The 144,179-nt window shown below is 38.9% G+C and overlaps 1 protein-coding gene across 1 annotated transcript; it reads right to left on the minus strand.

The window, feature by feature from the left end:
• Nucleotides 1-12,463: 12,463 nt before the first annotated feature.
• On the minus strand, nt 12,464-90,351 carry LOC144528264 (roundabout homolog 2-like). Its single transcript, XM_078266751.1, has 27 exons — nt 90,297-90,351; nt 86,267-86,593; nt 45,492-45,649; nt 45,213-45,333; nt 44,936-45,074; nt 41,743-41,879; nt 39,584-39,595; nt 38,958-39,082; nt 37,585-37,756; nt 34,141-34,346; nt 31,628-31,709; nt 31,333-31,498; nt 30,637-30,803; nt 30,425-30,546; nt 28,763-28,994; nt 24,120-24,244; nt 23,843-24,014; nt 22,423-22,599; nt 21,265-21,291; nt 21,091-21,130; nt 19,377-19,504; nt 18,440-18,712; nt 17,473-17,635; nt 16,892-17,149; nt 15,881-16,089; nt 12,869-13,030; nt 12,464-12,729 (listed from the first exon to the last, which is right to left on the minus strand). The coding sequence occupies exons 1-27, from the start codon at nt 90,349-90,351 to the stop codon at nt 12,464-12,466; spliced, it is 4,221 nt and encodes a 1,406-aa protein (XP_078122877.1).
• Between the last annotated feature and the right edge of the window lie 53,828 nt (nt 90,352-144,179).

Below are 144,179 nucleotides of genomic sequence, written 5' to 3' on the forward strand. Positions count from 1 at the left end.
TAAATAGCACACCCTATCAGTGGTAGGATATCAACACGTTCTCATACCTAACGTAATAGTCACGTGGTTAACATTTTGAAACAGTGGCAGTTTGATTAGGTTTAGGCATAAACTACTTGGTTAGGCGACTTTGTCGCTCTCGTTGACTTCCTACTTTGCTCCTGTCATAATTATTATGGCTGCTAGAGGTTGCCGCAACTATAAACGTGAATATGGGTTGTAATACAAACAACCTACGGGGTCATTTTTGGAGGGAGAACTGTCTCATATTTAAACTACAGTGTTACAAAAGGCCAGCCACTCTTGAGAATATTATTTTTGCTCTATTATTTCTAATTAAAATATCTTCGAAGATATTTGGTAAATCACATCTTTTTTCCTGATATCCTACTGTCACCAGGTTTTTGCTGAATGCCCTTCAGTTCCTCCCACAGATGAACCCGCCCAATTCTGTGGTTGTGAGGTGATGTGGATGAGGAAGGCGGGAGAAAAGAAAACTGTGAGGATGTGATGAGACATGCTGTCTAATTAACCTCACTTATGAACCTTCATCAACAGAGCAGCTGCGTGCTGCTGAAAGGAAAAACATCTTTCCCAGATGTCTTTCAATGCATGAGTATATGTGTGAGTGTCAGTTTGACTATTCCTTGACTCACACAGTAAATGGTGCATGGAGGATTACCAATCGCAGAAGACTTTTAGCGTCCTTCAGCTCATGGTTTTGGTTGTCCGACCTGTTTGCTTCCTGCCAATGGCCGAGAGACAGTTAGCAACTAGCTGGTGAAACTAGTGGAGCATTTAGCAGCTACTTATATAGTATAGCATAGTTATACAGCTCAATTACGCTGCCTTCAAAGGGGAAGAAAGTTTTTTTTCAGTAATGCATCTTTAAATTCTCACAATTCAATGCTCCACTCAATCTAGAAACCTGGCTGTTTTCTAACTCCATCAAATATGGCTTTCAGAACACACCCTGCCAACGATAAGAGGATCAGAGGTAGAGAAGGATGGTCTTCTCACCTTTCAAGTATAGGATCATATTTTTCCAGTGCCATCTCATATACTATGACTATTTTTGACATACTATACAATGACTTTATTATCGCTTTTGTCGACATACCATACTATGACTTTTTTATGACTTTTTTTGACTTACTATACAATTACTTTTTTATCGCTGTTTTCGACATGATATACTATGACTTTTTTTGACATACTATATTAGGACTTTTTTATAGCTTTTTTCGACATACTATACTATGACTTTTTATCACTTTTTTTCGACATACTATACTATGAATTTTTATTCACTTCTTACAAAATACTACACTGACTTTTTCAACATGCTAAACTATGACTTTGTATCACTTTTTTCAACATAATATACTGTGATTTATTTATCACTTTTTACATACTATACTATGACTTTTTTTATGACTTTTTTCGACATACTATATTATGACTTTTTATTACTTTTTTTGAGATACTATACTATGACTTTTTTATCACTTTTTGTTGACATACTTTACTATGACTTTTTTCGACATGCTATACTATGAATTTTTTATCACTTTTTTCAGTTTACTATACTGTGACTTATTTATCACTTTGTTTTACGTACTGTACTATGACTTTTTTTTACATGCTATGCTATGACTTTTTTATGACTTTTTTGACATACAATACTATGACTTTTTTATCACTTGTTCGACATACTATACTATGACTTTTTATGACTTTTTTGACATACTATATTATGACTTTTTATGACTTTTTTGACATACTATATTATGACTTTTTTTATCACTTTTCTTGACATACTATACTATGATGTTTTCGACATATTATACTATGACTTTTTTGACATGCTATACTATGACTTTTTCAATATACTATACTATGACTTTTGTATCACTTTTTTCAACATACTATTCTGTGACTTTTTATCACTTTTTAACGACATACTATACTATGACTTTTATGACATGCTATACTTTTTTTCAACAGTCACTATACTGTGACTTATTTATGAAAAGAAAGATTATATTAGGTTAGATAGCTTAGGGAAATAAGAGTATGATTGGAAAACAGAAGGTTGAGTGTTCAAATCTTATATGTTTCAGTAAGTTTTGAGGTCCAATATATACTAAGTGAAAGGGACGAATATGCTAAAATCATAAGGTTTTCTGTAAGGTCAGCTAGCTTGGAGAGATTACAGAATGCTGAAGGTTGAGTGATCATTTCTTATAACTTTCAGCAAGTTTTCGGGTCAAATATACTACGTGAAAAGACGTATATGGTGAAAAAATGGCATGTCAGATAGCTTAGGGTGAGAGAATGCTTGTGAGACACAAGGTTGCGTGTTTAAGTCTTATAGGCTGCAACTAGTTTCAAGACCTGCTTTACTAAAAAAGTCTCCTTCCCCAAACAGTCACTTTGAATAGATAAATGCACTTTTCTAAATACTATACTATGACATTTTAATTCACTTTTGTTGACATACTATACTATGACTTTTGTATTACTTTTGTAAACTACTATACTATGACTTTTTTTCGACATACTTTACCATGACTATTATTGACATACTATACTATGACTTTTTAACACTTTTTTTGACAAACTATACTATGACTTTTTTATTACTTTTTTCGACATACTATACTGTGACTTATTTATCACTTTTTACGACATACTATACTATGTATACTATACTGTACTATACTATGACTTTTGTATTACTTTTTTAAACATGCTATACTATGACTTTTTCAACATACTATACTATGACTTTTGAATTACTTCTTTCAACATACTATACTATGACTTTTTATCATTTTTTTCGATATACTATACTATGACTATTTTTGACATACTATACTATGACTTTTTTCAACATGCTATACTATGACTTTTTAACACTTTTTTTTGACAAACTATACTATGACTTATTTATCACTTTTTACGACATACTATACTATGTATACTATACTATACTATGACTTTTGTATTACTTTTTGAAACATACTATATTATGACTTTTTTATCACTTTTTTTTGACATACTATACTATGACTTCTTCGACATGCTATACTATGACTTTTTCGACATGCTATACTATGATTTTTTATCACTTTTTTGACATACTATATTATGACTTTTTATCACTTTTTTCGACATACTATACTATGACTTTTTTATCACTTATTTCGACATACTATACTATGACTTTTTCAACATGCTATACTATGATTTCTTTCAATATGCTATACTATGACTTTTTATCACTTTTTTTGACGTACTAAACTATGACTTTTTTTATCACTTCTTTCAACAAACTATACTATGACTTTTTCAACATGCTATACTATGACTTCTTTCACCATGCTATACTATGACTTTTTATCACTTTTTTTTGACATACTATACTATGATTTTTTCAACATACTATACTATGACTTTTGAATGACTTCTTTCAACATACTATACTATGACATTTTTATCAATTTTTTTTCGACATACTACCGTATACTATGACTTTTTTATCACTTCTTTCGACATACTATACTATGACTTTTTCGACATGCTATACTATGATTTTTTTCACTATGCTATACTATGACCTTTTTATCACTTTTTTCGACTTACTATACTATGACTTTTTTCAACATGCTATACTATGACTTTTTATGACTTTTTTCAACATACTATACTGTGACTTAGTTATCACTTTTTGCGACATATTATACAATGACTTTTTTTGACATATAATGCTATGACTTTTTTATCACTTTTTGCGACATACTATATTATGACTTTTTTGACATATAATACTATGACTTTTTTATCACTTTTTTGACATACTATACTATGACTTTTTCAACATACTATACTATGACTTTTGAATTACTGCTTTCAACATACTATACTATGACTTTTTATAATTTTTTTTGACATACTACCGTATGCTATGACTTTTTTATCACTTCTTTTGACATGCTATACTATGATTTTTTTCAATATGCTATATTATGACTTTTTTTTATCACTTTTATCGACTTACTATACTATGACTTTTTAATCACTTTTTTTGACATACTATACTGTGACTTAGTTATCACTTTTTGCGACATATAATACTATGACTTTTTTTCAACATGGTATAAGCCTTTATCAACTTTTACTATTTTTAAAGTGCACCCACACTTTAGATTTTCTTTTCCCAGACATTTTCACTTAAAGATTGAAATCCCTGCCGCCAACATGCTCCTCCATCGGTCACAGATCATGGAAAGTGAAACTTAAATCTGTCATGGAACGGTTGGATTTATTCACGAACTTTAAAAAGATTTATTTGAAAGTTTATTTCTTTTAAATTTTTTATTTACAGCTTCATATGTTGATATTTATATTGTAATAGGCTGTATAGTAACTTATTGGGAGAAAACAGGTAGTTCTACGTAAAATCAGACATTGAGCACCCCCATATAGCCAAAATGGCATGATCCTCATTTCATAACACCTCTGCGAAGATTCGACTGTGAGATTGGCAGTCGAATCAGGGTCCTTCCATCAAAGCACTGAATATTTGACTATTCAGGGTCACGCCTAGTAGCTACATTTGGTTTTCTTCAGTCTGGCTACTGTTCTCATTCACTTTGTGACAGCAGATAAAGTAATTAAATGTACAAGAAATAACCCAAATTGCTGGTTGTTATTATAATGATCTACAATAAGGAAACACTGCAGAGCTAGTTAATGTATAACTCAAGAAGCATAAACTAAAAAATCTTTTATAAACATTGTATTAAGTAGGGTAATGTTCAAAAACGTTATAAGCCAAAGTAGGATAATTGATCAATTCTAATATTGATTACACTCAACATACAATGAGCTAATAAGCATTAACCACTCAACAACATATTGATATGCAACATATATGTTTTCTATGAAGAGAAGATGTCATTCTTACATGCAATTGCTAACATTTTATTACCTTTTATTATACATATATAATGTCTGCATTTATAATGTTTGCCCATTTACAGGATTGGGTGAGAGACATAAAGGTATCTTCAAGTACCTGTGAAACCATCTTGTGTGTGTCCTTGTTTAAAAAGGCTGACGTCCTTTATAGTTGCACAGCTGTCAGCAGCTGTGACACAGTGTGATCTACCTTTTGTGTCCAATTATCACTTCAAGCTTGAGTGATGTGATATGACTAAATGGTGGGCGAATAATTTTAACCACTCCAATCAACATCGCTGATCCGTGATGCTGAATAAAAAAAAGTCAATAATGTTAAGGAAAAACGTCATCCTCTTCATTATTGCCTCTAAGGTGATGATTTCATAAAAATGTTTAAATAACTGGAGCGTGCATGGGCATTGCTTTAATGGAAACTTGAATATGCAACATTCAATGTTTTTACATTATGTTTACTGCAATCAAGCATCATGAATTATTCCAATAACTTGATTCCAACCAAATAGAATTCTAAGTAAGATTCATTTGTGTGAGTAATGCTGTTTTCTTCTCTGAAAAACTACTTCTCAACACCATGAAAGGCTGCCTTCATTCCCTCTTTCTTCTTTTTCTCCTTTTGAAAGGACAACTGTCTACAGTAGGTTATTCACAAGTGTTTGCCTTGGTTTCTAAGATACTGTGTATGAATATGTGTGTGTGTGTGTGTGTGTGTGTGTGTGTGTGTGTGTGTGTGTGTGTGCTTGTGCTTGTGCATGCTTGTGTGTGCTGCCAAGTTTCATTTTCAATTTTGCCATGTTTATCCAGCAGATTCTCTGCAATCTGTTGACAAAGAGCCGGGCCATGACAGCTAGGGCAAATGTGGCAGAATTGCTGGAGAGGCTGACAGAAAAAGTGAAACTGATGGCTGTCAACCCCGAACAACTCTTTATAAGGGGACATATCTATAGAGACAGTTTGGCTGAGTGCTGTGCTGCTGGATAAAAATGTCTCCTCTCACCTACCAGCTGAACTGCACCATATTTCATCTAGGTGATCAATTTCCTCCCATTATCACACACCAAATGCTGAATCGTAAGACAATCCAAAATATTATTCTGGAAGTCATTGGAAGTTTTGGAGAATGGGCATCCTTTTGGCCTCTTGAACAGGTAAACATGTAATTCTGCCAACAGGATTTTCTACATAATAAGGTAAATTTAGGATGTGCAGAAGATCCGTTGCAGAAAAAAAGGCTGGAGGTGATGAAGACATTGATTTGCTTCACAGCAGTGGAACACACATGTGGTGTCAGAGATAAGCAGCATTTCTCAGCTCTTCCTGTGTCATTGACATACTTGGGTGCAGGGAGGGGTGAGGTGACACTGGTGTTGAGTGAGGTGAGAAGTTATGAGTGGAGGGAGGGGGGCAGGAGTAAGGAAGTGCAAATGTGTGATCTTTCTGAAATTTATTGAAGCTGTGTTTGAGGAAGATTACTTTCTCTTAAAGCAGACAGTTGGTGAGGAATTAGGAGGTGTCAGAGATAATGAATCTGGTGGTGAGGCGGAGCTCGATCCAGCAGTGGTAAATTCAAATTTGTTTATGGAGATATATCACTGTCTGTCACTATAAGGGTTGAACCGTAGGGAGGATGTGTCCTACGATGCCAAGAGAGGACTTACTGTGTCAGATGAGAAGGGAATGCTAAGTTGTCAAAAGCTGCACTGAAGTCAGAGCGGATGATGGCATGGCTTTATCTGGCAGCAAAGGGGAGGGGGCAACTTTTAGAGACAAATATAATATAAATGTTGATTAAGAGACAGATGGCTGTAACTAAATAGAAATTAACTTGAACAAAATCACTCGAGAGTATGCCACAAACTAAAAGAAGAAAAGTAGTGCAGAAAGTACTTTGCACCCATACATTGTGAGGGTGACAGGATGGTGATCACTTCCCTACTGTAGTTGGGATACTGCGTCAATGTGTACAATGTGTGGTTGGTCTGTTGAATAGTTTTTACGGTGTTTAAATTTTCCTTCCAGACATGTTTTACAACATGTAAAAATAATTTGTTTTGAAGTATGTTTTGAAAAATGATTGATGTTTTTCTCCCCACAAAAAATTGAAGTTATTGTGAAAAATCACCCTAATTTCAAACCCCAAATCAAAAACTACAAGCGTTTCACTCTCCAGGGGAGCTTCCAGCAACTAGAGCTGAGTAAGAGCAGTTATAGACAAAGATACATATACTAATATCTGCATGCAAATGTCCTTTCTGTATTTAACTAAATGCCCTCTATGAGACCTCCAGGAGAGGCCTCGCTACTTCATGTCAGTGGCACAATGTGAAGTGGCAACATAAAAGAAGTAGATGAACCAACAGGGTGAACAAGATGAAAATAAATTGGTCACGGAGGGAGACAAAGGCCAGGGGACCACTGGCCTTTGGCTTACCCTCAGGGTAGCTGAGCCACAGAGCGGGACCTGTGGTCCCAGGTGGGGTGCATGGAAACCACCACACTGTTTGAATGTTGCAATTAGCCAAATGTCATGAGTCAGAAAACAGCCTTTTCAGGGCAATATTACATATACTCATACTGAAAAGGTTGTCCAGCACATGTTGGGAACATTTCATACAATGATGCAGCTTATGTAGTATTGAGATCTAACAAAGGAGAGTGAATAGTTCCCTTTCTTCTTCCCTTAGTAGCAATAATGAATATTTGCAGATTAAGATGTTACAGCAGTTTATCGAGCCTACTGTATACTGAATGTAAAGTCTGGCTGTTTTGTACAGCATTAGAAGGCTAAATAAAACACAGTATAATGAATGCAGTTAGGACTCTTGCCTGAGCATCATACTGTGAAAAAACCCACTCTGCAATTCATAATTTTGTTTTACATGCTCCGTAATCACACTGTCTACATTTCCTTTGAAAATATATGATCCTGACATTTCCTATGGTGGCACTTTGGATACCAGTATCCTCTATGTAAATATGCTAATCATTGTTGCACGTTGTTACATCTTGAATAAATATGTCTACTGTCTGAATTGTGTGAAGTTGATTTTGTCCATGTAAACTGCAGACTGTCATTATTATTAATCTATGTTCCCCTATAATAAGAGGGTGGTTTACCCTAAGGATTTTTTTTGCATCCACAATCAGACAGCCCCTCTTGCAGGAACACTGACTAATTTTGTTTAGATTTCTTTCATTTTAATATCTTCATCTGGATATTTTAGGATGACAAATGCACCTTTATTTTCTTTGTTTTACAGTATGTGATTTAGTCAATGTCAAAACCACCAAGAACTATCTTAATTTTTTATTTTATTTTAACCAGTTGATTACTAACAAATAAGGAAAAAAAATGAATGATTTGTTCATGTGTTTAAGCTTTCTTACATCGTTGTCACACTGTCATTCAAATACTAAATTGAATGCTGGTAATGTGCCCTGTGAATCGCTTTATCGAAAAATGACTGATTAAATGAATATGGTCATCCATGCTTTATTGTCATTATTACTACTATAGTTGTGCTTTCCATAGAAAAAAGAATCTCCCATCACAAATATTTCTTTGTAGCAATATCCAAAGAAGTGAAGTAGTTTGAGGCCCAATTGTTCCCCTGAGCGCTGAAAAAAATATCACAGCAATAAATAACAGTTACAGTAAACTGCCTTTTCACCCAACCAAAACAACAGCACCCATAAAGTGACCACACCATTCTAAAAACACTGTAAACCACATATTTATAAGCTGGAGCTGTAACTGTGTGAATGCAGGTGGAGCCTTGTAATTGGGCCCTGTGGGCTTGGCTATGTATTTCTGTTTTTCCGTTAAATTCACATGTACTGCAAGCTGAGTAAATTAGGAGAAGCCTGTGCAGCACTTGGTGGGGAGATTGTGTGGAAGGAAGGGGTTTGGTCCCTGTAATAGGGCAGCCAAATTGTGTCAAAGTGAGTATAGAATTGACTACACAATACCAATTCCTCCGTGTCTCCATAGCACTTCTGGAAACCCAAGCAGTTGAATTTAAAGCTTAAATGGTGGATTGCACACAGTGCCCTGTCTGCACAATATCTGCAGACAATCCTAATCCCTTTCTATCTGTCTCAAGATACAAATATTGACAGGCTGTCCCACACTGCACATAGCACCTATTGCACCATGGCCTGAAGTTATCCTCCCCACTGCTATCCAGATCTATGCTCGGGGAGCTGTCATTCAGAGATAACTGAATGGCTTTCAGGCTCTCCTGGATCCTCTGTAATGGAATAAAGTTCACTCTGAAACGTGTTCAAACAATGGCCAATGACACAATATGTTTAAAATAAATTTGTTTTTTAAGACACGGCCATATATACTGTATTTAAGCAGTGTGTCCGTCAATCCTTGGAGGCCTACCATCCCCATGTGATCAGGCGTGCTCGGCTGTGCGGGGACATTGGTCAACCTTATGAATTGTTATTTGAATTGAAAATATTTCATGAGCTGTCTTTGACAGAGTGTAGGATACAACACATCCAAAAAAGTATCTACAGCTGCTGAATTAAAAAAACAAACGTCAGACAAATTTAATTCAGCAGAGCAACATTTCGATCTAACAGAGATCTCTAAGTCAGGCATTGTCAAATAACTATCACAAAGCAGAACAAGCAACATATAGACACAAACACGTTCATGTACATGATTAAGAGTTGATCTACTCTTAGACTGGACCAATCAGAGCCGAGCTGGATAGCACTGTCTGAAAAGCATGCATATGTGGCCTGTGAAGAGAGCAAAACTAGAAAAAGAAACAACAAAAATATTATACGAGAACATACTAAATCTTACAGATGAAAATGTCAGAGAAATATAAAGCATGAATCACGTAAGTCATCCAGAGCACCTCCTGAAAGCAGAGGCATTCTGTATCTTTATCTTGTTCTGCTTTGTGACGGTTATTTGACGTCTGACAAAGATCTGTTAGATCGAAATGCTTCTCTGATAAATCAAATTTGCTGGGAGCTATCAGTGCAGTGTGCAGATATTTTATCTGACTGTTGCCATAAGATGTGTTTGAGAAATAGTATCACATAAGATCAATAAAGTCAAAACAACCCAGAAAAAGAATCCATCATTTAACAGTGTGAGCCGTTTAAAAAAGTGTTCATGTTGTCTTAAAACCACATTTATCTAGTGCTAATACTAACTGAGATTAATAGAATCCCTGGAGGAATTGAATAAAAGGAAGATAACTGTTTAGGAGTAGATGAAAATGTGTATATTTTACCTAACTATGCAATAAAAAAATTATGTTTTATTTCGTTAAGGTATGAGTCCATGTTTCTTATGAGGATCTTGTATATTAAAAGGGAACGGGAAATGAAACCAACATTTTAATTTGCTACAGAATATGGGAAAGGAACTTCAAAATTCCAAAATGGACTTTGGTGGGTAAATGCAGTGTGTCAGACTCGTAGGCATTGTGAGGAGAAATCTGGTTGGTTTTCACATACACATTTTATTTTGCATCAAAGGATTGAAAAACGGCCCAACTGTATGTGGCTGCGTATTCCTGAGGGCAAACCAATCTGGCAGGTAAAGATTCTTCAAAGGGAAAGCCATTACCAGAACAATAATCAGAACAAAACCATCCAAAGTGGAAAGAAATCGCATCGTGAATCTCATTGGCAGAAAATGCTAATTGGCTGCGTTTTTTTAAAACTGGAAAAGTTTTTTTTAAAAGATCTTCAAATTTGGCAGTTGGTCAGAAGTCTATACATCTTTATAAGGTGACAGTGTAAAACAATAACCATTCAATAGTGTAATACACAAGAACAAATCTAGTATAGTTTATTTGATGTTTAACATCATGTATACTTGTCGTTAAACTCAGCATCTCATTTGTCTTCAGGTGACATCAAGACATTTTGGCCTGGACATTTCCCTTTATCGTCATATTGTCCTTTCAATATTGCACTGGCGCTATGTCACTGTATGTAATTAGAAAAGAATTACCAAAACAAATATATATAGAGATTTTTTTATTAACATACTCTTTTTGTGAATGGCAGGGAAGAGATACATACCTATTTTCCTATGTCTTTGCTTTGGATATCACAACTGATGTGTTGCTTTGTTACCATAAAACAATGTTCTGGTAACCATTTGCTGATAAATATTTAGTATAATGCATAATAGAATTCCCAGCAACTAGTGTGAAACACAGTTTGTTATATTGGCATATTATTTTCAAGTATTTACCTGTGTTTTTTTTCCTTGCAACTCTCACTATATGAGTGCTTCTTCAAACAATTATAGCACAGCCAAGTATACTGTATATCTTCTGTTTAGGTACTGTTTAACATAGACATCCCTCTTTGCCATTATGATTCTCCTCCTCAGCTTAGCTGACAATGGGTTTGTGCTTATGTTCACCAAAAACGCTCTGTGCAAAGTACAACGATACAGTAGCTTCATCAAAATAAGCTAACAGTTTGAGCATTAATGAAAAATCATTCACAGTAATAAATCACAAAAAAGACAAAATTGGGTTTGGCTTCCATAGCAAAGCAAAGGGAAGAGAAAAACATTAAAAAATATATTTACAAATTATGCAAGTCCTTTTTCATATTAGTCATTTTGTTTTGATTTTTCTTCTTCATCTCCACTGTGTGAATCTTTGTACACCATGTGACAGAAAAAAAGAAGCGGACATATAACATACTGTTTACTCTTTTGAAGAGGGGGGTGAAAATTAACACTGTGAGACTGGTGTCTGTGTCTGTACATGACATTTACAGCTCTGCATTTTTATCTCGCACTTCCTTTGTCTTCATTCTGTCTCCTCTCCGTCTTCCAAACATCATTCTGTGTCACTCGCGGAGAGAAAATCTCATAGCGCTTACAAACAACGTGTCCAGGGACAGGCAGCAACTGCGGGGAATGATGCTTCACAAAGACTCTGGAAGAGCAGACACAACAAAGACAACAATGTAAAATCTGGGTGACATTAAATCGCCTACTTCATTCTCAATATCTACATCTCCATTTCACAATCGCCAGGATGTATCTCACTTTGTATGCAAGCTCGAAATTGGTGGGATTCTACAACTTTCCTTCTTATTGAAAATGGTTAAGCACAATTCTTCCAAATCCGCTTTTTTCCCTCCTTATTATTGCATTTAACTCTATTGACAGGTATATATTATATAACTGTATTGCGATGCTGTCACAACTGACTAGAAGAATCTGAGTAGTCTTGCTTTACACATTGTTAAAGCAGTGACAGCCACAATTTACAATGTATTACCGTAATTGCTATAATTATTAAATGACATGGCTTCTCTGTTATTATTTATCAATCAGGGTATATCTAAATAAAACTACAACATAAAAAAATGTAAAAAAAAACAATGTCAAGAAAGTTTTGCAAAGCCTGAATATGATTTCTCTGTGCAGTTATACTGTAGGTGATATTTGCACACAAATACATCCTCGTGAGGATTAACACCTACAGTGTTCCCCTTTCTCTGTGCTGTTTGTGGAAGGATGCCCGTTGTGGGAGGGATCTGTGCCAGGTCTCTTGTGGGAACCCCTACTCAGGGTGGCCCTGTTGGATGTTGTTGTGCCACTCCAGGAAGCCATATGCTGGCGCTCCAGCGTCGACACAGTCACCATGCACTCCTCAGAGGGGTCTGAGGCCGCAGCTGCCCACGAGCTGTTGATGCGGGAACCCACGCTGTGCAGGGACTTCATGGCCGGTGTGTGGGCTGTTGAGTAGATGGTAGATGAAGGGATTTGGCAATGGATACAAATGAGACATCATGATAGAGGCAGTCCTTATTAAATTTACTTTAATATAGGATTCTCTGGCAAATAATGCCTGAGAGGGTAAGAGACTTAACTTACCGTCTGTGTTGGTGTCTCTCCGTCTGGGCAGAGTCCCGACCTTGCCCGTCTGTGGTTTGAGACCACTCAGCGGTGCCCTCTTGTGACCGAGGCTATGTGTGCCCTGTGCACCATGGTCTGCTGAGCCAGAGCTGTCTGAGCGACACTGCTGCGAGCTTTTACCTACAGAGAGTGAGTTAATGAAGATAAACATTTAGCTAAGCCTGCATGAATACATACTGGGTCGAGCAAGACACAGAAATGTGATGTGGATGTATATAAGGAATCAGACAATAGAAATGACGCGAAATCGACAAAACTGAACAAATTCCTTACTAGATATTGTGACACACATTGTCTACATGTGATGACTTGAAAGAAAGATTGAATATGATTCGTACTTTCCATCACACAGGATATTTGTGGAACAACTAACTCCATACTACTTATATTTTTAGAGAATTACTGAATGCTTTATCAGAAGGCCTCAATAACTATTTTTCTTTGTTGCGGCAATATAAGCAAACCTACTGTAGAACAGCTTTTAAATGTTTTATTTAAATCAGACATCTTGGAAATATGTATTAACAAACAAGCCATTTAAAGGACCGGTGTGGTGCCCCTTGAAAATTTGCATCCAAACAAGTTCACACTCCTTACTGCGCTTCCTAGAGTCCTGAGCAATACACCTGCCATGACACAGTTGCGTCACCTAGCAATGCTAGAGTATATGCGTCATTTGCTAACAGCTAGCTATTTGAGACCAGGCCATCTCCGCTAGCAAAAGTGTTCATTTCGAAAGTTATATTGCTGATGCTTGAAATGTTTGAGTTTACTACAATGTAACATCTCCGGTCTCTCTGTCTTCATCTGTTCTTGAATGTGCTGTAGTGAGCGACAGAGAGCGAGCTGTTTCCAGCATGCCGTTCGGCGGTGGAACAGTCGATACACTAAACAGTACGTACATAACGCACCACTAATAAATAGAACATCAGCAGCTGGTGGAATATCAAGCATTGACTTGAATGGCAGCGATTGCTCGAAATACTGCCACCACACTGGCTTTGTTCATGATTTGTTTCACTGGACTGAAGCTATTTTCTCAGTCTGTTCACACTTGTAATACAACCGCTTACAATATATGACAGCTAAACATGACACAATAAAAATGTTTGCATTGCTAATGTTTGTAAATATTTTTAGTCACACTGACCTGTATTTTGCCCTGCAATGGGTTATTAAAAGTGTTAAAAACACATATTCTCAATGCACAAGACAATCTCTTAACTTATCAAACAATGAAGTCTAAAAATGGTACAGTTCTGTCCCTGAGGGAGAAGCCTTCACGTTTCTCTCTAAAGAAACACTTTCACAAAGAACCCTATTTATAAATGCATCAAATCTTACATTTTAGACGTGTGGCTTTCCAAGAGAGCACTAAAGTTTTTTTTTTTAAATATTCTATGTTATGGTTTTGATGTCTATGCATGAATGGCTTCAAGTAACCTTTCAGACTGTCTAAATATCTCTTTGACAAAGAATACGCACAAAGAAAAAAAGGTACCGATGATTTAAACAAGGATATCTGAATATTTTTAAGCCTACACAAACTTTTTACTTTTATCCTATGGTTTCTACATTACTTTTGAGTGTCAATCACTGTCCCTGCTGACTACATGTTCCTGAACTACAATGAAATGTCCTAAAAGACAACCACTAGTGTGTGCAGGGGCTTGTACGCATGTGGATGGGCTATTGTACGCCTTGGTCTTTGTTCTATGCAGTGTGTCCGTAGGTGATAGACTGCACAGTGTTTGCTCCCTCAGTGGTCCAAACCCTATTGGCAGACAAGAATGTTGATATTGGACGATTGTGCAAAACCCTGGATTATGTTAAAAGATCACGTTTTTAAACATGCAATGCCATGTTTTTAAACATTATTTTACTCCTGGAATATAATATGTCATAATGTTGGTATGACAACTAAAAGGCTTTGATGGGAAAGCTTGTAGTCATGGTTTATAAAAAGGCCAACATTGTTAGTAAGACACAGGTGCATCCACAACCCTGGCCTCCACACACACACACACACACACACACACACACACACACACACACACACACACACACACACACACACACACACACACACACACACACACACACACACACACACACACACACACACAACTTTGCCTTGCTACATTAAAAACACACTTCTTCCTGCACCTGCACTGAACATCGTTATGGGAGTTAAAACCTTGTACTGCAAAATCTGCGAATATTAATGCAATTTCTTGAGGCTGAGTGGCTGCAGCTTCTTCAGCTTTATATATGAGGGGGAAAAAGCAATGTGTCTGCACTTTAAATATGATCTGTCCACAGCTGCTCTATTTTACATCTGCAACTTTACACATTTTCAGAAAAGACCACAGTTTAATTTTGTTTCATTGTTAAATCTGTAGCTTTGGACATATGTTTTGAATGTATGCTCCATTTGTTAGTGATAGGGAGAAGATAAAATAATCTATGTAAGGTGCAAAGGGGTTGATAAATGTGTCCAAATCTGCATATTCTGTATCTGCAACTACATAAAATTGATGAGGTGAAAACTCTTATGAACGCATCCTTGGATATGTTCTGAAATGTAGTTTCCTTTTAATAACAATACATCAAATGACAGCTATGATTAATTCAAGATATTTTACTTATGAATGCAATCGTATTTCTGTCATCCACAACATTTTCCATACTTGTACACATTGTTAATGACTATGTTCTGTTGAAATGTGTACTGGCATATATTTATACATAATATATTTATACATGGCCATATCTGTGATGTTTGCTCCATCATGTTATCTACGGACTTATAATTTATCTATATCTATCTGCATCGGCCACATTTCTCAAGGTTTCAACATCCTCTGTGAAGTAGAACTGATGTGGTAATGAAGCCAGTTAATTGTAAGCCTGGCTTTTTTTTTTTTTTACTGTACATGCTAAAAGCAATGACTTTAGTCAAATACATACCTGAGCCCTCAAGGTTATCCACACTGTGACCAGGAGTGTATTCAAAGCCACACAAATTCTTTGACACCGCAGCGTATCTTTCCTCCTCCTCCACATCCTCGTCTTCTTCAGAAAGGAGAGTTGCTCCCAAATCAGAGCCCAGTGTGCTGGACATGAAGTCCATAGGAGGGATGGGAGTGCTGGACACATTTGGACTGCCCTTCATGTGCCTAATGAATTGTGGGAGAAATACTGTATATTAATGAACATAATACATTTAAAAAAGCAATGGAGGTCAGATAATGAGTATAAATACTGCAAAACAAGTTTCAGAATGCAGAATCAATGCGTATTCAGGAAGGTAAAGATGCAATGTGCAGAGACTATGAATGCCTGCAGTGATTTCACTGATTACTTTCTCAGCGCTGGTGTGTGTTGTGCTAACACAATGGAGTTGTAATTGGGCTGGATAAAGGATATCTGGATGGGCAGGGCTGTCACCAACATGCCTGTTATCTCCCCCACAGCTGTCCTCCATGATGGCTCACATCCCGCCATAGAGGAGACGCATGCATAATTACCAACTCTATTTACTGATGTCAGAACAGCATGTTGGACTAAACCCAGTCATTACCCTCCAACACGTGTCGCCTCTGACTTGTCTAGTTTTCCAACGCTCCATCAAAAGGTGCAATCAATGGAGAGCTGTTTTTATCGCTTGCAAGAACCATAGAGCGCAGGTTGAGGCTGACACATGTAAATACCAGTATTATAAGACGCTCAAACATTGGCCATTGATATGCAAAACCCAAACTATCATCAGAATAAAATGTATAAAATTACAGGTATCTTTCCTACTGTGCAAAGCGTATTTGAACAAAATTGTGTTGCATATACACACAGTATAAAGCTTTCAAATGATCTTACAGCCACACAGGTCTTTTTTCTTTTTTTAAACCAAAAAATACATAAAATTATAGGAGAAAGGTGGCCTCAAAATGTAGTTAACTGGAGCTTTTAAAGGATCCTTACCATGCCTGCTTGGCCACCTCGTATTGGTAAGCTCTGGTTAGCTCATCCAAGTGGGCCTGCAAAATGGATTGCATTTCGTCATGGTGGGCAGAGCTGAGGGAGGAAGATGAGGGCTGGCTGAAGGAAGCTGCTGCCGGCGAGGAGGATCGTCCTCTCAGGGGAGGAGTGGGGCCTCTCTCCTCCTCTACCTCGTTGTCCAAATTTTGGTGTCGGTAGGTCTGGACTGACATGGGTGGGGCCCAACTGTTGCTGTCATACCTGGCATGTGGACAAAATGTTTTATGTATTAATCATCACACTGATTTTGCTGAGCAGCTGATTGCACGTTGTTCCAGAGGATAGGGAATATGTAAGGATTTAATACACACACACACACACACACACACACACACACACACACACACACACACACACACACACACACACACACACACACACACACACACACACACAGTATCTGGGCACAGGTGCAGGATAGTTTGACCTCTGTGTTTGCATGCGTTTCTTCTGCTGATGTGTGTTTTTGTGTTTGGGTGCATCTGTTTCGGGGCAGAGATTGATGAGATATGAATGTATCTTACCCTCCTCCGTGGTTTTCCTGGGGGTAACGGTCAAGGTCAACCTCGGTACCAGGGAGAGGGTGCATGGGTGGTGGAGGCAGGGGCATGTTAGCCCAGCACGTCCCATTTGATCTAGAGGCCTTTGTTCCACCCTTCACCTTCTTTTTCTTCCCAACCTTTGCACCTGGGGGGAGGTAAAGAGGGAAGGAAGTTTAGTCTTCTCTACACAATAAATCCCTGTACACACAGTGTGTAATACATATTATTCTATACTAAATTCACACACTCTAACACACACCTTGAAAGCTATATTCTACCTTTCTCTGCTATCTGAACTTTTTCCTCCTTCCACCCAGTGTTTTTCCTCTTTTTTGTGTGCTGACAGCACTTTAGGACATTTTCTAAATGATGACATTTCTTAAAGAGGCACCAAAACCTGCAGCAAACCACTTTAAGTTGCATCCATACAGCTTCCCTGCTTGCTCTACTTTATCTCTGGTAAGCCTGACATTTAGCTGAGCACACAGGCTATTGTGCAAAGCTATAAAAAAGTACAGACAGAAATGCCTCCATGACTTTACTAAATGTATACACTGCATAAATAACTCAGAACACTGAGGGATTTTCTGCCATCACTAATCAAGTAAACCCAAAGAAATGCGTCATGATTGGGTGACATTTCTGGGCTAGATGACCTCCCGGGGTAGAATTATGATGAAGACAGAAGAGTAATTAAGAACATTATCCTAGGGGTCCATTTTCAGTGAATATGTAAATAAATTCCGTCCTTTTTATTTGGCTCTTTTCCTGGTCTAGTTTGCCAACTCCCTTGTAGTTATTTCACAGAAAAGAACTACCTGTCATTTGGTTGCAAGATGTTGCTTTCACTGGTTGTTCAAGCACTGCTGCAGTCCACAGAGACCCAAAAGCAAACATCACACCACAAAAAAATAAAATAATTGAGCTTTATCGTCAATGTGGCTCGTACCACTGCCAGGGCGTCTGTCAGTCAGTGAGTAGCCCAGGTTTGCCATTTCCTGCTGGGCTTGGAGAGAAGCCTTCCAGCGGGGATCTGGCCTGTCCACAGCCAGCTCGTGGAAGCTGTTGGACTGCAGTATTTGAGTGGTGGCATAGGGGGTGGGCTGACTGCCTCGCGCTGGGCTGCTGTAGCCCGCTTTCCCCATGAAGTCAATACTGCTGTAGATGGCACCATCAGACAGCATGGTGCCCGTCTTCTCCACTGCAGCGGACGGTAAAACATCTGAGACAAAAGAGGATGGTGACAGAACGAGGAGGAAAAGGGAAAAGGTATCATGGAGAGATAAGTTGACATGAAGTTAACGATCTTTAAGGTCATTAACACTCCCTGCTGCTCCGGCACTCTGTATTCGTTAAATACAGGTCTCAAATGGACTTGATATGAATGAAAGTGATTATCTACTACCGCAATTAGCATGCAACACGCTGTGGGAGTCCGGTGGAGTGTGCACAAGAGGGATATTCAAAGAGCGCTAACCTTCAGCTCTACTGTCTTGCACATATAAAACCTGCAGCTCACCAGGGTTCCAATGAGCTGAGAGAACATGCAAACACACAAATACATAATAAACACATGTACTTGACCTATCAATCTCATACAACCTGGAAAAATGCACAATGGCAGGGCATGAGAAAGAACGACAGGCAGAAAGTATACGCAAATACCACAAAACTTAAGCCAAATATCAGGCTTGTCAAATCAAATTAGTAAAGTATAGCCCTCAAAGGCTCTTTTAATTTGCGTGCGTGTGTTTGTTTGGGTGTGCATGTTTATGTGTGATGTCCTGTCACTGCGCTTCTCAATGGATGAACATCAAAACTGACTGTCTGACCAGGCATTGCTAAAACTGTATTTTCCAACACCCCGGCCTGTTTATGTTTCTTACCTCCTCGGCCAAAGTTGCTGCCGCCCTTCGGACTCCCTAAGCCCCCGTTAGCTGGGAGGCTCGTTGAGGGCCAGGAGTCAGCCAACCAGGGGAGGCCTGGGTCACCCGCTTTCAACAGCCCTGGACGGCTGTGAGAGGATGTTTGTAGAAAGAGACAAAGAGAGGAGAAGGGGTGAGACAGAGGACTGGCTACATAGTTAAATACCCAGCCTGTGCCGTAACAGTATTGTTCATTTTCTTCCTGCTGCATCAACAACAAATTGATGTGAAAACTCATTCAGCATATTCTCGCCTGTGGTGCAGCCCAGCGCACAGGCGACAATAAACAACAGAGAGACATAAAATGGCAAGTCTATAAATCAGACATCTTTCTCCCCTTAACTCCACCACCCCTAACTCTCCCCGGAGAAACAAGGCAGGCCTAAATACACGCTAAATCCACTTTAGAGCCTTAGCACAACAGAAATTTACATTTTAAATTGAGAATCATGGACAGCCTCTGGCAGATCGGCTACATTGGTGCACCGTCTCCATAGCAACAGAGACAGCAAAAGCCCATTAGGAGGTTTAGGAAAGCTACCGTGTCATTTTGTCTTAGTGAAATACAACAGTCATGAATACAGGCTTGGACTTCAAGGTAGGAAAGTTGTGGGCAACAATTCAGGAAGAAAAAAAAAAGAAAGGACAATTTACAACTACTTTGTATCAGCTGCTGTAAAAACGGAAAAAAAAAAACATTCACATGCATCCTCTGCATATGTTTGCCTAACGTGCTGCTACACAGGGAATTTTCCACTAAGGCTGATTTGCCCAGCGCCAAGGGAATTGTTCACAGCTGACTTGGTGATGGCTCAAAGGTGTTCAAACAATTACATCAATAATTTCCATTTTAGAATACACAAGCATATGCATACATTTACATATATTTGCTTTGAAACACGTGCCAACACCAACACAACGACACATACGTGAGTATACAACGTGGAGAAGCACACTCATACACACAAAACTGTTTATTTTTAGTCCATTATTTGCAACATTTGGTCTAGCTCTGGGCTTATCTGCTTGCTTAGGTGTGACAAAACGGAAACAGGGAGAAAATAATAAAGAAGAGGACCTTCATGCTTTCACTTTCTGCTAAGCAAATGTGCCCCCTTCTATTGTACATGTTGATATTCAGTAGATATAGTAAAGGCAGGCTTCACTTTGGGCATTTTGAGCTGGCAGGAAATTCTCATGGCCGCCGACTGGAGTCTCAAGGTCCAGCACTTTGTTGTTCCATCCCCACCAATGTGACCAATCACAGTGTACTGTACGCAAGCGTTTTCAAACAGCCCATTCATCACCTATCCCCTCCTCCCACGACCTCTCGCTCTGCGTGAGAACAACCTCAGATGAAACTGCGAGCGAGCCGGTGAATAAAGCCCTCACCTGCATTAATTGGTAGCACTCGCTTCAAAGGAGTGATTAATGATTTCATCAAGCGTACATCAGTGCAAATCATACACTGAAATGAGTCAGCAGCGAGAATATTGAAACATGTATGCAAATTCCATTCATTGTACAAGAACTCTTCATTACAGGTATTACAATAGGCTGTTGTCATTGAGAAGGCAGACCGAGCATTATGCTGCGTTGCAGTGAAATGTGAGTGGGAAAGCTTTCGCTTTAGCGTAGGGTTTCTTGGTTTTTATAAGTTAATTTAGATTCTTACCTTCCATTTCTGATCAGGCCTCTGTCCCTTTGGAATGTAACTTGTAGATAAAAAAGAGGGAGGACAGAGAAAAACTATTGCAATTATTTTGTCACCCCCATCAATTTGAATGAGAAGTTAGGCAGCTTAATTACTGTGCTATTTTAATATAAAATGCACAATGTAAAGACATACCTGCACGAGTAAAGGTGAAGGACTGAACTGCAATTGACAAAGAAGAAGAAAGTAGATAAATGGCACGAATAATACTAACGTCAATAAAATTGCTGCCACGCTCAAAAACATTCACGTAACCAGCTGTAAAAATATAAACAAGCCCTTTCATATTTGCTTTCCTTGTTCATTTATCACTGATGGTATGCCAGCACTGATCACGCTTTGATGAAACTCGGGGTGCTGATACATCTAACATCATTCCAGCATTTTCTGAATGACGCTGACTGCCCTGAAGGATAAAGTTCAAATGTAGGTGACACATTTGACCCATTTTGCCCTGGGGATCTGCATCATCATCATTTTATTTTTTTGCTTTTTCTAAAAAACTAATTAGAGCACAGAGTCTCAAGAGGAAAAGAGGGTTGCTGAAATGAAATATTTAATTATTTGACAAATGTAACACCTCAGAACGCAACAAAAAAGCAATGAATGCTGCGTTTAAGCATTTATTTCAATATAATTGAAGTTAATTCAAACATATTTAACATTTAAAAAAGAAATCATAGACTATTTTATATCTTAACCATTCCTGTAAAAAAAAGTTGCTACATTTTCTCTAAATTGGAAATGTGGTGTTTTGGAATTCAACTCCTCAATTTGTTTTGAGAGAAGCGATCAGAGAGAAGCAGCACTCAATCATGTAAATCCCTGTTGAATTAGGAAATCACAGCGCTCTCTCCCCAAGTCACTACAATGAAAGCTGCAATACACATTCTGGTAATGGCACACAGCTATATACTTGACTCAGGGAGGGATAAAAGAATATTTCCTATATGTAAACCTAGACGTGCCTCCTGTTAATGTGCAAACAACACCAGCCATGGTCTGATAATAGAAGGGGATGTTAAATGACTTATCTCGCATGAATGTACTAGACTGTTGAGGTGCGGTGCTGATGAAACCCTCAGCACAGTTGATGCACATCAGTGCACAGTGAATTAAAGTAAATAGGGCCTATTTCCATCTGTGCTGCATACATTTCCTTTGTTCTGCATTTTAGCCAGCTCAAATGGAGTCACATCCGTGATGACATCAGCTTTTCTTGGAGAAAAAGACCTTTTGCTGCTTTGAGATTCTGTGTTGGTGCAGAACCACTTAAATTGATTTTATTTTTACCTGCATAGTTGCTGAGTCCCTTCCTCTTTTTTCTCCTCCAGTACAGCCAGGCACTGAAGCCCATGAGGACAATCCAGCAGGCCCCTCCCAAACCGGCGATGAAGGCCGGCTGCTTCACCACGTCTGAGATACTATTGTTGCCCTCTGATCCCGTCATTACGTCCCTCAGTTCTGCACCTGGGGGAAACGCGCACGCACACACACACACACACACACACACACACACACACACACACACACACACACACACACACACACACACACACACACACAGAAGAGACAAATGAACAAATACTTATTTATCAATAGTTGCTGTGCAGGAAAAATAATTTGGGATAAATATGATATCAATTCCATTTCCATTGTGGTCTGAAATGTGAACAAAAAAAAGAAGAAACATCTGTCAGAAGAGGACAATGTGAATGAAAAACAAACTATCAAAAAGCAAATGCTAGTATTACTTGTCTAATTGTGTGTATGGGTTCTTTTAATTTTGGTTCACTCGTCAGAAAAATATATTAAGCAAAGGAAGATACTTGCAATAAAAGCAAAAGATCCATTTCAGATCCGTTCAGGTCAAATTATGCACTTTGAAAAGAAAATCAAGACAGCATATATTACACATGGACTACAGGAACAGCCAAAAGATGAGAAAATGAAAAGAAAAAAAAACACACAGGGGGCAAATGTGGTAAAACCACAACAAAGAAACACACAAAAAACAGCATCAGTGCATCCAATATGAAGGCAGAGTAAATCAATTCAGCAGTGCACTTATCAACTTGAGCTGCAAGACACGAGATTGACAGAGCAGCTCTGACAGAGTTTGATTTTCTGTTGCAGCTACTGTGCTGTGAAATTAGATTCACAGTCTCCAGCAGGAAGACCCCCCCCTCCCACACACACACACACACACACACACACACACACACACACAATCATTAAGCTTCAGTCCACGGGCCTGTGTTTCCCTTTCTCTGTGTGTTAAGGGTGTTATTATATATCAGTCAAAAGTCACAGATGAAGAGCATCTGGCCTGAGCTCCCATATCGATTATGAGCTTATATACTCTGGGCATTCTTTAGCTATTTGATAAAATGTGATAGACTGATAAGCTCCTACAAAAACACTGTCTATTTTGTTTGCACCAGGTGCCCACATATTGAAGAGGATTAATGATATGGCTACCAGTACTTGGCACAGTGTTACCAGACACTACACTTAATGAAGCGCAATTGATTTCTCAGATGTCTGCGTTGTAAATCGCAATCTTCTTTCTCCAAGTGCAATAAATTGATCAATCTTTTTTCCTCCCCCCCCCCCAGTCTGTGATGGGTCCCCCATTATGAGGTCATTTCATTTGACTCCAGGTTTGGTGTGTTTGTGTGTTTGTGTGTGTGTGTGTGTGTGTGTGCGTTACCCAAGATGATGAGCTGGGGTTTGCTCTTGACCCCCACCCCTGCGCTGGTGCCTGCAGCCACCTCCACATGGTACTGCACTCCAGTCTGCAGCCCCCCAACTACCACGGAACGGATGGTTGCGTCCACAGACTTATTGACATGAAAGCGGGTTTCGTTGGCCAGACACCAGATCTGAAAAAGACAGACACACGGCAAACAGAATTCATTGTGATGCCGTACGGTACATCACTAAAATATTCAGTTTTGTACAGCGTATCAGGTGCAGTTTGATCCTACCTTGTACTCCTGGATGATGCCGTTCTGTTGCTCGGCGGGAGGAGGGTCCCATGACACACTGATGGACGTGCTGTTATCGCTCCCTACTGTCAACACTGTCACTTGCTGTGGAGGCGCACCAGGTGCTGATGGGTCAAGGAGGGTGAAAAGATTAAAGAAACAAAGAAAAAGCATAAGAAAAAGGAAAATAATAGAATTATTTAGCATTTTGATTTTTAACAGAAGTGAGCTTTTTTTCATGTCCAAGAAGGATTTGTCTCACCCACTACCACAACTCATATTCACACAGCAAGCCATACAACAAGGTACTTTCTAAGCCAGCGTGGCAGATGGCTACTGGAGAACTTCATCTCAATTTCATATCTTAATGATAGGATTTTTTTTTATTTTTGGAATGCACTGGGGCCTAAAAATGCATTTGATGAATGAATGAATTATTTCATTATACTAAGTTTACCATTATATTATCTTACTGGCATCATAAGTTATACACACCAAGCATATGAGGTCCAAATTGCGCTTTACTAATTGCTAATTACGACAACCATTCCAAGCAGACCAGCAAGTTTAGATATGAGTGGAATTTCCTCGGCCAAGGAAATATGGCTGAGCCCAGCAGCTAACATCATTCCCAAAATGGACTAAAACCATTACGACCACAAGTAGCTGTAAGTTACATTTTGCATATCTTATCTAGATGAAAATGGTCAGTATACATGTTCTATAATGAGGATTCTGAGATGGCTTGTCAACAGAAATGTAGTGCCATGCCTCGTGGTGCCACATTTAAACTCCCTCTTTAATGGGTAATTTAAAAAAATTTAAATGCACCAAACTGGCCTGATAACCTGCATAGGCAGATTGGCGATTTAAAGAGACTGCAGGCAGCAGGAGGCAAATACCATGTCTAGGCAACTGAGCAAATCATCATCTTTCACTGAACAAATGCTACAACCACTCTGGGCACACAGTTTCTCATGATTCCCATTAAAACTATCATTATGTTCTGACTGAGTGGATGAAATAACTACTCTGAACCCAATTAAGGAACAAAAAAAAAATAATGCTATCTGCAGTGGATCCATGTAAGCAAGACATGGCAGTGCAGAGAAGCCAAAGCAGGTGGGCCATGACGAGATAGTCTTGTTTGCCACCTGGCCAGAGAGCAACATGGTTACTTTGACTTCTCCAGATGGGATGAGTTCTGTAACTAGTTGGAGAGAAATGCAATGAACATGTGCACAGTGTCTCAGTGAAGCAACGGCAAGTAGTGATTGTACTGCATTGGTAGATTAGAGTCATATGGCCAGACATTCTTTCTTATAAAGAGTGTCTGGCCCAGTCCCGAGGTTGACCTCTTCCAGTCTTCTGACAGCTGGAAAGCTCTCAACAACTGGATCAGATAACTCATTTGGTAAATGATGGCAATATAATACATCTTTTTAAAGTTTAAAAGGTTAGACAAACAAAAAATGTAACTTGTGTTTAAAAGAGAGTCTCTAAACAGAAATGGCATGTCGGCAAAATATTTGACAGCCTGGCAGTACAAAGAAATTAAATCTTCCATATGAGAGGCACTTTATTTCTATTACATTTAGCGAATCGACTCAACCCAGTTTGAGGATATCTATATTCAGGCATTTGGACTGTATTGACTTTCTGAAGCAATTACTGTTAAACCAACTCACGCTGATGTACTGTCACAATATGGTGACAAGTCTACTGTTAGGAAAGCAAAATGACTCATTTAATGACAGGACGGCCAAATATAAAACGCCTGCATTTATGATATACAGTATTTATGCTGAGATACCATCAGGCTTGGACACAGAATCAATGCCTAAAACAATCCTTAACCACTGCAGTGAAAGAAAGTCAACTGTTACAAATTATTTGGATTGCCTATCAACATTCTAAAAACAACACAAGACTTTGTCTGGCTCTCTGGCTCATAATTTCTAAGGCAATCCATCATCTTTGTAGGCCTAATTTCACAAAATGAAATTATAATCATAAATCTATTGAGGGAAAAACAAACAATCATAACATACAATTGAGCGCAAACTGCCACCAGTGTTGGAACTTTGTCGAGTTTACAAAACTTCAGCAGGGAAGTTTATCATTTGTCCTTTTGACTTGATTTCCAAATAAAAATAGTACATAGATACAAAGCTGTTCAGCTGTTGGACTTTTGTACTAGAACATGGACACAGAATAGTAGCTACGTATGGCCACAGTATATATATATATATATATATATATATATATACATATATATATATATATATATATATATATATATATATATATATATATACATATAAATGCATTTCTGGTTGGCTAATGTGAGTGCGCCATCAAACAAGTAAGCCCCCGTTTTCCAAACATCATTTCAGTGGTGCTGTTTCAGCAAACTGATGGAGCTTGCCCAGTCAGTCAAAGGTTTACATTAGGAGAAGACAGGAACCATTAACTGTAGTTCTGCAATTTCCGTATATGAGAACAATCCCCGAGGATGAATAATGGCTACAATACCAGTAATGACTCAGGGTAACATTACAATAAAAAATAAAAAAAACAGAAAAGGTCAAAGAGTATGCTATTAATAATGTGACTAATACTGATATTAAGACTGATGAACACAGTAATTTAAAGCAATTAATGCTTCCAATGTCTGAGGGAACATTTCACTTTTTACTCACAGCTGTGCAATTAAACAAAAGGCACTTAAGCTGCTTAATGTCCTGCTATACAGGGTATAAAGTGGTAAACATAACCTGTTATGCAAATGAGTGCATCAATTAAGCTAATTAATTCACAAATTAGCAAACATTGCTATGTCAACTTACCTGTCGCCATATAACACACAATACACTCCAGTAGGGTCAGGGAGTTCTATTCCACCCAGGATGGCCCTGGCTTTTGCTCTTTACTGACCCTCCTGCCAAGGTCTCATAATATCAGTATAACCTCATCTTAACACCTACATCTGCCTCAGACTTAGCACACCACAGCATTTCCTTTGATTTGCCATTGGCAGTGGTGGAAAGCCAGAGGATCCTATAGATGACAGCTGACGTCACAGGGCCTTCTGCCTCCGGCCACATTGCTCACACCAACAACTCATCGAAGGGATGCGAGAATCATTAATCTTAATACACTTTTTCCCCCTGTATGCAGTGGGAGACACCAGCTTTTTTGACCTCAGAGACCCCTAAGACCCCTTCTGCTAGGGTTTCACAAAGGCACTGGCACATTCCCAATCTGCCTTTGATGGATAGCATGTTTTTCTCAGTTGTGCAGAGCAGCACATTTCCTGGGCTCTAGAGTATCAGTAGATCAAGCCAATTTTCCTGAACCACAATGCCTTGTTTCCCAGATACCAAGTATCTTGAGCATGTGCCCCAGTCCACAAAGCCCTCTGGTGATCCTGTCTGACCATTTTAATTGGGCTACAGTGAGGGGAATTTCTCTGTGTATGCCCTGTTCATAGCCATCCTTATTCTCCTACTGTGAGGAGGATGCATTAATGGCCTCATCTTGACTTGCTCTCAGGACAAGTTATGTTCCACACAGTCCAGCTGGTGCAGCACCTGAAAGGAATAAACTACATGAAGAGATCCCCCTGCCCAGTCAGCAGGCACACCACAGCGTTTGTGAAGTAAGCATTCAAGTTCATTCTTGACCGTGGAAATGATAGTTTGAGAACACAATCCCAACTCAAGGGCCAGCTTTTTCCTGAGCTTTCGTCGTCGCTTTGTGCAATGGGCTTAAGGCTATTATTTATTAATCACATTATACTGGAAGTTGTCCACTTTACAAATAAAGTATACAATAAATGGTTTTATGTTACACTCATTTGTGCCACAAACAGTTGACCTAAAGGTGCTTTCACAACGCCATGCTGCAACCGGCCTGACAACAACAAAATCAAAGCGTTCTTAAAAGCAGCTGCTGCCAAAGCCAGGCAGATACAGCCAGAAGTTCAGCACAGTGAACTCTTTACATGGGATGAAACTGCTTTCATACCCTTACTGCCGTGATCATGACCACTTCCCCTTTGAAATGACAGGGTTCCAAGACAGCTAATTGAAATGACAGGAGGCGGTGAGTTGCCGCGCGGCGGTGTAAAAGCCCCTTAAAAGGAATCAGCAGCTAATCATTTGTCCCGCACGATAGGACACCAACAAGTGTGTGTGTTGGAAAAGGGGGGTCATATCACGCAGGTCTGGTTGGTGTGTGACGGAGACATGGCAGCAGGGGTCCACAGAGGAGCAGAGAGAGAGTTGAGCTTATGTCAAAGGAGACAGTTTCTGCCCTCCCCCCCTCTGCCCACCAACCCACAGAGGCCCAGGCTTGTCACAGACCCCCACTGCGCTGTCTGGGAGACCTGTTTCCATACACAGGGGACATGGAACTGCAGCAGTATGCGTGTGTGGGTGGGTGTACTTGAAATGCCATTATCCGTTACTATCTACCCATGAAGCCATTACTAGCTGCAACTAAATATAAAAGTAGGTAGAACCATTTATACAAGAGAATCTGCTCATGCATAAGTAACTAAATCTTACATTTTGTGTTACATAAAGTCAGCAGAGAAATAGATTTTTTTTGTCAGAAATGTGAATGAATTTGTCGCTTACCTTCTTCCATGGTGAGTGCTGTCATGGATTCACTGTCTGCCCCCTGGAACTCATTGAAATATGGCCGCACTTTAATCTCATAGACAATGCCTTTCTTCAGACCAGAGAGAGTTATGTCCCTCTCTGAGGCAACCTTCAAGTCCTGTATCTGCCATGGCCCTGGGGAGGGCAGCCCTGACGTCTGCCGGTACAGCACACGGTAGCCTTGAATAAACTGGGATGGATTCTCCACCTGTGAGGAGAGGAGAAGGAGTGAGCGAGTGGGACGAAGACATGCTGTACGGTAATGATGTGGGAGGTGGTGTACATCTGTGTGTGAACTGCTTTGGAGCTGTGGATCAACATTCAGTTTGTGTCCTCTGTCAGTGACATTGCACACTTAGTTAATCATACAGTTTAATTAGCAACTGAGGAGCAAGAAACCACATGAAGAGCGATAGCTGAACAGCACCCCTGACTCAAAATACTGGATGAAAACAGTTTTTACTTTTTTGCTGGTGCATTTCAGGGGACGAGTAAAATATGTAATACAAAGAACTCATAGTAATGGCTTGTTAACAAGGGCAGAAGCAAGAAAAGGCTTTTACAAGTGATATAAAGCAGCTGTTTATCATAGGACCAGTCAAAATATATTAGGATAGATTTCTTTTCTTTTCCTCTCTCTCTCTCTCTCTGTCTCTCTCTGCAACCTCAGCATGGCATTAACAGAATAACTTGTTAATCTAAAAGCCTTATAAACACAAAATAATTTATATAGTTGAGGCCATGAATCAAAATAAAGTACCCTTGTCTGTGTTCACTTTCCCATTGTCTTAGAAGATAGTCGCAGAATTAATCAAGATGAAGTCTGGAATAAGAATCATGGTTACAACTAGGTGAGTGACACTTTGTTGAGCATCTCTGTTTTGTCACCTGACATTTAGTGAAGTAATAGATTGTGCAATTAAAGTTTACTGAAATATGAAATCTAAAATGGGAAATGCACATTTGTGCAACTCTTTCCACAGGACATGCACAAGGACTTCGGATCAAATTTAACAGTGTGCACAAACCACTTCAATACAGACACTTTTGCTTGACAATGGGTAATGAATGAGTGTGTTTCCCGCAAATGGAACCTGGTCGAATAATGCCCGCGTACCCAGTCAGATCGAGCACAAACATAGGTTTATCTTGTCACTGTGTCAGTCTGTGAGCACCATTACAGTACACTTTGTCGTACAGACAAGCATGAAATAGCAGACTAGTGTAAGCCCATCCTAGGTGTGTCATTAACCTACAGCAGCAGGCAGTAGGGACACCTTGCCAACAGACAAATAACATTTCCCAGATAAAGGACTGACTGCTAACTGCCTCCAGAAGTGACACACGTAGCACCTAATGGTGATGTATTTGTCCTGAATGGAAACATTAGTCTTGATTCCTGCATCACCTCAAACCATTCTAAATTGATGGAGCACCAGCTGCTCAGACTATGAATGTGTAGCCATCCTTCAATGTTTAGGAGTGTGTGTGTGCCAACTAATCCAAAACCATAGTGACATGCCAAGTATAAAGTTCCCAAACAAGCTAAGGAAAGATTTGTTTTGCTGTTCTGAAGGTAAAACTGCCATAAATCAATGTAATTAAAAAAAAAGAAGTACAATAAATATAAGTACTCACAGTCCATGTGACCTGCACTGAAGTAGAGCTAAGGACTACAGGGTTATGCATGCTGACCACCACATCTCCCAACTCCTTCTGTACGCGGCGGTGGTCCACTCCCTGTGCTGTGGGACTAATGTCTGGGAAAAGAGAGAGAAATGCAAGCATTTAGAGTGGAATATTGATGCTTAACGCTAAGAATCCATCACGACACATTGTTATTTCTGTACCTTGAGTCCGGACAGGCTCAGACATGAGGCTAGGGTCCCCGAGCCCTTGAGCATTGATTGCCCTGATGATGAACAGGTAGACAGTATTGGGTCGCAGGTCCTTGACTGTGAACTCGGTGGTCTTTGCATGGTCTGCCACTGTCTGCCAGCTGTTACTCACTGACTGACTGTAGAAAGAGCATGATTAAATCAAATTAATTATGAAGAATCCTTTCCTTACTTTAGAAGTAAACTAGACAGTTTATTTGAGGCCGTACACTGGTATGCCGTGCTCCTAGGGACTAAAAGCAAAAATAACATGTCACACAGTGATGACATGCCATAATCACTTATGAAATCTTTAGAAATACTTTCTTTCATCGTCAAAAAGAGTAATCAGGGTAACAATCATGACACATGCTAAGCCTTTGTAGTCCTTTCTTTTTGTCAACTATTTGGTAAGAAAAGAAAAATGCCAATTCTCACGTGCCAATCATTTTCTGCTTGAAGTGAGCTTTTATTTGCCATATAATTAGCATTCAAATTTAAATACCAGTACATTTTTCACTCTTGTGAAGTGAATTATAAGCCATCCAGAATTCTCTGCTTGAAACTGCCCTGGCTTGATTGAATGGCAACAGAAGCACCCACCACTGTAACTGCCATGAAAGTTTGGGGTCACTAAATGTTACTGGAGGCCATAGGTCACAGACATACCCAAAGGCTTCAATGACATAGGAGGACACTGGGGAGCCAGCCTCTGGCCCCGGTTCCCATGACAACGAGATACTGCTCTTGGTAACATCAGTGACCTCTGGCTTGGAGGGCGGTCCTGGGAGGGCTGTTGCGTTGTGAGACATGAAGTCTAAGAGGTCGGTGGAGTCTGACAAAGGAGGAAACGTAGAGAGACAAAATTAATACCTACAAATGCAAAGCATATCAAGCAATGTTATGCTTGCTATGCATACAATTGTGTTGATTTTTCATATGAATTATTTCTAATGAAGCAGACCTCTGACATCCAAGTAGGCACTCCATGATGTTTCTCCACTGGAGCTGGTGGCAACACAGGTGTACAACCCCGAATCAGACAGCTAAGGACGACAGATTACGATATTATAATTAAGGTTACAAATAAGATTCAATATAATCCATAACTTTAACAATTAGGCTGATTTCAGAGATGTACTCTAACAGAAACCAAATGTAACACTAAAAACCAAAAGGTGAAGCTGGCTGTATGAACCTGACCCATAAAGATTCTTTTTGTAATACAGATAACACAGATTTCCAGGGTGTGCTCTATTGCTGTGTTCCACTGAATCCAATAGTCTTTGAAACTCTGATCCCAGATGGTTTCTACAAGCTCTTGCGTCACTCTGGGCTTTGAAGGAGGTTCACAGCTAGCAGTACAGTAAAAATGCATTAACCTCCACTGGCCTGCATTTGGCTCGAGAAATGCCGGAGAGTGGATGAGAAAACTTTAACACCGGCCAATGAAAAAAAGAGTCCAGTAAGAGCTTACGTTAATTTTCTTAATTGATTTCCTCCAATAATAGTCAACCCCTATTCCCACAGCCATCAACATTATCATCATCAGCGCTGACACAGGGAATAAGAGATATGACAATCTATTTCATATTGGCAATGCCTTAGGAGCCACTCACAACTATGCAATCTCTCAAGAGAGAGTAGAAGAGAGAGAGTGGAAGAGCACTTTGACACTGTGACAGGACACTGTATATTGCACTTCCTCCATTATTTTACCCCCTTTGGACTCCTCTCACGTGTCCCTGTCCTTGAGTCCTTGAGTCTAACTGCTGCCTCAGAGATTCAGCCTAAATAGCAGTGTTTAACAACTTATAAAAATCAATCCTCACTGTTCATCTTTTAAAAGCAACCTGACTGCACTTGTCCATTTGAATTACATTAAGCTGACATCAGCAGGCAGATGAAAGCATGTGTCTCTCATCTTTCACATGCAATAGAAGGTTGTGATGTACAAACATAAAAAACTGGGACTAGGGGCCCTATCTTGCGGAATTGACTTTGTACACCGACGCATGTATCATTCCTATTTTGCACCCGACGCACAGTGGACTTTTCCCTCCACAGACTCATGTCGGTAAATTAGGGAATGAAGTTGCGCTCCCGGGGGCAGTTCAGCAAAAAGAGGAGGCGTGTTCCTGCGCAAACGTTCCCTAGTGCTATTTTGCAGTTTCAGAAAACAATTCTGCCACAGACCAGGAAAAACTAAAGTCAGTGGCGCGTTATTCAGATGCTATTTTAAGGGCGCATGCTTGGCCGTAATGTAGAGTGTGCACACCGCGCATACACTTTGCTTCTCTCTTCTCACGGACCCAGCAGTTCCCATTTTTGCAAACCATACATAAATAGAAGGAACAATATGACCTTGTTTTACACAACATTTCCATGAATCGTGGATGTGTTGATGACATAAATGAGGAAATATTAGAGGCCTTAATGAGATGCGATGTTGAACTGTATGTGCCGATGCCACTTAACCCAAATGCCCCAGCAGCAGCACGGGAGAGGAGAGACAGAAGAGCTGCATCGTCTATAGTGAGGTAATCTCGGTCTAATGTTAGACTACATTGCAAAAATATCACCATGCATTCATAACCTCGTGATTCAGTGAGAGTGAGCCCAAAACATCGGAAAGTATGTTTTTGTGACATTTCTTTATTTACATTTTGTCAAAAAGAAAAATCAATAGCAAACGTCAGTCTCCTCGGCTGTGGACCGCTCCTGGCATGTGCCTATGGATGTATTAAGAGAGTGCGCCAAATCCGCCATTATAATAGCAACAGCGCCCAAGATCCGCCCCCAAAGCTACTTGCGTTTGGCGTTTGATACTTGCGTTTCAGATCGTTAAAATAGGGCCCCTAGATGTGTGTTTGAGTTTTAGAGATGTATGTACTATACATTGAGGTCCTATTTTTAGTTTGTATTGACAGTGCAGTAAAAGCTAGGTCATCAAGTTAATGAAACAGAAATAGAATTTGGAGTCCTTGAGGCCTTGAGAAATATGTGCACAGTGTGATTATTTGCAGGCACACATCTACAGGAGATTCAGTTGATATGGCGCCGAGTAGGAAACAACATTCATTTTTTGGGGGATAAAACATTCTCTCAAAGACAAATTACTAATCTTTTGTTTTTATTAATTAATCCCTGGGTCCTGATAGAACCGCTGCCTGTGAAACTTGATTGCTGGAATTGCTTGGACCACCACCAAAAAGGAAGGGAACCTTGGTAAATTGTAGCAAAGTCACCGTGTTTCCAGTTCTTAGCAATTACTTTGGTGAGTACAATGTTATCATATGCAATAGAGTTAATGTACAATACTACACAGATGAGACCCAAATTGCACTAAACTGGAATTATCCTTAATTCTCTACGGTATATAAATAGTAGGCCATTGTGCCATGTAAATTCTACACGTACAATGCTGCATGCTAACTTCTATGTATATGCATCTCTCTGTAATAAACAACTACCCACCCTGGTACTCTGGATCTGAAGGCTGCCATGCTCCAGCAGGGAAAATCGCGGATCCTTTCCAAGCAGACTGGCCCCATTCTTTCGCCAGGTGACCGTGGGCTCTGGGTCCCCTGATGCCTGGCACCTGAGTAGGGACACACCTCCCAATGCCTGCGTTTGATTGGATGGGCCTTGTCGGATAATGGGTGGAGGGCGGTCCTTCAGGGCTAAGGACAATAATCAAGGAACAAGAAATGTTTTTTTTAACACACATTTCTAGCACTGTAATTTGTGTATCATGGTCTTGGCATGTAGCAATGACTCTCCATTCTAACTAGTTATACTTTGCCTGATTTGTTGGAGAAAAAAAAAAACACATGACCTTATCACAAGGTGTTAATTTGTGATTGCAGTAATTGCATTGGTGACTGCAGGCCCAAGATGTTAGGGTTCAATCTGATGGATTTGTTGTGAGAGAAAGTGATGGTTTTGTGAGCCTTTCCCACAGTAAGGCAGTGTGCTCATGGCACTGCATCACACCTTTGTGCTTTAATTACTATGTGAGGATTAACGATGCTTCACCCGTGGTGCTAATTACCATACCTTCTTTATAACACCTCTCAACACATCCATGCCTGTCCTCTCTCTTCCTACTCTGACTCATGGCTGAACCTCCTCCCTCTTGGCATCCCACCCCCCCACCACACACGCACGCACGCGCACACACACACACACACACACACACACACACACACACACACACACACACACACACACAAACCAAAACTCTGAATTAGCATGCCAAGCAGAACAACAATACATATCTTTTAAAAGCATGTTATATCATCCAGAAAACAGCCTCTGCACTCTGCATCAGTAATTTCTGGAGTGTTGAAGCTCTCTAGACCTTAACTACTCTCCGCTTCCAATTTCCTCACTGCTGCTCTCAACTGTTATCAGGGTCTGTCTCCATTTGTACAAGTGTTTACAGCAGCTTCCCCTCGCCTTATCTTTCATCACACCTCCTTCTGCACAATGAGGAACACAGCAACTCAAGCAGGATAGCAGAGAAATCAAGTACAACTTGATGCAAGTACAGTAAGCAGAAACATATGTGACATGCCAGTTATTATGGAAGCTGAACTGTTTGCATTTAGGTGGCAACATAAACACATTGTATAGTGTATCTGACAAGCATTTATTGGGATTTCACTGATCTGTGAAAGTGTTATGAACATAAAATAAATAAATCAATAATCAGTCTTTCGTGAGGAACCTCAGTTGAGCATTGGTGTTTAGAATGGCTAAAGATAGACAGCCTGGTATTGTATTTTCAGGGAATTTTCATTACATCTACTGTATAGCAAGCTACCGTTACCCCCAAGTGATTAGAGAACCAACAACAACATCATATTGCTGTTCCTAATTTAGCTGCTGTAAGAAATGCAATCATACACTCCAGCTTCAGTGACAGAGGTAATAATAAAATGTTGCTTTTCAAGATTGTTTATCACTTAACATTACCAGAGGCTGCCCAGGCTGCAAAATAAACAGAATTGTTTTACAGTAGGTTTGCAGATAAAGGAATGTTGGGAGATTTAACTACTGATTTTATGCCTGCTACACAGTAAATGTTGATTATTAAAACATTAATTAGATAAGTACTCCAAGCATCAATTTCTACAAATACCACCACAGCATTGCCCAAAACTAGATTTGAAAGGTAACTTAAGGTCTGGGATTGTACTCTTTGATCAAGCATCACACCGGTAGGCACTATAGCCTCCAGGCATCCTCAGTGTCCGTAGGAATCAGTCGGACAGGTTGGAATTACTACACTCAAAATCTATCCAGTATCAAATATTCACCACCTGTAGGCTTGAAATATAGATTTTAAAAGAGCGTAGCTTGCTCCTATGTGTAGGGAAGCGGCCGTGGTCAGCTTGTATTTCAGGCAGCTACAGTGGATTCTAATGCTGACCCAGTTTTACATCCATAGAAAATCGCAAAACCACTTCTGCTGCATCGCAACTGTCTACCAGTTTTCTCAGGTTACAAACAACTTTCAGTAAAAGAAATGGCTAAATAAAATGCCTGTGTTTCAATCCTCACGCACAACCTTCCTTAGCTTGCAAGCTACTGTATGCAGTGGTGTTCTTACAGTGGTCAGGAGAACTGCCCTGTACTTGCCAATTCAATCCAAACACAAGAATTACTATAGCTTCATCTTCAAGTTGCAGCACGTACCATTCACTCAAGTCCGACTGGATAATTTATAAACCTGCCAGTCACACATCATACGCAACGCCCAGGGTGGAGCACTAGTCCATTTCCGGACCTTCAGAAAGTTTACATCCAATGCAGGCCTCTCTTGGACACCCCTAATATTGAGTAATGCTAGAAACGTCACATCAACCTTCCAAAACTCCACTTGGTATCACGGCAAGTCTCTGCTTACAGCCATCAATCATCTGCATGTTTCCCATTTTCATATTGATCCATCTCCTCTGAGTGACAGAACAGGAGTAATTTCCTCTCTAAAAACACTTCAACAGATTTTAATTTAATAATGTCTGGGAGAAAAAGTCAAGAAACAAATGGAGAGAAGGGCATAAACAGCTCCAAGCTGGCAGCAGCACAGCACTTAATGTTAACATTAAAGCTTTGTAAAAAAAAAAAAAATGGTAAAGTGTCTCTCCATCAAGGAGACAGCTTTACTTTAGACTGTTTCAGTCTTTTCAGACCATTCACATTTAACGAAGGGATGTGATAACAATATGGATTGATTGTTTTCTTTTACAACATATAGATGATTCTTTGCTGATCTGAGTGTAGGCAGATAAAAAGCTTTTATTATTAACTGTTTTATTAGTTCTGAACAATGCTGCAAGCATGTTTGTGTTTTTCTGTATGATTTTAAATCCCAGTATGCATCACAATAAAAATGCATCAACAGAATACTAGTGACAAGGCTATTAAATCATAATAAGTGTTGCTAGTACCCTACCCTGAAAAGATTGCTAATGCAAACCTGCAACTTCAGGAAGCTAAGTAAAACATAATTTATGGTTCCACATTCTAAAGTCTGAATAATGTCAAGTTGTGATTACGAACTGCAGTCATTACAATTTTATACTTTTTAAATATTCTTAGAAATCATTATATAAAGCAGTGGTGTCACCTACCAGCTATCAGGAGAATCCCTAAAGATGATACAATGTAGGAAAAAGTAATTCCATTGTGGTAAAATTACCTGTATATTGTGCCTTGCGATCATGCAATAGTATACTGTGCATGTACTTCCCTAATGCATAGAGTAATTAACCCATCGGGGCGTAACAATAGAATGTAGGTTAACAATGTTGAAACAAAATGGGTATTAGCACATGTTGGTGCTGTTAAATCACATACTGCAACTAAGAAAAAGTAGCTCTCTAATTTTAGTATGTGTGTGTCTAGCCTTACCGTCTGCTACCTCAAGCTGGGCCTTGGCCATGATGCTGCCTGCTACAGTGAGGGCCTGGCAGACATAATACCCTGCATCAGAGCGTTGCACAGATGAAATGGTCAACTCTCCGTTCACAGACACAGAAACACGGCTAGCTTCCTGTGTTGGCTGGTTGGGAAACAGAAGATCCTACAGGGAGTGAAAGTGGGAAGCAATGTAAATAAAATGGGATGGCATACTTGCTTTGTAGTCCAAAGGTATACAATCTAGAAACTGGAACCTACTTTTAAGAAGAAGTTGTAATTTAGAAGAAAAAAAAAAAAGAGTATTTTTTGAGCAGATACTTTATATTCACAAACACTCATGAAGTAGAAATTGTGTACCACACAAACAACTACAGTACACTGCTTCAAATAGATTACTGGGACAATTATTACAAATCTCCTTCACATTGCCATTAGATCTCTTGGTAAAATGTAGGAACTAATTAGCAATTTCTTGGCTTTTGAATAGTTTAAATTACATCTTTCTGACAAGGTTCTGCTAAACTAATATGTGTTGTACTCTATCCCAAGGGTCAATTTTAAGACCCATGTTTTTTTCTTAAATTACATGCTAACCCTTGGTCATGTAATAAACAGGCACATATACATATTTGCATTTTGTTCAGATGGTATCTTTTCACATGTTTCTGTCACTAATAGTGACTTAAACTATAATAAAGAATCACTTTGCCAAATTAAGGTGTAATTGTCTTCACATTATCCTAATGGGAGAAGACTGAGTTTAATGTATTTTAACTTTACATATTTTGCCAACTGACTTTAAAGGAATCACTCCTGTGTTCAAGACATGTCTTCAATTCTCTTACATATTCCAACAATTATGTACAATTCAGTTAGAAAAGTAGGTCAATGTCTCTTTCCTACTAGGTCTGAATGGCAGTTTACCCCCAGAGTGATAATCCTGCTGTAATAACCTGCAGTCATGGTTGTAAAATTGAGGCATCAGCGTTGTCTGTTTCTGCACCCCCCAGGCAGACAAGCTGATGGGCAGGAAAGGACATTAGCCTGCTTTCATTATGTCTAATGACTCTAATGTTGCACATGACATTGTTTCTTGCTAAGTGAATTTGCCGGTCAGACTGGTGTAGATTAGTGATAAATGACCACTTCATTATCTGTATGTGGAACAGAACCACATTTTGCTGTTCCCTGGTTTGATCCTTTTAGTCAGAATCTTGGCCATTGTTTTTATATTTTAGATACTTTACCCTGAATGCTGCTGTCTGTATAGCAAAGTAGGCTTATAAGAGAAATCATTAATTTCACATCATGCACACATACATACACATACAGTACATACAGATACATATAACCAAGTACATTACCTGGCTACCCTCTCGTTGCCAGAAGACAGTGGGCTGAGGTTTGCCCCTGGTCTCGCAAGGAAAGGTAGCTGTTCGTCCTTGGGCCACAATCTGGTCACGGGGTTGCACCACAAACTGGGGCGCCTCTGAGGTTAAAGGTAGAATAAACCATAACACAATAGCAACACATTTGCACAGTGCGTATTATAGAAAGGACTAGTTGAAAAAGTCAAATGCTTGGACTGAAGGTCCAGCTGCAAGCTAAAAGGTTCATGCATTTGGTCTTGGCTATTACTTTATGAACTATTTCTTGACTATGCCAATCACACAAGCCATTCATCCAGCTGCCAGAACAGCAGAATGAATGATATTGACTAAATTGCAGGATGCCTTAACGTCCTCCTCAATTTGAGTTTTTGAACTAGGGCATGTCAATCATACTGTATCTGGAAACCTTGAAAAAAGTGAGGTGGTAAATTCAAACTGCCAGAGGAAGTCAGGGGTTGACAGTAACAATGTAGATATGCATGTCCAATATTAGTTTGATGAATGTGTTTGTGGAATGCCACAACAGCCCATGCATACATGTGTGTGATCAAAAACAGAAAGAGAGCAACGCATGCCGAATGGGATCAGCTCTTACTTACCGACGGGGCGAGCTGGTGACACACAACAATGGTGTGGGTGAGATTAACACACAGCACAGAGAGAAAGAAAGCAGAGGAGTAGAACAGAGGGACAGAAAAAAAGAATGAAAATCAGAAATGAATGAGATGGAGTTGGGTTTCCATCCATGAAGTTCAAGGGGGAGGAGGGTGGAGCTCAGTCACCAAAAGCAGGTGATGGCATGGGCCTCAAGGAAATGGCACCTTGGCAACGTTAGGGGGGGGAGGGTACCCATTGCCAAAAACCACTGGCTGAACAATTTATCTGTTACACTTCTGTCACAAGAATAGCACATTCACACAGATCTGTTTGTATATCAAGTGTCTCGTGTAAATGAAACAGACCTTTGACAAGGGCAGACTTAGACTAGATTAAATTAAATTGATTAAATAGCAGATTATAATATTATAATATTAAATAAATCGAATCATTGACATCTGGCTGACTGTCATCTATTTCTTTTGTCACACCTATCACATCTCAACATCAGCCCAATAAGAACTTTAATCAGTGAAAGTAATTACAAGCATATCCCTAACAGCTAGTGCATATATAACAACATGAAGAAACCAATTAAAACATTCAGTTAAAGAGATAGTTGGCATACCCCAGTTTGAAAAAGTAAACAGGAGGACAGGCACAGAAGCTAAGCAATGTACTGTAGGCAATGCACGGGGCCAGCAGACAAAGAAAAGTATTTTAACCACCTAAAAGAGACCCACCTACGAAAATCTATATCAGCGTAAATGTACACTGTATTTACAATATTTTCACCGCTCTACTGTCAGACAGCCCTTTCCTATGGCACTACATTTCCTCAACTGTAGAACTTCCCGATTCCTCACGCCTCAGACTCTCTCTTTTGGAAGAGACAACAAATAAAAGAAAATAATCCAAACGAGTGATTAAGACAGCGGCGAGGAAATGCCGTTCACTGTGGAGACGAGAATACTGTAACCGGAATATACAGAAGAAGAACTTTTGCAGAGTGAGACTGAACCGCTGAAAGAGAGAGAGGGAAAACGTCTGGCTGTCTGACGTCAAGGTAAAGTGATGAACATATTTTAAATATAGTGCACACTTAAACTGAAACTATACATAGCTGATGGCCCCATCCACAGCAGTACTAGCTTAGTTTCTATCTCAATACTCCTGTCTGTTTCTCCAAACTAGGGGCATGCTAACCATCCTCTACTGCAGGTTATACACTGACTATAGGTAAGTACCTCATAACACCCCGCTTCAAAAAAGCAGAATTATTTTTCGTTACAATAAATAATTTCATTTCCTTTCTGAAAATGTCCAGTCAGGTGTTTACTGCCTTAGCGCAGCTTTTGTATTAGTGGTCTGTGTCAACTCACTATGTCATATTATATTTAAACACAAATCTGGGGGTATATAACATATATAACATAAGGGATATATCACTCAAAATATGTCTTGTTTGGCTCCAACATCAATCTTAAGATTCGGTCAGGACATCATTTCAGGATATAAAACAATTCATGCATGAGTAACAGGAACAAGAATACGAATCCAGTATATAAAGTAAAAAAGAAGGAATGAAAAGTTTATGTTATGAGTCATGTGATGATGTACAGTATGTATGAAGATGTATGATGTACTTATCGAGGTGTTAAGAAAATGTTATGGGTTGGTTCTGAGTTGAGATTAGTGTTACTAATCTCAAATTGTATGAACAATGTTGTCATGTTCTCCATTTATAACGACAATGTAAAGAGCAGAAAGCAGAGGACGTCTGATTTGGCAAATAGCAATATATTGTTTTTTATGGTTACAATATCAACCTTTAGTATGAAAAAGCTTCCTCACATTGATATGGTGTAAATGTGGAGTGAGTGGGCTGGATGGAGAATAAGCCCCCCCAGGAGAAGTCATAACAGTTCACTTAAAGCTGGTTAGATTGTTCACATCTGGAGCCTGGCTGGAGATCTGGAACAATCAACTATTATATGAAAGAAAAGCTGAGGCCAGGCCCAACATTTCAGCAGGGGGGCAATAACGCTCGTAAAGTGGGCAATAAAGGACTGATTATCCTGTGGCCTGCTTTTGGAGACACAAAAAATATCAGGGACGGGTTATGAGTTTGCTACGAGTGAGTCCAGAAGCAGTTACCCACCTCTGATAGTTAGGTAGGCAGAGGCCTCCAGTTTACCCACGCGGTTCTCTGCTAGGCAGGTGAAGGTTCCCTGGTCACTGACTGATGCTTTCTTTATCCTCAGCAGGAAGTCCTCTTTTTCATATCTTATGTCATACCTGGCAGACAGAGAAGAACAGTGACATCGAGTCAAGTGACATCTCAGGTTGATTTCATGAAACGGGAAGATCAATAACAATTATGCACATCAGAAATCTTCATTTTAATAAAGTAAATACAATCAACAAACACCGAATTGAATCAAGGTTGCGTAAACGTGTATGATGTTTCTCGATGGCAGCTTTTACGAAGTTTGTGTCATTTTTGATAGAATAAAGACAGACTTTCTAAGACAATTAAGACTCCCTGCTGCACACACTCTGCCACAGTAGCAGAAAAAGGGGAGCAATTATGCTGAGATGAAGGCACGGCAAAATGAAAGGTGCTTTCAGCTGGAACTCTGACTGTTCCATTATTTCAATATTTATAAAGACGAGCCACCCACTGTGGTGTGGGCTGTGCAGTATATGCTTTACAATATGTGTGTGTGTGTGTGTGTGTGTGTGTGTATGTCTGTGTGTGTGTGTATATATGTGTGTGTGTGTGTGTGTGTGTGTGTCTGAGGGAGAGCAAGCAAAAGAGAGGAAGCAGAGACAGAGCGAAAGATAGACAAACAGTCTGAGAGTAAGGGTGTGGCACAGTCTGACAAACTGAATTTGATGAATGAGCCCAGCAGTAAGAAATGACTAATTCATAGATATGTTCCTTGCACCAGTGTGCATCCGCCAGTGCAGCATACTGCAAGGCAGCAGTGGTGCAGTTAGAGTGCAGCGAAACATCTCAGCTAGCAGAGTTAAGATAAGCACCTCAGAGGGGCTACAGACAGCACGAGTAGAAGAGCAAGGAGCCGGGCTCTCCCTCTCTAGGGTCCCTTTTGGCGTGAGAGATCCTGTGAAATTGTTTAGCCAGCCATACTGATTCAGAGACAAGAGGCAAGTCAGGCAGAGAAATGGCACAAGGGGTGAGAAAAAGTCACATTTGAAGTAGATGTTCCAAAGGGTGTGGGCAGAATATCAATGGGCGTTGTGGGGTCTGTCCAGAGTCTGCTTTGGACTCCATTCACAGCACATCTCTGACCCAGATACAGACTTCCCAGGAGGCTGACGGGTTTACGAAAAGACTGAAAGAAGTGGAAGGAGGGAAGTGAGGCGAGGTAGGCAGGTCTGAAAGTAGGACATGTTTCTAGAGTCAAGGGGTACTGAGGTAGAGGGCACAACACAGGTGGGCAGACAGACTGCCAGACAGAGACATAGGCAGTTAGTCTACCTCACAATTTATTCTGACACACCAGAGAGGGTACCATTCCTTTTTCATACAGCAGTAATGGCTTGTAACAGGTGTTAGTTAACCTGTTTCTCTTTCCATAGGGGATTATATTTCTTTAGTAGTTCTTTTCAAAGCTAAATAAATAAAGGTTTTGAGCATCCCAGGCTCCATATTTACTCAATTGTATCTGTTTAGTTGGTACTCTTGTATTTGATTTACTTGATGCTTGATTTACCTGATAGCAATTCCAGTAGTAATTGAATACATATCCCAAAACATATAAGTGCATTATATATACATAATTACACAGTTCATTATATATACATAATGAGTTTTAGCTGACACATTTCCATCAATCAAAAGCAGGAGAATGGTTTCAGTGTAACAGATAACAAGTCAAACAGATTATAAGCTATATGGAAATGCATTGCTACAATATAATACCCAGTACTGTACCAAGTCTGATTTAATATGAAATTAAGTTATGCATCTTAATCAGGTTTCTCATAATTAGACAAGGTGTATCCAGGTTTACCCAGGTTATTTGAAACGTTATAGGATTTACATGCATCAATCCATAAGCAGTTTACATAAGCTAGTGAATGACACAAGTTGCTGTAATTTCTCGTGATGTATCTGAAATTGCCATGAAAATAGTCAACAAGTTCAGAAAGAGTGCCTGCCTGTGTTTTGTGATTATATTAAATTAAAGTGTTTGTTACAAACTGTTATTTATTACATACATTGGAATAATTGCTTATTTTAGTCGTAAAAACATTTAAGGTCCAACTGAAATCACATTTTGTTATCCATTTTTGGCTCTAAAATAACGCCAATGTTTGAAATGTATTGTTAATTGTTTTATATTATTAAAAGGAATAAAATAAGTCTTAAACCTACTGTATACTCAGACCTAGGGATGGAACTAAAAGGCTTTTGATATGGCCAGATTGCATAATGAGACGTACTGTAATTAAAAGTATAAAGCGCTGAGCAGTAACTATTAAAGCACACATGACAGGCTGATAATGACTTAAAAAATAAGTGCTCTAATGGGATTGCAAGGCAATTAACATGTGCTTATGATGTGGGTACACAAGGGTGAACCAAACCACAGGAACACCTTCGAATATGATGCAATACATTTCAACAGCATCACAAACTACCAAAGAAACAACCACAGAAATTAATCAACACCTTTCAGACTGACTGGAGATTATAAACTTCATTTAGGTACTATTCCTTGTAGGGCTACTATATTGGATCACTTTATATTATATATCGTTGCTGTCAGGCAGAAATCTTGTACCTTCATATTTCGTCTTTTTTTCAGAAATCAATGCTATTGGTCACCCTTTATGTCTGTCTGTGTGTTTTACAAACATTTAAATATCTATGAGGCAATTTTGTCTGAGGTAATTAGCTCAATAAAGTCATTGTTTATTTCCTGAAAAAGGGTTTCACCCGATAGCAACAATATGCTTTTGCTATGTGTCAATCTCTGAATATTTTAGTGTCTTATGCACACACACATAACGTATAGTGGTACTTGAAAGGGAAAATTAGTCAAAAGCAAACAATGGATAGACTTTCATCTGTTGTTAGCATAGCAGTTCAAACAGCAAATAATGAGATTCTCTGCAGCTAATAAATTAGTTTTGCCACACTGATGAAAGTCTTGCATGCATAATAATATATATATATATATATATATATTTTTTTTTTTTTTCAACTTATTAGCTGTGCTTCAGCATTTATCCATAATGACTTTTATTGTATAAATACACACACACAAACACGCAAGCATCCACAGACATATGCACAACATAGATTCACACGCATCCCTCACCTGCCGCGGGGAATGTCCACGTCCTCCTTTTTCCAGCGCAGTGTAGGAGGTGGGTCGCCATGAACCTGACACCTGAACTCTACAGCCTCGTCAACTAAGACCACCTGGTTCACAGGCCGTTGCACAAACACTGGTCTTTCTGGATGTGTGCAACACACATAACACGGATGCTAATTATACTTTTGACAGAGTGGTGAATACTGTAATGTGCTAGTGTGCAGTGAAGTCATGCTTTATTCCTTTTTGAGCCAGGCAAAAAGTGCATGTCAGAACTTACCAAACACTGAGAGCTGAGCTTTTTCACTCTCTCTCTCCCCAACCATGTTGGCCGCCACACACACGTATATCCCCACGTCACTCTTCTTGGTGTTTGAGATAGTTAGCTTTCCTCCACGAACCTGACAAAAACAAATGCATGTAATTACAATGAACCATTTAAAGTGCTTACCATTGTAACAGCTCCATGTGAATATGAACAGGTAAATCACTGAGTGTGTGATTCAGAGTATAAGGGTCATGTCAAAGGCAGAAGAGTGCTCCCTGGGGAGTAACCCACCGTGATCCTGTCATCTTTGAGGTCAAGATGAGCTTTATCTTTCCTCCAGAAGGTGGTGGGTTCAGGATGCCCGCGTGGAGGCTGACACTCGAGACTGGCAGTCTCACCGACCGCCACCACCACATCCTGTGGGTTCTGCCTGAAGTCGTCGCGTAACACTACGAGACAAAGGGAGCCGGGATTGTTACTCCAACTGCAACAGTGGCTCATTCAGTAGATTAGTTTGAAGTTTCATCAGATTACATTATGTGAACCAGAAAGTCGCTCTGAGACTGACCTGTCGTGGGCTTACTGACCTCTACCACCCTTTTTCTAATGTGAGAGTCCAAAGATAAATCTATCAAATAGACTGCCTCACAGGTCCCTCAGCAATCTCTCTGTCTTTAATAATACAGCTGTCCCCCTAAGGGGTATACGCATGGACTCTTCTTTGATCTCAGTAGCTTAATGTAAGAGCTTGTACTGTAAAGCCAGGTAGGATTAACAGTACACTATACATGGAAAGACATCTAGCAAAAGAGCAAGAAACATAAAAGGAAAGTAAAAACAAAAAAGGAGGTCTAGAACAATAAGTCAAAGATCATGCATTAAAATTTCAAACAACACAATTTCTATAGCCCTATAGCGGCATCTCCTTACATCCCACATAGGGAAAGTGTGATAGAACAAATAACCAACTGATGCTGCTCTTAAGTTATAAACACACATTAAATCACCAGTGCTTATTATTATTTTTTCTTTTTGTAAAACCTCTAGTTGTGGGTGGCAGCAATGCAAATGTTGGTGCAGCCAGGTAGACAATTTGCCCTAAAGCTTGTGCTAGAGGAAACTTTATAGAGTCCATAATGGAACAGGTTCATCCTCTGGGGAGTATGAATGAGCTGAGAAGAGTATAAGTAGTAAAGTATACAACTACTGGCTTGATGATTGTGCTGGAAGGAAAGTCAGAGGGTCACCAAATCATTAAAACACATCCTCTGGGAACCTAGAAATATCCCAGAGAATTTGGCAATATACAAATGCAATACAATAATCAATACAATCTGCTCTACTGTATCAAAGGCTGCACTGTGGGCTCTAAAAGATCCAATTTTCAAAGAATTTGAAAAATATTTTTTTCTTCCTGAAACTTTGGATGAAAACAGCACTTTGAAAATGGTAAAATGGGCCTGCACTTTGTATCAGGTACAGGGTCAGACCTTGGTTACTTGAAAAGATGCTGCACCACTGCATGTACGGAAGCACCAGTGGCCAGGGATATTGACTGAATCACTCCTTTATGAGGCTTCATGAAATGGCTAGGGAACCGGTGCAAGGTCTCATTTAGGACCAGGGTTTAAATGGTTTCAAAATATCTCATAAATAACAGCAAATGTTACTGAGATGTTCCTGTTACAGAGTTATACTGTTTCTTTTGAAAAATATACTTAAAGTCCACCATACATTTCTGTAGAGGAATCAATACTGTAGCTTAAAGAGGGGCAACAACTTCATAATACAAAAAAAGAGCCTGGAATTATGACAGCTACTTGAAATACAGTTGGTGAAATATGCCAAAATTGCTTTTTTTTATCTTGAACATACACACCTTTAGTTCATTAGAATTCCATTTATGAGCAGTTATTTCTGCATTCTTCCACTGTTGGACAAGCATTTAATTTTTCTATGGCAGGGATGTCTGTACTTGAGTTTGTGTGTCAAGCAATGCCTGTAAAAGCCGTGCTCATGCATTTTGAACAGATGTATGAGCTAGCTGCTGCTAAGTTAAAAGGTTACAGCTTCAACACTTCCTAATTCTGTCACAACTGTTATCCCAAACATCAATTCAAAAGCTACTGCTTTAAGTAGCTACAGGAAGGACTGTACTGTAAGCCATCACTGGAATTATGGTTAAAAATAGAGATCGCAATTCGGATCCTACGATGAGTTGTGCCCGCTTTGCATTAATACCTTATGACATGTTGTTTTTATGAAAAGCCTTAATGTAGGCCAATTTTGAATAATGAAGGGTCTTGTGTGACAACAAAATAAGAAGGAAAAAAAGAAGGAATGTTGAAATAAAGAATTTAAATATTATTTTTGTCAAAGAATTACCAGCATGTGAATAAATATTGGCTGCTAAGTGTCATTTTGTATTTCAGATATAATAAACGACTAATGGAACAATAGTGAGTCTAATTGTAATTCACACTTCCTAGATGTAGATAATATCAGTTATGTAAATATCTAGGCAATTTTCTAGTTTTGATTATCCAACTTAGTCAGTGCTTTGACAGTTTTTCAAGAAATGTCTGGTATAAATTAAGAGCATGGCGCATAACTAAAACAAAATAATAGTTTGTGAAACTCAGAGCAGCATAAAGCGAAAAGACTGGCTCAGTGTTGAGTTTGCTTTTCATCCTCATTACGGACATAAGCTGTTCTGATGATATACTGTAGCATGAATTCCAAGTCCCAGAGGACACCTCTAGCGAAAAAAAATAAATAAATAAGGAAGAAGCCAAGGGCCCTTCGGCCCAGCTGTCAATCACATCCAGTCCGTGCAGGAGTAAATGAGTCTCAGTTGCAGACACTACTTTGGCACAAACATATGCCCGACTCTCTGTAACATGATAAGGTACGCTTAGTGACCCATTCCATACACAACTACATTCCTGCTCCTGTGTTGTCACATTAAAGATGCTTCTCTAACAGCAAAGATTGTCTCAAGAGACTGTGACACCCAGACACACAGGAAAAACTGGATAATTCAAGACAAGTGAAAACCCAATTACAGAAAAGTAAGGCAGAGAATGGGTATTGCGTCATATTAAATGGTGTTGACAGTTTAACTGAACAATAGAGTTCATGTACAGTAACACAAATCTAAAAACCCTATGCGAACAAAAGAGACAAATAATAGTATGTTGCCTGTTACAGGTAATAGCGTTCAAGGTCTCAGCCATTTGCAATTGTATCTATTTAAAGGCCCCTACATCTTTACTTATTGTTTCAATTTCAGGGATATTTCCAATTTGCGCATCACCCCAAAATTACAAAAAATAGGGTTTTCATTTGTTTTATGATTGATGGTGTACATAATGAATCATGTCTAAATAAATTGGAAGTGACTCACTCATTTTATACAATCTCTTGGTAATATGCAACTGTGCATTCGAAAGGGTATGGGGGTGGGGTCTTGTCCAAATACGTAAATACTATGGGTTGTGACTATGTCATTTATTTAACCCCGACAGTATGCATTACCCCATTGCAATGACAGCTATCCCACACCACCAACACTGCTGTGGATGTCCCCCTTTCCTTTCCTGTTCTCACTGAGAGGCCTCTGCAGGTTTCTGTAGGTGGCGTTCATCAGGCATGTGGGGTGGGGGTAGCGGTGTTGTTCTAATCTAATCAATGTGGAGCCCCTGCGGAGGCAGCACCTATGTGTAGTCCATTGTCGGGTAGTAATTATTTCAGATGGCGGGGCCAGCACCACTGCCTAATGTTGTCTGATTGAGTACTGCTCAATTATTCAAACAAGCCATTCAGGGGGCTCACTCGTTCACCAGTTTCATTTATCAAATCAGAAGGACAATGATTTGTAAATGGGCTTCATTTCATCGCACAATGGGTGGTAAAATAATGTGACAAGGTGGAAGTATCTGAATACAAATAACTATGCAGGGACTCATTATATGATTAATAGGAGAGCGCGGGGGTTGTGTTTTCGTTTAAATTTTTAGATATTCCATCTTAGCATCCTGATTTCTTGAGATCCTCTTAAGCTACAGCAGCACTCCACAACTGAATTTAATTTCACCATGTAACCAGCAGATACATGACGATCCCACTTGAGATCTTGATGCATATGTTGCTCAGCGTAAAAAAGCTCCCCAAATCATTCAAATGTAGAATATCAACTCCATTTGGTAATAAATACATGGATTTAGAGCAGCCTGTTTAGTCGTATACAGTGGGGTGATGTTTCAAAACATTGCAGTGCATTTATCAGACAATACATTTATTATCTTGTCTGGTACACTTAATGTCTCGTGTATCCATTAAGCCTGCATACATTTACTGCAGTGTCTCTCTTCAAGGATGCAACACACAGTTGCTGAGTAACAAGGAAAGGAAGTAACAATGCTTTGTTATGTTTGTATTTTACAAACCTCATGGCTGAGGGAAGGCAACGTTGGTGTGCCTGCCAGTTGTTGTGTGGTTCCAACACTTTGGCCCAGAGTGTAATGAAATGCCATGACAATTCGGTACAGACAGTAGTCATGTTTCCATCTAATTGTCAAGCGAATTGTAAGCAAACTTTTAAAATGTCGCAAAAAAGAAAATGTGAATTAGAAGCGTTTCCATCAACTGGTTTAGAGCGAATAAACTAGACTACGCAAAGAGTAGTTTAGTCACAAGTTGACGTTACGCATGGTTGTAGATTGCAAACCGGCTTGCTAAATCACAGTTTAGAAGCTAAGTTCTTTGGCTAAATGGAGAGAGGTAGCATTGTACAAGTTGGCCACCTGTGCAGAATACGTAATGTGGCAGAGACATTTGGTGTCAGCGAGACAACCACTCACCGCTGTGTATACGCGTTATGCAGGGCCATACGATTCAAGCTTTTGAATTTGTTGAACCAATTCGTCAATTTACATAACGTGGCTGAGGCACAGGCAACAGCGCACCGCAACTGCACTACGTACCTTGTGCGACAAGTTTACTGCACACTGGATGGGACCCATATCCCGATCCTTCCCCCATCTGATGGATACCGGGACTACAGTCATGTGAGTTACATGTTAGCTACGTCACAACTTATTCGGCAAAGCTGTTTCCATCTGCCATTTTGCACATTAACTCTTTTTCGAAAAAGGCAAAAACCACCTCAAGCGAGCATAAAAACGTTTTTACGAATTTTGCCGTTCCCATCAACATTTTCTAATGCGATACTTAAAAATGCGCATACAAATACGTTGATGGCAACATAACTAGTGACGGTCACGATGGGACCTCTACCTCTCCTTTAGTCACTGTCACCCACAACATTTTTGTTTTAAGCCAAGTTAGTCGCATGGCTCTGGGGGTGTCAATATCAGTCTGTCAGTTGGTCCACCACTTTAGTCCAGACTGAATATCTCTACAACTATCCAACTATTCCACTTAGAGGGCAATCCTGCTGACTTTGGTGAGCCCCTGACCTTTACTCTATTATGACCATGAGGTTGAATTATTTAGTTTTTTAGTGACATGTCTTGACAACTATTGGATGGATTATAATGACATTTGGTACACACATTTGTATCCTCCTCAGGATGAATTATAATAACTGTGGTGATACACAGATCTTTCCTTAAACATCATCATCTGGTCAACATTTTAATTTGGCTAATACTACATTTAATCTACATTACCATCATCCTTAGCTGCGTTCTTCGTTTAGTGCTACTTGAAGCAAATGTTAGCATGCTAATACGGCAAAATAAGATGTGTTAGCATTTGGCTCTAAGCATCACTGTGCCTGAGTGCTGTAGGCTCTTAGTCTTGTTTTAATTCAATTAATTTGCATTAGCAAGTGGCTCAAGTGTGACTGTTTCGGGTTCACTGACATTCAATTTCATTTAAAATGTAGATTTGTCACAAGAATAACCTTAAGTGTAATGTAACCAAAATACAAAATTAGACAATAATTTCCCCCAGTGTATCCACGAATGTTTATGCATTGATGTGATTAAGGTGTTGCATTTTCTAATCATGTTCAGCACGAATTGAGTCAGTTCATAGCATTAATGAATTGAAAAAAACATACATTCTCTTCATAATACAAAATGGTAAATAAACAAGGTGTGACAGACAGATGGTGATCTTGACAAACTTACAACCCAATTAACTCGTGCAGCATTTTGTTTATTTCGTAGCGATCTGCTTGTTTGCTTGTGTGTGCATGTGTGTGTATTTGAGTGAGTGTGCCTGAGCAAGCAGGCTGCTGTTCTGGCAAGGGAATATATAACCCCACCCAAAAGAAAACGGTTGTGGTAGTACTGTGAAGCAACACTGCAGAGGAAAAAAAGAAAGAGAATTCTATATGAGGAAAGATGAAGACACAAACACCTTGTGAGTTGTGTGTAACAGATGGCTGTATTTCCATTTGGGAATCACAGATGCAATGAAGAAGAGATGTGCTGCATGTGGACAAATCTTGCCACATAGCAGGTTTAAACAGCAACAAGGTAGTATTATTTTATATACATGCAGTGTGCCTGAGCCTAATATATTTTGACGCTAAACTAACCATACTACTGCAGTTAAGCTTTATACAGTTAGTGATCCAGTGTCCGAAAATGCATTACAACAGCTAAGTGATTCCTTATGACAGTGGTCCGCTAAATTGTGGTTTGGAGTTTGCTGAAGATTTCTTTTGGACACGATAGCCTGTAGGGGTGTGTCACTTTCTCAATGGCAGCCAAGGATGTCCCATATCTGTCACATGCATAAACCGCACACACACACACACACACACACACACACACACACACACACACACACACACACTTGCATAAACAAAAAAACAGCTGCCCTGTTCTTATATCACAAACTTTGCTGATGACCACAACATATCATCGCTGCTCAAGAGAAAGACATAGAAATAAAGACAGATATGCCGACACACTGCTGGGGAAGAGGGACGGAGTGGATAGGGCTATTTACAGTGGTTTTTTAAAAAATAAATAAATAAACAACTTAACATGTCTGTGTCCTAAAACAGTCATCAGCAATCAGTCAGGACTGCGATCAGTGGGGAGATGGGGAGCGTTTACACAGTGTCCCCGGAGGCTACGAGCCCAGCACAGACGTACATTACCTATTATAATCCTGCCTTTCCAACAACCCGACACAACATGAGTAAGTCAAGGCCCATTTTCATAGAAAGAATATGGTACCCATGGTCCCAGCATGTAGACAACATTTCAATTGTTGGCATGTATTTAGGGTGTCCAGACAATAGTCTTCTGGGGAAAAACACAAAGGCACCATAGGTAAATCAATGTTGTTTTTAAGGGGTAAACTGAATCCTACAGGGATTTAAGTCTCATTATAGAAACTCATTGGTTGTTGTGCAATTACCAACTCTAGTTTGTATTATTGGCCACTGCTTGAAAGTGTGCATGGGTAAAAATGTCTCTTATTTTATTCAAACATATTTATCAACGATTGCTACCGCATATGGACCAAATATAACCTGAGTTCATTTCCACTTTTGAAAGCTGACATAAAATCTAATATCCAAGGTAGCATGAGATCAGGAGTTCCATGGTAACCGATGTCAGCAGTCTCCAAAATTCTAAGCAGGCACTTAGAAAACCTAGCACTGCTTCACTTTGCTTTTTTGGCATCATTAGTGTCGAGTCCAATTAGCGTCAATATGAAGGTTGGAAATAGATGCACAGTGAAAAGTGGGCACGCCTCTGGCAACACAACATTTTGCAGAATTTTAGATGCAATTTAGTGGGGAATGATCTTTCCCCCGCTGTTTCCTTTAGAATTATTCTCATTATCTTGGGTCTTAAACATAGAAATGGCTTTGACTTTGTTCCCTTTCACCCAAATTCATACCACATACAACCACACGATCCATTTTATGCATATCTTAACTTATAACCTCTCTTTTTATTAGATACGTGAATGTGAATTCACACTTTGGCATGGACTAAAACATATTTGTTATGCATTCTTTGGCCTTTGAGTTAGGAGACAGTCAACCACCACCAGGGTTAACAATAAACACCCTACCATTGTCATGTTTAATTAACCTCCATTCTCCTGTCATGTAATGTAAATTGAAATTGTGGACGGTATAGGAGGAGGATTCTTCCTTCCCCCCTTCCACCACATCTCCATTCCCTCATCTCTCACTTGCCATGCCTCTAGTTACAGTAACAGCATTCCCTCAGACCACATTTCCACATCTATAATTAATTACTCCTGTCGCCATGCATTTCTTCACTGGAACACATTCCTCTATCTCTCAGACTAACCTTTGTAAATTTGCCTGCTCCCCCGACTATTTCATCTACTTACAACTGTAAATCCAGATGCACATCTTTGTGCAGGGCATTATGCAAACATTTCTACATGACCTTAGTTCATGATTTTAATTTTGCATTAAATGATGATGAAATCCTCATTAATTGTAATTTTACTATCTTCTTAAGTATTTAAAGAAACCTTTCCCAAATCTGATTGGCCTGGGAAGTACATATGACCCGTGTTCACAAACCTGGACACTGCTCTGGCTCTTATTGGATGCATGTTTGTATATGAAGAGTAAAGAGAGAGAAAAAATGGGAGAAAACAAAATATAGAAAAAGACTATCACATTATTTCTCCTCAAAGACCATGGATATCATAGACCCTTACAGCAATATTGCGAATATGTACAACATGAGCTGGAAAATGAGTCAGAGATCAGAATATAGCCTTTTATCCGCCTTGTTTCACTAAAGCAGCAGCCACCCAGAGAGAGGGAGAATTTTTACATGCACTCCTTTTCTCTAACTGAAATTATGCACACTGCTGTGTTTCAATCATCATCGTCATCATCATCACAATGGAATGAAGTGGATAAAAAAAGCTAAATGCATTCTCGCGCAGACCTTTAAAGGTAAAAAAAAGAATATTTAATTTGCTTTTATACGCTTCCCTATAATTCTCCATAGGCGCTATCATATTTTCGTATTGCCTTAACTTTTGTGGGATCTAATGGAAGAAAGTGATGTTAGAGAAAGCAAAAACCGGCAGTGACAATCTGTGTGTCTGCACCATCCTGCATGATCACACCAATGTGTGTACCAACACATCTCATAATGGCCAACAAAGATGGTGGTACTAATCTTTAGCACAACATTCTGGTTATATCCTTCTTTGCATGGATACAGATGGGCCACAATATGTGCATGTTTGGATAGTATATAGATATGTGTGAATGCATTTGAATAAATGCTTAGAGCTATGAAGCAGGGCACTGCACCCCCACTACTGCTGGCATTCGGCACAAAAGAAAACTAATTAATATGGTAATGTCATGCTACCACATCAACTGATAATAAATGGTACGCTTTGTTTGCACTGATTTGACCTTTGATCTCAAAATGAGAAAATTGACTGAAATGATCAAATATGAGTGTAGTACACAAGGATCATGTGACCTGGAGGTGATGCCATTCATAGGCACATAATACATAATCCCCCACCCCCCGGACCCATCCACCATGTTACACACAGGACTGACATAGACTGATATCAGGAAGGGTCAAAATAAAATAATATTTATATTATATAATTAAATTATATTAATACTAGATTTTTAAAGACACTGATTTCGATATTTGATAAATCAAATGATATATTGGCCATATATATATATATATATATATATAACCCTATATTCTCAGTGGTGGACAAACTATGTAATGGCAGCAAACAAGAAAAATTTGATTTTCTACACTGCAATTTCTTGTTACTCATTGGTTGACATACAGCATATCTGAGAGCTACAGATTGGCCATCCGTGATGCTGATGTATTGGTGGGGTCCTAGTCAATATAAAAGCCACAAGTCGCCTTTCATGAGAAAGGTTGGGGTTCCAGATTTATGTCTCAGTAACCCTAAGCTCCTCCCATCTCCACCCCAGCCCCCATCACCAATGCTCCACTGAGCAGCTTAGAAGATTATTCACCCCAAATCTCTGTTAATCACATATATGCACACCCCCTGGTAAACCCAAGGCCACCCAGCACAGATCCTGTACATATATAGGGAGCAGCTGTCGGTGGTTGCCGCTGGCCTGCTGCTCTCCAACACCTTCCCACGATCTCTTTCTACCTCTTCCATCATATAAAGTGTCTAAGCAGATTAAAATGCACTATCTATCAGAAGAAAGACGGTGGTGCCACTTCAGAAAATGGCATACATTTTTTATATATGACATTTCCATAGACAGATAGGTATGGAAAATCAGTCCAATCTTCCAGTGATCGCCCATCATGTGGTGATCAGTCTCCGCTGAGAGAGCACGTCGGTCCCCATGTGAACACACACATGCATATTCATGCACTTACTGCTGAAGGTACACACTGACACACACAGAGGGAGGTACATGTGCAAACACAATCACCCACAGCATCTATTTCTCTGTCACACACACACAGAAATAAGAAAATTGCTCGATCCATCAACATCTTTATGCTGCAGACATTCACGTTTTAAGTTAATCACCTATCTCTTCATCCTCTGTCAGTCTTCCCCTCTATCCCACACACCCCTATTATAGTACATTTTGTGACTTCTTCCAACTCAGTTTATCCAGATACCTAAGTACTTGTTCCAACCATCATTCTCCACAATAACAATCGATCCTGTCTATCTACACAACACATCATCCCTCCATCCAACTCTCCCTAAAGACCAAAAATGAATCCAAAGCCAAGGTCCATATAAAAGAAAACAGGAATTGAAATATAACAGTTCATTATTTGAGCAGAGCGTGCAGTGCAGTGGTTGACAAAATAACTGTAAACACTGACATGGCTAATCTCAGCACAGCTGTTAGCATTAGGTCCTTTAATCCTGGTCCAGATCGGTGATGTGCTCACTCTGGCTTGAGGACAGATGAGCAATAGCCACCAGTCTGCCAAGTAGGCTAAAGGCAGCAGACTGGCCTGACGCTCACTTTTAGACATGATAAGCTGTGAATCTGTGGGTCCTGGAGAGCAGCTCCAAACAGCACAGTCTTTGTGTGGCATCAAACAGCCCTTTGAGTGAATGTGACTGAGTCTGCTGCTATCTCACACCAAAACTCAGCCCAGAAATAAAGAAAAATAGGGGTGTCTGACAAAACACTGAGGAGTCCATTTCTTATATTGAAATGACAATAATAACACATTTTGTTTTTTGTTGGAACCAGTGATGAAAGGAAATGATTTAGCAGAACTACAGATGATGATTTGTTTTTTTTCCAAACAAAATCAACTCACACTTTTTTATAATAATAGTTTATGCAAATACAAACTGCTTTTCTTTTGCCTAATTGTTTTAACTTATCCTAAAATGGGTGCAATATTTTTTTAGGAAACTGTCTAAAGGGGGAACTAAATGTCTGGTTGCAGTTTTAAACACGTGGGTTAAAGTTGTGAAACGGTCACAGTTTGGTTAGGTTTCAGCAACAAAACTACTGTACTGATTTAGGTTTAGGAAAAGTTTGGCTAAAAAAAGTATGTTTGTTACGTTATGTAACTTTAATTATGTACGTAAATTCATGACGTAGCTATATATGTGACTTGGCTATATATGTAACGTAGCGTAACGTACAAGTTAACTCAACATTGATATTTGCTTTCACACGGGATGCGAACAGTGATCTTCTGGGTGAAGGTTCTGTGTTTGTTAGACCCGTCCATCCACCCTGAACTCCTCACTATGCAGATTTTGTCGCTCTTTATACTACGTCACCTGCTGACTTTGTCTTTAAACTAAGGTGCGTCATCTGACTTCCTCCTTTGCTCCCATGAAAAAAACCTACTACAATAAACATAAATATGGGTCATAATAAGCTGCTTGTACAAACTATGGGGTCGTGTTTTGGAAGACGGTCTCTGTCTGGTACACCTGAATCAATACACTTGTCAGTGCACAACTGAGCTGTTCCTAGTGTATAAGTAAACTATTGCTATAATTTATCAGCTAATTTCCTTTCTCACTTTATATTGGGATTACAAAAAAAACAGTTTTAAGACGGAAACAGCGCACATCTCTGCAAGCAAACAAACATATTACGTGTATCAATACAGTCTGCTCAGATGTTCTCTATATAAAGTGTGTGACCATATGATTTTCTAGCCACATGCTTTATCTGATTTTATCAAAAACAAATTATATTTGTTGATGCTTTCATAACCTGTCAATCAAGTTCTAACTGACTTGCTATCACTCATCACAGAGAGCTCCTTCTGATGAAATGCAGCGCACAACACAGGGATTGTCCTTTTTTTCCTGGAGGCAATGCAATAACCCTTTAAATCATAGTAAAAATGACTGCGGGGAGAGGCTGACTGCAGAATGAAGTGCGGCACTTCTCTGTTGCTGACACACTGGAGCCAGCCTGCACTGACTTTACTGTCTGATCTGCATACGTCGCCATGTGCCAAATCCAATCCCAGTCTGTGGTCAGATGAACGAGAGAGGAAAAAAAAGAGACAAGAAAACATCTGTGTCTCACGTATCAGAAAAAAACGTCAGTAGTGTGAGACATGTAATAAATGACTGACAGATGCAAGCACATACATGGATGCCAACACATATTCTCTAGGTGCAAGGCGTAAGGAAACTGACAATCCTGTTTTAATCTTCTGGATAAGGAAAATCAACCAATCCTCCCACAGCATACAAACAGACCGTGCAAACAAAATACACCCAGTTGGCTTCCACAGCCTGTCCTCTTTCAACTAACTATTGAAATTCAATAATTACTCATTCAATTGAAACTATTTAATAAACCATGGCATCAACAGTGGCTATATGTACCTTTCAGTTTGTGTTGATTCCAGCGGCCAAAGCGGTATCGTTTTTCCCACACCTGTTGTCGTAAAGGTCCTTTCTTTACTGTGCTGTATTACCAAGTTAGCGTTACCGGGAGGTCATATAGTTGCGATGAATGTTTTGCACAGACAGAAAATCATTCATTTACAATAAGATAATAAGTTATAGATGCATCGTTACATTACATTAACTTAGCCTGGATGTATCGTAAGCTAAACCGGGTAACGTTATCACTGTCACTGTGTCACGAGCCAAAGCATTAAGAGTTTGTTGTAACACCAACGTAATAATAACTTAGATTAATATAGCGCATTTCATGAAACCCAAGGACGCTTTACACAAGTACGAGGGGACAAGGAAAAAGAAAAGAGTAGGCCAACACAAACATGGACTAAAACGCCTGCGCTAAATCAAAGGGGGACGTAATTTTATATAGGCTACTGACGTACAACCACATCACGCATTGTAAAGTTATTTTCTGAATGAAATGGGTTTATGTCTCCATCTGTTGAAAGTCTGACCTTTTCTGTGATGGCCCCAGTATCAGCCATAACTACAACAGATAACTTCTAAAATAAAATTAAAATACAATTTGCAATTAAATACCATCTAAAGAAAACTCCAGCTACTGTACCTTGTACCTGGCTGGATACGCTAACACAGGCTTTTCCAGTGTTACAAAGAAATCTGTGAACCATCAGAATGTGTGCTCTGTAGAGCCGTTCTACCTGCAGTAAATCATTTTGCGACAGGAAAAATTGGACCCGGGCAGAGGCATTAATAAAAATTATATAGAAATAGCGTTCTTTTCACTGTTAGTCCCGTTTGCTGTTACAGGTCATTTATGATCATCAGATGAAACATTACACAGTTTCAGAAACATTAAAAAGTTACATATAGCAACTTTAAAAAAGAAAATATTCGCAAACTACAGTATTTACCTTGAGTTAGTCTCATGCCGTTGAGCAGGGATTATACTGACACCTAAATGTAATTCAGCAATTCTGAAATGGAATGATATTGACTAACCCATTGCTTGCTGATTCCTTCGACAAACTTACCTGGTATGTGCAGGCAGCAAAATGCCTTTATTGATTCAGACCATTCATTTAATTGGCTTTTAAAAAGCAGAAAGTTTCTAGAAATGCCAAAAAAAAAGAACAGGTTGTTTTTTCATTCCCTGCTAATTATTGAATCTTCTAGGTAAGCACCCAGATGCTTTATTAAAAGGAAAAACCATTTGAGGATATTTCCTACTCATTATAATGTCCCTTTAAGTTAGTCGCTGGTGTTTTTCAATGTAAAGTGCAAAAACGGAAAAGCTCTGAGATATGAAAAGGGGAGGAAATGGAGGAATGAAGAAGGGGTCAATCAATGAAAAGTTGGTTTTTCATAGTTAATGAAGCAGTATTCAGTCTGTGCACCCTACACTACAAAGACTGCACTTATGATTGTTAAGTTGCTCCAATTACTGGCTGGCAGAGGCATTTGAGAAAAGCACCATTAACCCCAGCATCCAAAGAAACAGAAAACAGCCGGTTGTATTCTCTCAGGGAATGTAATTGATGAGACACCGTGACAACACACCCACTGGTGCATCCAGTCCCTCGGCAAATTATTACTTGGCTTATAGTACATGTAGAGTCTACCTGGTTACTGTTTTTATGATATTTGGTGCCTGACTATAGCATAACATACTGTTAATCAGAGTTGACTTCTGCAAAATAAAACCTTTGTTTGCTTTTTGTATAAAAATATCAAATTGTGCTTCATTTCACTGAAAGTGTTTATATTTATATTTATATAAAGATTAACATGTAAAAAATGTATTTGCATTTCAGCTTTTCCTGGCAGCAGTAATGTGTGTAAACACAGCTGCATTCAAAGTGTTTGCAGTAGACAGCCTAATCCACACAGCAGCAGAGGACTCATCCTGACACACTGAGTCTTGAGCCCCCACACATCACTAATGCATTTTTTCATCCAATAATCTAAATCCAAGGCTACATTTAAAGGAACTATTTATGTATTAAAATGTATTTTGAAGTTTATGTTAGAATGAATTCCACACGGTGAGCAATGTGAAAAGTCTACTTTGCAAAAAAAGACACATCACTAACCCTTAACACTGTCATCAAACAGCAAGAAGGTCCTGAGTTTGCATGTTGGAAACTCTAAATTGCCAGAAGGTGTGAATGTGTTTGTCAGTCCATATGTGTGATAGCTCTGGCTGTGAAACACGGACGACCTGTCCAGAGTGAACCCTGCTTCTCGCCCAATGTGTGTTGGGAAAGACTTCATCCTCTTTAACCTATCCAGTGAAACCTCTACTGGATGAATTGACACAACGTTTGGTACAGACATTCACGTTCCCCAGAGGATGAATCCTATTTACTATGGTTATTCCACTTTTCCACTAGCGCTGCAGTAAAATGTCTCAATGTCTATTGGATAGACTGTCATGAAATTTTGTGCAGACTTTCATGTCCACCTCATGATGAACTCTGTTATGCCATAATGAGGGTAACATCTTAATTTGCCCAACAGTTTGGTTTATGACAAAACATTTGCCAAAGATTGCATTTGAAATTCTCATCAGCCTCAGCTGTACTTTGTGTTTAGTCCTAATTACCAAATGTTAACATGAAAACATGCTAAACTAAGATAACATCATCAAGTTAATATTGTCATTGTGAGCATGATACCGTGCTGAAGTTAGCATTTAGCTCAAAGCACCGCTGTGTCCACAGAGCCGATAGCATGGCTGCAGACTCTTGTTGTCATACTTCTCCTTGTTACATATGTATGTTTGTACTATTTTCAATTGTGTCATGCTTGTGTGTCATAATGTCACTGGTACTGGAATGCAGCTTCAGCTGTTGACACTTACACATTCATTTTTAATTGACAGGGTGAAGTGACCCTTTGGAAATTGAGGACATTTTATCAGTAAAAGTCAGGTGCGAACTATTCATGGTTATGCTGGGGTTCAGCAAGATAGATTGCTGCAGAGCTTGAATGTCTATAATATCTGAAATCACATCTCTGGCCCCATTGGCTTAATAGGCTGAATCCTACTGGAGGTTTCACCTCTGTGTCACTCTGCTGCACCACTTCTGGCTTAACAAATGCTAAGAATATTACAGTATAAAGGTGAGTGGACTCCACATTCCCTTAAACATTTTCAAAAGGCTATGATTTATTCCTGTAAGTGTGAGAATCTTCTTTCAGAGCATGCTTAAGAGCTGGTGGAATCTCATCCACCTCTTCAGCCATTTGACACACACACACACACACACACACACACACACACACACACACACACACACACACACACACACACACACACACACACACACACACTTTTCTATGCTGGGAGATAGGGGCAAAACATCATCAGGTCAGATAACAAGGCTATCACAGAGGTGTAGGCTTCACTATCCATCATTTCTGCTTCACATTATTTTAAAAGGAGCACTTTTTCAGGAGAAGTCTTTCATTTAGCTCATATGTCTTCATCCTATGGAGGCTGTCAGAGTTATTGCCAAGCAAACAGGATTTCATTGTTTCCTTATCATTTAATTGATCAGCAGAACAATCTGTAATATGAATTGTTTCTGAGCAAATTCCCAAATTAAAGAGTGCACCATGTAGTTACAACTTCATTAGCTGGGGCTTGAGGTTTTATCAGAATGAAATGTTCATTATAGTGTTAGCTTGCATGCACGTTTCTATCTGTGATAGAAATATAAAACTTAGAGCAATATTTCATAAGATTCAACATATTCCTTTATACGCAATTACAGCTGGATAAAATCTGCCCTAGACTGTTTTTACTTATTTGTTTGAAGAGTATGTATGAATAAGTAATAAGACCAGTGATCCCCTTGCTGCTAAATAGGTAGGAGGAGAGAATATGGTCTATAATTATGTATGAGGGAAGATGGGGGGTTGTGAGAGACAGCTCTACAGATGAAAAGACAGAATGCCAGATAGCAAGATGTTGAGGGCGATACAATGTAGAGAGAGAGAGAGAGAGAGAGAGAGAGAGAGAGAGAGAGAGAGTTTATTCTGGATGGGTAGCTGTATAGTTTCAACCTTGGTGGGTGTGCTGTTGAGCACTGCATGGCTGAGTTGAGCTGCAGTGCAACTCGCTGTGGCTCACTCTCGAAAACCTCACCCACAGAGAGTTCCCCAACCGTCACATGCCACTGAACCACAGTAAACACACACACACACACACACACACACACACACACACACACACACACACACACACACACACACACACACACACACACATCAGAGCCATTTTCATTAACAGAACCACTGGCACACTCAGCCCAGCTGGTCCCTGAGTCGACACTGGAACTGCACATCTGGTGTCATTGCTCTGTTAGAGGGAGGCCATCTGGTTAGATAGAGGGAGGGGGAGACAGGAACAGAGACGGGGAGTCAAAAGAGATTGGGGAGGCAACAAAAATAGGGCTCTCATCGATACTGTGCCATTCAATGCATTCACATAAAAAATTGATCTGTTTGTCGGATGTATTATATACTCTGCGTGCATTAGTCCTCTTCCGAGTAAGAGGATTACATGTCAAAGTCAGGTTTGCACTCTGAGCATTTCGAGCTAATGGTAATAAACAGATAGCATGTTTAATGGCTCTCAGCAAAACACACGTCTTCTCAACATGAATAATTCTCCCTTTGTATTGTCCTTTGGCTTCTACAGGGAACCTAATATTACATAATACATAGTAGCATTAATAATTCTTAAGAGTTTCAATGTGACATTGCTGTACATTTTGACATCCCTGTTCTTCGCGCTATAATGTATTATGTTATTCAGTGTTTCAGTGCCTACCAGTCTGTTTGTATTAGCACAGTGGCTGTTGAAGGCATGCCTATATAGAATCCATGCAACGCTCCAATTAACTCTGTTGATCTGCGTTAATACTTCACTGGAAACTATACATGCAGAGCTGTACCGCAGTCGATTGTGCATGGTGTTCGGCAGTGTCGCAGAGACGCTCCATCTACAGCTGCAAGCATTGTGTAGACGCAAGAACAAGCCATGACAGAATCATCTTAGTCACCTATTGATGCACTGGCACAAGTCCAGAATGAAAAGTAAAGACCATGCAGTGGTTTGTAACCACACAGAGGACAGGTGTTCTGCCCTTTAGATTACATTAATAATGACTTATGATATCTTCTTGTTAATTTTTACTGACCACAGTTTGGCCCTGACGCCAATAGAGACACACGACGCACAGTCAGGTCATTGTGAGGCAAAAGGTCAGAAACCTCTAGATGCACCAGCAGTAACGCACTTTTATTTTTACGTTAAAGCAGATGTACACATACACACATGCCTGCAAACACCCCCCCACACACACACACACAAGTGCCTCCTGCCGCCAGTGACCGACTGAATCATGCTCTTATTAAACCTTGATCGGAATTCGAGCTTGGGCATTATCCACTTAAAGTTATTAATGCTGCAGCTCTCTGGGGAGGGCAGAGAGGGTAGGGAGGGAGGGAGGGAGGGAGGGACACACGCCACACATACAGATGCTGGCATAAAAGCTCTATGATTGGAGGAAGAATTGTTTACATTACAGGCATGGGTGAGATTTGCATTGTTTCAATGCCTAGAAAAATACTGCTCCTGTTAGGTAAAGAATGCACATCCACTATGGAAAGAGATACAAAAAAGCACCCAGCTAAATGTAATCCTTTAACAGACACATTATCATCAAACCAATCAGGAAAGTGGTGAGTACCCAGATACGATAACCCTGCACTAGATGCTCGATGAGACATAACAAAACTGCTCCTAAAATCCGAGCCTCAAGGGAGACAAAGAAATTGAGATTCTCAATTTATTTTTCCAGTATACTTAAACCTCCGCCCCTGTTAATTAGAAATCCAAATACATTCCTTCTTTTGACAAAGTTAATTAAAAATGTGCACACTTTACCACTGCTATGAAGAGGTATGTAAAAAGAAACAAAAGAGTAAGAGGAGAGTGAATGAGCGGGAAAATGAATGGTGAGTTCATGTTACACGTACATCGATGGCAGACAGGAAGGCAAATTAGAAGATGTTAAGTGGTTGGCTGATTGAAGGTCTCTTAGTGCTGTGAAAGAAGATGGAGATGTATGAAAAAAAAAAGATGTATGCAACATTCATATATGTTGCTATGTAACAGAACTGAGATGAATTTGCATTGCTTCCAGGCATAAGCGGTGTGTCCACAAAAGAGCAAGTGCAGACTGAAAAATATGAGCAGCCTAACTGCGTGAATAATTTCTGTGTCTGTGTTTGTGTGTAGACTGATGAATTATTTGCGGTGAGTAATGGTCAGTACCCTCTATTCATGGTTCCAACAGTTTATCGGTGTTTTAAGCCCCCAGTTTATCAGTGTTTTAAGGCCCCAACGTCAGGCAGCGCTGCCTGGAAGGTACTAGGATTAGGTAATGGTTATGGTTAGGGTTAAGGTTAGGGTTAGGGTTAGGTGCCTTAACATCAACGGTCGCAGCGCTGCCTTGAAGTCCATTAGGCAATGGTTATGGTTAGGGTTTGGGTTAGGGTTAGGTGCCTTGAAGTCAACGGTCGCAGCGCTGCCTTGAAGTCGACGTTGGGGGCTTAAAACACCATCGACTGTTCCAGCAGGTCCTTTAAATTCTTGAAAGTTTGCAAATCTTAGGGGGAAATGTCCAGGCTTTGAACATTTTTGAAAATGGACACGAATAAACATGGGTAGGGCAGTGCAATTAATTGAATTTTAATCATGATTACGTTTTTGGCTGCTAACGATTACAAGAACAGAGTAATCGAGAACAATTTTTTTATTTTTCACATCACCTTTTGCAATTCAAAAAGTTCAATGGGAACAGTATGAAGGGACATTTTACAGTTTAAGGCATTGTTACTGTTAATTTGTTTAAATGTTTCACTGTTTTTTAACTTCAATAAATGCAACATCTTTCCAAAAGTCAATAGGTAATTGTGTTAAATAATTGTGATTTCAAAATTGATCAAAATAATCATGATTATGATTTTTTTTCCATAATCGAGCAGCCCTTGACATGGTTCATTGTATGATTTCTTTGATTGTTTGTTTGTGCAAGTGAAATTGAAGGTCTTTTGATATTTTTTTTAAACTTACAAATATATTAATGAATAGGGCATATATTAGTTTGCTGTTAGAGAAGGCAAGAGACCACACAGTCTGCCATCACCTTACACAGCACAACTGAGTGGTGTTCAACATTGAAGCCTCTCTTTTGAATTGCTGTCTGTGAGCTTCTGTAAAGCCTGCTAATTTTCATCATAAAAAATCCTCAGTGATGTAACAGTAATTAACCTTGATCCGGGTCTCAAACTATGCCGTGTTGGGTCCTTAAAATTGAGGGAACTGGGCCTGGAAAGTCATTGAATTTGATTCACATTTTCCAATATTTTCCTACATTTTATAGACCAAACTGTAAATCAAGAAATTAATCAATAGTAAAAATAATCATGAGTTGCAGCCCTTTTTGCAACCACTGCACATGCCAAAGTCACCTTCTATATTAAAACCGGAAACTCCTGCATTGGTTATTAGAGAAGATTTAAAGATACACACTTACTGACAATATCTTGAGATGCATATCTGTCATTTACCGGTTGAGAGGATTCTCTTTGCTTTGTTGTTCTGCTTTAGCTTTGTGACTTTAATTAAAGTTCCTGTAAACTGTATTGTGAGGGAATCTGTTAACAGTGAGGAGGACAACGGCTGACTGGAAATCAATTTAAATTGTTGCCACCTACACAGATGCCTTTTAATTAGATAGGACTTGCTAATGATAGTGTTTTTGTTGTGGTTTAGGGAAAAACACATTTCAGGAATGCACTGTAATCTGCATAAAGGTCATCAGTTTTTACACAATCATAAGATGGCTGGGGATAGAAGAACTTACTGTGAGCTGCAAGCCAATAGGGGCAAAATGATATCCTTCTAAGCTTATGTGCTATTGCTTTAGTCAGTGTCTTTAGGAGGTATTGCACATTAGATGGTAGTGACTTTGTTAGCCAAAACGTGTGATTTGCACCTGTAGTTTGCAAAAAAATGTCCTTCCCTCCAGTGCCAACTAACTTCAGGATTTGCAATTTTAGCAGTTTGTAGTCCTTTCAAATCCTTAATAGTCCTTCCAAGAGAAACAGCACCTGCAAGTACATCCGCCAAGCCGCATGAATTTTCCTCCCAGGGATGGTATGATACCAGCAAGGTCTTACTGCCTGGACGACACAGTAATACAAGGGGACTGGTGGCTGTTGAACGCAATCCAGACCAGCAAGACTGGGGGAGGGGATAGCATGCTGGGAAAGGGAAGCGACAACTGTGGCTGGATCTGGCTTTGATGAGGAGGCATGAGAAGAGGGGAGGCTCAGTCTTGGAGGGAAGCAGGTGTGTGAGGAGGTGATAAGGAAGCTGTGGTAGGCACTACTCTCACACACACAAGCACACACATTACATGCAAACAAATAAACATACTCTGGCAAATACCACTTGCTGAAACCATTCATACAACTTCAACGCTAAACTTAAATGGCATCCCTTCAAATAACTGAGCCTGCACTGGTGCAGTGCCTAACTCTCCCCGTTTGCTCGCAGAGAATTATGGTGTAAGAAAAAAAAAAGAAAGAGCGGGATGAAGGTGATGAGAAGGGGAACAATGGGAGAGATTGATTTAAGGAGAGAATGTGGGTCTTAGTTGGTCCATACTGGAAGTGCTTGCACATACAGTATGTACCACACACATATACATTAATGTGCAAGAGTTAAAGCGCCCCTGGGGAGTGCTTTGTGGCAATGTGTGGTACAGAACAGCGAAAAGTAATTTATGGATACGATTTTTCTTTGGCTGGCTTATTTCAGAATCCATTAAGATTAATTAAGTGTTGCTAAATGTGGTGCTATAGAGTTCAGATTTCAGATGCATTCTAATCATTAGCTCACAGTTTATTCAGCCAGCTTAACAGCTGTTAATAGCCTGAGTGAAGCCAGACCAGAGTGTTCTAATGGTTGGAGAACAGCAAGTACGCCTATTGGACGGGTATACACTGAATTAGTGATTGAGAACGTCTATTGCGGCGTTAATGTATAAACCATGGTGTGTGAATGTAAATCTAAAACCTCGCACACATCAACATGCACCTGTCAATGCTTGTTAATCAAAGGCAGGAATAGAGTAAGTGAGACAGAAAGGAGAAAATTAGACACTCTGTCATCAAATATTTGATTTGTTTGGCAGGAAGACTGCATTAAACAGGGAAGGAGACACAGCCAAGCATGCTCAGCCTACTTCATATCCACTGTTGTTTCAGATAGACTTTCCCCAAGCAATTAGCTCCAATCAGGGATTAATTGAGCTAACACAGAAGGAGAAGAGTAGTTTTGGAATTGTTCTGCTTTAGCAATCGCCCTAAGTCAATTAATACATAATTTCATTGATTGCCTGCCTGTTCACTATAATTGTGCGTGCATTTGTCAGCACACGTGTGTATATGTGTGTATATGTTTGCATGTGTGTTTATATGCCTTAAATCTCTATCATCAATCTACAGTTCCATGAAAACTGATTTAAAAAAAACTGCCGATGAGGACTGTGTGATATGGTGGAAAGCTTCAGAACAAGCGAGTAGGTGGACATTGAGTTGAGATTGCTATCTCAACTTACCACAGTAGGGTTTTCACTGTTCATTCAATGTATTATGTGAAGTGTCTTTGTACTGTACCGACCAATATCTTGCAGTAGTAACAGACAGCCAACAAAGCTACGTTCCAACATATACAAAACAATAATAAAAAGAATAATGTATTTGAGTGTGTTAAAGTAAGGATAACCAACACTGGAATCTAAGCTTTCTCGGGCAAGGCATTCCTTAAAGGATACTAAAGACATTGACCTGATGAAAAACCTACTGACGGACCTGAGAAATAGCTACTAGTCTGATCTAAAAATGCCTTAAAAAGTATTAGTTAAATCAGGTCAGGCATTTCACCACACCATGAGCAATGACTTAAATGATCTTAATAATCCACTGTTCTGCATAGGAGATAATGAATTCAAACATGCCTTCTTATAAGTTGAACTAAATTTGTCAAGCGCTAAGAAATATTTTGGTTATTTATAATAATCCCTTGTACTGAGCCTGGGCAAGCTTATAAATGAATCCATTTTAAGAACAGAACTAAATATTTACAAACCTTTCTCTTTTTGTGGCAGTCAACTCAGGACTTGTAATAAAAAGCTACTATTGTAAATACTTAATGAAAACACAAATTAATTCCATAAAATATGCAAAACAGACAAGATAAATGTCCATACTTGATGGTGAAAAACATCCTGTGTGGATGACTGCACAAGGCAGCCCAGTGAGAAGTTGGTTATCTGAGGCAATCTGAACCAAGCTGGGAGAGAAAAGGAATGGCCTCTTTACAAGCGCACTCACACAAACCTGTACCCTGAATTTCAAATTACGTGAATTAGGACTGTCCGTACCACTTAAGTCAGCTTTTTTTCTGGGCATTCTGAGCATTTTATACAAGTCACGTCAATGCATCAGTGGGCTATAATTATGGTATGTTAATGTTGATAATGGGGAATTGTGCGTCATGGTCATTTTTGTGTCATCTTTGTTTTGTATCTTTTGTTCAGACGAGTGGGCACAGTGAAGAATCAGTCTGGCTGTGCTGTAAGCAGTAAGGAAATGACTTTAAATTGGCACTTTCAGTTGTGTTTTAAAAGAAAATGTAAATTTAGCATAGAGGGTGACTATTACATTACATGGATAAAAAATAGTCCCCACATATCAAATAACATCAGCACTATCTAGAACTTGAATGGATTGTGACTGAAACTTACTGTCTATGTTTCTTTACACGAATAAAAAGGTACAAAACACTGTATGCTGTGACTCACTACATCACCATACAGATATGTATTTATTATTAAGACCTGTACAATAATGTAGTTATCTTATGATTCTTTTTCTTCTATCTGACCAAAAGGTTATTTTTCCACTTCAGTTAGGTAGCTGTATTGCCTCTAAATGATTTTTGAACAAACAATGATAGTATAACCAGTATAACCACAGCAACTAAAAACATCATGTGCTTAAATTCCCAAAGAGCAACCCTGCACTTTGATGGCCTAGAATAATTTTAGCCCTGATGTACAGAAAGAGAAGCGCACACTTAAGTTTTGTGTATAATGTACTTTTAGCTGGCAGAGGATTTCTTACAATTACACAAATACACTATACTTTATATATGTGGATATGTTGCCACATTTTACACTGACTCAACATAAAAGTTTGAGATCCACATCAATTTCCTTACTTTTAAAATACAGATAGTGTACTGTAGATTTAATTTAATTTGCAATTCAAAAGCAGAAAAATCACCTTCATCTTGAGACTACTATGTTTCTACCATTCCTTCCATTTAGCTATTGGCATTTCCCGCAATCAATGAGCAAGCACATTTCCAAACACATCACTTAAATCCACACAAAAAGTGCTTTTTGGGTTAGCAAATTACATGAATGGAGTCATTTTGCTAATCCTCTCATCCATTTTCCACTCAACAAGTGGCACACCTAAAAAATACAAATTAATTATGTTAAAAGCCCCTAAAAAATGATGTGCTTGTGTTTTTTTCCATATAGCTATGCAAAAACTACTTCTACACATGGATGGCAAATTAGATTCTACATTTTAAAAAAATACAAAAAAGCCATAGCACTTGAACATCTGACTGGATATTAGTTAAGCAAGCTTGAGTGGACTGTCCCAAAGTTGAATAAGAATGATTGCAAATGCTTCAGCTGATCAGTCAAAAGAGACTTTTAATTCCAAATCAACAGAACAGGCAGGTCAAGTGTTAATACCTTAATTGTCTTGCAATTGAAAGGGAACAGGTTTGATATCCAAAACACTTACATACCTTTCCTATTTAATTGTCCTTGAGCAAGCTCTTATTAATAAGAACAAAGTCCAATTTCTCAGAATCATATAACAAAAGTGTTGAAATACATAATTCATTCATCCTTACTTTATAACAATTCAAACCACAGGATTTTACTCATACTAAGAGTAAGACGCATTGTTACATGTATTTGATTCATTTTTACATATCATGTCAAAAACATTATGACATCAGGAAGTAGCCCTATACCGATCCAAACATATTTAGATGAGCAACACCACACGATCCATTATCTTGATTGGCTATGTAAAATCGGTCATGGAATATTGCTGCAAAGAGTAGTTTTGCATTAACCAACTGCAATTATTTGGCACTCAGACCCCATTTCCACCTGGAATTAAAATCCGTCCTGAGGGATCAGATCACAATTGGACAGCTCAAACTACGATAGTTCACACCTGGCAGCAGAATGTGTCTTCAAATGCGTCTTGAGTGACCATTTGTGATCGGAACTCACATTTCTCCACTCTATATCTGATCGCATATAGGCTGGTTGTATACATTTGAGCTGTTACTCTCACATAAATCTTAGATTAGGAACGTGCAATGACTAATGTAAAAGCACTGCCTACAGTCTGTCTGTGTGCCAGAGAACTGTTTGCCGTGCCACGACATTTAGTGTACATTTTATGAACCTTAAAATAAGGTTGTCTACAACAGGTTGCCAGAACCTGTGCAGGAGAGACAAGTCTGTTTTTTAAGTCTTAGTGTGTTCAGCTCTCAGTACATTTGTCTATATCTGCTTTATTTTACAGGCATCATATTAAGTATTAAGTATTACAGTACTGCTAAAGACACAACATTTCCTGATTTTGAGACGATGCGTAGTAAATGCAGTTATGTATGTAGTAATATCCTACAAATCCATGAATTTGGAGACGTTTGATGAAAGTAAAAATAAGGTTATTGTATACCGGTGGCTGCCTTTTCCAGGCAACCAAAGGGCACAGAGCTCAATTCAGCCACGGATATAAGAGCAAGCAGCACCGGAACAAAAACACTGACACATCCCCACAGCTACAATATAACATCCAAAATACATGATTCACTCTCAGTGGTTTCTGTGACATGAGAAAAACTTTTAATGAGTACATAGTTCCGCTCACAGTAGATTAGGTGGGCTTTAATGTGTCCCAGGACACATGCGCGTACACACTGCTAAAAGAATGTGGCCACATGTGGCCCAAACCACCTCCGAATGTGGTCTGAGTGATCGAATCTTAATGTGTCCTCAATGGGTCCTGGGTGCATTCACACCTGTACTTTGAGCTGTCTACTTGTGATTGGATCAGTCAGGACAAATTTTAACACCTGGTGGACCAGAACTGAATATAGTTAGGTAGGTAAGTTGTATTTAGATTAAGTTTGGGCAGTTCTTAACAACAGCTTTCACAGTGTTGACTGTATGGTCTAAAATTACTTATTACTTCTTAGATATTTCCATGAAAATTATTTACATCAGCTCCAGCAGTACAGTGAGTAAGAGAGAGAGAAAAAAGGGCTGTCACTCTTTTGTAACTGGTATTTGTGTAAGGTCTGTAAGATCAGAACTATAGCCTAGGGCTACACCACCATGTTACTACACCCATCTGTTAGCTACGGCAGTGTCTGTTGTTACCCAGCAGGCAGAGGATGCGGGCAGGCAATACAAACTAACAACCTGATTGTTTCAGGGGCTTCATGACCCCTTGTGACAACTGCTTCCCCACAAAACATCCATCATGGGAAATGATGAGGTGTATGTTTGTCTCTACTTTATATGCATTTCTGCACACTCTGACAGAAAGCTGTCAGCTGTGGGGCAGGAGTGATTTTCCACTGGCATCCATGGAGAAAATCCTGGTTGGATTCAGAGCTGCCTGGCTTTTCTGATGTGTAAGAGTGCTGGAGACAGGCATAGCAGGTTTAAGCAGATTAATTAGGGTATAGCAAATACTGTGAAGAAATCTCTCTTCCATAGATGCTATATCTACTGACACAGCTTTGCATATACCGGCAAGTCCCTGAAATGTGCACACTACCCTCCTCTAACTCTCTCTCTCTCACACACACACACACACACACACACACACACACACACACACACACACACACACACACACACACACACACACACACAGGAGACACTGTTGGAGGGCAAAAAGTCTACCATGGCCCCCACTCATCCTCCCTCTCTAGGGTTAGTCCAATAATCGTACCCCTCCCTCTTTCCCTGAATGTGTTTATCCTCCCTGTTTCCCTCTAACTCTGTTTTTGCTTAGAACACATTTCCCCTTGTTAGCGCACTAGCAAGGAAAATTCTATTCAATCTATTCTATTAGGGATGATTTTCTCTTCCTGTCTCTTCATCGGAACATGGCATTCATGAGGTGAACAAAAAACAGACGGCAAAGGGATTAGCAGCTGTGAAAGCGATGTGGTATAATGTGTGTTGCTTAAGAGATATGGAAAATGAACATTCAGACTGTAGATTTCAGATTATTTCATGTATTAGGTTTGATGAAGTCTAAGGTTTCTTAGATATGTATTAACAGTCAACTGAGAGACAAAAGTCTCAAAGGATCATGTTTTTCCTGAGAAATTGTTAGGGGGTAACACCAATTACAACACATCAAAGGCTATTGTGAAGTACAGTGCCAAATGCATTAACATGACTTGTGATTAGAAGAGAACAAGAAGAATGTCTACTACAAAAGTGAAAATGAACCCATCCAAACTCAGACAAAAACTTGTTATTCCTTCCCAACTTTCTGTAAACACCCATTATCTTCCATCTTATCTCACTGCACTGATTGATATTGAAGAAAAGACAAGGGCAGAAAATAGAAGCAACGCCCGCCCCCCCCCCCTACCCCCAACCTCCCTGAATCCTCATCACCATCATCATTTTCATCATTACATGAAATATGTCCGAGAGCATAATCCCACAATGCCGTGCAAATGTCGACGTGAGTTATCATCAAGAAGACACAAGAGATATGCATGCATCATCTGGCCAGGAGAACATCACTTGTGGGGAGACAGCCAGCGGCCCTAAGGAGGAGAAGCGGAGAGGAGGGGGAGAGATTGAAGAGGGAAGAATGAAGGAGAAGAGTAGAGAGAGAGTAATAAAGGGTGCAACAACAACAAGGAATTGAGAGGGAAGTGAAAAGAAAATGAGGTTCAATATTAGGGAGGGAAAAAAATATGAAATGGCACAGGCAGGGAAATAATACAGAAAATGGAGGCATAATATCCCAGCGCTGCATAATCTCCACAGATTTAAGCATAATGCATAATCTCCACAGGTTCAACAATACACCATGTGCCCTAATTCTGAGCCAATTACAAAGTGTGTGCCATTTGGTTGGTTTGCATGTGTACATGGGTATGGATTTGACTGGGAGGAGCTTGAATGTGGATTTGAAGGGTGCAGACAGCTGGGGTCCCCATGCATGCAACATCCCTCCCCTTTGCCTTCTATATTCTCTAATGCCCTTCACTGACCAGATTAAAACCCAAATGACAAAAGGCTGGAAACATCTGTTCTGGAACACACTGTCCATCCCTCCTCATGCTGAGCTCTGTTGGTCACTCCTCAGTCCCCACGCGGACAACATTGGCAGCAATGGACTAGTGCACATTAACTACTGGAGCATGAGACCAAGCTAACCCAGTAACCATGAGAGCATCATCCTTTACACAGGAACACAAGTGCTCTATAAAACAGCTTTCTGCATTGTTGCCTTCTGTATAATTAAAGAAATGTTACCTGTATTCCTTAAGCAAACATGTATATTTAGCCATTTAAGAACAGTCAAATGTTTACAATAGCCAGTGCAGTGTTTAGCTCCATGCTATGAGGCATATAAATTTGGGCTCAGTATTGTTGTCTCGTGCCATTTCTCGTTTCCTGGGTACTAGGCCCGTGGTATAAAGGGTTGCAGCGAGGAAAAGATAAAAAGAGGAAATAGCAGTGTTGTGGCTCCTACAATCTACCAAATGCTGCTATTGAGCAACATCCACTTAGCCTTGTTGTGTCTGCTTAAAATTTACACTCAATTCAGCCTACAATAACCCTTTTCCTGCCATATATAGCAGCCAAGTAAGTCTCGTATGAGACTGAAAAAACACTGGTTGTTAACGAAAGAGCCTTCATGTCTTTGGCAAAAGAAATGTTTCACTTTGACAACAAATGCAATTACACGGCATGCCATCCTTTTTTGTTAACTTGTGTAAAGTGTCTTTAAGTACGAAGTTAAGCCAATATAGGCGCTGCAGCTCAAGACATGTGCTTCCTATCACTTTTAATTCAGATAAGGGATTTTTACAGCTGCAGCGAAGGACTTAAGAGTCCTCAGAGCATACAGTAAATGGAACATTATAGCAGTGCACAAATCCACCAGATCCAAACTATAACAACCTAAAGACTAAATGGGTTTGTACATTTTACAAATATTGAGTAAATATCTAAACCATGGGTCAAAGATTGGTCTGTTCATAGAGGAAATAAAGGACACTAAATGTTTGATGTTTGAATGTTGGAGATGAGGCAGTAATCTAGGGAGGGGAGTGGTAAGGGAGTATTCAAGATGCTTATTGGGAAGAATGTGATGTCAGAAAAGGCAGGACTATGATAGAGAATGAGACATCAGAACAGAGTATTTGGTGTGAAGGACAGAAAGTAAAGACATGCAGTGCAGAGTGGTTAACAGATCAGATTTGCTGTCTTGTTGCAATTACAACAGTGGAGAATGAATTGACACACATCGGGGTGCAGCACTCTGTATAAAAGGCAATGACAGGCCATGGAATAGTGCTCACTCCATCTTGTATAGAGCACTTCTTTATGAAATAACCTAACCAAGGTAAAAAAAAAAAAAAAGCACACGGAAACATGCTTAAGTGTGTGGGCTTGGGGGGTTGGATAAAAGAAAGACACTACGTTCGGTGGATTTCATGAATTAATCAAGCTTCCGGATATTCTCTTTCCTTTTTACTCACTGAGGTGTATACTGGGGAAGTCTGATGTCATCTTTTTTGCTGCCCTGGCCCTGGTACTTTCCACTTTTTGTGAATAGGAGGATACGATAGATAGAGTTGTTGACAATTTATTTCGCAAACTGATGTGATGGAGGTAAATGGCAAACGGAAGTCTGGAAGGTGACACTTAGCAGATATAACAGCAGGTTGGCCTAGATTGGTGGAATGTTGGGTAGACCACATGAATAATAAACCAACTACAGAGTCCCTCTTGCTGGCTTGTGATGTTCTTCACTCTCATCACCCCCGCCAGACTGGAGACCACTGAAGGGAGTGGGTAAGCTTACTCAAATAAGTGGCATTACACCATGAAAAGACAAGATAGTTCAACACAAGGACTAGCCTCCAGTCCAGCTTACTTTACCAGAAAAGAATGACGATACTACATTATAATTATACTGCTTGTGAATGTACCAATGTTCCTGGGTGTTTTCTTTTTTCATCAGAAGCAAATCTGCCTGAAGATGTCCTTTTACCAAGACAAGTCTTAATGTTGAGATTGCACATCAATCCCTGCACAGCAGCAATTATGAACCATTATTATTTTGCTGAGAGACACATGACTTAGCTTTGTCACACTCCGATGCACACACAATAACACACACGAGTAAAGACACTTATGCCATAAACATACATGTTTATATTACTAATGTGATTTTACTTATTTAATTTTTTTTACCATAATCCCTTCGGATCATCCTAATATTCATACCAGACTTTATGTAACGGTTATAAAACATGTATGCATGTAGCTTTCAGAAAACAGAAGGCTACACGCATCTGCAGCCTTCCATAGATGACAGCAGCAATAAGTTACAGCTGTATCTGTAATAGTGTAAAGGCCTCATTCAAGGTCTGCTAATGGAGTAGCTTAAGCCAGCGCCAACTCATCTAAAAGGAGATGTATAGCCATATTTCAAATTCAAATGCTGAAACACGACCACACTAAATTATAGTCAATAATGCAATGTCTATGGCATCACAATATACCACCTTGAAAGGTAGACAGCGGAGTGTAATGAATCATTTTGTGATCAGTCATATTTGAAAATGGATTGTGTGGTACAGCCTTTGCCAAGTCACAGCCCAAATGTGTATACACACGAAATAAAATGATCAAAATGTTTCTGTATTTGTAGCACATAGTTGGATGTAAGGTATGCTTCTGACAGAGAGAATGTAAGCTATTTTATTGTCTGTATTTAAATAAATATCTGGATGCATATTTAGCACATTGTCTTCTCTTGGACTAGTGAAACTTCAAGGCTACTCTGACATATTTTTCTTCTCACTGTAAAAAAAGCACTGTCTGTCAGATAGGGACGGAGTAGCTGGCAGCTGAACCCTTTCACGCTGTTTTGCTGGAGGATTTTCAATCTGTGGGCAGGACACCTCGGGCAGACAGGGATATTTGGTTTATTCATAACAGGGCTCCTCAGTCACAGACTATGACGGGTGCATGGAAGCAGCTTGACCCAGTCTGACCTTTACCAGAGTTTTGCCAATGACTTCCTGAACACAGCCACTGTTATACTAATGGATGGCACTGACCACTGCCGCCATTAGACTGGACTTTACAGTGAATACAGCCTTGTCTAGTTTCAGACATGCATCTTTGAATGAATAACCTTTCATCAGGCAACACAATACTACAGTCTTAGTTATGTCTTTCTTTTGAATGAATTCCAACAATAGCACTAACTTGATAAGGCATTTAATAAAATAGCATATCCAGGAAGGTTTAATCATTTATATAAGGGTAAAGTAAAAAAAAATCAACCGGGCACAAATTATATCATTTAATCATACTTTTTGTTCTACAGTAATAGACTATTTTTTATTGAGTCAGCATTCTAGTTTTTGTCATGGAAAAAAATGCTGATTTAACAAATAATATCTTTTGTCCAAATGTTCCTTACATGGGGGAAGATATGTAATGGTGTACTATTGAAATTGAAATTAAAATTCAACATGTGCATTAATTGAAGGGGAGATGTTGATTAAGTAGAATTATTATAGAGAAATATGAGAAGTGGTAGTGACAAATGGAGACGATTTAAATTCAAGCCAAATTCAAATTCCTAGTGCCGAAGCATAACCACACATTTTAATTGAAGTCAGATAATTAGATTCAATAGAATCACATGACCACCTAAAAGCATTTACTAGGGTTTAATAGACACTAGGTGGCCACTTTATTGGGTACACCTGTAATGCAATACAGCCCTGCAGTAACATATGTCTTTACAGAGCTCATAATGTTCAGTTTTGCTGACATTCTGAAAAATGTATATTATATGTTTCTTATTGAGGTCATGGTTAAAGGTGTTCACATCATGAAGTGGAACAGTTGTATTGGATTGCATTACACTGTACAGGTGTACCTAATAACATGGCCACTGAGTGTATAAAGCATTTTTTTTTTTACTAAAACTTGGGGTAAATGTATTAAAATGACACTACTTGACCCTAAAATGTAACATGTGGAATTGTATCTTGAATGTATGCATTCATACGGCTGCTTCTTAAGAGAATTAGAGAGCTACAACAAACTTTAACATAGTAAATCCAGTTAACATGCTTCTTCACACCAGACATATGTTTCTTCCAACCAACTGTAAGAAAGTGCACCAGAGCTCTTAAAGGTGTTTGCATGGTCCAATTAACACCAGATGCTAGCCCTTAGCTAACTTACCGAACCTCATAATGCACAGACCTCCAAGGAGTGAGCATGGTCCAGTTAGCACCAGATGCTAGCCCCTCATCTTACCGTCTTCAGCCAAAAAATATGCATACATTAGTTACACTTGCCTGCTCTGGCCACCTCAATATTTGCACTGTTATAAGCATTAGACCACCTTAAACAAGAAATACATCAACTATAGTTCCAAAGCTGTATTAAACCAAGTGGTATTGTTTTATTATTGTCTTACACTGGCAAATGTTGAGCTATTAAAAGATTGTATGTTCGGCACGTCAGCCATATTACTGGCACATACGCTATTATAATCAACCACTACACTGGACAGCAATTATATAAAGTATGCACAAAATGCAAAAAGTCCATTGGGATTCTACTGCAGTACTTTAAATGGAGTGAGAACACAGATGGTAATCAACTGTACATTATCATTATACATTTGAAATCCTGTGTGACCTCACTAAAAGCAACAACCCATTGTCCTAGTACCAGACAACTCCAACCTTCAAAAAACTTTTACCTCAACCTGGCAGACAGAGTTTCAAACTAATCAGTAGCAAATGCTTGCAACTGACATCCATCATTATAATATCAATCCCAATAGAATACATTATAGCAGGATTAATGTTATTGTGAATGCTATTTTTTAAATACATTTTAACCTGTAAATAAGTATGTCTTATAACTGTAATTTATTTTTCAAATCATGGAGTCCCAATATTTTCAGCAGTGGACGGCACATTTTTATTAATTTTGTGCGTTTCTTCTGTGTTTTGTGTGATTCTGAATGAGGGCTCCAAGTGCCCCGAGTTGGAAAAATGTCCAACCCTGAATAGATAAACGCTCTTCAGCTTTTTCTGTGCCGCCTAATCTTAAAAGCTCAGGGGGTGTTCTTCTCTATTGCACGGTCAACAACAAAAATGGAGAAAAAGTCTAGTAGTGCCTATTACTGACCACCCGGAGCTACAGTATATGATTAAATGGACTAAACCTGCAGCGACATAAACAACACACATCAAGCTAAGAGGAACATTAGTGGGGCACTTGAACCTTCGGGTAAATTTTTAGATTTGTGTTTCAGTTACTGCTGTATTTTCGATTGCCTTAACATAACTGCTGTAAATAGTTATGTGTAGCTCACTGGCACACAAGACACTGATAGCAGATTATGTGCTGCCCAGCAACAGCAACATGCCACCACTGCAATCCCTCAGTTTGACTGGGATCAGAGATATAAGAGCAATCGCCAACTAAGGCTTTTAAAGAACAATCCTCTTGTTGGTATTTTGATGGCTTTACCCATCTTAGTTCTGTCTGTGCTAGACTGAGTACTCTTTTACCACAAACCCAACTAGATACCCATCATTCACAGCATAGGCAATGGTAATATTCATCCCAATACTCTTTTCCATTTGGATACATAATCTATATGCTTTACCTAATCATGAAGGTTGAAGCTCCTTCAGATACCACTGATTGGATCATCATAAATCATAAAACATAAAACATCAGAACAAAAAACATATATAACATCTTCAACATTTGTAGATGCTCTTCCATGTGTCACACACAGTATCACAAGTATTCAACATTTAGTGAAACGGTATATATATATATATATATATATATATATAACAGGAAGAAGGTAGGAAGAATATAACGAGAACCCAAACTTATCCTTAACACCTCAAGCTGAGAAAGATCAGTTCTGACCAGCTGGGTTCACAAAACTCTGTACTCTGTACCGTCTTAACGAGAGCAAGGCAGATGAAGGGGATAAGTACACAGGAGTGCTGTCGGACTGGCAACAGATGGTGCAATGTGGCCAACCTATCTACTCACAGAAAACATTGACAATCTGCCTGGAAACACACAGGGCTGGCAGGTACTAACTTTGGATGCTGTCAATGGGTAAGAGTGAAATGCATGATTGATGGCAACTTGCCACTTTCCAAAACATCAGAGAGTGCCTCCCAACAGAAACCCTTACTATAAGTGGTGTGCTACATTTTCAGAATCCCACCACTAGCGCTAACTAGGTGGTTAATAATATTAATGGCTGACCACAACCTCATTTCCGGTATCACATCAAAAATCCCGACAAGAACCCAGGTCTGACCAAACACGAATACTTTCCAATCCACTTCCCCACGTGGTGTATGTCAGGATTAAAGCAAAACAATGGGGAAGGGGATAATATAAATGATTCCTTCCATGCGATGAACTTTTGAAGAAGAAAACACTATTTCATGCCTGGAGAAAGCATAGATTTGACTCTCAAATCATGCCAATTAGGCTAATGTTGTTTAGTGTGTAGTATACAGCGCCGAATGGCTCAAAGGAATACCCATCACTGAAGAGAAGACAGTGACAAGGAAGCAGAGAATGAGGACGTGGATGATTTGTCAACAAGAGTCACAACACAAGCTGGGGTCAAAGTGAAAAAACTTCTATGGCCTAAATTGAATAATGTTAATAATAACATTCTAAATTCACAATTAGCTTATTCAAATGGATATTTTGCATATGGTGAGTAGCAATGTCCACCAGGTTTTATAGCAGTACACAAAATACATATCTGTTGGCTTAAGAGTTGATAAGTTATGTGTTAATGTGTGTTAATGACTAGATAAGCATGGGACAGATGGAATGACATTCCCATCCCTTTTGATGTATAGCTCCAAAGCACAGGTCATAATTAAATGCTAACATTTTCTTTCACATTTAAAAAGATGTGGTGCCAAGATGCTCATAATGTGGGAATGAATGATCAACTGTTGGTTCCCCCAATTGTGAGCACGTCTTTTCAGAGATGCTTCTTGCGAATTACAGATAGATTTGTGAGTGCTATAGGACTCTCGCACGCGTATCCACGAGTCATTATTATGCTGTTTGTTTTGACTAACGAAATGTGTGAAAATGAAAGGGAGGAAAGAATCTCATGTTGCCAATCACAGCTTGGATATTGCAAATTTGGTGAAACAGGCCACTGGTCTCTGGTCTTGCTAATTTGCTAACTAATCTAATCAGTTAACGTGTTTTTTTATTATTATTAGCAAACAGGAATGTATGAAATATTCCGGTAGCAGACTCTAATTTTAGGTGACCATTGAAAATTGAAGTGAGAAATGTTGCTGGTAGCATAATATAGTTGCTCTTGGAAAGCTGGCAAAAGACTGGTTGCATGGAGAAAAAACATACAAAAAACTCACGCTGACATTCTCCTGTTAGAATTATGTGTTTCTGCAGTTCAAAAAGATCAACAGAGTGGTGAGTCGTCTCTAGTGATACAATCTAGTTGATCGCATCACATCAATTTCAGTAGTCAGAACCCTATAGGGTAGAAAGGGTTAGTTATTATATTATGTTTATTATATTATATTATGTTATATAATTACAAAAGACAAAACAAAACCAAAACAAACCCTATTAGTATGTAACCATGCTTTTAGTTTCAGCTATGCTAGCAACATGTCCATGTCTGTCTATTGGTTGGTCTATATCATCATCATATCATGGATAACCATGACATGACATTTAGAATGAAACCCAATGACTAATGACTGGGGATCCCTGAATTTTCTTCTAGCGCCACCTGCAGGTCAAAGTTTTCTCTTATCTTGTAAAATGCCTCAACATCACGGATGGATTGGCACAAAAATCCGTCTAGTGTCATCATCAGGTCAACATTTAAATGTTTCCAATCATTTGGTTTACTGCTAAACTAATGTTTCCCATTCGCCTCAGCTGTAGTTTGTATTTAGTGCTAAGCAGCAACTGTTGACATAACATGTTAAACTAAAATGGTAAACATGGTAAAATTATACTTGCTACAATCACGTTAGCATTTTGACGTTAGCATTTATCTTAAAGCACTGCTCTGCCTAAGTACAGCCTCACAGAGCCGGTAGTGTGGCTGCAGACTCCTTAGTTAGTCTTGTTGAATTTGATTCGGCCAGGTTCTAGATATTTTCTGCCGCCAATCGCAACACTTATGTCTGTATGCTGGGTAAGGCTCAAACTCAAAATTGCGTTACCTCCCTCTGCATGGCAAGCACTAGTAGCTTTAAAAACACCATGTGTAACAATTCTCAAGTTATGTTATTTATTAAATGCTCCTTTTTGTAGATCTTGGCTCAGAATCCACAACTGTACCTCAGAGAACGAATCTCAGGCTTTAATTTCACTCCTTCTACTAGATTTTCAAATAAATGTGGAGCGTGTTAAATCTCTCATTAAAATAATCACCACAGTGTAAAAAACACACTATATTTATCTAGCATTGATTAGTTTGTTGGCTGCCCATAACTGGGAGGATTTAATTGATGATGGTCTGGCTGAGTAACTATACTTCTAATTCACTTAGCACAGTCAAACAGAGGGGGACTCATCTTGCTCTCGAGTTTCTTTTACTAATGAACACCCTTGCATCCGCCGCCCTTCCACCCACACCTCCCATCAACACATCATTGTTTATGTCTTTTTGTCCCTTCTTAATAGTTTGCGGGAGCTGTTCTAATTCCATCAACAGCCACTCACTCTGATGATTAGTGCCAGTCCGCTGGTGGCCTGGAGGTCGCACAGTTGTTTGTTGACATTGCTCTGAAGTAGTGCTCAGCTGCAGCGTCTGAACAGAGAGACTAAAAATGTGAAAAGCTGGCTCTGCGGTTGGCCATGTTTGATTGTACACATTGACAGCAGGTGACTGTTGATTATTAAAATTGCATACTTGGATGTGAGAAACAAGTGACATGCTGCAACAGTACAAGAAACACAATGAGTCTTGTTTATGAAGCAAAAAATACAAGACTGTCTGTCTAATAATAAACAGATATGGCCTCATGGCTGATGTTATCATTTGTGTCAAATATGCACCGAATGGAACAGGAAATATGATTTTAACAAGGGTGAGAATCCTCCAGATTTGTGCCCAGTGACGGTCTATCAACTGAGGCAGTGCATGTTCCCTTACTGGCCTTGGATCAAATTTGCTGCTCTCCAGGGTCCTCCTTTTTTCGCTTTCTTTTTTACAGTCTGACTAAATTCTTATGTTGGGATGGATCAGTCATTTTCAACTAAAGCGAGATGTGTGTTACATTTACAAAGCACTTCCCCTGTAAATACACCATTCTAGAGAATATCTACAGTATGCTTCAATATTTAGCACAGATGAAATAACCATGCAGATGTATCTTTCTACTGTCTTAAAAGACATCACAGTTGTATTGAAGTGAGCCTGAATTTAGATGATTAGGCACAAGAACAAGCGTAACTCTAACATCTAACAAATATGTTAATGAGTAAAAAAGCAAATAGAGAGAGAAGAAATACATGATGATGAAAACATAAATGATGTCTTCAAAAAAACTGACATCATGGGTTATTTTTTCTGCTTTTTTGAGGTTTCTGCTGGGTAAGACATACAATACGATTTTGCAAGGTTACTGTCTATTGATTATTTGTCAGAGGCTCTACTGTGCAATGTGTATGGAAGTAAGTGTTTTTTATTAAGGCTTGGTTAATTTATAAGACAAACAACTGTTATGAGGTTTATTATTTGTTTTTGCCAGGCTGCCAGATGTAGATTTCTGGCATATCTACATAATTTACATATTTCAAGCTTTGCTAGCATCTTAAACAGCTGAAGTGTTTTGCATCACATGGAATGAATAATGCCCCTTCAGAGTTCAGTCACACTGAAGCTCATAAAATGCATAACGACCCACCAAAATTGAGCTTGTACAGCACAAATGTACCCAGGGGAGCAGCCCCCCCTTGAGTTAGCTACATTTTCTAAGCCACTGGTTGAGATGCAATGCTACAACCTATTAGAAAATTTGAGGATGTATGTGGACTCTCAGGGAACAGAGCATTTTGAGCTAGGCTCACTGTCAGAGCATCCCCACAGCACTTTCATCTACCCGCTTGCTCCCACCCGCAGCACTGCATGACAACTTTGGCTGCAGCAATACTGGCAGGATCCTGCAGCCCCTGAAGGAGTCATGCGATTATGCATCCCTATAGCCATGTTGTTCTGAATTACACAAAGAAGACTAGAGGCTGCCTTGGACATACTGTGTTTTTTATGTAAGAGAAGCTCCAGAAAAAAACAACCTATTGACATTGTCTGCACAAGAGAAGACAACATAGGACAAAATGGGTTAGTGTCTGTTATTTCGGCTGGAAAACAAGACATAACTTCATTTGTGGATAAAGTTGTGAGTACGATATCTGGATGTAGCTTCTACAATGAAGTGAACATCAAAATGTATGGGGGTTAGAAAACCACCCATGGCAAATGCGATTTAAATTTGACTAAATTGCAAAGCCTACACAGTCATTATGTTGCCTTCCAGCTTTAAAGGAGACCTGACAATCAGGCAATTGAAATTCCCCAACTAGTCCAACAGAAGGTACTTGACATGCAATGTGCACTGGAAATTGAGTATTTAGATCCTGTGGTGGGTCTGTATGGTCATATAGCAGCCAGGGAAAACAGAGACTCATTGACGTATGAGGTGCACTCCACTGTGCATACACTTATCCCTCAGTCCGCATTCATCAAGACGGTACTGATCCCATATATATAGCAAAATACATAAAAATTCATGAAGATATCTAAACTAGGCTTGAAGAATGATTCAATATTCTACAATACATCATTCAAGACACCTATGACAGCTGCTGTGTATTCCTGATATTTAGATTTAGCTCCTGTATGTTTGGTACTTAATATTTGCAACTTAATATTTTGTTGTTTTACCCCCATACAGTATGTCTTGCTGATACATAAATACCTCTCTTCCAACAATACAAAAAAAGTGATTAGCCAATAATAATTGCAGCTCCTATGCTTACAATGAATGTGACAATTAACTCAGAAAATGAATTCACAATGCCCGTTTAAGCTGCAAAATAAAAATGAGCTTAATTGTATTTAAGTAAAACCAGAAAATCCCCACAAAATCACTCTCACACAGTCATTGTGTTCATAAAGTCGGCCTCTATTCAGTCAAGGGAATCAGTGGAGCGCCTATAACATTTGTCTCTTGACACTATAACGACAGTTTTGGGTCTCTGGTTTCTTTATGAGAGAGAGAGAGTTAGTCACTATCTTGAAATACAACTGTACTGTTCCAAGATGTGCAATGTAAATGTGACATATCTTTCAGTGTAGGTTCTGATTACAGTGGGACAGGGATACTGTTATAGTAACTTAAGCACTAGATAGTAATCCACTAAAATATCCAACACTAAAATGTCTCATTCTATACATAAAAGCCAATGCTGTATCCTGTAAAACGATATACACACACACACATTCCTATTTACCCAGCATCTTCTTAAGCATTAATATTTCCAGGACAGTTCTCCACTATTGATTTGAGGAAAAGGAGAGGAAACAGCACCAGTAAAAGAAGACAATAGAAATACAAGTGTCTAATGTGGAAAAGGCAATAAGACAAAAGGAGGATGTTGTGCACAAAACAACACAAAGATCTCAGATTATGTCTCGATTGAGTCGCTATTAGGTTCAGGGCTCTTATCTCAGTTTTTTCTTCTTCTTTTTTCCCCTACTATTTCATGAGTTCCCATTAGAGCCAAATACAGAATACAGTTAGGTCCAACAACTCCTATATCGTATGATTCAAAACAGGCATGTATATTGAAATTATTGGGCCGGTGAATGTTACATTTAATATATAATTGCAATATACTGTTTGTCTGGAATTCCCTATTTCCTTGCTTGTACATCTCTATGAGGGCGAGAAACAAACAGCAGCAAAAGGCAGTGTGGGTGTTTGTGTGTGCATGCATGTATATCTATCTGTGTGTGCGTCCGAGCGTGTGTGCAACTTGTTCATGGCAAGAAATCAGCTCAGTTTAGCACATAATGGAAATGTGAATAGCCCAGAGCGCCTCTCTCCCACACAGGGAGAGAACTGGCTGGGAGCAGGCTGCATCTTTCCAAATCCAAACAGTGAGAGAGAGTTAGCTAGGTTAAAATCCTGCCCCCTTTTCTCTCCCTCCCTGGAGCGATTCACAGCTCTGCCCATATATTACTCAAACAGGTCATCCAAACAGGTCTCACTAGCCGTCTGAAAACATATTCACACACATATGCGCACACATGTTATGCGCATGGCTAAGCATACACATACTTGTAGGTGGAAAGGTGACGTTGCTCATATTATGACAGATTGCATCTTAAATATGAATTGCTCAGCACACCAAAATGTTATGCTTAATTTAACATAAACTCTACCTTTTTCGAAATTCAACATTAACGCATCATATACCCCACAAAAGGTAACCAACCTCAATACTTACTGCATAACAATTTTTCCATTTTATTGTCATGCAACACTGAGATTCCTTTGACCAGGGCATTACCTTTGTGCTGAGAGGGATATGATGAAAACTTACATGCTACTTCTAGAGATGCGTTCCGGCTTACAGCCTCTCCAAGATAGTTTCGGGCCACACACACATAGCTGCCATCGTCGGGCTTGCTCCGTCGTCCGTGGATGATACGTAGGAAGAAGAGGGACCCGCTGGGCAGCAGCATGCGGTGGGAGCGGGGGTTGTCGCGGTCCGTCTCAACGCGCTCCCCATCTTTGTACCATTCCACTGTGGGGGTTGGACGGCCCTCTGCCTTACAGTTGAGAGTGGCTGGTTCCCCTTTGGACACAATGAGGTCAGAGGGGTGCTCCACAATGCGGGGAGGGAAGTCTTCCTGGCGGAGACGAGACCCTAGAGGGAGAAACGAGAGAGTAAAAAGTTCCATTAAAGAAATAGTCATAATAAATGCATACTGTAAATAATGCATTTTAATTTTGCTGCCATAGCAGCAAGAGCAGTATGTTTGGGAAAATAACTATTTAGTTAGCACGGCTAAACAGAGTGCAAAGTGCAGTGCAACAACTGTACTAAGACAGTACATGAAAGGGAGTTTTCCTTGCTACTGCTGATTAAAATAAGATGGCAGTCATATCTCTGAAATTGAGGAAAACATATAATAAATAGTCTGTACAGTCCTCCTCTCTCACTAACATTCTATTTCCACTGCTTTTTAAACAGAAACCTTAGATGTACACACATTTGTAATTGTGATTGGTAGACTTAAAGTAAGTATAATTTCATTTCAGTCGTTGAAATGAAAGTGGATTAGTGTTGGCTTCTTACTGGCTGCACTATGTGCAGTGTCACTACACTCAGGCTCCCATATTTACTTGGACAGACAGGAGCTGAGGAGTCATTACATCTCATTAGCTTTTTCATTAACATGTTCCATCAAACACTGATATCGTCAAACATGTTGTCTTAGTGGGTGTAGAACAGCATCTGCTACATTGGATTTTTCACTTTGTAATGTAAAAGTGTGAATATGCAAAGTTTACAATTCCACCTTAAAGGCTACATTGTTAAATTAACGTGTATAATATTTAGATTTTAACCTCAGTGTTTGATAGTCAATCCTCAGCAAATGTCATGAGAAGAATCCTGACTATCCTCACAAGAAAAACATAATACTTTGGATAACCGCAACCCAGTCTGCAACTCTAACTCTGCGCATTCTTGAACACCTCAGTGGCACTGTATTTGTTTACAGACACAATAGCATCACAACTCTCATCTGTTTCATGGTGTGTGAGCACATTATAATATCTGTGTTAAAAGGTCTTCCTTTTCCATTGTGTGCATGCACACAAACCTAGAAAGTGATTTTTTGGTCGTTATAACTGACTTTTTGGACTTTCGTAAGGCGTAGAAATAAATAGGATATAAATAAAATGATGCTACATGGTCTCTTGTCTTTTTGCCTTTGATGGTGACAAATCATACAAATTGCAAAAGCAACCATGATGATTGGCTGCTACCCAGCAACAGAAATAAAGCTGCAAATGTGAGTAAAATTAATGTGACTGCCTATGTTTGTTGACAGAAAGCATTCCATTCCATGGCCAGTGGCACCAACACACCAAAAAGTGGTGATACATTATGTTTTTTAACATGCTTTCAAAACCCTATTAATATGTGTCTTGTGTAAGTAACATTTGTGTGGATCCACAAGCAAACAAAACAGTCAACACAGTCCGTGGAATACTAACTTCTTCTAATTGGTTGTCCCATTACCCAGTCTCCACTGTGGCTAATGTACAGTTTAGCTTGTGCTGTCAGACAACAAAATTAAAATTGGATTTAAGTTGTTGGTGGCTAGGTGGTTGTTACTGTCATCTAACAGCAAAAATGTCCTGCGGGGTCCTGTCAGTCTGTTTGCCCTGTGATAGACTGGCAACCCAGCCATGGGTTTTGCCTGCTTTCTGCTCCATGCATGCTCCAGCACCCCATGACCCTGAACATAAATAAGTGGGGATAGAAAATAAATAGATGGATGGCTCCTTGAATTAAATGTTGGCATTTTTAGAGCTGAATAGTCGTATAATTGACAACTGCTGAGATTATAAATTCAATGATGGCTTAAAATAAAGATTCTTGGTATGGATACATTTAGAAAATGGCCAAAATGTGGCTTATCTTTTAGCCTAGAACTAACTAAAGCTGGTAAGCATCAAACTTTGTTTACACTCAAGCCTTTTTTTCACCGCCAGTGGGTCTGTTGATGAGGATCTGTCCATGGTGCTGAAGCTGAAACTCAAGGTCTGGCAGAAAAAGCTGGTCAGGAACATGTTAGGGCTTGTGTGCAGGGACCACTCTAATAAAAGTCACTTTGAGGTGACATCTGTCTACCAGTTGAGTTCAGAGAAACTCAATTCCGGCTTATGACCAAAAGATTAATTTCATTGTCAAGCAAAGAGCACCTGTCTTCCAGGCGTTTTATCATTTGAAAATGAAGTTTGACATAGTCAGTCTGAGCCCTGTAGATTCAAAATCAGTAATATTTATAAAAGACTTAGATAAAACGGTACACTGTCTGTGTCAAATAAATTGTATTGTGCACAGACTGCAAACTGTAAGCATCATCCTCTCTAATAGATCACAGATTACCTACAGTATTGCCACAGGCATAGTCAGTCAGACACGATCAATTGGGATTAATTGTGCTTCCTTCTCACAGATGTTTGAATTTTAACTACTAAATCGAAAAAGCTGGTTTTCACCAAGTCACCCGTTTTTTACATCAAGATCAATTGATCGATTACAAGCTGCAATAGCCTTGCAATTACTCCTGTTTTGTTTAGCTTGTAATGTTTTTGTTGAGACTGTGTCAGAGATGTGCTGATTTTATGTATTTGGGTGGTCAAATTATTAGAAACACCTTTCAGCAGCAGTTCGATACAAATTACAGCTCGAAACTGACCTTAGAATGCAATCAACACTTGCCTGAAATTATGTCCACAAAAACTGATCATTATACGCTCCACAAAGATGCTGTAGGATTAATTGTGGAGCCATTTTATTGCTTTTGCTTTAGATCGCACAGATGTGCTGTATCATATAAACTGGCAACACAGCAACTCCAGTGTCCTGGAACCACCCAAATCCACACACGCACTTTTACTCCACTGACACAGATTTATGTTATATGGGCTACAGGGGACAAAGTAGTACAAAACATGTCGTGGACAACACTTCCCGTCAAGAAGTTTAGATATGTCTCTTAGGTGCAACTGCAGCTTGTAGGCTACATAGAGTATACTGTATACAGTAGCTCCATATATTGTAGACACAAACAGTCAAGGGTGAATCTCCAATATACAGCATGAGTAAGCATCTTCTCTATGGCACATTAGCCATTTCAGATATAGGACATACAGTACAGCTAGCTCCATCATCTGCCTGAGCAACCTTTTGCATTCTAGGCCACAAGGACTATGACCCAAGATAAGAATATAACAGCAAACTGTGAGCACATTCTGACAAATTGATAGGTTTGCCACACTTTTGAAAGAATAAACAAGTGCAAGACAACAAGCAGTTACATTGATTAAAACAAAATCAATTAAGGCCGTTTTCACTTTGAGAATGCAAAAAGTTTAGTGTGGATTTTTTTTATGCAGCACACATTTCGAACCACAATACTTGCCATAATACATGCCATTTTAAAGCTGCCAAAGAGTGTGCTCCAGAAACAAATGTGTTCAATTAGGGCAGCCCTTATGAATAAATGAGCAACTTTCGTCTACCGAAGACATTAAACACTTGGCCTGGCACAATATCACGATCTTACTTACAACCGAATGAACGTACTATGATATGGCGCATTGGCATGGTGCATTGGCATGGTGCATTTATGATTTTAAAAACGAATTTAAGAGGAACAACAAATTCACTATACATCATGTGGGATACCACACTCGGTATCTTTTTTGATGCACGTGTTTGTGATGCACACGCTTCAGGTCACAGCCCCATGTGTCTTTCTAAAGCGAAATGTGAGGGAAGACATCATTCCAAACATAACAGTTCGTAATAGATGTATTCATAAACTTACCATCGATGTGGGTGTACAGAAGTCCACAGAGAAATAAATACTGTAGAGGACCCATTCTGGCATATTGGCCCCGTCAGCTATCGGCGCATGAAATCCTCCTCAAGCAAAATAAACAATCAACTAATCAATCGATCCTGTTTCCACTTGTGCGACTTTGTGACAATGTACCGCTTCAAGTTAGTGAAATAAAAGAACCAAACCAGTGATTGTAGCAGCTGAAAGAAATAATTCACATGTCCGATCTTCCTCTCCAAGAGCGCACCAGTAAGCAGTGATCTGTCGACTCGTCGACACGTTGGAAATTTCTGCAGTCACCAATTGCAAACATCACCGACGCCCAGAGACACTCCAGTTACTGACGGTTCCCCTGTCCGAACGCATTCTTCTGACTCTTTACCGGGTCCGACCGCACGAAAACGCATCCATCCTCACACGGGACAAGTTGGGAGATGAAAGGTGGAGACGGGATTCAGTCAGAGGTGAGTAGCTGCACGGTGCAGCACAGCGCAGCCCCTCCTCTCCACTCCGTTGCCCTGGGAGAAACTAACCGGCGAATATAACATACACAATAGATCTCAACACTAAAACTCAGCAGCACTTTGCATTCTGGGCTGATAATGGTGCTCGTTAGTGTGTCTTTTCCTTTTTTTCTGGAAGGCAATTTAACACAAACAGCTGATAAATTCAGTTTTTGCAGCATGATCAATGTGTATTTAAATGAAAACATGCTGCTTTGGCCATTTTGTTGGTCACGTTCTTTCTTTCAGTTTGTTCTTAGACAGCTTTGATGTCTTAACATCATTTTTGGTGGACTTTTGAAATCATTATTTAATTGTATTTAATTGCATGCCTGTCAAACAAATTAAGCATTAGTGTTTTTGTGTTTTGTTTTTTTTCCTCATCTGTTCCTTATATTTTATTAACACACAGCATCATGACACTGTTCTGTGCACACAAAAAGGACAGTCTGCTAGATTTACCTTTACACATTCAGTAAATTAGAACAATCCAACTGAAAGAAAAGAAGCTAATGGTATGCAACATTGCAACTGTAACTTGATACTACAATTTTGTCTCTGGAGCCATTTTGTTTGTCCAACAAACAAACACGCCTCCTCTGTTTTTGCAGATCTGATCTCTGGGCTTTCTATATTATTATTTCCGTCCCTTTTTTCCCCTCCTAACCCTTGTGTACACCATGCTCCCTGCCAAAAAAAGTTCAATGTGTCAAATTTAAACAAAGCCCGCCCCCCGTTTTACCAGGTGACACTTTATTGTCATGTTCATGGTTGAAAAAGATTTTACAAAAGGTGTACAGCTGTAAAGAAATGGCACTTCATTCCCGCCCACAGCCTGAGGTGCTTTTACTGCCTTGTCGTCAATACTGCTCAATATTGCCAATAGCATTGTAAATGCAGTGCCTCGCCATGAGACGAGAATGAGATGGGCTGTATCAGGTGTTATTGATCCAGAGGGTGAAATTAAACCATTTTTGGCATTGTGTTCACAGCAGTAGCTTGTGTAGTAATTGTGGATGATTGCTAAATCGAGCCTGTATAAAGGGGTTGTAAAGTGAACCCAATCATTTAAATTGGATAGATCTCATCCATCAAGAGAATGATGTTTCCAATAGAATTTTCCTGTCAGATTGTTCTTATGGCAGCTCAGCCCAGGTCATAGCGTTGTGAAGGCCTCTTTCCTCTCAATAGGTTTTTATTTACACTTTAATAATGCAAGCCTGGCTTTAATAAAACAGAAGTGCAGAAATATTTGGCATTTGTGAAAAAAACAAAAAGGAAAACAAAGTACTGCATTTTCATTTCAGAAAAACCACAATGCAGTAGAGGATATAGGTAACTTGACACTGACTGTTTTTCAGATTTTATGCAGCGGGTGACCTTAACCAATTGCACGTCCTGTCTTTCAGAAGTGCAAAGACATAATAAATAGGCTTTTGAAGAAATTAATAGCCTCACAAAATCCTTCAAGGTGAACTTTAATGATCTGCGAAGGAAACTTCAAGAACACAAGTGCTAATTGTACCAAATGACTCAATACACAGGGATGCTGCTTATTCATCATAAGCACTTACTGTTGGAAAATAAATGTTGGTATCAATCTCATATCGCTTCCCACAGACAATCGGTTGAGTAAGTAATGGACATAGTGGAACACAGCAATGGAGCTAAAGCCAAAATGGTTATGGCAGTGTCTGAATGCAAAGGAGATGTTAAAATATTCAGTCTAGTCTGAAAAAATGATGATTAATGAGCTTATCCAGTGACACAAATAAGAGTTATGAAACTCAGATGTTGGAAGTTATTGCTTGTATTGTATGCAACACAGACTGCACCTACTGTAAATAATACAAATGACAGATTTTAGAATAAAGCATTAACATTTCATGGAATTTGGTTACATCTGTTAGGCTAGTTCATTATTAGATTGGTGACAACCTAGAGCTGATTATATAGCACAGCAGTGTTTAATGCAAGGCTTGCCATTCAATAAATTAAATATAGATTATATATTGAACCAACAATTGAACAAAACAATGCATTCTATTCAATCTGCACAACAGTGGGCTGCTGTGTTGAGTTGAGAGCTTCAGTTTTTGTCACCATACATTATCACATGTAATTCTATATCAGTGATTTTGTTTTTATGTCATCCTGCCGAAAAAAGCCCTGAATATTTCATATTAAGTAAAATCTTGTAATATTGCGATAAAAAAACAAACATTAAAGTGTACTCAGTTCTGCTGCTTTCAGTATTCTGCTAAAATACAACAAATTGCTTGTTGAACTTAAAACAAATGAAAGGAAATTATAAATAACTTTATTGAACAAATTGAATATTGATTTGAATATAAAGAGTGTAGTTTTCTACTGATATTCTCTTTCAACTAACACAGAACGTCTCGCACTGTCTTCATGATATGTCGCAGCCTTTTGCGATATTGCGATAATGATTAAAAAAAACAGATTAGAAAAACAATATTGTGCAGCCCTAGTCCTTGCCACACTTACATTGTATGAAACCAGACACCACTATGTCTGATTATTATAGTATTTCTTTTTGAATTTTGAATTCTGAATACATACCTTATACATTACAGAACTTGATTTACTTTTACTTATACTCACACACACACATTAACACACCCTACCGAAAATAGGTATGATATATCTGGGAAAAGCACGTTTATCTGAAAATGGCATGTAGCATAAGTAATTGCGTGATGGCATTTTATGTCTAGCATAAGGTCAGAAAAAGGCAATGTACATTTATTGAGTGAGGTGATGTGATGTTTATCTTTTAAGTTGAATGAGATAAGAGAGGCAGAGAAAGACTCTCATCTCTCATCACACACTGAGACAGACATGTTTCCAGGCAACGTGGGACTCTGCTGCCTTTCTCACACAAACCAAAATCAAAAGGGCTACTGGCTCTCATCAATCTACCCCTCTCTCTCTCTCAGCTTCTCTGTTGATCACACATAGGAGAGAGTGTCAAGGTCACAAGTTTTGCCCGCACCATTACCTACTCATAAGCGTGTTTGTCCAAGCCAGGAGTGTTGGAGGTAACAGATGGTGTGTGTGACAGTGTGTTCAACACCAGGCATGCTCTGCCTTAGTGAGAGTAGACAGAGTAGACATGTGTCCTGACCACAAAGCCCAAACCTGTATACAAGTGCCAAAGCTCTGTCTAACAGCTTAGGGTGTTTGGTCCACTGGATGCCTGAAACAGCAGCCTTGAAATGTACAGCAATGATTTGACTATTTTCACATTATGTACAACTAGAGAAATGTAAAAAGTCACAGGGAACTGTACGTTTTGTCATAGCCACACTGTATCACACAGCATTTTAAATTACAGCATCAAAATATGTGAACACTGTTGTTGTGGATGGGTTTATTTCCAAAAATAATAATTGAATGTTTGCTACTTTTTGCTGTAAAATTTACTCAACCAGTTTGGGTTTTCAGCTACAAGCTGATAGCTCTGTATTTAGTTAATGTACAATGTAAAAATAGTGGAATAAACCGCATTCTCACGTTGTTAATGCTGTGAAACGTCACTATTTTAAACATGTGTTTAAAGCTATTATAATGCATAGTTTGTGTGGCCCTCATGAGGAATTCTAAGTAATGACAACAACAATGTCGGCACATCCACATGAAGTAAGCCTTCGGTGATCGCGCAAGACCCGCACCCCTTCTCCACGCAGTTGCTAGTAGCGTTTATCCCGTCAAATCAAGGAGGACACGGAGAATTAAAAATGAAATTATTACAAGATAATTACCTCTGAACAAGAAGAGGTAATTATCTTGTAATTTTTATATCCTCTTCATCTCCAAAGCGGAACGCTGCTTTCTCAGTGGTGACATAAAACGTATCACTCGAGCTACTGCGTGCAAATGTCGCAGGACGACACCATTTTCTAAACATAGAGTCTTATAGTGATAGTCTTAATTAAATGTGTATCAACTCATTTGGCAATGGCTTGAACAACATTTATTAATATAAAATAGTCACGCACTATAGCTTTAATGTAAATTAAAATGGGTTTAGGCAACAAAACTACTTGGTTTGTGTTTCGAAAAAGATAATTTGGGTTACAATAAGTATGTTTGTTAAGTAATTTAAGTTAGGTACTGTTTGTAAGTTAATTTAAAGGAACGCGCTGACAACAACAAGAAAAAGGGATTTTCTTTTTAATACTTTTACTAGTATTGTGCTGTAATATCTTATTTCATCAAAGAAAGACATCAAATACAAGACAGAGGAAAATGATATTGTTATATTGTTCAATTGTGACTGTAAAATCCATAGAGCAATACTTCTCACATAAACATTAAAACCAGTTAATCAAAGGATTTATAGTATTAACAATCCTACTGAGGCTACTGGTTTCAGCTCATCTTTTTGGATTGCATATCACTGAGTCACTCTGGCTCTCAAATTGCTCCATAAAGTTGTACTGTATTGAACTCTAAATTGCTCCATATGAATTAAATTATGCTGTAATGTATTGTATAATCCAGCAGTTGCAGTGTGCAGTGTGCTTTCTTACGAATGCAACATGAGGTAGTCAGAGGCTAAGGAGCATATCCCTATAGGGGATGTCCTGCTTGAACAGTCCAAACACAACATGGACGTAAAAATGTTGATGAATTTGACACTTTTTATGTTTAGAGTCAGAGGTTTTCCCAAGCAGGAAACCTTTGTGTTTCTTTAAGATCTGCTTAAAGAGATATTTTGCTAAATGATGAATGAATGAATCTAAAATAAATCTAAAAAATAATCTTCTGACATCAAATGATAATGCTATATACACTAACCAAAGGTACCAATGCATCCCAATTAGTCACAACGAGGAAGAAATAAAAGCTAATTAAACAACTGGTACGACACTGGTAACACAGTTTAGCTAGTCTACTAGCTAACAATAACTTGCCTACAAAACATTAGGCTGCATGCTTGCAAAAAAAAACAACCAGTTAATACAATACAATACAAATTCACCACACAATGACAAACCATGTTACAGCTGAATTTTATAAGAACACAATTACCTTGATTAATTAACTTTTGGAGCAGGATGGCTGAAGATGTGCGTGTAGTATGTGAGCAAAGTACTGTAGATGATGGGCGGCGTCAACCTCTGTGCTGGCCCGGCAGAGTTACTCACAATCAGGGCAACATTTCTCTAATTTCTCTCCTTCTCTTCTTCTTATTTTTTGTACTTTTTTGTATTACATATCTGGTGTAATATTATATTTTTCCGATTACTCTCTTCATGAAGTGGTGGGGACTTGATGCCACATGATTTTAAAAGAGTTGTGGGCGGACTCAACCTGACTACTGAAAAAAATAAAAAATACTGTACTATACTTATATATATGTGTTATATATATTTTGTTCCATCAAATGCCTCAACATTTACAGTATTCCACCGTATTTAGGAAGAACGGTCAATTACTGTTGTATTTTTACTGTAATTTGTTACAGTGTATAGTAAGAAGTACCGGTAAAACCATGAAGTACCAGTGTTTTCTGGATTGAGACTGTTCTTTGAATCTTAAACTGTACCATACCACTCTGGACACTTTTGAAGTGATGTGCAGAGGACTCTTGAAATCAAAGCTGTGTTGTCAATGCATCACTATCACTTTGTTCCCTTGCAGTGGACACATTGCTTCCACTGTATACATTCACGCTCCACAAAACAACATCGAACTCCTGACACACCTTGCTAGAGTGGAGTGGAGAAGTGCCCTATCCTACCAACTCCATTTAAATGCTTTCAAGGTGAAAAGGGCCCTATTCAGCTTCTTGAAGTGGAAGCGCTACTTTGGGGGACATTAGTGAGGTATCTCTCTAGCGATATAGACTTGTAGGAGAAAGAAAGGGCTTCTGTTTAATCAGGCGCAAGGACATTTACACCATTTGTTTTTCCTCTGGATGAGCACAGGGAAAAAATAGAAAAACAAGGAAGAAAATGCTATGAGCAATATGAGGGAGAAACCCAAGGAAGCATTGTGCTCTTAACATTTTCAAAATGGCAGATATTAGACTTCGCCCATGCGTGTAAACATTGCATTTCCATAGAAATGGCCTCTTTCTGTGCCTCAAACGGGAAGTCATGGGTAAAAGAGTTATGTAGCACTCACCTCTTAATCTTGTTAGTTGTTTCTAAAACAGCACTGGGTCTCTGGTTTAACAAAAAGGAAAACATGCAGTAAGACAGAGTCTAAAAGACAGCATGTACAGACAACAGTATGGCAACAGTATGGTACTTTCAATCAATCAGATTGAACAGGCCACAGACCCAATGTCATGCTTAAATTACCTCCTTTTATTTCAACATATTGTAATGTTCCATTTTAGAAATGTGTTTGAGTCCTCTACAGTATGAAGTCACATGCAGTGTTGGGGAGTAACGGAATACATGTACCGGCGTTACGTATTCAGAATACAAATTATGAGTAACTGTATTCCGTTACAATTTAAATAGTTGGTATTTAGAATACAGTTACATTGTTGAAATCAATGGATTACATGACGATACTTCTCTGTTTCACGGGTTTATTCACTCTTGCAATTCCATGCATTTCCCAGAAGCCCCAATATGAAAACGAAAAAATTTGCTATTTGCGTGATCACTGATAGAGGTAAAGATGGAGCCGGAACCGGCACAACAGAGCCAGGGCAGGAATGGGTTTCTATCTTGGAAATTCAAACAGCATTTCACATTAAAGACAGAGAAGGGAGAACGAAATATAACTGTGCACTGCAGTGCGTCTTATGCTTGCCAGCAACCAACTTCCTTTCAGCGTCCAAATTACTCCACCTCCAACCTGAAGAAGCATCTTAAAGTAAGTTATTTTTAGCCAAGGGTAGTCGTCTGCTGTAGTTTTACTGGTCACCTTGCTATTTTATAGTTGACGTGCGACTTTACATTCTCCTACGTGCTGATTTACTAGCCCCAGAGCCGTTGAAAGACTAGCCCCGTTTGACATGTTAGCTAACGTTAGCTAAAATTAGCTCATGGTAGCTTAGACTGACTAACTTAGATTTTTGTAATATGCAGTTCGGGACTACAAATACAAAAATCTATCTGCTTGTTCAGGTACACATTCAGCCAGTTGGAACAGAAGAACACACCAGAATAGGCCTGTTTAGTAAGCTGTATGTGATGGCTGCATTCCTACTTATAAAATGCAATTCAATGTGGAAGTAATCCAAGTATTCAGAATACGTTACTCAGATTGAGTAACTTAACGGAATATGTTACAAATTACATTTTTGGGCATGTATTCTGTACTCTGTAACGGAATACGTTGAAAAAAACTGAAAACGGAACACTGGTCACATGTATATTATGAATACAAAACTAAAGTTGGACCTTAAGTTTATACATATTCATAATTCAAATCTAACATTTAAAATGCAAAATGTATCTACAGCATGGCTTGCCACATTTTATCGTTGCCTATGTTGCTGTATTTTTGCTTCTTGCTTCTGATTCTCTTTCTTTCTGTTCTAAGCAGTTGAAAAATATTAATATGCAACTTTTTAATAGTAGTTTAATAGAGTATAGTATTCTCTAGAATATATTTATATATGGGTTTTATAGATACATCATTTTATAAAAAAATGTGACCAGGATATGTGATCAGCAGAAGCTGATCCTACCTGTGTATGAATAACATGAAAAGGTAATTCATTATCTAATGCTAAGTATTTGGTCATTATCAAATTGAAATAGAATTTTGTAATTTATATGTTTTAATCTTATTTACCACACCAACCAAATCCTCCAACTGAGGTTAAAAGAGTGTTATCTTTCAATCAAGTAATATATTATTTGATTGTTTAATGTTGATAGAGTAAAGTGTAGTTTTTTTGGATTTCAATGAAGAAGATTATCCCTTATCCATTTTCCACATTTAGACTAAACTAATTTATCTTATGATCATTGAAGTGAGTGATGGCAATTATATTTGTAGATTCTTATTAGTACAGTAAGCCATTTAAATGTTTGTGTTTTCCATCAAATCCTAACAATGCAGTTCTGTAATTTATAAGTTGTATTAATAAATATAGCTCAGTGATTCCAATTCATAAGAAGAGAACAAAATCTAATTAAAGACATTTCTTATTTTAGAGTGGTGTGGGACTTCATGCCATACTTGTTGCATCTGTCTGTATAGGCACAGTCTTGAGAACATAATAACTCAACAACAATACATGCCAGAAACCTAAGATGTACACCATCTTAGGTTCGAGTCGTACAATCCTCGTTGGTGTAGATGATCTGATTAGATTTTAGAGGATTTTTGGCGCATACATTTGCATATCTGTGAGGAAAAACATTTTAGACTACCGTCAGGCTCAGGCAGCACCTCCATTTCTGCGGACATGGTTCTCTCCTGGATGAATGGTGGGCTGCTCCATTAACAGGGTCCTATGATGCAAGCAGAAGAGTTCAGGTGTGTCAGGGAGTGGGAGTAAGAGGGACAGTGAGTTTGACTGCCGATTTTGCGCATCACTTCCAACTCTATATTTTCTGGTCACTCTTCCGTGTGGTCTGACCTGTGGTCATGAGGTTTCTAGGCAGTGACCGAAAGAAGGAGATTGTGGATACAAGTGACTGTGGGTTTATGGCCTCACTTTGCGTGACAAGGTGAGGGATTTAGTGATCCAAAATAAACTAGCTGATTCTTCCCATTGGCAGAAACTGCTAAAGTAGTTCAGGGTGCCCCCAGGGCCAGCACCATATCCAGCAGGGAATGTAGTGAAAACATATCTTTCTGTAATAAAAAGTTATTGATGAACTAATTTACTTCCGAAAAAATTACATTTTAGCTGTGAGGATTCTAAAATTCATCTATAGGGTTTATTAATCAAAGTTCTGCTTAATTTTAACTAATTGAGTATTTTTACACTGAGCATTGCACGTTCATTGTCATTGGTTTAAGGGAGCATTTGACAATGGAAAAATAAATAGTGAAAAAAAAAATGTTTTTAAAGTAATTCAAATGTACAGTACAGAGCCATTTATCTACTGTAGCAGCAGTAAGAGGGGGATTAAATCAACTGGTTGTCACATCTGCCTGATTTGCATAGTGGTGTCAAAATAAGATGTATTAGAGCAAATAAGTGGCAAGGAGGGCCCCTAAAATGAATTACTTGAATTGAGGATGCCCACTAAAGTTATGATCTTCCATCATACTTACTTACACCACACACATATTTACTAGGTTTACTTGCTTTGGGCTTTTCAACTCCAATGACCTTTCAGCAAATGATTTGTTTTACATTTGGAGTTCATACAAGCCTTTTTTAAGATAGCATCTTGCTGCAAAATATACAGTAATCCCTGACATAACTATAGTTGAAGCATTACATTAGAGTTAATCTTATCCCCAGTGAAACATAGAAATGGAGCTTAGCTTACAGGTGACTGACACTTGGTGTTGAAATTCAAACTCTTGCCTCTTAACCTTGGAAAAACATTGTGTACTACACAGCCAAGGACACTGTGTTGTACAATGTCGTTGATGACAGCAGACATGAAATGACAGCAGACCCGTACTCGCATGAAGCCTACTACATCGACACTTGCATCGCCACAACATTGAAACCAGTCATTTCTGATCTCTTACCAAAACAGATTGATGGGGTTCCAAACTGGGGATGACAGATGACTCATCATCACATAGATGTGCCGTTGTTTCATATACATAATGATTCATACCCCATGAAACAGGCCCAGTAGCACAATTCAGCTGCTGGAAATTGAAATTTAAAGTGGTTGAAGAAGCCCATACAAGTGTTAGAAACCGAAAGTGCACTGCAGCAATTCTTTTGTCCACTTGAAAGCATGTATTGATAACAAAAGTGTTTGCAGAAGGCACCCTTCTACCTATTTTTCTACTGTCGAAGTGATATAGAATGTGATTGTGAATTACACTTACAAGGGTTACAATTGTGCCAAGGCTTTTACAGTATGTGCAAGATTGATTTTGAACAAGAGGATGATATATATTGCTAATGAAACCACCAAACAACCTGAAGCTTTTTTTTGGTGATTATTTTATCACTGAGTTTTTGTATGGGTATATCCCCATGTGGAAGCAGACCAGTTCACTTAAGGCTATATCTTGCACCCGGTGCAGCGCAAGTGTCTTTGCTAGTTTAAGACCAACGCAGTTGTCAATTTCCCGTCCAGCGCCCACGTCGTTTAAATAGCAAATGCACCTGCGCCCACAAGTGTGCTGGTCTTACAGGGAGGTGTGTTCAGGTGCATTCTTGGCGTATTGCTATCTTGACGCAGCGGAAAGTGATCGCGCCATTGACCAACAAAAACCTGGTCTAAAGTCAATAACGCAGCATTTCATTGTTGCTGTGCATACTATGCTTGTTACACACACAGGGACGCTAGAGGATGGATACCTGACCCAAGCCCAACAGGACCCAAGGGGACGCGATGGTACCCGACGGGCCGGGCCGGGTTAGGACAGATATTTAGAAATGATGTTCGGTTCGGGTCGGTCTCGTTGACATTTACGAATGCTTTCCTACAGTTGCTTAATAAAAGCGGGCTTTCCACACAAACAAACGTACATGCGTCATTAGTATGAGAAAAAAATTTGATTTTAACTGTGTCGGGCTCGGACATAAATATCTTAATGCCTGTCGGGCTTGGGTCGGGTTTGGTTACTGCTCTGTCGGACGGAGTCAGACTCAGATGGAAAAATGAGGCCCGATCCGCACTCTGAGGGACGCTCAGCAGCACACAAACATGCAAAAGATTAAAAATAAATATATTACAATGTGAAATAGTATTATGATATGATCTGCTCACGCGATATCACTTCACGCACGAGCAGCTCAGTTTCTTCCTCTCTCCTTCCTGCTTAGCAAATCCGCCATCATTATAGCAATGTGCTAAGGTAGAAACGCACCTGGCTTTTAAAGGGAATGGGAGGTGACACTTTGATTGGTTTATTGCATGTTACATCCAAAACACACCTATGAATGAATTAAGACATTAAGTACAACCCTTTCGAACCATGCCCCTGGCACACGGACCCTTTTTTCCGCCATTAAACTAGCAAAAGTGCATTTGTACACTCCCTAAACGCACCTGCGCCAGGCGCTTCACATTGTGCACTTAGATAGTTAAAATAGGGCCCATAGTGCGTAGTTTCTGTCTCCCCCAAGAGGAATTCTAAGTAATGACAACAATTCTGTAGGTGCATCCACATGATACAAGCCTTCCGTGATCGCGCTTCACCCCCCCTCCTCCACACAGTTGCTACGTAGCCAAGGAGGACACGGAGGATCGCGCGAAAGTCTCTGGACGACACCAATTTCTGAACACAGCCATGCTGAAAAATATAGTGTGATTTGTGGAGCCGATAGTCTTAATTAGCGTTGTATCATCTCATTTGGCAATGGCTTGAATGTAACGGACATTCATTAATGCTTAGTGTAGTGTGTGACCACACTGCAAAATGTTTTTCTTAGCAGTTCCCCAACCCAATCATTATTTTATTTACACTTGCTGGATGTCTGTAATTAACATCGGATTCACTTTGCCAGACAAGATGTTCATGACAATAGTGCTCAACAAAATTACACCACTTGGGAATTAACAAAAAGCAGAAATTTGCTATTAATGGCCAATGACCATGAAAAGTTCAACCCTGCTTAATTCTGTCCACATTTTGGCTAATTTACCTGATTGTTAAACTGTATCCTAGGCTTCATATTGGTCCTCTTTTTCCCTCGGTATGGGATATTTCCTGTGTGGGGGAATGTGTCTCAATGGAGATCAACCGGGAAGGCTGTGATACAGCTTGAGGGTTGTGGGCAGTTAAAAAGAATTGGACAGATCCTGGTAGATCTTCATTAAAGAGATCGATATCCAAGGAGAAGCTCATTATTGTGGCTAAATCAGGTAATAAACTTAGATTGACAGATGAGTGATTAGGTTTAGAAAGAAAGGTAACTTGTGATGCTGTTTGACTGGGAACATTCACATGAACTTAGAGGAAAGCTATGCATGCCTCTCTTGGAAACGGACTCTGTGATGTGTATCTTTGTTCCTGAACTTAGTTATTGTTATAACTTCATCTGTCATCACTAATAGTAGATGTATCTATAGTGATGTCCCCAGGTGTCACTGCAGTAAATCAGCCAAACTATAGTTCTTCCACTACCCACTGTTGTCAGAAGAAGCGTGAAGTGAATGGCAGAGGCAGCCTCTGTGGCTGACCTTAGTGATAGAGAACGTTGTCAAGTATTGTTAATGTAACATGCCATCCCTAATACTGTACACAAGATTAAATATTGGCTGTGAGTGAAGTCCTTTAGCAAATGACTGCATATTATTTTTTTTTTCTTAACATAGGACTGTTGATTTGTGTGATGAGTGATATGTTTGGAGGATATTTTGGAAGAGATGATGATAATATGAGCAGGCAGATGGATTATTTTTGCTGTTTTCATTAGGCCTCATTTTGTTGCTGTGCTGAATTCAGATAAGCTACCTGAAAATATGTGAATGAACTGAATGTGCCAATATCAGTGCTTTGTATAAATTACATTGTCTAACTCTTTTAAAACATGAAGTATACTCTTATATATTTTAATTACATGTTACAGTGATTGATGGCAGAACAAGTCACATGGCTGGCATTTTGAGGTAGGCATTAGAAAGTAGACCATATAAATATATTGCAATTTATATTCCTTCGTCTTCGAAGAAACATAGCTAAAAAGTAACCAATTAAAGTAACTTCTAATCAGGCTTGGGGAATAAAGCAAAACACAGAGGTAAAAGTAAAAGTTAAAAAATGATGGTAAAATTACAGAAAAAAAAGACGTAATCAGGTTACGATATATTTATTAAAATGGGGGTTAGCAGGATTACAATTTTAAAATAAAGAACCATATATTACACACATAGTGCACACATTACAACACCTCAGAGTCTCCCACAACACCTAGAGAAATATCTAATTTACAATGAATGAAACAGCATGGCCAATAATTGGTAAAACTTTTAAAGAAAGAGAATATGGTAATATATCCAGACGGCTAGATGATAGATTAATTTTCCTAATCAAATCTTGTAAACTGATAGGTTGAAAAGAGTACAGAACTTAGGCAACAGAAAAGGTGCAAGCCTTTTTCTTCAGACCTTCCTCCACAGCGCTGCGGAAGAGGGTCTAGCTAGTCCACACAGCATTCCGGGATGGGGGAAAAATGTGCTCTTGTTTATTGGCATTTCTTTAAACCAATCACAATCGTCATGGGCGGTGCTAAGCACCGGGCAGAGCCACGGTGCCGCTGCAAAATAGCCTCTGGAAGGAACTTGTTTTGGGGGAACGTTGTACGTTCAAAAGTTGTTTTAGTCGTGCAACAGAAAACTCAGATTGGACAGATAGTCTAGCTAGCTGTCTGGATTTACCCTGCAGAGATCTGAGGAGTAGTTAACCATAGTCCTCCACCGGAGTTTAAAATTCCAGCACAAAGAAAGCGAAAGGTAACGGACATCCGGCCGTAAAGAGTGACATCCGGTGGAATTTCTGGCGGCAACGGACCAATCCCGGAAGTGGAACGTCGTGGCTATAGACTACAGCCATCCCGACCATAACAAATTTGGCATGAGCGCAGGTTAGTAATTCTGAATCGTATGCTCATGGATATGGAAGTAAAAAGTGGTAAGAAGAGGTTTGTTGGGGAGGGAGAGGTTTGCTAAGTGTCCGTAAATGACGAAGTGAGGACATTTGGTCCAGGATATTAAGGCTGCTAAGGGAAGCAATCCATACCTGTAGGGGTGACGGAGCTTGAGGAAGATGTGGGCAGAGGGGAAGTTGCCACATCCGTGTCCACAGTGGCACAAGTGTTTTTGATGTTTTGATTTGCGTGGAGATATTGAGACACTGTGGAGAATGTTAGCAGTTATCATCCGTCAACCAAGAATGCACAAGTGAGTATTACGTTTTTTTAAAAAGTCATCTTATTGATTTTTATTTTCCCTTGTCTTTATTTGCATATTGAGGTAATACAAATGTAATGGAAAGTACTCAATCTATGTTATTTTAATATTGTGATACTTGGATTAGGTTACAACAATCAGTTTTAACAATTAGTAATTGTATTGGAATACATTTTTTAAAGTAACCCTCCCAAACCTGCTTCTAAACTATAAGTAGCCTAACTTTTTACAATACTGCTGAACATGTGGTTTCCTCCATAATATTTGAGATATTGGCTGCACATTTGCCTTCCTATCCATCATTTATCTTTTCATCAACACTATATATTTTGAAAATGTGAATCTAGGTGAATATACTAGTTTAAAGAGAAATGGTAATATATCAGAAGGGAAAGAATGTGCATCCTGCGATGATAATGTTTGAAGCATGTGTTGTAACGTTAAATAGTGCAGATTTATCAATAGTTGGTAGGCTACTTTTACTAATACTGCGCCCTCTTTTGATCTATTGTTTTGAAAATTGTTTTGTCACCCATAATGCTTGCATGTTTCTATACATACCTGCATTCTGTATTTAAAGGTATAGAGAGCACATTATTCTCGCTTGTTGTTGGAAGCCGTATTTCATATTTTTCAAAAGCCAAACAAGCAATCTTCCAATTAGCCAATCAAAATGTCCCCTGCATAGTTTGAAACCACCCTCTTCCGTACCCGTTGGTTTCCTGACTTGCTGCAGTCATTATGGTCGTCAATGGATTTACATGTTTGTCTGAAGGTGTCATGGATGTATTAAGGTAGATTAAGTTGCAAATAAATTCATACACCGGGCACCTATAGCTTACTGCACTGCCGCACAAGTGTGTTCTTCTTCTTCTTTGGAGTTTTACGGCAGCCGGCATTCGTAATGTTAAACCCAGTCTGACGACTATACAGTCCCTCCAGAAAAATTGGATATTGTGATCGCATAATTCAATGCATAATCAGCCAAAGTCCACATATTTATGCGGGGGCCGCATTATTTCAAATATGCCACACTTTTGCCGCATAAATTGCCGATTTCCGCGCAAAATATGCGGGGCTTGCATGATTTCATAATCCTCGCACTTTCGTTGCAAAAAAAGTCACATATATCTAAATAATTATTATATCTTAGCAGAAAGTTGAAAAAATGTTGCGTTTACTTCACACAAGAGCAGCCATTTTCCCCTGTTGCCATGGGAACGTTATGAAGTGCCGTAATTACGCGACGTGAACATCATCGAAAAGCTGCAAACCCCACGATGAAGCCACGATGAAACCACAGTTTTTGCAAGTTCCCGCAATTTCATCGCATAAAATTGCATAAATATCCCACATATTCCATCGCATTTTTTTAATAAAACGTGCCGCATAATCAAGGATTTTTACCACAACAATCACAAAAAAAACTCTGCATTTTTCTGGAAGGACTGACTATACTGCATTGCGTAACTTTGTGTCTTTGTAAATGTATTTGTTCTGTCTCGCTGTGATTAAAGGCGTTTTATAGTAGGCTATTGTGAAGTTTGACTTTCCAGGTTGAGTTTTTGCTAGGAAATGTGGAATAATTTGGATGAGATAAACTAGAGTTAACAGAACTGCTTTGTTAGAATCTTCTGTTCCAATAGAGAAGTGTTTATATTACTGTTTACCTGACTAGGAAATTATTTAAGCCATACAATTATTTTGCCAGATTTATAGATCCTCCTAGGATGTTTTGTGAAACAGTACTCTGCTCTAAATCATAATTTTTTAGGTGCAGACTGTATCAATATGCAAATATATTGTTCATTTCAAAAGTTTAACAGAGGTTTCATCACACTTGTGTACAGTAAGTAGGATACTAACCCACAGTTGGCTACAGACGTGATATGTGATGTCATCAAATCCTCCCAGTGCATCGACATGCTGGGATTTCAAGGTTCCCTGTGTTTTTTTTTCTTCTCTAATCCCACTATGGAGCAGTTTTTTGTGAGTGGGTCTCTGCTTTGTTTATCATGTGCATGTGCATGAGAACGTCCATCCATCCATCTTTGTCGGGTCGCAGGGGCAGCAGCTCTAGCACGGGACCCCAAACTTCCCTTGAATCGGAACGTATGCACGCAATACAGTCTGTGTATGGTTTACCTGTTTCACGGATCAACAGGTCATGGTAAATGCCGCCATATGCCACAATGTGTAAAGGCAGTTAGATGACTGCTAGCTAGTAAACATGGATGTACGTACAATACTGGAAAATGGCTTGGCTTATGTTTTATGAGGAAGGAAATGCTTTCAATAGATTTGTTTGACCTCAAGGATACGCACAAAGTATTTTCATGAGTAAACTCAACTTTTGTTTGTTTACAAGAAAACTCACGGATAACTTTTCCTCTTTTGCGGATGAATGTGAAAACAGCATTCTAGTAGCAAACAGCACATACATCATCCTGCACAGTAAGGCCCAAACAAAGTAAATGAACAAAAAGAAAAACACTTTTTTAACTGCATGGTACCCCTTAAATATGAATGCTGAGTTAAAAAAAAAAAGTGTTCTCTGTAGTTATAAAAAGCAAAAAAACCACACATCAATGCTAATATGTACCTACTACTTGCATGTACACTAGTTCTCTTGTGGTAATGGTTTCTGCACTGGAGACAACTGTGGCATCAAATCATGAAGACTTGGAAGATGCACCCGCAGTTTTTACAGATGTGTTTTCTCAGGACCATTACTACTGCACTGAAGCAGAAAGATCACCAAATATTGGTACAGGAACCACATGTCCTTTACGAGATACAATCTTCCTGCGGGTGTTTAAAATCCCCCACTTATTACTGTAGGTGGGCACTCATACCCCATGAATTTACTTTCAATGTTTAATAGAGGATAACAAAGAAACCAGTGCCAGATGCCGTTCTCCTGAGCCCCAGTAGAAGACTTGCTTTCAGTACTTTTTCCTTGAGCTTCCATCATCAGCATTGTTGCCAAACGAGCTCCCAATCTTCAGCGAGAACATGCTGGAAATTCTTCAAGTAAAGCTTCAAAGTAAGTATTCTTAAGTAAAGCTGAAAAAGTATTAGACCTTGTATCAATCAACGTCATTCACCTGAGTGTAGGATCTTACTGTATTGTTGCACTTCCCTAAGAAAACCATGTATCAACTCACTTCCCAGTTAATTTTAGAACTCAACATCTGGATTACTTCCATTAAATCCCCCTCTGGTCATCTTGGGAGAAACAAAATCAGACCTTATGTGTCAGCCATACAAACCTGAGAACAGTAAACTGGATGGAATATTCCAACGATCCCTGGTGGATCGTAGGGATAAGGATGGATTTGTCCCACCTATTACTATCGCTATCCAACCGCTTGTCACAATAGTGATACCCTAATGGGTTCCTCTAATCCTGTAGCTAACTCCAGGTTAGGCAAGGTGGTGTTAAAGTGGCTGGATCAACTCTAGAGGCTGCCTTGGTGGGGAAGGATATCTTTTTTCCACCTTCAGGCTGGATTTATTCCCCAGTGAAATACAGTATTTGGCAGTGCTAATGCTGACCCTGAAACCTAGCTGATGAGCCAATGGTACAGTGAGCCCCCTTTTGAAAATATTCCTTTTAGTTTGACCTCCTGGGTTTAAGTTTTTGGTTGGAACTGTTGGAAAGTATGAGTTGTGTATTTTGCTTTTTCATTTGGATGCACAGAACTATGTTAACCATTGAACTGTTGAACTCATCACATTGTACAAACTACGGGCTCTTATTCTTTCTTCTTTCTGCATCTGCCAAAAACTTGAGATCTGCATTGTTATTGTGTTACATTGCCATGTTATACTGTATGTTTTACTGTATGTGGCATGACTTGAGCCTAACATCATTATTTTGTCAGATTCTAACTATGTCTGGCACACATTAAACAAGACAAAATGAGTGCTAACAATTGGTTCATGTAATGGTTTAGGTGGTTGTATAGACCTGTTAATTGATTTGAGACTATTGAGAGATTTCTGATAAAAAACTTTTTTGTCACATATTTTGAAGTCGTATTGGTATTTGGTGAAAATGTGTGCTAAAAGTAAACTCTATTGGCATTGCCAACTGAACTGGGCAGGTACAACTCGGCAAACCAGATCATTTCTTGATGGCAGAGAATAAAATGCATGTGGAACCAAAGTACTGTACATATGCAGTTTTTAGTTGGGCATATTAATTAATAATGTATAAATTGAAGAAAAAGGATTTAGGATCTTTTCATCTTCATCTTTAAATCTTGGTCAGCATGCGGTCATCATGCTGTTCTGCATCATTAATCATTAATGAAGAATTATCTAGTCGGTTGGAGTTAAAATGTGTTTGGAAAGGGTTTCTGTATGTATATTGTACAGTAGGGTGGTGCAGTAGATATGGAAAGTGCGTTTCCAATTAAGCTCCCAGATATAACGTTTTTAACTTAAGCTGTGGGCAGCAGAGGATGCATTTCAACAGAGCTGGATTTCCTCTCATTCTGTCTGACATACAGTACAGGCTATGTGAAGACATTACTAAGCCATACTGTATGTTTATAGCACTGGAAGCATGTTTGTGTGAAGCACAGATGATTTTAGGAGGTAATCGAAGAGAATGTGCCACAGCTTTGGGTGCTGAGCAGCTGTTGAAGTACTCTTTTTAAATATTTGTGTTCACCAATGTCTTAATGTTAAGGAGAGTATAGTAAATCATATTTCCTGTCAATCTGAATCTAGATTTCTAAAGTGGCATATATTTACAATCAAAGCTCAATATTTCCTTTGTAGGCCAGTGTTTATGACCGTAAGTCAGTTGGTGTAGCGGCACATTTATGAACTATTAGTTTCTATTGCACAGAATAGCACAAATTACAATATGTTTTTCTAAGCTCTGCCACAAGCATCTGCCTTGTCTGCCACTGTTGTTTTATCACCTTCCCAATGCAACAATTAACAACAACAGCAGCTAACTGTATGGGCTGTGGTAAACAAACCATATCAGGAAAATATGACAGATTTTTTGTGAATACAGTAGGGGAGAAAGACATCTGTTTTTTAAAAGCAACAAATGTTCTGCATCTACCACCCCAATGTTAACTAAGTTGTACAAAAGTTTGTAGACTTTGTTTGTGATTTTTAAATATGCAAGACTTCGGATATATCTTGCCATTTCCATCCAAATCGTTCATTCTATCCCAAACAATGTACAAAAGTAAGAATGACAGAAGTCGTCTCTAGACACTTGTTCATTCAGTGCTGTTGTTTGGGGGTGTCAAACAGACAGGAGAAAAACCCAATACATAACATACATTATATGGCACTCTCAAGACTAACCGTACAAAAGAATAAATCCAACACATTTGCATTCCTTCCCAGGAGAGGTGCTACACACTGCACATCTATCTGGAAAATCAGCCTATTCTTAGATTATTCAGAAAAAGATGGGCCTTTCACATACATAAAATATTGTGTTTCTTGTCTTCAGGAACAAGAAGTACTCTCACCTATTTCATCTTCAAAGCTGAAATATTATATAGACAAAATCTGCAATCATTCTCACACTTGAGCAGGCAGCTCAAATAGTTTTCATTTAAAGATCTATTTGCATTAACACCACCACGCTCTGGTGTTAACATGCAACTCCAAGACAGGGGGAGGGAGCTTAAAGCTTTAGTGCATAACTTTTTGATATTAATGAGCATCCGTTCATACATTCTAGCCATTGCCAAATGAGTTGCTACAAAGCTAATTCAGACTATCAGCTCCACACAACTCTCTTTGTATTTCTCAGTATGGCTATGTTCAGAAGATTGTGTCGTCCAGTGACTTTCCCGTGCAGAAACTCAAGTGAAGATAATTACCTCTTCAGAAGAGTCTATCATATTTTTTTTAATCCTCCGGCGTGCGCAATCACGTAAGGCTTGTATCATGTGGACGCGCCAACAGGGTTGTTGTCATTACTTTGAATTCCTCATGGAGGAGACAGAGACTACGCACTATAGCTTTAAGGGGTCTGCGTGAAATGAACAGTGCACACCGTTAAATACTGTAGATGGGTGGCAAATAGAGGGAAAGGGGGTAGTATGCTGAATCTACATAGCAGCCAATACTAATAAGGGAAAGCTAAGCTCTTAGCAAGGCTTAAATCAGCTTACAGATGAAGAGAGTCTCAATTTGGCTGCAGTATTTTTTTCCTCTGAACTCAAAAATCTTGTGGGGTTTAGTAATTTCCTCACATATACATACTGTATGTCAGACAGAATGAAAGGAAATCCAGCTCTGTTGAAATGCATCCTCCGCTGTCCACAGCTTAAGTTGAGCACTTAATATGTTGTAAAAGGAGCTTAATTGGAAAGGAGATGTAGACACTTTCATTCCTGGCGATGATTTTAAACAATGTTAACATTAATGCCATCCGTATCCAGCCATGTCTTTGTGAGATTTAATTTTCTCTTGGTGATGTATATTTGAATTCAGATGGAAGTTGGCTCTGAATAACACAGTTTAGTAGGAATCAGGAGATGAGCAATCCAATCATAGTGATGGGAAATGAATTCAGGATGTGAAGTTATGGGAAGTTATGAACTGTCCTAACATAGTGTTCTTTATCTTTACAAGTGGCTTTAATCAATGGGATATTCTGTCCTGTGCAGGGTATTTCATTCACGTTGCTCTCATCTGCTCATCTTGTAATCATTGGTTTCCTTTGGGTAGTTACACTGCTGCTCATCATGATGTTGCATACATTTTAGCATCTACCCAAGAAAAAAATGGTCCATGCATAATTCAACTTAATCCTGTAATGAATTGAATCCATTTAAACAAACTGTGCAATGCAGAATAAGCAGGGAATAAGCACATTCTTAATCTTCTCATTCCAACTCCAAGCAAGCAAAAGTACAGTAGTAGCCTTTGTAGTTATGTTGTAAATTTTCTTAGTGCCCCAAAATTTTATATTTACAGGTAGTTCAGTCTCATGTTTCTAATGTTTGGATCACATATGGCTGTGTCTTAATTGGCACTCCTTTATCTAATACCAGCTGTTTACATCTTTCTTATCAGCTACATTTGCAGCACATTCTCACAGCCAATTAATCTGCATATCTAAACAACAGCACAGACAGATTTAAGACCTGTCAGCTTAACCAAGCTGCTCATTATTTTCTCTTAGTTTCTCTGAGTAAACCAGGTGTCTCTCTCCTTCCCTCTTTTTTCGGCGATGCACGCAATCACCACAACACTTTAATTTCCTGCAGATTTCCCTTTCTGCACCAGTTTTGAATTATTTTCCATTTCGTTGTATGTATTTGTTATATATTTACTATTTGCCTTGGGATGTGGTACAATATGCACATGCAGATTTCATTTTTCATCTCTTAATTAGTTAAGTCACAGCCATGCACATTTTATGAAAAGCAATCAGGAGCCATGTTCATCAGAGTTGTTACATTGTTTAATTTCTTCCTACCTTCATTATGCAAATAAACAGTTTTGGGGTAATACTCTGCAAAACTTCACTTGACTGACTCATGGCTGGAATATGAAAATGTTTAGTCAATTTTAAGCTGTATGAGGAAGTAGAAATTCTCTCCTAAGTGTTTCACTTTACTCGTATTGGGACTGTGGACATTTTTAGCCATGCTTGCAGCATGCTTTTACCCTCACACCGCCATGAGGTTGACATTTTGGTTTTGAGTGAAATATCTTGACAAATGTTGGATGGATTATCGTGACATTTGGTACGTATATTCATGTTCTTTACAGGATGACATGAGATAACTTTAGTGATCTCTGACTTTTCATCTAGCACCACCATCAAGTCAAAATTGCAATGTGCCCAATACTTTGATTTATGACCAATACCTGCAAAACTACTGGCATCCACATCAGCCTCAGCTGTTTAGTGTTAATAGCAAATGTTAGCATGCTAACTCGCTAAACCAAGCTTGTGAACATTACAAGGATACAACCATTTATTATTCTCATTATACGATACATGACTGCACAATGACATGTAGTTGTAGCCCCATCCACGCACATTAACATGCTACATACATGTTCGAAAATGTTTAAATCACAATAAAATAACACAGGCAATAAAATAGAACAAACTATATAAAAGTAGCATGAAAAGAAGAAATAAAAACGAAAACTAAATTGTATTAACAAAGAGTATATTCAGCTACGTATACATACATACAAAAATACATACAATATGTGTAATATCTGTGTACTATTAGTGTTTTAATATAGTGCAAATAGAAAACTTTGCTTCAAAAGAGAAAAAGAGAGAAAAGGTCCAAGGCACTCTTCTTGCAAAAAATTGTAAAAGTAATTTGTGCTGATACGTGAGGGTTGCTGCCCAGTTCTATTTTTTAATGTACTAAGATTTCGATTTAAATATATTAACATTTAAATAAAGACGTTTTACATTTTTTGCAAGAAGAGCGCCTTGGACTTTTTTTCTCTTTTGAACTTTTGTGTTCCCCTTCCAAAGAGCACCTTCATGATTTGTTTTGAACTTCAGAGCACTCCGGACTTTTTTTTCTTTTTTAGAAAACTTTGCTTATCAGGGAGTGAGTAGTGCAAAAGTTAGTGGTATAGTGTGGAGGAAGGTCTGGCAATGTGAAACTAGTGGTATAGTAATGTGCAAAACCAGCATAACAGAAAGTTCCACTTCATAAATTCATGGTGGAGTGCGGAGGATGAGGTGGAGTTGTTTAGGCTGTCCAGAGACTTTGGTTTAGTGGGAATGAGGGTAGTGAAAAAGATAGTCTGCTAAACATCAGCTTGTTAACACTGTCATTCTGTGAGCTCAAAGCATCGCTGTGCTGTTAGTGTGGACACATTTTACTTTGTGTCTTGAAAAACCATTAGGGAGTTTTGGGTACTCCTTCAAATCTTTGATTTTGTGGAGGCTCAGTTGGGTTTCAACACAGTGTTCTTAAAAGTGGAAATATTGTACAGTGGGGGGAAAAATGGGCTTTCAAAAGGCCCAGGGAGGATTGACAAAGAACACTGGAAGGACCTTGCTTTAAAAAAGGACTTGTTTTTTTTTAAGCTTGTGATGAGCAGAAATCACACAGAGGAAAAGACAAACACAAGCGGCTGCAATGTAATGTACATGCAGATAGGCAAAGCATTTAGTGTTCTATCTCAGGCAGCTTTACAGGGACCCGGAAAAAAGAAAAGGAAGGATAACAAGGAAATAGACTTCAGCTCTCCTGGGAGAGACCACATAATATCCAGACACTGCACAGAGAAAACTCAATATAATAAACATTAAGTAATAGGAAAATGGTGAGGAGGATTGTACTATTATTAAAAACCAGCATTCACCAACCTCCTCCAGAGTGCGTCCCTTGTTCCAGACCCTGCCAATTTGACTCTCTCATCAAGCATGACAAGCTGCTGGATACATGCTATCAAAGAATTGAACTCATGTGACTTGCTATCCCTAAGGATGAAGTAGCACCCTTACAAGCTCTTAGAAGCACGAGATAAAGCACACCACACACCCTTCACGGCACGGCACACCACAATGCTCCTGCTCCCCACAGCAACAGCCCCACTGCTTAATCTAATCAGTTTGAATTAACCTTAATACACACTGTGCCCCAGGCTTTTGACTCTGCTGTATCTCGCTGATACACCTTGTACAACTTCACCACGTTCCCCGCTGAATGACTGCCACAGAGTCTAACTTGGGCTGACACAAAAAGTTAATTTGCAGATAACTTTGACAAACTAAAATCAGGGATCCTCAAGGAATCACTGGAATGTAAAATTACGAAATATTTTGATTAGCAAAAGAATAAAATAACCAATTAAAGAGGATCATTAATGCTTAATCCTCTTATTGTTATTTTCATCCCTCTAAAAATTGATAGAGAACAAAAATCAGGCTGGCACAATGTGGGGACATAACAAAGAGAAGCAAAACTGAGTCATTCAGAGAAAAGTTTGTGGCCTTGAAATGCCCACAGCGTAGCCCACTTAGAAATATAAACAGCTGAAACATTCACTGGGTAGTATACTAGGTACATAATTACATTATATTACACTCGTCTTGCACCAGACTGGGCACCCCACTGAACCCAGAACAGCCTGACATCTTCAGGGCAGAGATTCATCTAATTATCCCTGCCAAAGCACCGCACAGATAGTAGCAGGATGCTGGTCATTTTATACAGTGCTGGGGTCATCCCACTGCATGCTGTTGACATTCATAATGAAATATTCATCCAAGCACAGTACACAGTGCTCTGTTTAACAGTAAAACTTAGCCAGCAGTCTTCATAACACTGATGGTGACTGTCCACACAAAATGCCATTTCAAACAGTGCTGTTTGTTGGACTTCTTTTAAAGAAGACAATCAAACTGAATATACTACAGTATTCTGAGTGCTTGAAAAGAGAGGAATATACATGATTTAGCTTCTATTTTAGTTTGACACTGATTTTCCACGAAATAAGCTAAATACTTGGCACACACGTGCAGTGACACTGTGGCAAACATACAGATGGAATGTTGTTTTTTTTCCTCCTTTTAATATTTTCTTTTTGATCCAATGAACAGCAGATACAGGCCTCTTGAGATGCTCTTGGAACCTATTTTGTCATTTAACTTTCTCTGTTGGGTATATTTCTCATGAGATGATGTTTGTGGCGTTATGTCACTTTTTGTACATTTTTCAAATATAAAACTGGTTGCCTTCATGTGATATGGGCGACATTTCCCACAGCAAAACAGATTTGCTTTTATTATTAAGGCAAATGCAGATGTCCACAGTTACACTGCCATCAAGTGGTGGAAAAGCAGTAATCTGGTGTTTAGGATGAGTGTCACTCCATGTAACGTTATACATGTCTTGTTCTTTCGAGCATATTATTCTTTCAGTAGACACAGCTGACAAATAATTTCAGGTCTTTAACTTGAACGTGCATCGAATGTTTAGGTAAACTGCAGACATATTCCCCTAGGACAGAGGAGAAAATATATTATGAAGTTGCTTGAATGCTACATGGTATGCTGTAGGTGAAAATTAAAAATCAATATGTAAATATGTCTATATTTACATTATTTGAATGTGGCCTCAACCCAACAGGTTGTGTGTACTGTCTACAACTTTGAGTTGTGACTATTGATTTCAAATATTCAATTACAGTGAATGGATAAACAATGGTGAGACTAATCTGCCATCACACACCCAGAAACCAGTCAGAGAAAGGGAGGGGAAATGATTTTTTTCACAGAAACTGAATTTTGCTGCCATCTGCTGGTAACAAGGGTTCATTACACCATTTTTTGCCCCACATGATTTCACTTTGCTGATTGTATTTATATAGCACTTTTCTAGTCTTTACGACTACTCAAAGCGCTTTTACATTCAGTGTACATACAGAACCATTCACCATTCACCATTCACACACATTCATACACTGTGGCCTAGGATGCCATACAAGGTGCCGTCTGCTCATCAGATAAACATTCACACACATTAACACAGAGAATTCAGTGTTCAGTGTCTTGCCCAAGGACACTTCGACATGGGACTCCAGGGCCACGGATCGAACCACCAACCTTCCGATTGGTAGATGACCGCTCTACCTCCTAGTTTTACCATACCATCCAAATCCATACTCATATGCTCTACTTAGTTAATGCATGTTCCCCCATGTCACAATTCACTTAGAAAGTGTGCTCAAGTGGCTGCAGTGAGAAAACCCAGATTGCATCTGGCTTAATTTTTCGGGCTAGTCTAAGGTAACAGCTACGTTCTGACCGCACAAACAACCTTTATTAAACACATAAGCTCTGTCACCTGTTAATTATCAGCAATTGAATAACCAAATAAGCTTATTTCCCATCTTATCGTCACTAGAAACCACAACACAGTTTAAAACCTACAGTAAGGCTCTAAGGCAGTCGACACAGGATCAGTCGCAGAAACAATGTGCAGTGTCTTGAGCCATTGTTTAACTCTGAGGAGCGCTACAGGCAAACCTTGCAGCATTGAGCTTTGCACACATCTCAGATTTTACTCTTGTACTGCCCACAGAATTCAAATGATTTGAACTTCCACCCTTTTTGCTATGCGCTGACCTTGCTAAGCGCGTCCAGTGAGATTAAAGCTAAATATTTTGAGTTTCTAGATATATTTAAGCCAAAAAATAAGTGTTTATCTTGAGTATAAATGTAACAATACACTGCAGATAAATGAATGGTAAATATGAGTGTTGATACTGACTCTGTGCCCAAACCAACTGCCAGCAAGTTCAAAACCTTTTATCATTTGTAGCTAGTTTAGGAATGCATAAATCATCAAAAATCATGTTGTTAAACCTTTCATTTTGTGGTGTGTAATTAATATTGCAGTGTCTACAGACCACAAGTGGAACTCAGTCATATAGCCTTGACATTTTTGCCTCAGATTTTTTCATATCGTTTAATGCTGCGTCACTGCAGGAGACAAGTTTGGTAAAGGCTGTTGACAAGCAGAAACCAATCCAGGAAAAGAAAATGCAGGGGTAGTTCCCTTCAGGGCAACGTTCATAACTAGGAGGTTGATTCTTGTTTTGTGTACATTTGTTGACGTTTAATTCCCTTTAAACCCATGTGGGACACAAAAGGTAATTGGTTTGGATGTAAGGATGAGGAGATGGGGGGAAAGAAATTGGAACTGACAACTGAAAATACTGCCATATTAAAAATGTTAGACCAATAATACAGACAAAATGATGTAAATACTTCCTGAAAGCACTACAGGTGGACCAATACTCTGCAGTTGGCCACAGATGATTTGGCCTTTTTGGGGATCTTTCTTTTCTTTTTAAAGATTATTTCTGGGCATTTTTAGGCCTTTATTGACAGGACAGCTGAAGCCTAACCTAATAAGATCCTCCTTTGCTGCAGTGTTTAGTGCTATTGTTACTTTACAATTGAAGTCCTAGTCCTCAAGGTTTTAATGTGATGTTCAAACTCCATATATTATTCAGGATCTAAGATGAAACATTTATTTATCCTAGAATCTTTTTTATTGAATTGAAAACAATTAAAGCCATGTTAATTGAAATGAATATTTACATCACATAATAATAAAAACAATAATAATACAACAATAATATTAATAAAATGCTTCAAAGTAAGCAAACCCTAATCTGAAGATATGCACAGCTGGCTCCCATTAAGTCCCACAGCCCACTCAGCAAGATTCATTAACCATATTGGATCACAACAAGCACATTAAGAAATGGGCTGAAACATTGATGCCACCAACGCAAAGTTATCGGTTAAATTAAAGTTTCCTTGATAACGTTTTTTTTCTTTCAGCACTGTCTTAAAATTAAGATCGTTAGTAATCATAACACATCATTTTTTTGTAATTGTTATCTGTGTACATTGTGCTCTTTGTTGTTAGAGACTGTTCGGTATTTATGGAATGGACCACCGGAGGAAAATCGGGGAGGGTCATGTCTTTTTATTCTTTGTTGAGGGGAGGATCACCCAACATTTTTTAGTCTGGGGGGGACGGGGGACGGGACGGGGGGGTGTCACACAACTTTTGTATTCATGAAAAAAAGCAACATTTCAAAGTGCCTTGTTTGGTGCATATTTTTTTCCATGTAGCTCTTAGTCTCTGCCCTCCGACGCTACCAGATGGGTCTGACCCATGAGTTTGCTTCACTGCCCCCCTGGTGGCTGAAACGGGTAATTGCATTGTTTACAAAATGAGTGGAATAATGAATTATATCTGGCATGAACAGATATTTTATAAATATCTTAAATAACACATCACATCAGATTTCATATACTGCTTTAGTAAAAAAAATATTACCTGGCTGACGATGGGAGCAGCAGGACGCAAAAAACGAAAGTTACTGTTGCACTATGTATGGACATCTTGCCGTGCCAACCTTGCAATAAAGGTTTCCTAAATGCCATGTATATAAATGTGATGTCAGCTTACTAATTGATTGCGGATTTTGTGTAGATTTGGACTTTTATACGTTTATTCCACTTTGTTTAAACGGCGAAGTGGAGAGGCCTCGTTCACCTGTTCAGTGCTGGCTGGTGAATGTGACGCTTTGCTGGATACACCGTGACTCTGTTTGTGGATCTACTGATCGCTGTGGATTACTTTTTTTTTCGTGTCATTGGATTAGGGCAAAATACGGATATTTTTTCCCGATTTATGGTGAGTTTGGAGAGGCATCTCAACAGACTGTAGGTCCAACACTGATTGTTCAATGTTACATTTTAGTTGAATTTAAGTGTCGGGGCATTCCGCCACGTCTGTCTATTGCGTTCCAAGACAGCCGTGCTGCGATTGGATTTCATGAGGGCGAATTGTTAAATTGTTACAATGTAATTTAAAATCTGCTTTAAAAATAAACATATATGTATGAGAGGCCGTATAGGAAGTAATTTATACTTCTGTCTTCTGACACACACTATCATAGTCTTGCATATACACCACTATACTCATACACACACACTATTATAATCCTTTTACATGTATGTATGAGAGGGTATAGTCGTGTATGTGAGAGAGTATAGTAGTGTGTGTGTGAGAGTATACTAGTGTATGTGAGAGAGTATGCTAGTATATGTGAGAGAGTATAATAGTGTATGTGAGAGAGTACAGTAGTGTATGTGAGAGAGAATAGTAGTGTCTGAGAGAGTATATAGTTGAATATGTGAGAATGTGTAGTTGTTTATGCGAGAGAATATAGTAGTTTATGTGAGAGAGAATAATAGTGTGTGTGTGAGAGTTTGATTGAAACGGAAGGGAGTTTGATTACTCAGCTCCTGATTGGTTGACAAAGAAGAAGCGTTATTTGACGGTCAAAATCCTCATAGTCATTATACTAGTTTGGCTGAAGTGGTGCTGTAATGGACAGAGAGAGGCTAACTGAAGCTGTGGGACTTCTAAATAATATTTTAGGAAATGGTGAGCTATTGTCAACGATGTCTCGACAATTAAATCAAGTCCAACAGAGCTCTGATTCGGAGATGCAGAGATTATTCAGGGATGGAACTGCAAATCCAGTCAGACCTGACTCCAGCGCTAGCGCTACTACTTCTAGCTAGCTCAATGGAACACGGAGGACCCCGTTACCAGACGAGACAGCATTTCGGTGGATCGTCGTCGAAAATCAGGAAGAGGTAAGTTGATTAAAAAATAGCCAAGGACCCTTTTTTGTAGTGTCCCCCCAAATTCATGTTAGCATGGTCATGACGTTAGCACCGCTAGCTGGTTGCTACCCACATACAACACGGGCTAGCCATTTTCCATTGAAAACTCTGCAATATATCCACTAGCTAGTGCTAGTTAATATGATCAAGCAAGTTTGAGCAAGCTGTGTGAAATAATTTCAGAAATCAGGTTTCAGAATTAAATCTGCTGTTACATGAGGACACAGTATCTGTCAAGCCCTTTGATTACCCACAGTATATGATATTTTACTGTACAAATACATTTGACTTTGACTAGGAGAAGAAGATCGCAGCAGCAGTTATGGAAGCATATTGGTAGTTATAGTATCCATTGCTGCGCTCCTGTTATTCAATTTCAAACACATTGTAATTTGCTATTCAATGCACAGCTTATTACAGTGTAGTTCTGCATTTATTGGATTTCGCCTATCTTTGGGTAAGGAGACATCATAGTAGGCTTTTTACAGCAAAGATAGCATTAAATGAGAAAGCTCTAGCATCGGCTGGCTAGCTAGCTGAGTTGCAGTCATCTGACTGGGTGACGATGTTGTGTGTGTCTTTGAGTACCATGAAAAGCGCTATATAAATAAAATGTACTATTATTATTATTATTATTATTAATAATAATATTAAAAAGTGCAATCCACATGTTTACATACATTTATTACAGTGAATAATAATCTAAATACTACTAAGTGTGGTAAAGCCACATATTTGTTTTTATATTTCTGCAATCTGCACTTTAGTTTGTGTGATTTGTTTCTGACTTTCATATGAATGTTTACACCAGGCTTGGTCAGTGCTCAATATACTACTGGGACTGAAGTAGTTAAATAAAAGATGTCATTCATATAAATTCATGCATCACCTAATTTCATCATCGCATCCAGGCCTGTCCCCCAGGAAAGAACATTTTGTTTGTTTAATATATCTAATCTTGTGTTGTTCATACTATACAATGATTATTACAGATTATCTGGCCAATGCTGGTTGTCTAAGGACTTTGAAACACATAGAAGACAAAGATCTCTTGGTGGAGGATATCATCATGTTTCAGGTGGTTCATCGAGTCAGTGGAGCACTTCAAAGTATTAGTTTGTGTAACTCCATTTTTTAGCAAACATAATAAACCCTTCTAAGGTGTTCATATTTTCGTTACACAGCCAATGTTCCCGGGTCTGGTGGACCCACCACATTATTAGGCTTATAAATCAATACAGCCATAACAATTTATGTAAAATTGTGTAACTTTGTGTGGGAATAGCAGGTGCAGAAAGATAACATAGTTTCATAGCACCTACACTCAGACACGCACACATACAGACAAACAAACACACAAAGAGACGCACAGACACACACACACACACACACACACACACACACACAGCGGGCCCAATTAGGAGGAGGACACAGTTAAGTTTCATAGCACCTACAATTATTACACTGTAATAATTACACTCGGGTCCAGTAGACCCGAACACCTCACATGTAATAGTTTTGTGTAGGGGGGGTGTACCGTGTGCAGTCATTGAAAATAAGTTATTTTTTATGTTCTTCACAGAAAATGAGCCAAGGCCAGTGAGTTTGAGTTAGAAGAAATAATAAATACCATAATTTTTCTTTTAGCAAACATTAAAAATTAACAACTTACAAGGGTTAAGAATAATTAAAGAGTTCAACATATATTTTTAAAAGCCAGTGTACAACCTTACAAACACTCTGAATAAAGGCTTGCATGTATCATATAAAATAACTTAAAGAATATCACGTTTTAGATAGTTGTCAATGACAAGGCCTTTTTGCATAATCAAAAACACTGAACTTGTAAATCTTGTAAGTCATCCCTTTCATGTGCTGTGTGATAATTTATCCAGTTTGAAAACAGATATTTGTATGTTCTCATGATACATTTTTACATATTCCGGGAAGGGATGAAGACCCTTGGTGTTCTTGATGCAATAAGAATGCACCCATATGCTTTCAGACCGCTGTTTTGTCACGAGCCGTCCACACTCACAGCTGATGTACTAGAACAGCTCTTTGAAACTCGACTGTCAGCAGTCAAATTTCATGCAACCATGTGTGGTTGCATTTTGGAGGGACTAACTGCTGGATGTTGAGGGTAAGTATTATTGCTAGTTATGGAATACAAATCTTTTCATGTGCCCTTCTGTCTGTCTTTGTCTTTCCCTCCTTTTTAAAAGTTTTCTACATGCTAGTTTTAATTTCTTTTTTGGTGTTCTTTGGTGTATTTCTTTTTCAGAGCAAGAGGGACCCTTGCAACTTGGGGGTATCCTGGCCTTTGCGACCGGAGCAAATACAATTCACCCCTGGGCTTCTCCCCACGACCTTAGGTGGATTTTCTCCATGAGCTGCCCCTCAGACAAGGCCGTCATTTACCCAGCGCAAACACATGCATTAACTGCCTGCGGTTGCCAGTCCTGAAAAAATTCGAGGATTTCAAGGAAACATTAAAACATTAAAGCATTAAAAAACACTCAGGGATTTGGTGAGGAATGACTACCGAGAACTCCTGAACATACATTATTAAAATCTGTTGCCTGTTGAAGTTGACTAAATTGATGAGGCATCGTTGTCAACAACTCACCATTTCCTAATACATTATTAATATATTGTTTAAACAACTGAAAATGGAATAATCATTTGACTAAAAAGGAAACCATTTTGTTATTTTATTTTATTGTTCAACATTGTGAAGCAGAAATTGTCACTGGCCTTTATTAATTGCCTTGACACTAATGAACTTGCTCACTGATGGAGTTCACCAGGCCCAAAAATAATTGAATGCCATGGTTACCGTCATCGGCTAGTGGGTCTACAGTTTCTAGAATACATTTTTTTTAACTGTTTCATTGAAAATAAAGTCATTTTCTGGAACCAAAACATTATTTGAACTCTCAAAATGTACTGGGGCGGTCTTCATTCATTTCAGTGTTGGTGCTAGCTGTACTTTCAAAGCAGCAAGCCCACCGGGTAATGATCATTTAAAATGGCCCCTTTAGCCAATGAGGAAGTGAGAATTTAATTAAGTCTTCCTGATTGATCAAACCAACTTCCTTTTCAACTATACTCTCTCACACACACTTCTATACTCTCACACACACAACTATACTTTCTCTCTCACATACCCAACTATATGCTCTCTCACACACTACTATACCCTCTCACATACACTACTATACTCTCACATACACTACTATTCTCTCTCACATACACTACTATACTCTCTCACATACACTACTATACTCTCTCACATACACTATTATACTTTCTCTCTCACATACCCAACTATATGCTCTCTCACATACACTACTATACTCTCTCACATACACTACTATACTCTCTCACATACACAATTTTTTAGCTGATAAATATTCAACATTTAGCTCACTTTCCTCACATTTAGCGCATTTTCCTCACATTTGAGATAGAAATTATATATAATATATATATATATATATAAATGTTATATAAATGTTAAATATAAATCTAAACGTTAAATATATATCTAAATGTTAAATGTTATATCTAAATCTAAATGTTAAATATTTATCTAAATGTTAAATGTTAAATCTAAATGTTATAACTAAATCTAAATGTTCAATATATATCTAAATCTTATATCTAAATCTTAAATATATATCTAAATGTTAAATGTTAAATCTAAATGTTATATCTAAATGTGTCACCAAGTGTAAAGCTAAATATTTTGAAAATATTCAAATCCCCAAGGAAACCACGCCCACTGCAGTGGCTTCAAATAGCACTGCACCCAGTGATGCCCCAGCAAGGGGTATCTCTGCTGTAGCCAGTGGATACTTGGAAAGATTGTGGAGCAGCTTAACTAATCAATAATAAAAAATAAACAATATATCAGCTAAAACAGCTCAACACATATGTTAAAACATATAGCGAAGTAATCAATGGTAGAAAAAAAATTGCTAAAAGTGGCCTACTGACTTAGCTAACAGTTGAAATGATTAGCTAAAAGTAATGGATGACTTTTGAAACATTAACCACACTTCAAGTAAAAGGTCTAGTTAGTAGAATTTCTGACCAAACCAACCTAAATGTTTACAGTTCAATTGCATGAAAATGTAAGAATATTCACTTTAATATGATAAATAGTGTTAACACATTGGGAATTGATAGGGCGGGGTATGTGAGTTTATCTGACAGGGCTGTGGGGGAACCTCAGACCAGAAGGGTTGGAAAGCACTGATCTACAGTATTTTATTTTATTGACCGACCGGTATATTACAGACATGCCTTAATAGTTGTGTTAATCACAATACCGTTGTTTGAATTACATATCTCTGTGTGTGACTAACGTCATCCTTCCCAAGCAATCTAACATTAGCCCAGCATGGATAAAGTCCAGCTATGCATCCAACGTATTCATCCGAACACAACTAAAATGTCATAATCCAGCCACTTGTACGAAGTTTGTAATACTGGTTACATAGCTAGTTAACGTGTTTTATTAACCTTAATTCTGTTTGCCAAGGCTATATTTTATTGGCTTGCAAAGTAGCTATCCGTTGCTAACGCTAACGTTAGCTAGCTAATTTATGTCAAAAAGCAGTAGCTAACTAATATTACTGCCAAGATATGATTTCATTGTAAGACAGTGTAAACACATGACAACACTTGACGAGTCTTACAACACCTCTCTGGTCTCTAGTGAAGTCATATCTTGGCAGTAGTTAGCTAACGTTTCTGCTTTTTGAGATAAATTAGCGTTAGCAACAGATAGCTCCTTCGCAAGCTAATATAGCAACATAATTCAGGTTAATAAAATACGGTAATGTAACCAAAGTATTTAAAACTACTTACATGTGGCTATAGTGTGACAGGCCTACTGCTGTTCAGTCTCGCATTGCGAGACCTAGCTAACTTAGCTAGTTACAGTGCTGCGAGGCCTGTTCAGATGACATGTTGGCTGCAGTGTGTGAGCTAGATTGCTTGTGAAGGATGAGTCAAACTAACGTTAAACACACAAGGAGATATGAGTCAAACAAAACAACGACATTATAGTACACACAAATATTAAGACATTTCTGTGATATAAGTCAATAATACAAAATACTGACCGAAATGTGTTTTAATCCAGTAACATTAGTCGAACAGCTCCACTGTAGTCAGCATTTACTGTACCAACAGGTGTTGACTGAAAATTGCGGTGCAGTGCTATTTGAAGCCACTGCAGTGGGCGTGGTTTCCTTGGAGATTTGAATATTTTCTAAATATTTAGCTTTACACTTGGCGACACATTTAGATATAACATTTAGATTTAACATTTAGATATATATTTAAGATTTAGATTTAGATATAATATTTAGATATATATTTAAGATTTAGATTTAAATATAATATTTATATTTAACATTTAGATATATATTTAACATTTAGATTTAGATATAACATTTAGATTTAACATTTAGATATAATATATATATATATAATTTCTGTCTCAAATGTGAGGAAAATGTGCTAAATGTGAGGAAAGTGAGCTAAATGTTGAAAATTTATCAGCAAAAATTTTTTAACCGAACTTTTACATTCGGCACCCCATAACTACTATACTCTCTCTCACATACACTACTATACTCTCTCACATACACTACTATACTCTCTCACATACACTACTATACTCTCTCACATACACTAGTATACTCACACACACACACTACTATACTCTCTCACATACACTACTATACTCTCTCACATACACTACTATACTCTCTCACATACACTAGTATACTCACACACACACACTACTATACTCTCTCACATACACGACTATACCCTCTCATACATGTAAAAGGATTATAATAGTGTGTGTGTATGAGTATAGTGGTGTATATGCAAGATTATGATAGTGTATGTAAGACAGAAGTATGAATTACTTCCTATAAGGCCTCTCATATATACGTTTTGGAATATACTGTTCAGCTTCGGCAGCTTTACCTATGTGCTAAATATACGACTGAGGAAGCCTAGTGACGAGTCCATAGCAACCAGTGTTGAATTGGTTATTTCCCAGTGTCCTCTGCTGAATGGTCTCAATGTTTTATTGTTTTATTTCATGTGAATACTAGATTACTAGAGGAGTAAATTAGTATTTGAAGTAATGCAGTAATGCAGGAAGTGTGCATTTAGTTTCCATGCTTATTGGGTTTTCACAACTATGTTAGTGAGTAAATCTACTGAAATGGCCACCACACCATAACAGAGGAGTGGGATGCATCAGATGAGAATGCAGAGGTTAACTCATGTATGTCATGGCTGTAAAAAAATCAAATGGCATCTGTATATATTTGCTAAGCACAAGCTAGCATATAAGGGGAGGGTCATGCTTCTTTTTCATATCATTTTGGAGGGTCATAGAAAAATTATTACTGGCGAGGGAAGGGTCAAGTCTTTCTAGCCTAAAGGTCCCAAAACTCTTCTGGTGGCCCTTTAAATAAATAACGAACAGTCCCTTAGCAATGTTAGGAAAAAGATGGCACTCAGAAATGACTCTATTCAATGTCTCTGTGTACCAAAACACCCTGCTTCAAGAACGGTTTCCTTCCATCTGCAGTAAGAACTTTGTACTTATAATTAGTAATTCCAGAAATATACCTCTGCTTTAGGCTCCTATGAATCATGTTGATGTGCTATTATGTTATTGTGTCTGGCTTTGTGCCAGACACAATAACACTGAGCTGAATCTAATTAACCTGCTGCAGAAAAAAATTCCAGCGACTCTGGTCTAAGAAAAGTGACCAAGAGGTCTTTGTCAAGGTGCAGTAAAAAAAGAAAGCATTAATGGTGCATACATAATACAGTAGAGGTTTGGGAACAAAGTGTTCACAGTTAGAAAGCTGGAAGATTGGAAAGACCCAACGAATTCTCATGAACGGGTTTGTATGATATTGTACAAATACTTGGCAGATACAGATACAGATAGCTTTATTTATCCCCTTATGCATAACAAATTGTATGATACCCCACAAAAAAAAGCCAGTCACATAATGACCGGTCACATGAGTTTAGTTTAGCAGCTTTACAGTTAAATTTAGCCTAGAAAAGGTTACTGTGAGCCGGGTAAAGGGGACTGTGAGGTTACGGTCGGTTCAGCGGCCATTGCAGTTGAGTTTAGCCTACCAAAGGTGACTGTCCTGCAAGACAACAGTTAAGTTCAGACACCAAAATGAATAGTTAAGATTAGAAAAAAGATGGTTAAAACACCGGTTCCTTTAAGTAGGACTGCCAGGACACGAACAGCCGTTTCCTGGGTGAAAGTCTTGTGTCTTCCCCTTCCCCCCTCCCCTAACTACGCTGTGTGTTAGCACCCATCCATCTAACCCAACCTCCTCCCTACGCGGATCTCTGCGCTCTCATACAGCGGCAGTCAATGTGGTGCATACAGTAATTAATACGAATTACAGTGCATTACGAATGCAAAGCTATGTACGAATGGTTCGAGGTAACAAAGCATATAAGCAGCCATTGGCAACAACCAGGAAATCCTTTACATTCCCCGTTATTCAGGTTTGAGTGGCTCAACTCTGGCATGATGTGCCTCTGGCAACAAAGAACCTAAAAAGCTATTTATCTATATTAAAAGGCAATTGGCTTACTCAGTTCAATTTTGATCTCATTGTTTAGTTTCTTATGTTGATGCTGCAAACGGTTAAATGAATGGATGACTATCTACACATAACCAATCAAAGTAATTTGCATAAAGGAAATGATTTACATGTGGAGTATATGGGAGTGGCTGTACACATGGCCATTGCAGTTAACTAAATTATGTTCCTGTTTTAATGCAGAATTATGCCATACATTAAGATCATAATCATTTGGTTATAGAGACAGGCTCATGTGCAGGTGGTTGGTGTATATTTTATCTTTGTCTGCCAAGCTAATTTTTTCTCATTCCTAATTATACCAACTTCAAAGAATATGGACAAGATAGAACAACATTTACTTTGTTCATATGAGCTTTTAAGATATGTTTAAACACGTTCAGTTATATGGGTGATAATAGTTGTGGTCATGCATGTTATTTTGCACAGTGTAGAGCCTCACACGGCTTTATAAACAGTGCTCTCTCTTTCCAGGTCAGGAACCATTTGACAAACTGACATTTTCATGTCTTTGTGCTCGTTCATATCACAACTGCCTATAAATCCCAAACTCTGTTACCCAGCCTACTGTAAACAGCCAGCATTAGAGAGGAAGAGATGCTATTGTGCCATATCAGCATTTACCAAAGGACAGTGCTACCCTAAGGTCTTATACTTTAATGTCATTTTGTAAGTTAGTGTCTCAGGAGTAAAGAAAAATGCTCCTGCTGTAATCTCGATAACAAAACGATATCAACCTTCATCTTTCATGGCATGATGGTTTCTTTGTTCTTTGAAATGTTCAATGCCACACTTGGTCTATTAGTATATATATATAAGTATTCAAAACCACATTATCATTGTCTTTTTTAATTAACTATTTAAATGTATACTATGTGATGATAACTAGCAAAGCACAGTCTCTGGTATGATATACAGAAGATTACTGTATCTATTGAGTATTGTTTCTTTAAAATGTGTGGCCTGGTACTGCTGAAAAAACATGTCTCATTAATTTATGGAGGGGCTGTCAAATGGCTTTTAAGGGTTGTAAATATTAGGCTGGTATCATTTTGGAGACAGCTTCATAGAGCAGGTGAAGAAAAGGGTATATATTTGTTGAGATGAGGATCCAAGTTAGTCCAGTCATCATTAGATTCAGATTCTTGGGTTTGGTTTGTTAATTGAGCTGATGTTCTCTGCCCAAAAGCCTAGACTGAAAAATATTATGTTAATATCTAATCATGCTGAAGACAACACTGTTTTACTTGTGATAACACCCCATATGATAGTGTTGTGTCAAGTCCTTGCAGCAAAAATATTGTTGCCTCTCACAGGTCAGGATGATAAGATAAAATAAAACATTATTAATCCCGAGGGAAGTGGCAGTGCAGCATTTGCAATACGAAGTGGAAAACAGGCCCCTTCGAGGGTGCAAAAGCATGCATTGCACCATCAGTTTAATATTTTGCACCCTTAGTTGAAATTTGAATAATAAATGCCAAGCACAAAGCATGCACACCTTCTATTTTGGTTCATGTATGTGCAGCAGAGTTAGATGCAAAAGGGCTGGGTGAAGGTGAATATAGATTAGATTACACCCTGAGGAAGGCTAAAGCAAATACGCGTTGTTGTATTTGTTAATGTGTTGCCCTATTTATTAAAAGCCTTTTTATCACATTTTGTAACCAACCCTGAGTGCCTGGACTTGCTTTTTAATGACTTTCTTGGTCATAATTCTTCTTCCTTTTTGTGAATTGTATTCCCTTCCATGAGCATCGGTGGTTAAAAGGATACCAGAAGCCTGCCACTTATTTTTTTTATAGATCAGATGGTGTTGTGATTATTAAATACTTTCAGTCACATCACTGGTCTCATAGTTCTGAAAAAAGCTGTGCCAATCAGTTAAACGTGATAACGACAGCTCACACAACAGAAAGCTTTACCTCAGGAAATGTCTGGGTGGTTCAGAGTGTCACCACATGAACACAAATCTGCACCCAAAGACAGACGGAGTATGATTTTCCGAGAGTTAGTTAATATAATAATAGAAATGAAAAATAAATTGATTTGGTGATCAGACCAGTGCTATTTAAGCAATAATTCTAATGTAGCTCAGCTTGTACATTGCCACATTTAGTAATTAACGTTACACAATAGGGTTTGCACTACAATATGTTTCAAGGATAAAAGATGAGACACTACTTTTGCTAAAAAGAAAGTTAGAAAAGAGGCTATGATGAGCATGGTAACATCGTTCATAAAAAAGTGATATATAATATTGAGTTATAACCCAGCAGTCTGATGTGTGTTATACAGTACTGTAGCAGCCTGTGGCGTTTTCAGGCGCTTTAATGAAGGTAAACAGAGAAAGGCTGTGCATAACGACACTGCGCTTTGGCGCGGCACTTCTCAGAGGCTGCGGATTCATCACCATATCAGTCCTGCTGCCTTTAGATGCTGCAGGGATGTCATGAACTGATGGAGAAGCTTTCATACAGTATAAAGCAGCTGTGGACAGCAGATACTGAATCACCCTCAATGCAGACGGATTTCCTATCTTCCCTGCTTAAACCACATTAAATGCCATTTTGTTTGCCGAATATGGTTGGAGAATGTTTAATTCACATACATTATTTATATTGTAGGCATTTATCCATCAAAATGTTTTGCGAATTTTATGAAATGTCATGTTTTCTGAAACATTGTTGCGTTTTGTCCTTCAGGGCCACCATACCTTGTACACTCAGGATCCAAGTAGCGCATATTTACACAACTTTGACATATAAAAAGCTGCAAGGCAATTTCTAAAAAGAAATAAGCCCAAACTAAAATGCATCTTTAAATTTAAGGCATCAAACATTCAAATCCCCAAACTAAATACAACAAAACACAAGGTTCCTAAAATCCCCAAATATACACTGTATACACACTATAACTGTGTTCCTCCGGAAGAAAGAGAAGACTTAGCTGAGGGTTTTTTGTGTTTAAGGAGGAACCTCAGCAACACTAAATGACTGAAAAGCCCATTATTGGCCAGGCAGAGCCTGACATAAATATAGCTGGAGACGGTTGAGTAGCCCTTAATGAGGGGCAACAAAGCATAAATTCCTTTCACGGTTAAACAAGTGCTGAAATCAGTTTGTTGAAAAAATGAAGCAAAGTGTCATCTGTACGGGACTAAAACTGCACTCTGAGTGATAGGAAGACACACATGACTACAAATGCAGTGAGAGATTAACCAAAGCACCTTTTATGGCCTATACTCCCTTACTGGTACACACTTGAGTTAACAGAGGATACAGTACTGCCCTGCTGGGCTCTCATTCCAAGCAGCATAAGCAAAACAGAGGCTTTTTCATGCTTGCTCAAATATCTCTGCTCTCCCAGGCTCTGGCTTCTTTCTCTTCCAATTGTCTCACGTACAATTGAGCTTGTGCGCTGAGTGCGACTGCCCACTATCAGCTTTGAATTAATTTTCTTAGAAAGCCTGGGGGGGGGGGGTTGACACCTAGAAAGGAAAATTGTATTTGGTGTGTAGTAAATATTTTCATAATGAGATTGGAAATTTAGAAAGGAAGAGTGACTCATAGTATTTCCTAATAGTGACTACAGTGTGTGTTTATGGACACATGCAGGCAGAAGGTGGATAACATTTCTCAATATTAATGCAGTAATGTGTGAGTAGCATTTTGAAATAAATCGTGATTAATGGGAGAGGCAAGAAGGAAAAACAAAGTCCTGCTCCACAAATTTGTACTCATTTTTGGAAAAATGTCTAATCTTTGCTTTTTTGTGATGTATTGGATGGTTTTACCTCTTTGAGCCTTGGGCAGTTATTTAAATGAATCTATCTGAATGGTTTAAAGGGGAGTCTTTGGTTGAACTGCTAACATAGAAATCTAAAACCTGTGACAAGAGACCCCAATTAGGCACTGCCTTTTCACACAGGGTCACAAGACAACAAGATTGGAAACCGTTGGATTAATCGACAACAATGTGTTGTATTTTGAAATTGTTTTAAATCTTAACCTGAAAAGTAGCTGTCGGATATGGTGGAGAAAAAAGTATTTTCCTCTGAAGTTTAGTGGAATAGAAGAATAAAGTAGCATTAAATGGAAATACTCAAGTACAAGAACCTAAACATTTTACCTAAATGCAGCAGTGTTGGGAGTAACGGCGTTTAAGTATAACGGCGTTACTAACGGCGTTATTTTTTCAGTAACGGAGTAATCTAATTAATTACTTTTCCCATCGTTGCAACGCCGTTATCGTTACTGAGAATGTAAAGTGGCGCGTTACTACAATTTGGTTGAATGAGGTAGGCTTTGGCTACACATCAGCTGCCTGGAGAGAGCAGGGGTGGGGATGATGACACCGTTGCAAATGCGATGATGATTGGCTGGGTGGGCGGATGCCCTGCATTCAAAGGTAGCGTTCTCGAACTGGAAGTACCGGCACTACTTCACGCTCATTGAAATTAAAGGCAAGAATGTTTATGTAACATGCACGCTATGCCCAGGAAAAAAGACTTTATCCATGTCTGCCTCAAGCAACTCGAATCTTATGAAGCACCTCACATCAACACATGCTAACACGACACTTGCTGCTGCTGCTAACCCAACCCCAAGCCCAAATGCAGCTAGCGTGAGCTCCAGCAAAGGAGACAGAGCCACTCTGATAAAACAAGCAACGCTCGATTTTTCGGGTCAGCAACAGGTGACCAAGGCCGAGCTGAACACATTGATTGCAAGGATGTTATAGAACGTAATAGCGTTATAGAACATAAAAAATAACAGTTACTTTGCTGAGTAACTAATTACTTTTACAATGTGGTAACTGAGTTACTAACTCAATTACTTTTTGGGAGAAGTAATTTGTAACTGTAACTAATTACTTTTTTAAAGTAAGATGACCAACACTGAAATGCAGTAGTTGAGTAAATGTACTTAGGGCTAAAGTTACATTTCTCAAACTACCTTTGTCATTTAGCATTCTCCTGCTAAATGGTAAAACACCAGGACATGGGTGGGAGGGATACATCATATATTGGTATTTAAAAAAATACTATTGCTTAGTGTTCTGTTATTATTGCAAAAGATATACACAACAAAACAAATGACAACAAATTTTTTTCCCTTTGGTTTCACTCATGGTGGCCTTTAGTTAGTTAGGCCTTTGTGTCCTCCACCATTGATGCTCCGGACCTCAAGCACCCACGTGTGCCAGACTGCCAGTAGGCTACATTCATTTAAAATTAAACATTGCAGTTGGTGCTAAGTGGAAAGTCTGTCATAGTGTAATTGGTTATGTCGCTGTCAGTCCCCTGCTCCATATCCTAGCCACCAATCACAGCGTCTCTCGGATGAAAAAGGCTCTTTAGTGACCCCCCTCCATCCCCCCACTATCCAGTGCGTGCATTAGGTAAGCAGAGTGAGACTAAAATGGACAGAGTTGTTATTAACAAAGCAAAACCTAATGATGCAAGTGCATCGACATCCACCACCAGTGCAGAGAGTTATTAATTTCCCACGAAGCTGATCGCGGTTACGTGTCAGTTAAACTTTTCATCTCCAATTCTATCTGTATTTGTTAGAAGTGTCGGTGTCTTACTTTATGGCTTTATTATCGAGTTAATAGGTGTGTGTGTTCGTGTCGGCCGCTGTCCATTTGCTAAGGTTCTGAAATGAAAACATTTTTTGACTATTTTTGTATTCCACGGAGGAAAACATAAATCGGCGCCTATGCTAAGAAGAACAAATTTTTCTCCAAAGACAAAAACATAAAATATATATAATTTTATATAATAAAATATGTCGACAATGTTAAGTGTGGCAGCCACGTGTGTACAATTTAAGTAATCAGATCTCTGTCATCATGCACGGTGAAATGAAATGAGTATTAATGCTGTGTGAAGATTTTCAGCATACTTCAGTAATTAAGGAAATACTATATAATGATAATATATACATATATTTTTAGGGACCTTTTGCCAAAATGTGAAATGTGTATATTATCACATGCTTAGACCTAGCTATTTGCAACAGACTTAATAATTCATAAATATTACAATCACATTTATCGTTTGACAAAGGGGGATAACAGAACAATACTGCCACCTCAGTAAGCCCTCAGTGTTTGCACTGCTAAAGGGCATCGTTTCATCCAGTGTAAAAGTTGATGCCTCATAATAATACGGGTATTTGATGTTTTTTATCATCAGTACTTATGTCTGTATAAAGCAATTTGCTCAAGTTATTTGTTTACACTGTCATGCCACTTATTTTTCTTGTTAAGGCAACTTTCACATACTTGATGAACACTGAGCAAACAGAACATCAAAAAAATTACAGAGCAGAATTAACACTGACTAACACAGCATGGCGAAAAATGGGAGAAAGAATTGCCTCTCAGCACTTTCACAGCCCTAGGAGATTTAAATAATAAAAAGCACTGGGCCTCTGAACAAACAGGATAATTATGGCCTACAGTCTTCCTGTCGCTCGTCTGGCACGGCCAAGCAGAAAGAAACATGTTATTACCACTCAAAGGTTCTGCAAGGAGAATTAGGAGAAATAAATATTTCATGTAGAAGAATGGCTTCACGGTGAATCCCTCTGACCAAATCAACAGCCACATTTTATTGCTTTCATGTATTTTATAGTATTGTAGTAAAAAAATTGCACTGTACAATATATTACAATATAATTGTAAATATACAGTTTAATAAATCATATCCTTATAGTAGAACAAATATTAACGCTCCAGCATGATTAATGTTTGCCTTTGTTACCTCACCTCAGTAAATTCAATTCCACGCTATCAACACACTTTGTGTGTCAGAAAAGACATCAAACGCAGGATTCAAGGGACTTCCGCTCATCAGAAGTCAGTTCAGTTTAGTTAATTAGATCTTTGTTGTAAAATAACTGGCTCTGTCAGGTCTTCTCAGAGCACAAGGACTCGGACCTTTCTGTCTGGTTTCTAGTTCTCGCTCCAACATGCGCACATGTGTGCAGCTGCCAGCAGTACAGTTCATTGGAACAGATGGTGTTGTAATGGAAAGAGCTTGTCTCCATTAGCTGCCCTGCCTTTGTGTAGTCATTCAAGGCAGCCACTGCTTTCAGTTTGCCACACTTTTCAAAACGTTGGCAGCACAACACTTTTTGACCTTTATGTCTGACGCTACACCGCTTGCCACATACAAAATGCAACACTTCACCACTGATCCATCTCTTTCTTCTATCCTCATTCTTTACAATTTCAAAGACCTTCACCCGCACAGGAAAACAAATCTTTGTGTGGATTTGTTTATGATTTTAGCATTTAAGCCTTAACATTTGTAATGTGAAATACGAGCGTTGTCTTATTATAGTGCATTTAACATTAAGGTATTAGAAAATGTGTAAATGTGGGCCAATGTATATAAGGCTATTATTTTTCAAGTAATAGGTTTAAAGAACGCTTGGGTAAAGAGTAGGGCTGCACGATATGAGGAAAATATATAATTGCAATTATTCTGACTATTATTGCAATTGTAGTATGATTCATTTTTGCATCATTACTCACATTTTCATTAAAAAAATATACAAAAATCATAATGGTGTGATGTTATGCGCGAATCTGTACCAAAGAAATATTTTTCTCTTTTCAGACTAAGATTTTGACACATAGTTTGCCTTTAACAAATATTGGCTTCCCCTACAGTTTTAGTATTGCACTAGTCCATATTATATATATATATATATATATATATATATATATATATATATATATATATATATATATATTATAATTGTGCAGCCCTGGTTTAGAGTAACGTGTTGTGTTAGATGCATGGTCACAGACTGAGGAAACCTGATGTATGTAATGAGGTTTTATGATCATCTAATGGACTAATGTCTTTTACATTTAGTGACAAGTCTGTGCACAGAGAACTTAGGTCTGACCTCTATACTTTAAATTTAATGAGAGCTGCATGCTCTAATTCAAATGTCATATTCCTTTATGCCAAGTTTACATCTTCTTTTCATATTTAGCTGGGGTAATGCGGGAAGACCTTTCAGTCAAAAAAGCCACCTTCCACCACACTTTGTGTATTAATTATGAATATGCTTTCAGGGCAAGGCCATCCAGATGTCTTGTGGCAATTGGAAAACCTTTTTGCTTCTTCGCTTATTTTTTAATTCAGATCGTGGAAATCCCCAATGCAACTCGGGAGACCGTTTCCACAGTCCAATTAGCATCTAAAGCAATTAGAGTCCAGAAGAAGCCCATGGTGATTTGCTGTACAGGCAATCTGAACCTAGGGTTAGAGCACACTGTGTAGCATCGAGAGAGCAAACATGTGGCCAACAACACATCTCATTTGTGCTGAAGAAGTGAACCATTGGAAAATAATACTTAAGTTTGCACTCTGTGTGTCCTTAAAATTAAAAATGTGAGATGATGCAAATGACAGAGTGGTGTTACAAAAATCCTGTATTCACCATCTAGATCTCCCCCCTACTTCTGAGTTTAGTGCTTGTTGCGTATTAACAGCTTCGCCATTTTCTTCAACATTGTTTTCAAAGTATGAGGTTTAAAGTATATACTTCGCCTTCACCTCAAATCACACCCTGCATGCAGTGTGCACTTAAAATCATGCAGCAGAAAAGGACCCACACATTTCATACTAACACTCAAACACTCACTCACATGTTAAGCATTTTCATTTATGTTGGAAGTTTCAGCAGCACAGTGCTGAAAAACAACTAGGTCCTTGGTTAAAAATGCAAATAAAGTAAAAAAGAGGGGGATTTTTGTTATATATAATGGTTACCCATATGTCTGCATTATACAGAAGCACTGAATGCATGAAGTGCTTAATGTAATATACAGTCAAGCACCCACACAACTTATGGTGTCTTCATAGAAACTCTACATTCATAAGAGGAATAGATTTCAGTAATGATGATCTCTAAATGATTATAACTTTCTTCATGGCTTCCCACACTGCAATCTAAAAACAAGTAAATTTCATGTTGTTTCACGATAATTACTTTTTGATAGCCTTCCAGCGGCGCACAAATAGTCCGTAGCAAAGCAAACCGAAGATACGTTGTAACTAAATGAGTATTTGTTGTTTTGTTTTGAATCAATAAGCAATGCCATGACATAAACACAGATTTCACAAAACCTAGTAAGGTACATGTGAATCACTGCTCTTTTCTTTAACAGAGCAGACGAGGCTTTATGAACAACCTTGCTGCTACTACAACAGCAACACTGTGTTTTCTTAACCAGCTTCAGAACCCTTGTTAAAATGCTGGTACAGCACCTTACGTGTGTCTTGAGCATAAAGTAATTTGCCACATAAAATAAGCAGCCCTCTAAGCAACACATTTCATCATTACAACACTGCCGCAATGTTTAAATCCAATGCTTTAAGGCCGGACAGAAAGCACGTGAAGATCTTTTGATTCTTTTTAACATCTGATGCACACAAGGGATACAAGACATCCACTCTGATCAACTAAGGCATCACTGGCCCAAAGACACTTGTACTCGCTATCAACGATGTCTCCATGTGCCCTATTTAATGCCACTTAAAGGTTTCCTCCTGGATCTGCAAATGGCTTGCATAAATGATTAGGGCCATTCTGTGTCAAGACCCTCCTGAAGAGATGACATGCATTTTACCACCAAATGCTATACTGTATCTGGGGGTGTTCCATATGCCACAAAGGTATTTTTACATCTCCACACCCAATTACAAGGACACATAAATGCAAGGCGGGGGAATGTTCTGCTTGGTCCCTTGTCACTAAATAAGCCTTTTATTTGCCTGATTATGCACTTTATGCACAATCACATGCAAACACATGAGAAACAGCCACAGTGGGCATAACGGTGGGAAGCAACTTAATCATTGCCATTACTTATAAAGGCTACAGGGTGATAGCTCTGCAGTCATTTGATTGGTTAGCTTCTTAAAATCAGGATTAATGGAGATGCGCTGAAAATGTATGCTATATCATAGCCAACAGCTCCAGGGAAAGAGTTAGACACTGTTTGAAATCCATAACTACAGCACAGGTTGAAATGCACATGGTTGCAACGTCCTTCCAAGAATTCTTAAGAGACAGACTAATCCTTAACAGAAACATTTGCGCAATTAAATATTTGGCTCACATACTCTGCTTTCCCTTGCCACTTTGCACTCGCTGAATGTTCTCAAAGGTAGGACTTACTCATAGAAAACAATCTCTACACCTTTTTTAGATGATGTAGGATACTGACTCATATCTAAGGATTACAAACTGTAAGTTCAAATATATCTTTTAAAAATAAAGTGTTAAAGCTGCCATGCACTGTACTGGTCAGTCTTTGTATGAAATCAATTAGAAATGTATTCATCCCTCATAAACTGTAATGAAAAAGCCTGCTACAGTACATATTAGATTGGTGGATGTAGTAGAATATTGGCTGTGTTTAGTCCGGCTATAAATAGGTAGGGTGTGCACAATGTGAGTGTGTTTCATCAAATAAAAACGGCTAAATTAAGACTGAGTGCTGAAATGATGGATGTTAGATGAGTGGCTTAGATGGAGAATGCAGATGGCACACTCCTCCCCACCTCCGTCCCTCATCCTCCATCCATCCTGACCATGTTGCTCTCACACTACATTTCCTGCCACTGTCCCTCTAAAACAGTATGTACTATTCAAAGAAAGAAGCTTTTAATTGCATTTTCATGTAGGTGTTTTCTGAGGGTGTCGTTCCCCAGGCAGAGGGAAGAGTGCTCCGAGACGAGCTTTACATGCTTGCCAGTGCAGTCAAGCCCCACCAGGGGAGGTACGTCAAAGTGGAGAGGTGCTGGAAGTGCAGACAGCCCTGTAGGGACACTTGAAAAAGCCATAACAGCCCGAGTATAAATAAATGCATGGGGGAAGAGCATTTTTCCTCATGGATGAAAAGTCTTTAACCTTTTGGTCCACATAAGAGCAGAAATCGTTCTGTGACATTTAACTTGCATATTCCTCTTTTCTTTCCAGATAGATCATTTCTAGCTTTCATAGGTAAACCAGCACATCCTTATAGGATTCCAGCAGCCTATTAAACATTCTCAATCTTGCTCCATGCTAGTGAATTTGAATGCATTTGGATGTTCCAGGGGAGCACCTGTGAATTTTGAGATGCAGTGCCCTTGGATAGTTTATTCAGCATTAGTGAATGTTCACCACAGTCTCCTCCTGTGTAGACAAAAAGAAAAGACAGAAAAAAAAGTTTGTTTTAGCCCCAAATCTGAGATGCCACACTGATGCATAATTGATTCGGGAAAGGACAGAAAAGGAAATTGTGACATAAGCCTAACAGAGTTTGATTTTTAAAGGGAGGCTAACTGGTTTGAACAGATTGCACAAAGATAATACTGAAAGGACGTAAGAATAGTGTAAAATCAAAATCCTGCCTTAATGGGCTACAGTTGGAAAAGCAGACAAGTGACTATAAAATTGTTAGTTTGAATCCCAGAAAATGCTCAAAGAAATGTCTGAAAAAATGCTTTCTCCCAGTTATACGGCCTTCATCCACATTGTAAAATGGTACATGGTGGATTGACAAGTTTGAGGAAACAGATGGTGGTGTTCAATGTTGCATAACCAACAAGACAACATAACAAGGCACAAAAGGGGCCGATCACTTATTTCTGAGTGTATTTCCACATGCTAATTGTTTGAGGTGGTTGACTCCTACTGCATGTCTGTGTTAACAATATATATACTCTTTAAGGTATTTTTTTTGGCATTTTAGGCCTTTAATTGACAGGACAGCTGACGACAGGAAAGGAGAGAGAGAGAGAGAGAGGGGGAATGACATGCAGCAAAGTGCCACAGGTTGAAATTAAACCCGTGGCCGCTGCGACTGATCCTTTGTGCACCTTGTACTAGGTGAGCTTCCAGGGCACTCCTTTGTTTACAATTCTCTAATATCATCACTACCCACCATCAGGTATTAATGATTGAGCTGCAGTCTAGCGTTGGTATTAAAAAGACTTGTCAATCAATCTAAGAGCCACATCCGGTTCTGAGGTTCTAACATTTAGCAGTGGGTCCATTCTTTCGCTAACATCTGAATCACAAATCACCCCTTCAAAACACTAGAGCGGTAAAGTGCAGAGGTTAACTGATCAATAGTATCACACTATGGTTGTACTATGGACAGCTGTGGGAATCGAGTACAATCACGCTGAACAGTAGCATGTGTGCTTATCCAGGTTTAACTGGATAAATAATGCTTAACAAATCCACCCAGTCAGTTTCTCATCCATTGAAGTAGAAGAACAGCTTCGGGCTGTACATCAATGTGACATCACAGATCATAGACGCGGATCTCCGAGGGCTCATTTATAAGGCTTGTATACACTGAAGATACACCCTAAAAACTGTGCACAGCAGCTTCTAATCTCTGGCAGAGATTCAGAGAAAAAGAATTCCCCCCTATGTATGTGTGGAGAGGAAATAACACTTAAATACTGAATACAAAGAAGAGGCAATCTTTCAAAATGATTGAAATTAGGGAAACAGTATATGCACCCTTTAAACTTGTACTAGCTAAAGTGTATTATGATAGGACTTGCTTGGATGGCATTTAAGGCACATTTAATTACTAGGTTTTTAACAGTAGGATGAAATGGTCTGTCGCTATAATGCAGCACACTATCAGAGACCATGACAACTTGGTTGCAGTGCTTTGAATGCGCAAATCTAAAATGTAATATATATATATATAGTGTGCAGATTTTTCATTTATGATATGCAAGGCAATATATAAAAGGCTGCAGTTATTGCCCTTAACATTTATTTTATATATTATAACCTGAACTAGTCAGTCTGGCTTTCTGCCTTTTTATTGGACAGTTTTATAGTATAGAGATGGACAGAATTGAGGGTAGAGAACTGGGCACATAGTAAGTGCCCCAACCTCTCTTCCACCAGAATGCCCCCAATCTCATTTTTAAACTCATTTAAATTAAATTAGTGGTATGCTGAGAGGTGAATGAATATGAATATATAAGGAGTAATAATATCCTCATAGTGTGTGTTAAGGGTGGGTGCAGCTACAGTCCTGAGAAGTGGGTTGAAAATGTGGTTATTATGGCTGAGCTATACTTTACTGCAAATGTAAGATCTAGCATTATTGAGTATGTAGTCTCGCTTTGCCAGACCTTCCTCCACCAGCGCTGTGGAGGAGGGTCTGGCTAGTCCACACAGTATTCCGGGATCGGAGAAAAACGTTCTATGGTTTATTGCCATTTCTTTAAACCAATCACAATCATGATGGGTGGCACTAAGGCCGGTTACACTGGATGCGTCACGTGAGCGTGTCAGCTACGTGGTGTGTCCGTTTATATTTCGGCTCCCATGTTAACAGGTTAGAGCTTACACACTGCCTGCGTGACACGCACGTGTCAGGCGCAGCTCGAGCCGCGCCAAAAACGCGTGCATGCTAGAAATAGAACCAACGCCTATTTTTCACACGACACGCAAGAGTTTCCAGGCAAAACAGAATAGGAAAAGATGTCATTTTGACACTAATACATATTAATAAATGACATGATGTTTGAAAGTATCTAGGCTTTGATATAAATGTAATAAAAAGAAAAAATGGATTTTCTAATATTACACCGGTCAATACAGAACGAAATATTCTGTAGCCTATTTTGCCGTCAATACTGCCGACGTTGTCTTTGCTGTAATCAAATCAGTCTATATTTATGTTTAACATGGTATGTCATTTTATCAATGGGAAACATACATGTGTACAGACGAGGCTAGCAGCAGCAGCAGCGCTGCGTCAGACACGTTTCTGGTGTGTAAAGACAAAAAATCCATGCTGCTGACACGCAACAGAAACGCCACGCTCACGCCACGCAGGCAGTGTTTAGCCGGCCTAAGCGCTGCACGGAGAGACGGTGCCGCTGCAAAATAGCCTCTGGAAGGAACTTGTTTTGGTGAAACATGTGTACGTTCAAAAGTTGTTTAAGTCGTGCAACAGAAAACTCAGATTTGACAGATAGTCTAGCTAGCTGTCTGGATTTCCCCTGCAGAGATCTGAGGAGCAGTTAACCATAGTCCTCATAAATCCACCGGAGGTTAAAATTCCAACCCAAAGGAAGCGTTAGGTAACGGAAATCCATCCGAAAATAAGGACTTTTCCGCCGGCAAATGGGCAATCCCAGAAGTGGAAGGTCGGGGATATAGATTTGTGAATATGTGTCTGATTGTCATGTTATACAGTGTCCAAGTATTACAGCACTATTAGAAAACTGCAAGTTGAATCGAGAAGAGTAGATCCATTAATGCTCTTTCCTGTATAACTGGTCAATCTTTGTTTCTACTCAAAGCTGGTTTGTGTCTTTATGGTGCTGATCTGGACACAGTTTCACTGATACTTATTTTGGCTATACTATCAAATAAAAAGCATTATTAGTTAATGCTTGATTTGACTGTGAGTGCAGGCTTTTTAAGAAAATGTTTTTTTTCTGATGCAAGTTCAAGACATTTTCATTTTCGTTAAAGTAATAGTGAGACTGGGATTTTTTTAACTTTGTACTTTGGTGATTAAAAATGAAAGAATAGTTTATAATTAGGGCTGTCAGCGTTAAGCGTTAAGGGCCGACGCGATTAATTTTTTTTAATCGCATTAATCGCATGCCGGCATTTATTAATTTATTTTACACTTCACTCGGCTTTGCGTCGTGCCTAACAGGCTACTATTATGACCCTTTGCAGCACCGTTACTTATCATCAAGCTGCCACTTCCTCGTAACACATCCTGCTGGTGCAGGCTGCAGGCATTATGGAGAAAGACAGCAGCAATGACTCTGAATGGAGCTTTTTATTTTCCAAAACTCCCGGACTGCTCGTAGACAAGTCGAAAGCCATATGAACATTGTGTAAAGCCAAATTAAAATATCACCGAAGCATGTCAAGCTTGAGCTACCACCTACAGAGCTAAGCATAGTAGTACAGTTAACGTGATGCTAACGCTAGCATGCTACTTGCCGACCTGTGGATGAAACCAAATCCCAAAAACATTTACTACAGCTCTTGCAAAATGGGTGGCAACTAACTGCAGACCTGTCAGCATGGTAGAAGACTTGCGTCTTAAAGACTACGGTTGGCATGTTCTGACCCGTCTCATTGCTGTCGAGGAGGACAGTAGTTTCACGCATACACAGCCTGTATGACACGGAGAAAGCAGCCACAGTGGAACAGCTGCAAGGTGCTGCAAACGCTGTCTCATTAACCGGTGATCACTGGACATCAGTGAGTAATCAACATTATTTAGGAGTTACTAAACACTATATTGACTCTGGTAAGGATAGGGATTTTTAGTTAGGTACTTGGAGGAATTGTGCAATAATGACAGATTCACACATTTTTCTTTTGTTTACAGCATAAATAATTACAAATCTTAAAATCAAGTTCATAAAGTAACTTTCTTTGCATTCATTTGATTCCCAATCAAGATCCACTGGTAAAACATGCTTTTGATTGTTAATATGTACTTAAAAACTGTTCTGAAATGCAAAATAATAGAATTTTAATCATGTGATAAAATATGCGATTAATCGCGATTAACTATAGAACTTCAGCGATTAATCACGATTAAAAAAAAATTATCGTTTGACAGCCCTATTTATAATGAAATGTTAAAAAATTACTGTCCCTCTAAACTAAAGATTCCAACAGGCTTCAGTGAAAAAAGAAGACTAAATTACCAATTAACACTTAAATGCTAAAATGTACCCTTGGGCCAACCAGCAAGTAGAATCATCCTAATCTTCATCCAAATCTGACCTGCTGCACATGATTTGGGGATATTATAATCATATTGTAGCCTCTCTCTCTATTAAAAAACACTGTGGTCCTTTCTATAAAAGGCAAAATGGCAGTTTTACATTAAAACATGGAATTTAATGCTGACAGAACCTACGTACAGTACAAACATACCATGTTCTGTAGTGTGTAATCATTGGTGGATTAAGGTATGGGGGGGCATTAAAAGAGAGAGCATACAAGATGAATATGTTAACAGGAAGAATGTAGTGTGGCTTATGCAAGTAAAGCTGGGGTCAAATATGTCTGGGAATGTGTCAACATGTGTAAGAATGTGTGTAAAAACAGAATTAGTAAAGTAGAAAGCTGCACAGGAGAGACAATTAAATAAAAATGTGTGTGTGGGGGTTGGGTGGTGGTAAAGGGAATGTTCACAACATTGGATAATTAGTCTGTATCAGTAATGTGACTGTATTGAATAAATGGTGTCAATTAAAAATTGATCACAAAAAAGACAATTAAATAAAAAATAACTATAATAATAAATAGTCCCATCCTTCCTGGTTTGATCAAAGTCAAACCAGTGGAACTTCAGCAAGGTTTAAAATGTTGATCTTAAAATATTATGTCCCTGCCGGCACATAAGAACAGAGTGCCAAAGATCATCATTCCCTTAAC

Source organism: Sander vitreus, chromosome 13 (assembly GCF_031162955.1).
Source record: "Sander vitreus isolate 19-12246 chromosome 13, sanVit1, whole genome shotgun sequence".
Taxonomy (NCBI): Eukaryota; Metazoa; Chordata; class Actinopteri; order Perciformes; family Percidae; genus Sander; species Sander vitreus.

Bases quoted from the DNA above. Each gene is read 5' to 3' on its own strand.
- LOC144528264 (XM_078266751.1), bottom strand. From the start codon at position 90,351: ATGGGTCCTCTACAGTATTTATTTCTCTGTGGACTTCTGTACACCCAC. The intron at 31,710-34,140 runs GTGGGTAGTTGT...TGTCGTCCTTAG, and splicing joins TTCAGATCCAGAGTACCAGG to CTGTCTGATTCGGGGTTGTA. The intron at 24,015-24,119 runs GTAGGATCAAAC...TGTCTTTTTCAG, and splicing joins GCATCATCCAGGAGTACAAG to ATCTGGTGTCTGGCCAACGA.